This window comes from Peromyscus eremicus, chromosome 4 (genome assembly GCF_949786415.1).
Source record: "Peromyscus eremicus chromosome 4, PerEre_H2_v1, whole genome shotgun sequence".
NCBI lineage: Eukaryota > Metazoa > Chordata > Mammalia > Rodentia > Cricetidae > Peromyscus > Peromyscus eremicus.
Window position 1 is genome coordinate 88062734 of NC_081419.1, and position 144179 is coordinate 88206912.

General features: G+C 38.5%; 2 protein-coding genes across 2 annotated transcripts; both read right to left on the reverse strand.

Annotated features, from left to right (window-relative positions):
• Positions 1-3844: 3844 nt before the first annotated feature.
• Positions 3845-81825, reverse strand: Aqr (aquarius intron-binding spliceosomal factor). Its single transcript, XM_059261107.1, has 35 exons — positions 81568-81825; positions 77338-77394; positions 75308-75348; positions 72071-72106; positions 67698-67818; positions 64851-64991; positions 62487-62555; positions 61151-61251; positions 59806-59882; positions 54770-54834; positions 53757-53873; positions 52244-52357; positions 49299-49402; positions 47959-48061; positions 45284-45404; positions 42678-42819; positions 38650-38828; positions 35160-35327; positions 34364-34533; positions 31219-31460; positions 27984-28130; positions 27428-27497; positions 26631-26741; positions 24460-24569; positions 22244-22379; positions 21008-21217; positions 18667-18804; positions 17770-17841; positions 16396-16583; positions 15636-15807; positions 12875-13045; positions 11022-11107; positions 8751-8925; positions 6654-6767; positions 3845-4428 (listed from the first exon to the last, which is right to left on the reverse strand). Exons 1-35 carry the CDS (start codon positions 81640-81642, stop codon positions 4117-4119), a joined length of 4455 nt encoding a protein of 1484 aa, XP_059117090.1. The 5' UTR covers positions 81643-81825; the 3' UTR covers positions 3845-4116.
• A 9948-nt stretch (positions 81826-91773) lies between these two features.
• Znf770 (zinc finger protein 770) lies at positions 91774-98543 on the reverse strand. The gene is made up of 2 exons (XM_059259517.1): positions 98419-98543; positions 91774-94463 (listed from the first exon to the last, which is right to left on the reverse strand). The coding sequence occupies exon 2, from the start codon at positions 94420-94422 to the stop codon at positions 92302-92304; it is 2121 nt and encodes a 706-aa protein (XP_059115500.1). The 5' UTR covers positions 94423-94463; positions 98419-98543; the 3' UTR covers positions 91774-92301.
• Between the last annotated feature and the right edge of the window lie 45636 nt (positions 98544-144179).

The following is a 144179-nucleotide window of genomic DNA, read 5'->3' on the forward strand; positions in this document are numbered from 1 at the left end:
AGGAAAACTAGAGCATCCACAGCTCCTAGATCCCATCTAATTAAAACCCTTCTGGGATACTAACAAGCACCAGTGGATGAAGAGAAAAGTCTCACATGTTTTCATTTCCATCCTCAGCTCAGCACAGCTCCAGTTCCATTATCCTTAAACATCTATTAACATGATTGCTTCATAATTACCAAGGCTAACCGCCAAGCACTTTGCCAGGAAGCAAGACACTGCTTATCTTTAAATGCTCCTCTGGCTTGTGCAAAATGGTCAGTATTTTTTTTTAAAAAACCTTTTGTATGCTCTTAATTGAAGAAACATCTCTAAAAATACTATCTGAATGACTACAAGATAAGAAAAAAATGGCATGTGGAAGGCACAAATCAAAGCAAATGAACAAAAAAATCTGCTCTTAGGGTGGGACAATACCAGATTCAGAATCTACAGCAATTATCTGCAACAGAAGTGCCCCATGTATCAGAAGCATGGTAGGACCTATCGACTTCCTTCCGGTCACACTGTGCCGCTAGAATTTTAATTTCAAAACAGTCTATCCTGCATGTTACCATGGACTCACACACTAGTATCTAGTCAATAGACTTATCTCTGCTGAGCCCCAAAGGTCAATTGCCTCCATGTGTCTGTGCTATCATCCATCCTTTGTGCTTTGCTCCATGGACAGGGATTCAGCTAGCTTAACTGGCAATATCCCACACTGTCGCAATGCTTTGGGAGGACTTGGAGAGCAAGTGGCTTTACCAAGAATGTAGGTGACCAGATATTTTCATATTCAGTACACAAAAACTAACAGAAATGCCTGAATTTTTTTCATGGTTTTGTAGATAAAGAAAATCAGGGCTCAGAGAGGTTATATTTGCCTAAGGTCAAGCCAACGCCTAATAAATAACTAGATTAAAATCTGGGTCTGTTCTCATTGAGTTCCAAGTCTGTTTTTACACTACCTAAGCTTGCTCTAATCATAAACAACTGATTTTATAGACCACAAACAAGCCATTTATATAGTTTCAGTATCCAGCAAAACATCTTAACTTTTACCACCACACTGACTTCAAAGTCTTGGTAATGTTTAGACCTTTCTAGCCATTTGCCTACATCAATGGAGGTCTTTATTCTCTGCTGTTATAAAGAACTTTCATAACTTAGCATTTGGTGAGGAAAAAAGCCTTACTACGTTGACTGCTTCATTTCATGCTCACTCTCTGGGCACACATTTTTCTGGCCTCTTTTTAAAAATAGACTTCCAAGCTATGACATATTCAAATACAAGAAACAGTTTAGAGCTGGGGGAACACTGGTCACATGGCTTAGTACCTGTCTGTCACAACTCCAAACTAAATGGGAAACTCCAGAGTCCATGCAGCAATCACTCATGTGTTCTCTTTATAGAACATAAACAAGGCACATCCCTAGGACTTGGAATTTAGACTCTACCCCTCCCTCAAGTTAGCCATCCAAGGTACTTCATTCTGTTTCGCCATTACTAAAAAGACAGAGACGAGGGGTGGGGAGCACAAATCTCTCTTCCAATGGCTGTAAAAATTCACCAGTTCTGTTTCAACTGCATCTCATTGGCCTTCAGAGTGAATGAACAATTGAAAATTGAAAGCCCAGTGATACTACCATCTTTTAATTCCTTGGACTAAATACTTGGCCAGTGTCCACAATTTAGTTTTTATTGTGATAGAGCGAGCCAGCAGAAAAACAAACAAACTAGTTACCTATGCAGACACAGATTCACGCCCAGACTTGGGCTTGTTTTGGTTGCTGGCATCTTAATTCATATCTACTAACAGGTGGAGGGGAAAAAAAAAATCTTTTCCAGGAAACACCATAATACAGCAAAGCTGCTTTCCTTCCTGCATGGCCTGCTATTGTATATTCAAAATGAAAATAATTCCATGACTGCTGTTCCCCATACATAGGCCCACAACACCTGTTTTCAAAGTCTTGCATCAGAGAGATTATGTAACCGACTATCTGGCTTGATCCTTATTCGGATAAAATAGGCCAGGGGTTTTTGTTTTTGTTTTTGCTAGGTATTTCTATCCCTTCATCCTCTCCTCACATCCATCTCCGCTCCCCACCCAACATTTACACAAGTGTTCTGGTGCAGTAGCACACTGTAAGTGGACAGTGTGGATCCTATATAGCCTGGTTGCTGAACAAACACTTGTCACTTAAAATATAATTGACTTGACTTTCTGGGTTTTACTTCTTTATGAGTCAATCATTTCCTTGCACTGCCAGGATCAGAGGGACTTCAATGCGGTTCTTTTAAAGGTTCCTTGGAGACGGTCAAATCTATAGGCACTAGAGGGGAGATGCATGTAAAGTTCCCTCGGCAACTCCTAGCAGATCAAGATGGAAAAAAAGAGAACTAGCAGTCAACGCCGGCGTCCCATGTACACACATGCAGGCTGCCTTCCACTCCTGCCACCATGCCCAGGGTCCTTATCAGAAGAGGTCACTTGTCAGAAAACATTAGTCCCATTCACTGTTAATTCCACCACTACTGCCTCATTCACAAGGACAGCCCAGTAATTGCGCAGAGAGCCTCTCAAGCCACAAAGTGCATAGTCACCATGGGACCTGGTTAAAATACAGATTTAAATAGACAGCTGGAACTTCTGTATCTCTAATCAATTTCAGTATACCACCAATGCTGCTGGCTGGCTGACCACACTTCTGTAACTAGGTCCCAAGACATCTGCCTCCTCACATTTGACTAGGAAAGTTCACAGGGCACAGAACACAGGGCTGCTGTACTAGGAGGCTTCCTCACTGCACACAGGAGTTAGGTTCTCTCATTCTTACTGCCCAGACTTGGGTCCTGCCAATACTCCTGTTCAGCTGAATGAGGAACCCTGCTTCTGTCACACTAGCCTTATCTGATGCCACTGTGTTGTGGAGAACCTGCCCTGTGTCTAAGGATCTCACTCCTTAGGGCTAAAGTGGGTCCTACCAATAAATAAGACTCCACTGGACAATCAGGCATGTCAAACTTTTTGACATTATGCCCAAGTTTATGTTAAGAACAACACAATTGGGCTGGAGAGATGGTCCAGGGATTAAGAGTACTGGTGACCAAGGTTCAATTCCCAGCACCCACATGGAGGCTAACAACCATCTTTAACTCCAGTTCCAGGGAATCTGATATCCTCTTCTGACTTCCATGCATGTGGTACACAGATACACATGCAAGCAAAACACCCAAATACACACAAAATGAAAATAAGTACATCTTCAAAAGAACTATGTAATTTTTTAAAAATTGCAAAACACTTGAAAAGTTTTAAGTCAGTTTATGATTTTGGATTGGGCTGTATAATAGCTACAAGTTGCCCATGGGCCACACATACCTTGGTGACTTTAAATCATTTTCAGGCTCAGAGAAGAAAATATGTGCATGTTCTTGACAGACTACAGAGACCGTTACCCCATGGCTATTTATGTCCTTACAGGAAGAAAAATGGGAGGAAAGGCTACAGGCTTGAGTGCTTGACAGTGTGCGTGGAGAAACAGCCTGCTACCCACCTGGGATCCTGTTCCCAGCTGCTGAAGGTAACTCTAGGATCTTGTGTCCTTTTTTTCTAGAGGCCTTTACTAAACTGGTGAGGCATGGGCTGGGCTGAGGTTTACCTGGCAGGATGCTTGTCTAGCACCTACAAGGCCCTGGGTTTAATCCCAAGCAGGGCATAAAAGAAAGTTGAGGAGAATGCAAGCAATCCCAGAACTAGGGAGGCGGGAGCAGGGGGATCAGGAGTTCATGGTCTTTAGCTGTGAAGTCCAAGGCTGAGCTACACAAGAACCTGAAAAGAAAAAGGGCAAGTATGCCTTATATATTCCATAGAAAACTCTTTTAATGCAAGTATTATTACAGATACATTCAGCAATCAAAATTATTTTCTCTTCTGAATGAACAAATGAAAACTGGAGTTGTTTATATTATTTACAAATAAAAAAATATACAAAACAAGGAAATCAGCTAATAAAAATAAGGACGGAACATTAGTTGTGTCATTAAAGTCACATAGCAAGTGTGAAATACAAAAGGTAACTTTGTGCAGACTTTATAAATGGAATGTCCCGGGAGAGGCTTCGGTGAGGCTATTTGGTTTCTGCAGGGACGGAAGCAGTATCTGCTAGTGTGGCAGCTTCTGCTGCTGCAGAGGCAGGCTCGGCTGCAGAAGCAGTATCGCCCTGGGCAGAGACATCTTCCATCTCACTGGAGGCTGCCTCAGTCTGACTGGAGCACGCAGGCTGAGAGGGTGGGGACTCTTGACTCAAGCTGGCTTCTGATGGACTGGGGATGAGGTTAGTTTGAGCAGCCATGGCTTCTTCTTCCGCTTCCATTTCTGTCTCTTGACTCTGAACTTCCTCACCTTCTTCCACCATCGCAGGTGGTAGTTGTAAGAAAGTCTAATAAAAATACCACATGAACGTGACTGTCAGGAACCTAGCTTATAAAGCTGGGCAAGCTCTCATAGTACACCATTTTCTTAACACACTGCTTCTGCTACAGTTTTTTAAACACTGCTAGCCTTTTGATATAATTTGACACTTTTGAACAATGACCTTGATTCTGCTAATGGTAAAGAATACACCTATGTGTCACATAGAAGTAAAAACCAACATGAAAAGTTATGAGAGTTTTAATCAAAGGAATTTTTGATAATCTTCTAAGAAAGCACAGTGGTTGGTTAGAATGGACTGCCACATCAACCTGAGGTCCACCTTCACTGGAGGAGTCTATGAGGAAAACCACTTTTTAAGACCAGGACGTGGTGGGGAGGGAAGGAAGGGCCGAGCTCCAGCTCCCACCTTGCTCATCTGGAGAGCAGAAGAGCCGTCTATGCCCAATGCCTTGCTCATCTGGAGAGCAGAAGAGCCGTCTAAGCCTTTTCTCAATGCCTTGGCAGCCTGGAGCGAGCAAACACCACAGACTCTTTCCTCCTAGATTTTGTTTAGCTAGTCAGAAATTTGAAAACATTTTAAAAGTACCACTCAATAGCAATGGACACTCAGGGCAGAGCTAAGAGATGGAGGTATATAATGTTCATAAAAGAGACAGACTTGAAACTGGTAAGGTACTAACTTCCCCAAATTCACCCTGAATAATTTCTCTCCTGGAGACATTATTTCAATTACAGTGGGCTTTTATAGGGCTAGAAATTGGCTGGCTGAGTCTAGGTAAAATAGGTCATTTTTGAAAAAGAATGGAACTAAAATATTCATTTTGTCTAATTTTAAGATCTGCTTACTCTAAGGTACTGTAATCCGGGTAGCACGGTGACGGTGATGGGATGGACAGACATAATGAACAGAGGAATCAAGTGGAATCCAGAAAGAACACTCATGTAGACACTCCATTATTTTGGGTTTATTATTATTATTTTGACTAAGGTCACAAGCAGTAGTTCAAAAGAGAATAAAATAGTCTACTGAGGAAATGGCAGTAAAACTACAGAATATCCACATATGGATGAACAAACACAATACTGCATGGAACCTTGCTGGAAATAAACTCAAAATCTAGCCTACTTGTAAACACCACAACCTGAACTGTAACTGGTAGAGGGCAGTCTTTGTCAACTGGGCTAAAGTATGTATTTTTAGGACATACAAGAATAAATTATAGTAAAGTAATTTTATGTATTAGATATCAAAATTCAAAACTCTACTAAAAGCTGTTTTAAAAAGAAAAAAATTTATAAAACCATGTGTTTGATAAGGGACCTGTAGCTGGAAGAAAGGGAACCTCTGAAAGCTCATTACAATAATACATGTGAACAGATTCATCCTAAAAGAGGATATGTAGGGGGCTAAAAACAATACAAAATGATGCTCAAATGAAGAAAATGAATTCTAAAAGACAACAACACCCCCCTCCCCCCCAAAAAATCTTAAGCCATACTGAGCTCACTATATTCCTACTGTTCCTGCTAAAAAAGGCTTACTGAATCAAGTGTGGGTGAGGATGTAGAGTGACCACACTCACATGCTCCTGGACAGAACAGAATGTTCTATTTGAAAAACTACTTTCAAAAACAGGCTGCCACTTTAAAGAGTTAAGCATGTATGCAACCGATCAGCCAGCAACTCTCCTTGGAGGCAGAAGTGCAAAGTCTTTCACAACAGTTTCTTTGTATTATCCCACAATGGAAACAGCCAAAATGTCCACCAACAGGTCAAAGGGAGGGACCATTCCTAGCACACAACAACATGAATGGTTAAAAAAAAAAAAGCTGAGAAGCAGCAGACTGAGAAAGTAAGAGTGCGTATTGGATGCTTGCACTGGTGTGAATATCTAGAAAGCAGAGTGTAGTCCATGATGGCAGAAATCAACCCCTTAGAGAAGGACAGGAAGTACAAAGTGACATGAGAAAAGTGGGGACAACGGCTATGTTCATTATCTATATTAAGCTGATAGTTTTAGGAGTACATACAGACATGATAAATATAGAATGCATCAAATAGTACATTTTGAGCAAGTTACTTGATGCCAGTTTGTATCTACAGAAAGGTTATTAAAATATGAATGCTACACGAATAACAATGTCTGACTGTAGACTCCCCATAACAAATTAGTTTTAAGACTCATTCCACAGTTAGAGAAATGAAGTGTCAACCCTGAGCAAACTCACCTGATGATAATGATGGGTAGTCTGTATCAAATGCATGTACATATTGTACACAAAGTTCGCCATCTGGGGCATATTCTTTATTACCTGTATTTCATGAGGTGGTCTTTCTCCATTCTATAAGGAAGCAAAAAGAGAGTGAAGAATCTACTGAAAAAAAACCCAGAACCTATCATTTGTATAAAAGCCCGTTTCTGAATCTATAAATACCACGAAAGTATGGAGGACATGAAATTCCAAAGTCAGAGTCCAGAAAGCACGTCATGAAAATTCAGAAAAATGAAAGACAACAGAGCTGAGAGTCATAAGTTTTAATACAACTTTGGGCTGATAAGTAAAATAAGAATTTCAGGATGTGAATTAATATCAAAGAATCATTAAGATAAAAACCTCATGAATAGAGAAAATAAATCAACATGGTTTAAAACAGTGGTTCTCAACCTTCCTAATGCTGCAACCTTTTAATATAGTTCCTCATGTTGTGGTAACCCCCAACCATAAAATTATTTTCATTGCCACTTCATAATTGTAATTTTGCTACTGTTATGAATCATAATGTAAATATTTGATATGCAGGATATCTGATATGTGATCCCAAAGGGTCATGACCCACAGGTTGAGCACCACTGGTCTAAAAGCAACAATTTCCATTACTGTCTAGAATCCAGAGAGAATCTACAATTGTTTCAGAATGAAAATATTAGAACTACTTTTCCTCTTTTTTTCTGAAGTACAAGATGTGAACGTTTATTATTACTATATGTAGCCTGTCAGCCATGGAAGTGATAAATCCCTGTTTTGAAGCTCTGCAGCATCTGTCAGGTTCTTCTGAGACACTGTCACAGTGCAAACCCCTTCCCTGCAGCAGCCCGAAAGCTAGCTTCTGCAAGTCTGAAGTGAGATGAGGGGACTTTCATGAAGCAGTTTCTGAGAAAGATCACTCTAGCAGTGAAGCAACTGCACTAACAGATCTGCCTGTCTCCTTCAGCACCTTAGAAGACTGCTAACTTTCCTATTTGTAATCACTGATCACATGCCAAGTCTTATTGCTGCTTTCTGTGGGGATCAATGTGGAAATCTGTGAATATAAAAACAAGTTTTCCAGGAAAAAAGGATCCTACCTTACAGTAGCAAGCACACAATAGCGAGTCTATAAAGGAGCCAAGTGTAGAAATGCGGGCGGCTATCCAGGCGGTACTCAGGGCTTTTGTGACGCTACCACCCCCAACCACCCCTCAACCCTTTCCTCCAATTTTCTCAGAGCAGCGTTTCTTAAAAACAAAACAAATAAGCAAGCAAACAGAAAAGTCTTTAAAGAGAAGTGGTAAACATTACCAAAAAACAAACACACTAAACTTATTTTGTTTGTTTTAGGGAAGTGAAAAATAAGTTTACTGAGTATATTTAAGACAATTTTATTTAAAATTTAATGGACCTCTGGCACATTTCATTACATGAAAAACAAAAACCCCAAGTCTGGAGCATGCTCTAAGAAAATAAAGTAGCAGTAAGAGTATAAGCAGGGATCTGTGCCTTTGTGTGCAAGAATGTAAGTAGGGATGAACTAACTGCATTATACTTCATCCTACAGAGGAAGAGCAGTGGGAAAGGGGGATGGGAGAGAGGAGACGGTTAAGCTGTCTGTGTTTTCCTGCCCCACCACCCCAGAATGCAAACTTTGTAAGAACTTAACTAGATTACTCTGGTAAGTGACAACTGATGACGAGAGGTGTCGTGAGGTGATCAGAACATGAATTCTTGAGTCAGACTGTCTGTTTTCAAATTCTGGCTCCTCCACCCACCTGATGTTTGGCAAACTATTTAACTTCTCTTACCCTCAGCTTCTGTACATGTAGCATAATAGGAAAGCCTCCTGAGCAGATGTGCTACTGAGATCAAATGAGACAACGAACGTATGGAGTTAACTCCCGATACGTAGTAAGTTTCAGTGTTAGCAGATACTATTTTTATATAATTCAGTTCTTTGGTGTAAGGAGCATTTCATATCAGTGATTGGGTATTTTCACTAAAGTGGTCACTATAAGAGAATCCGCTGTCCCATTTGGGACATATTGCTCTACACAGTGACAGAAGGCCTACCTTTCTGGAGGTTGGGAAAGGCTCTGTTGGAATGATATGCAAATGCAGCGGGCGAGCAGTGAGCTGACTGAAAGCAGGAGTCAGCTCAAAACAGTTCTGGAACAGGGATACTCTAGCGAAGATATAGAGGCCAAGCCTGGCTCTTGACATGGCTACCACCAAGCGACGGACATCCCTTTAGGAAACAAAATAATTAGCATAGTTTGAAATTAATAATGTATGTATGCATCCCCCTTTTCCTTGTTTTACATAATCCACTAAATAGTCTCAGTATAAGCTATTGCAATAAAAACCTTAAGGATTTAATAGACGTAAAGCAAATCAATGTATGTGATCAGTAAACCCAGAAAGCAAACGCTTCATTGATAACATCTTGCTAGTCAATGTGTGTGTGCACGTATGAGAGACAATATAACCAATGTACTGGTTTAAAAGATCCACGTAGCCCTACCAGAATCCTAGAGGAGTCAGGTGACAGTCACCAATTACTGCATCACTATCACTATGACAACCACCTTCTTTCACTTTTCTGCCTAGCAAATTCCCAGGCTCTATCAAGATAAAATTTTACTTCCTAGAAAATTTACCAGTTTTACCTTAGAGTAGTAATTCTTTTTGCTTCTCTTCACATTCCTAACGTAGAGTTACTCAGAGATCTCAACACTGGTAAGTGCTAGAACTCCTTAGTAGGCGTTCTTTCACAGAAATAGAAAGGAAAATGTAAGCAATGTTGTCTAGGAAAAAAATGGAGTGTTGGAGGAAGGAAGCAGCTTAAACTGCTTTTGAGGAATCACTCTATTACTGTGCTCGGTTTCCTTGTCACATCCAGGAGGCTCTACTCTGGATACATGCAAATACACTGTCCAGGTCCTTCTGTGAGAACGTTTACTGTAGTCATTGGTACTGTAGTGGCTACATGAGCCACTACACAGCACATGAGAATGGAATTGAAATTTGGGGCATATTCAAGCAAAGGAATCTTCCCAATTATTTGAATGTGTCCCACACTGGTCCCCAAACTCCTCAAGGGTGGAGATCATGAAAGCTAAATTTATTCCTATATATCCAGAAGCTAGTACACTGCCAAATAACGGATGGATAAAGGTGTTTTTAATCAGAAAATCTGGAGATGTGTGGCAAGACTGAGACCACCTTCTTTTTAAATCCTCCATTCATAATCATTTTTAGTTTTCAGAAAATTAGGCAGAGATTCCTATGGAATTCAAGTTACTGAATTTTTAAAAACAGGTTTATTTTTATTGTACATGTATAGGTGTTTTGTCTGCATGTATCTAAGTGCAGGACAGGCACCCACAGAAGAAGAGAAGGACACAGCATTTACATAGTCACACTTGAAGCTAAGAGGACTTAGGTCAACAAAGATGGCCATTCAGACAGTAGTTATGTCAGTTAGAAAAAAAAAAAAAACTGTTTTCAGAAAAGACCTAACTAACTCTATGCTTGATACTTCAATAAGCAAAAATAAGCTAACTTTAACGCTATCACTTTGTAATGGTTTCTTAAAACACTGTCTTTGCTTACTCTTCCATAAAGATTAGCAGCCTAATAGACTCTGACCTAAGACTGAAAGAGATCTGGACTTAATGACAATTTATGAGAGCTTGGAGAACCTTCTCTTTATACTCATCGAATAAATTAAGACAATGAACTCCAGCTCTCCTGAGTTTTGCTAGTAAGTCACATGAGATGAAGATTTATATAAAACCAAATGGCTGCTTTGTAATAAGAAGATATTACTCCCATAAATCTCTAATACATAAATACATCACAAAATGATAAAAATAGGTTATTGTTTGTTTGGATCATTCTTAATCCTGGGAGAACAAATGGCTCCTTTATCCTCTCAGGAAGCTGAAAGATGGTATGGAGAGAAAAACCAGAAAAAGCCTTATGCACTGAAAAAAAAAATGCTCCTGAAGAGGCTCCCTTCCACGTTAGCTTCTTTGGTTCCTGATGCTGTTCCTAACAGATCCAAGACTATTAAGACCCCACGGTCTTAATTCTCTGCATGCAAATGAATGAGGAAGAAACGGCAATTGCTACGGCGTTATGAGGTCAACAGTCAGCAGTAACAGCACTGATAAACTACATAAGGGGCCTGATGTTATTCTGACAGGAAGTCCTACAAGCTGCCATAATGATTAATTATAGCAATTAATTGAGCACATTTAGAACTACTTTCTCACTGAAGCTCAGAACTGCAACAGACAGTAACCTTGGGTAAGAGTTTGGAGTTTGAACCTCACGCACCTCAAATGGCCCACAGCCCTGGTCCGCACTAGAGAAAGGAGGATGTAATCATTCTGTTGACCTTGGAATCTATCAACAGTTGTCACCTAGGAAGAAAAGGTGGGGAATGTGTTATCTTTTCAAAAGTACAGCAAGGCACAGTCTACACAAAATGCTAGAAACAAGCAGCTTACCTTTAAGTTATCCCAGAAGACACCTAATCATATCAGTTCTCACTTGGAATTTCAAAGACAAGTCAGTGAGTGCCACTAGAGCATGGTAAGCACCCTGGACCACGTCTTCCCATTACTCACACTCTTGTCTGCAGCACTTGTCTACTATGGCTAACAATTAAAGAACTGTTCTTGGAATCTACAGCCTTCCACCATTAGACTGCCAAGCTTCAGAAGGCAGGCTATGTTCAGCTTATTAAGTGGCATCCCAAATACTCAAAAAATATAGCTAAGTATACTCACTTATTATTCAGTGTGTGTCCCTAGTATTTGTTCATGGCATTCTTGTCAAAGGGAAAAAAGAAAATCTCCATAGTCTTTTTATTCATTTGGAAAACACACATATGAATAGGGAGGGGGGTTCATCAAGATTCTAGCCACCAACTGTAACTCTTAGGCCTTCATCCCTGCTCTACGAATTCAACAAAGCTTACTGAATCCCCTACACGAATTACCATTCATGGTCCTTCTGATTTTAGGAAGTCTATAAAACACTTCCTTCGGAGTGGATTTCACAGAGGTACAAATTATGTACTGTGAGTTTTGACAACATATACTCCCACACAGCCACCACCACCACAATGCCCATCACCTTGGGCCCCACTGTAAACAAGCAGGCAACTTCACAGCTCCAGGCAGTCTCTGATCTACTTCCCTTATTTTCTGCCAGCTCTGAATAAGCACAGGAATGGAATCATGAAATCTTACACCCAGTTTGTCAATAGCACAAGGCTTGTTTAGCTTCTCTGTGTGGTACCTAAGATGCTCACTCTGTCCTGCTGCTGAGCAGCCAGGCTCCCATTAATGAATGTGCTTGTTAAAGGACATCAGAGTTGCTTTAACTCTGGGGATATTTAGAATAAAGCTACATTGGATATTCATTTTTTTCTTTGTGGACATGTTTTCATTGCAGAAAGGGAACTGCAGGGCTATGTTAAATGTATCCTTAACTCGTTAAACTGTCAAAGTCCTTTCCAAAGTTTCTGAATCAATTTATACACTCTTCAGCAATGTCCCAGTGCCCAAGTTCCAGCTGCTCTATCGCCTGACACTATCAGCTTTTACAATTTTAACCATTCTGTTGATATGTACAAGTACCATATTGTATTCTTAAAAATTTAATTTAATTTTATTCAGACTCATGCAGCCCAAGCTACAAATCTGATATATAACTGGGGATGGCCTTGAAGTTCTGATCCTCTTGCCTCTACCTCACCAGTTGGGATTACAGTATGGAACCCAGGGCTTCAGGAATCCTTGGCAAGCACTCTACAGACTGAACTGCATTCTCTGCTCCCTTACCGTGTTTTCATTTATATCTTCCTGACAGTTAATGATGGTAAAGACAACTAATTACGGGCAGGGATGCTTTAGTGGCTATTTGGAGGTCTTGTATGAAATAAGTCCTGTTCACTTGTCCATTTTATATTAGTCTCTCTTATTTAAAATGACTTTTATTAGAATTGACATTTTGAAGCAAGTCTTCTCATGTGTAGACACTATACATGGAAATTCTGTTGCCATCTTGACCTTCTAGAAAGCTTGTCTGTGAGACAAAGTGGAGTAATATAAACAACTTATAATAAATTCAAAGCTTGTCAAAAAGATGAATGTGAAAACATATTACATTCATAAAACTACCTTGTTTGGCCTTCCGATCAATGGATTATTCCCACATCGTCTATTGATGATGTCCCGAATCAGGTGCTTTTGTCCATTGTATGTTGTTAGAATACTGATCTTGTCTGCAGGGTAACCAAGCAAGCACATGTACATGAAGAGTGCTACTACATACTCTGCTTCTCCAAGGTTCTGTAATGCAAGCACAGCCACATTGTACATGAATTCCCCTATGTTTCTACTTTTTAAGAGCTTCAAAAGAGGCTTACCTATCGATCGCCTACTTATTTTGAGCACATTGTAAGTGAAAAGTTAATAACCTAGATAGATAAGTAAGTATTTTTGAGAAGTTGAAGGTAGCCGAATTCTAGGTTAATATTGGTAAAACCCTGATGTCTGTAATATACTTGTAACACAGGACATATAGGTTAATATTCCTGGGGCCACAAAAATCATGATATATATATATATATATATATATAGTCTGTACAACGTACTATATATAACTGCAGCTGTGACAACAAATATTAGCATAAAGGGGCAAATGAGCCAAGGAGCCCATACAGTGTCCAGTCTAACTGGAGTACGTGTGGCAGTATTACAACTGATTGCACGTGCACAGCACTTCCCAAGCCCCTCCCACTTCCTATGTTTCCTGTGAGTTTGTTTCCACTGTCTTCCTTTTGCCACCTGAACTGGACTCATCTAGGTGAGAACATGTGCTCTCAACCAGCAGTCTGGCTGCAGCTGGAAATTCTGGTTAAAGATGGGTGATATGGAGCTCAAAAGCAAGGGCTTTACTGAACCTCCAAGTGAGAAATCTGACCCAGAGCTACTTCATCCAGTTCAGCAGAGACCACGTTCAAGTGTCAGATGAGAAAGTGAAACAAGAACATAAGCACATCATGGAAAGCAAACACCAAGATAAGAGAGAAGCTGGATTCCAGGCAAAGGCAAGAGGAAAATTACTGGATGAACTTCAGAGACACCATTTATATCCAGGTTCCTGGTGACAGACAGTCTCAATTATCTCTTTCATTTAAATTCTCTAGTTCTTTGGAAGACAGGAGACAAAAGAAGCCACATGACTCTGTAAATCTCCATTTTTCTATATTGGTAGCAAAACACATTTATCTAAGGATCAGCTCCAATGTAGATAAAAGAACAAACCAGAGCCCAAGGAAATGACCTTATGCAATAAATGCTAAGGCTGAATAAAAATCCAGTTTTGATTCAGGTATTTTTGGCAAGATTAGTACACTGAGTTCTCAGTAAATAGAAGCCAATTCTTTATTTATGTGAGCAATGAAGACTGCTTAATTCAGCGCTCTGCTTGAGTCAGATGTGAAGCTTAACAGAAAAACAAGTATATTTTGATGAACATTTTAGAAGCTGGGCCACATAAGTCAAGGTTGCTTCAACTTAGGGACTTTTATTCATTTTTTCCATTATTGTCTCAGATGCTAATTTTTAAAAATGTATTGTTTAAATGCACATTGATCATATTTGGGGGGATAAAGTTTTTAATACTTCAGAAATACATTTAACTAATAGCAATCATCATTTGAGAATACCCTTATTTCTTGATACACTGAAAACTCACACAGAGATAGAATTAATAAGTAAGGAAACAGATGAGTACCTTGGATAACGTTTTAGATCAACACCATTAGGTAGCTCAGGCAAGGACTCGGAACCACTTTGCAATAAAGCTATCAGGAGACACCAATCAGCTCCTGAACTCCTTCAAAGGTGGAGACCAGGAAACATGTTTCTACTTTGAATATGGCTCTAAATGTGTTATCATTTAAAGGTCACATTTGTTCCTAAGCTTTAAGTATATGAGAGAATGACTTTAGTATTCCTTATGTGTAGAAAACGAAAAATTTAATCTGATAACTGTTTAAATTATTTCCAAACTAATTTGTAGTGAAAATATTTCAGTATGTTAAGTCTTTATAAACTCATTCAACTTCTTGTTAAGAATTACCTAGAGCAAGAACAGTATTTTTAATACATATGACAATTTATGCACCAAATTATTTTCCTACTAGAATTGCAAAATCAAGTACTATCTGACTTAGTGATTTATTACTGTTAGGTATTTACTCGTTTATTTCTAGGTAAAGTGTTTCTCTTCATTGCATTTTCTGCTGGTGTAATATTTTTAAAGGTTTATTTTTATTTTATGTATGTATTTTGCTTGCATGTATGTTCTCTCTGTGTGTGTGTGTGTGTGTACGCGTGCGCGCATGTGCGCACTACCCATAGATGCCAGAAGAAGGCACCTACCCCCTGGAACTGGAGTTATGGACCACTGTTAACCTGCCCTATGGATGCTGGGAAGCAAAACTTGGTCTTCTCCAAGATCAGCAGGTTCTCCTAACTGCTGAGCCATCTCTCCAGCTCCCATTTTTTTTTTAAAGCAACTGAGTTCTCTATACAAATTTTAGTCAGACTTTTCAATATATTGTTTTAATTTACATATTTATTTTTTCTCAAATCAATTAAGATTTTTCTGTATTATTTTTGATTTGTTAACTAGGAGGCCCTTTCTTACAACATCACTATATACTTGTCAATATTTGCTTTTAGTACTTTCTACTGAGTTTTTATTCTTTGTATATCTTCTATCCATCTGAAACTGACTGCTTTTGTGTGGAAAGGTGAGGCTGTAACCTTTCTTTTTCTCAATAGCTGGCCACATGGTACAGTATTGCTGAACCCCATAGCACTTCAGCCAGGCAAATGCAAGATAAGCCCCAGTGCCCTGCTGTGTTACCTGATAGAAGTAAGGGTTAGGTTCCGATTCTCCCACTCCCTGAAAGTCTTCCACATTGATGAGCTGGAAGTCATAGAGCAGGCCAGCATTGGCTGTGCTGAACTCTGGCAGAAGCTGCACATGGGGCAAGTTGCCTAAGTTCTTGTAGCGCCAGTTGTAGAGGTTACACAAGCTGTCCCAAGACAAAGCCCCAAACACAAAAGATTAGCAAGGTGGGACCCTTCAGTATACAAAAGGACATTTTAAGGAACCACATTTTTTAGTTGCCAAGTTTGCTCATCTTTTAGCAACAATATTTTGGCAACTTTAGGCTACTTGTTCCAAGTAAGCAGGAGTCAAGGGAATGAAGGTGTTACAAAAATAACAGCTCTTCTGTGCTCCTGTATGAACACCATTGCTATGTGTCATAAACTACAAAGCCTGGAAGGTCTGGATGTGGGGACACAGGGAGGACCTGTGAGGTGGTTGGCACTACTCATGAAGTTAAGAAGCAGTGTTTTACTCTTGTTTACTTTTGCTTTAGATTTGATAATCACATTAAGGCCATGTATTTGGAGACAGGATGGAATGAAGCCTTTCTGTCCTTAGTATCAATTTAATGAACAAAACAACTCATTTGGTCAATATATACCTTATATAGGGGGTAATAAACATGGTTTCAGATTGGTAGAGGGCAGGTTCCTAGATCTTAGAGGAGGCTAAACTTTATGTAAAAGATGTTTCAGGGAACCTATATCCTTAACTAGAAGTGAATCTTCACCTTGCCCTGGCTCTTCCTTGAGCATCGAGGTCCACAGTAGGAACCCCAACCCGGACAAAGCGAGTGAAAAGAGATTGCTCCATATTTGAATACTTCTGAAAGGCCATGTTCTTAATGACTGGAGGTAACTGGTGGTGATCACCAATCATAATCCATCGTTTCAATCGGCTAAATCCATCTTGAGGATTCTAGAAATGAAAATTGAAGAAATACCAAAATACTGTAATTAATACATCACTGACATGTTTCTAGCTTACCAAACACAAGACTTGTTCATCAGATGACTTCATTAATTTACAAATTCTCAAGCCTCACCAGCTCCATAAAGGGGCCCAGCAAATTCACAAGATGAGTTAGTTGGCAAGAAACAAGGGTGACTGCTGCTCTTGACGGACAGTAAGCAAGAGTGGGTGAAGGTCTGAGAAGGTCTTCAACAGGGTAATGAGAAGACATCTTGAAGGTTAAGGTCAGCGTTAAGCAAAACAGAAATAAGGAGAAACATGCCCAGAAACAGAAGTGGAAAGATGTCAAAGTGAACACCAAGTATCAAAAGTATGCCAAGAAGTTTTGAAAACATTAAGAGTAAAAACCATATTATTAATAGCTTCGTATACTGCTAACTTCAATTTCTTTCTCTACATGTCCCCCTGTTCCTGGAAATACGTCCTCCATTGGATATAATAAACATTAAGTTTTATATGGTAGCTTATAAAAGCAATTTTGATAACTAAATTTATCTGTAAATTAAGCGGTCTCTATAGTCTTATGTTGGTAATTACACATTTTGTTTTAACACTTCAATAATAAAGAATATTGTATAACAAGAAACATTTTTAAAATAACACTACTTGGTTTTAAATTTAGGCATACAATTAAGAAAAGCAATGTATCCAGAAAACACCAGAAACAACCATAGAAACAATTCTAACAAAAGAAAAGACAAGTAACTAATCTTCCCTCCAAATTACATAATAATATAATTTTCTTGATTAAAATTCGTCTTTTAAAAACTATGTTGTTACACATACATACACCATGGATATTTTTTATTTTTATTGGTTTTTGGACTGTCTTGGAATTCACTATGTAGACCAGGTTGGCCTCAAACTCAGAGATCTGTCTGCCTCTACCTCCCAAGTGCTGGGGTTAAAGGTGTGAGCCACCATGCCTGGCTTATACCATGGATTTTCAAAAAGTCTCTCAAAGGGAATAAAAAGCCAGGAGTAGATTAAAGGGAGAGTTTACAGGATGAAAATGGAACAACAAATAAAGTGAAATCAGGGTGAGCATGGAACCATGACAATCAGCGTCCTAAGTACAGCTTTCCAATGCCCATGAATTCCTAAAAATCTGTCTTGGACCTTTATTTCTTACCTGTAGAAGAAGAGGTATAAAGGTTTCTATCTCCAGAATCTGAGCAGCCTCTTCCATTAAAATGTTGTCATACTGAAAAAGAAAATCTTGTCAAATGGTAGCTGAAAATCCAAGCAGTTACCACCATAAGCCTAACAATGGTCAAAAAGCCTTAGTAATTTCATATTAAAACAGCAATGTATAAATTATGCAATCAAGTTCACAGCCTGATTATTCTTCAATCGTCCTTAACCTCAGAGGGTGAAGGTCTGCAGATGCATATTCAAGTGAGAGTTTTGGTTAGTACTGCTAACAGTAACAAAAACTCTGAAAATTCAAATTTATTACTCAGTTGTTACGTTCTACTTGAACTGTGTCATAAACACCACATCCTCTTCATATTTATCATACAGTAAGTTATTTTAATATCTCACCTGACAGTATAAATGAAATCATTCTACTCTGAACAGACAATGAGGACTGGATGCATATTTACTATGTGAATACTGTTTGTAGATAAATGTCTCTGGTGAAAAGAATTTTTGAAATACTACTTTCATAGCTTTCAAATCTGTTTAAATATATATATATATATATATATATATATATATATATATATTTTAAAAATAAGTGATACTCAGTAAAACTGAAAGCTTAACTATGATAACCTGGTTAGACAGTCAAATGATTGATGCTAATTGGTAGACAAATTACTCAAAAATTAAGTTAGATTTAGCTTCATTAATCATATAAATGTTATATTACCACATACTTTTAAAAAAGAGCTTTAAAACAATACAAATGAGACCTTTTATAAGTGAACAAATCCCCAAAGAAAGAAGTCTAGATCATCACAAAAAGAAAAGAGTGAGGGAGCAAAGACCCAATGAGAAGATGAGCTAGGATGGAAGTCTTTACCTTGAAACCCAACTTCACCAAGTCATGTCGTTTTAAGGCAGCATGAGTACAGGTCATAGCAATGATTTTGGCTTCCTTCACCAAAAGGTATTTAGATCTGTCCAGTCCACTGCGAAGCAGTTCTGAGGCTCTGAATTCCTATGGAATGAGCACCAGAGAGACAATTTTAGGACAATAGTTCATGTGTATACAACCACAACCCACCTAATCAGACAGTTCTTGAGATGTTACTAACATAATACATAAATATATTATAAACCAAGCATAATAAACCAGAATAAAATAATAAGCCTAATGAGTTATAATTCCTTTTGTTATTTGGACGCTGTTTGAGTTCAAATAAGAGTTGATATTCAAGCTATAACTTGGACCTTTTTGCAATATAAACTATTTACATGCAGGGTCCCTTGGCTCGGTCTGGGAGGAGGGGACTGGACCTACCTGGACTGAGTCTACCAGGTTGATCTCAGTCTGTGGGGAAGGCTTTGCCCTGGAGGAGATGGGAATGGGGGGCGGGCTGGGGGGAAGGTGAGGGGGGCGGGAGGGGGGAGAACAAGGGAATCTGTGGCTGATATGTAGAACTGAATTGTATTGCAAAATAAAAATTAAAAAAAAAAAAAAGAGCACTGGTAAAATAACAATTACCAGTGTACCTGTATTATTCAAAGACCCTCTACGAAAAGAAAAACTATCTCATATATTCCCACCAAAGAGCAAACAGCTGTGTACCCAGGTGACAAAAGACTAAGAAGCCAGCCAGGGGGTGAATTAACCTAGAGATTGTCGGCGGCAGGGAAGTCACTGTCACTCCTGGATTAGGAAGGAGAAAAGGAGAAGCGGTGTTGTCAGAGCCCAGCGGCTTGGGCTAGCCCAGCGGCTTGGGCTAGCCCACCAGTTGGAACTGTAGTGGGCCAGTCTAACAGAAACTGGAGTAACAGGAGGTCAAACCCAAGCAGAGGGAACTGAGGTCAGAAACTCTGGACTGTCTCTTCTCAACTCCTACCACCTCTCTCAGGATATGGCTGAATCTAGCTAAAAGGCAGCTGACATAGAATTCAGGGTCATTCAATCTGCAAGGATCAGTCTGAAGCTCAGCTGTGGCAGAGGATGGACAGGTACAACAGGACCAGGTTTCACCAGACTTCAACACTACACACATGTACTTCAATTTTTTAAAATAGTTTCCCAAATAATTTCAGCATTACTGATTCAGGTGAGGTGCTCTGTACATCCTTCTCTGCACTCCCTCAAGAAGGCAGCTGCTACTATGTATTGAATATATTTTATCCTGTGATGTTGTGTTTATGTAATAGCACTATAATTTTTGGGTGTAAATTGTTATTATCCTATATCTCCATCTACCTACTCACAAGTATCAATATTTACTAAATACCAACTACGTGCCAGATAATAGGAAACGGGGTGGAAGCATATTTAGAAGACAGAAGACACAAAGTCCCTCTTCTTTGTACTTGGAGTGACACCTTCTAGATGTTCTTACTCAGGAAATAAGCTTGAAGATGACTGCTTAAAAGACCACTGCAAGGAGTGTTTGTTATAGGGCTCCCCAAAAGAGGGGATACAGCTGGCTCCCAGGTCCCAGTCTTCTCTGTCTCTGTGTGTAATGATGGTTCTTACTTCACTTTCACATCAGGATAAGGCATCCTGGCTAATACAGGAACTTTATTTTGTGTCTGCTGATCAAGAGGCACGAAGAACTAATAAATGGCATGTCTCAAATTCGCATTCGAAGGATTACTACTGTTAAGTTTCCTGATGAAGGGCTGTGGTATCAGTAGCTCGGCTGGCAGAGCGCTGGCCAACTGTGTACAAAGCCTGTTCGCTGTGTGAATTAGGTGTGGTGGTGCACATCTGCAATTCCACTACTCAAGAGATAGAGGAGAATCAGAAACTTAGGTAATCTTCAGCTACATAGTGAATTTGAGATGAAAAAGAAAACTAAATTCTAAAGGAAACACTACTTTCTTAAATACTAGTAGAATAAAAGGGATATAACTCATTTAACTCTTGCTTATTTCTTATCTAAAACTCTGCCTGGCTCAGTGTGATGGTGCACGTCAGGACTTGGAAGGCAGAGGCAGGAAAATTTCTGTGAGTTTAGGCTAACCTGGGTATGTTTATGTAGAAAGTTCCATGCCAGCCAGGGCCTACATAGCAATCTCTCTCTCTCACACACACACATACAATCACAGTAAATATTTAAAAAACTTTTGCTTAAATTAACAATTTGGTTTGCAATATCTGACTATTTAATTTACCTCATTAAAGAGATAAACCACAAACTTTTAAAAGAGCATTAAAACAAGTTGAGAAACCTTACTTCAAGCTGAGTGAAAATTTTCTTAATATGCCTGAAGCACCCTTCAGCAACTTCCATGTCTTCTTCATAAGATCTGCCTTTAAAGATGGGCTGAGGAGCGTTGGCAAAGTACTCATGAAATGGGAAGAATGTGGCGACTTCTGCAGCATCTGGCGAGCTGCTCCCTGTGTTTTTAACTCTACTGATGTATTCTTCCCAACGTGACATCACCTGTAGGAAAAACCCGAGTTGTACTTTGCCGGCTAGATTATGCATTAAGTAAAGAAAATGAATCTAGTGAAAACTAACTCAACAGTCTGAATGTAAAGTAGACTACTTTGCAAGACAGTGTATGTCTTGTTTGTTTCACAAAACCCATAAAATCTCATTTTAAATGCACTCAAGTGTTTTGTGCAGCCACTAATGAGATTAAGACCATTCTCTCATATTTATAAAAAATTTCAATGTTATAACATTTCTAAAATACACAAACAGCATACTACAATGATAACAAGTAACATAAAACTGGCACTATTTGAATATGTCTTAATTCACTTGGAATTATTAGTAATGGAAATGACTTACCGTTTATTCATTTATGTGGTTTCCTATTTCTCAATGGTTTTCCTGCTCAGAAAATTAATCTTAACAAAATCACAGCCTTAAATTGAAATCAATTAGTCTAAGAGATACTTTATTTCTGGGTATTAGAAAGAACAATATGCTTTCCCTTGCTAGCTAATAAAAGACATAATGAGATTATGTCTTTTATACTTTTATACTTCGCCATGAACTGGGTAGGTAGAATATTTAGTTACAATATTTAGTGAGGTAGAGAGAAAATGAGAATAGCAAACAAGAGGGAAAATGAGTTCAAATGTAGCAATATCAGCTTTAATTCAGAGTTGCTTATAAAGAAAACTGAACCATAAAATTTGAAAACACAGATAAGATGGCTCAGGGTAAAAGTGCTTGTTACCAAGCCTACAATCTGAGCTTGATCTCTGGAGTCCACAATGTGAGAGGAGAGAACCCACTCCTCCACAAAATTGTGCTCTGCACACACAAAATAAACAAGCAAATGCTTAAAAAAAAAAAAAGTAATAATAAAAACACAGAGTGTTCCTAATAGTTTTGGAAATGCCATATATTTTAAAGTACTAAAACAACAAGAATAACATTTCAAAAGAAGTCTCTAGAACTCAGAGCACTTCCTACTTGAGACAATAACTATGAAGTCCAGCCCTCCGGTCCTACCTGGTATAAGAAGAAATAGCCTGCAGTTTCACAGGTATATGAAGCATCTCCTGGAACCCCCAGACTCTTCTGTAATCGTTTGACTTCTTCTAAAAGCTCTATCCTTCGAGCCAGGACATAATTAACTCTTCCATACCTAGAATTATCAGACAGGTAAGAAGGCAAAACTGTAATGAAGACTGATGAAATCTGTCAAAAGAATTCAAGAAACCATTACAGAAACTACAAATGATCAGAGAGAGAGAAAAAAACGAAAGGCCAATTTAACTTATAGTTAATTATGAATGGTGGATAAATTAAACTATGAGTGGTTTATCTTGGTCCACACCAGAAGGGAGTTATTTAAAGTATAACCGAAGGTCCAGTACTTATATGCAAACATGTTAACAGTCTGAGTGGAGAAACAAATCAATCAAGCAAGCTATCATTTTTTGTACCTCTACAAAACTTCCACATATGTGATAGTGCATTCTGGACCAATAGGCTAGGACAGAGTGGACAGACTGGGGACTTTGAACAGCTCAACTATTCTAAAAGCAGAATGCTTCAGAGACTTTGAAAAGTAATTTAAAAATGCATTCTAGATTATCTATATTTTCTAGCGTATAGTCTGGCACTCAAATCTAGTTGAGTGAGTGAGAACAGAAGTTTGGGAGTACCCTGTCCAAAGATACATGGGAATAAACCTAGTGGAAACAGAATTAGGCCAAGTCTATACACACTTTTTTCACAACACTTCAGTGTCTGAATACAAGTAAGCAGTCTGATCAGTGCTATGGATCATGTGGCAGGCTCGACAAAGGAAGAGTCCATTTCTGAATTCCTAGGTCTTCCAGTGCGCAGAGGCTTACTTGAAACAGCAAGAAACAGGAACTGGTCTATATTTGTATTTCCCTTTCCTTTCTTCTCCTCTCTTCCCCCTTCCTCCCTCAACTGTGTTTTAGCCCGGATGGGCAGAAATCTAGTCTCCTCTTTCTCATGTTTTTTGTTTGTTTGTTTTGAGACAGGGTTTCTCTGTATTGTTTTGGTTCCTGTCCTGGAGCTCGCTCTGTAGACCAGGCTGGCCTCAAACTCACAGAGATCTGCCTGGCTCTGCCTCCCGAGTGCTGGGATTAAAGGTGTGTGCCACCACTGCCCAGCTAGTCTCCTCTTTCTATGCCTCCCCAGTCATGGGGTCACAGGCTCCCATCATTACACCAAGCAAATCAGGATGTGTGCTCTAAAGAATGAAAAGTTGAAAAAAACTTACACGGATATGTGGATATGATATGTAACTTTTTTTGTTTGCTTATCTATAGTTTAAAATTTTTGGTCACAGCAAAAAAAAAAAAAAAAGAAAAGAAAAAAAAGGAATGTTTTTAAAATTATAAATTCCATTGGACTACAATTTTAAGCATTCTTTTAATGTTCACTGACCTCTGAACAACTAGCTTTAGCATTAACTCATTTTGATGTTTAAACTATTACTATTTTTGTGTGCATGCACACATATGCAAGGCAAAGGGCAACTTTGTGGAGTTGGTTCTCCTTCTACCTTCATGTGGAAGCCAGGGATCTAACTCAGGCCATCAGGCTTCATCTGCAGGTGGGAATCACCTTACACACCGTCTGAACTCCTCCTACTCTAGTGTTAGAAATGGCCTTGACATGAGGAAACACCTATGGAAAGATTTCACAAGTATCACCAGCTGATCCAACCCAAGAATCTAGGGCCTCATCAGCTTACACTGTGCTATTCTTTCTGTGTAACACACTAACTTTTAAGCTAAGTATTTGGTGAACTCTGTAATAAGTGAACTCTGAATAGATATAACACAGTAATATAACATTCTTCTGATGTCTGTTACCACTTTAGGTCAATGGTCATATTCATCAAACAAAAGATACATTACATATGTACACCTATTAATTGTGCTTTTTATCTGAATTTCTATATAAGTGAAATGAGTTATTATAATTTGAAGAAACAAACTATTATTGTAAAAAAGGTTAGATTTACACAACTTTATTCCTCTTATAGTAAGTAATACCAAACAGTGGAGCTAAAGTGCACGGTGCCTGTACTTTCAGATCAACATACAGATTAGTTAGGTGACACCAGAACCTTCTGAATTAAGTTTGGTTACACACCTCTTTTCTTGGTATTTTTTTCTAATAAGGAGGAAAAGGTTAAAAATTCTTTTGTGCATGTTTCAACATTCACCCCATTCTCTTACCTGCTAAAATCTTTCTCTGTCTCTAGCTCTTCTTCTCCATGACCCAGACGCAGGAGGTGGCGTTCATCTATGTCTAAAGCCATGATTTTTTCAAACAACTGGTTTAGAGCCTGGTCAGCAAGGCAAATGCATAACAGTGAGTTTAAATGACTTATTAAGTTCTTTGAAATAGAACAAAAACTAGTTTCTAAAACCATACAGTAATGCCCAGTTATATAAGAATCAAAATTAAAATTGAAGAAAGGCCATTTATAGGCCATTTATAAACTGTAACAAGATTATAATAATACTGATTCTTATATTGCATTATATAGACTTGGCCAAATGAGTGCCTGGAAATTATAAAAACCACCTACATCTAAAATCACTATGTCTAATTTATAAAAAGAGAACACAGCATTGCTGAAAAAGGGCAGTGACATGGCAGAGAATCTCTCTCTCTCTCTCTCTCTCTCTCTCTCTCTCTCTCTCTCTCTATATATATATATATATATATATATATATATATACACACACACACACACACACACACACACACACACACACACACACACGTGTGAGGGTAGCTTCACCAAGAGGGCCAGAGAAAGAGAAAGTGCATCATTCACCTCTCAGGCCCAAAGCCCAATTCTCTCTATACAATGATCAGAGAGTACTTGCTGCCATAAACTGCTCCGATGGAAACCATTTAGAACTCACTTCTCTCTACCTCTGAAATGTTTATATTAAGGGTTCTCTCAAATACTAATACTTATTCTCCAACCTCTGTGGGTTAGGGAAAAGTTTTGTATAAAGGCAAAAAATTTTGCAGAAAAGTAGAAGTCTGATAATTTGGGAAGACACACTAAATAAAGACATCATTTACAGTATTAGCCACTGGTCAGCACCCATCCTCACTTATAGTAGTCCAAACCTGCCCCTCAAGCTAACACACATATTCAGGCTCCATAATGCTACACGTATCCTTTGCTGCCAAAATTCTAGCAGATTTAAGGATGGAAGTCATTACTTTCTTTTAAATTTCAAATTCCCACTATCTAGCTTTTCATACTATTCAAAACTCAGAACCCAAACAATTGGACTGCATAGTATTATTTGTTATCTGTACTAAGAATTGAGACAGAAAAACTGTATGTCATAAATTCAGAAAAACTTCAAGATTTCCTTCTGAGATAGAAAGGTATTGGAGAAGTGCTCAGAGGAGACAGTCAAGTGAAGAGCTGGCAAACGAAGAGTTAACAAGTCAAATGAAAATCAGCTCTTTGACAGACACCAGGGAATCTGCATTTCAAAGGACAACATGGCCTTAGTAACAAGGGCTTCTTTGGTATCTCTGCAACAGACCTTCTCTAGGACAGCTACACAAGCCCATCCTAAATAGCATGCACTGTAACAAGTCCCAACAAGGCATGAGACAGAACTTAGTCAGAAATGCTGTGAGATAAGGTATGACTTACTGTTTGTGCACCTTAAGAGCTTACTAACACATGATTATACACTAAACTTTATTAAATAGAAAGAAAAAAAAAGTCCTGGAACTTTGTTTTATTGCATTTACTCAGGTGGAGAACAAATTAACTCCTTCTGCCCAAATGAATAAGTCAACAAAAATTTGGCATATTGTACAAACTACCCACTATTTATAAATTCCAAAACTATTGTTAAAGCATGCCAGATGAATAAACTGTAGCATTACTAAAAATAAATAAAAATGCAAATTAAGCAAACAACAGAATGACTGACAATTCAAAATTTCCAAAGACGCATCAACTGCAGGCACTGGCAGACTCTGAGAGTAAGTTTCTCCAGGTTTAGGGGAAAGTCATTTCACCAAGGGGATGCTCTGGGAGCTGCTGGTCACATTTATGCTGGAGCTAATGAAGAATACTTATTCTTCACTGCTCTGACACCCTCGGAAGCATTAACACAGCACACAAGGATCCTTTATGAAACAGATTCACATGTACCTTCACAGGCATTTATACTCAGGCTGGTACTCACACACTTTAGATCTCTGCACTGAGAAACACACTCTATTAGATAAAGAGAAATACATACTACCAATATGGTTAGTCAATGGTTTCAATCTCAAAATGAAAAGTCCTGAGTATGTGCATGTGCATATATACATACACAGACAAACAGATACAGACACACAGATAGTCAATTACCTGATTCGAATGAGTAACAATTAAAGTTCTCTGTTCTGGAAAATTGTGGTATATGTTGGATATGATCTGGACTGCAACATCTGTTTTACCTGTACCAGGTGGGCCCACAACCTAAAAAAATGATGAATACATATCAAACACTAAGTTACTTCATTATTAGAAAACAGTAATTAAAAATGTAGAAAAAAAGAAAAAGAAACTTCACTGAGTGGACTCAATAACATAATAGGCAGGACAGAGGAACCCAACCTCAGAAACTCATACATCTATGGAAGAACACCAAAAAGTATAAATTTCATGTCACTGACCTCCAAGGAGAGAAAAATATACACAGAAAAAAGTGTTTGATTAATGGCTAACACTTTTAAATCCCAAAAATTCTGTTCAGAAAAAACTCACTTCAAACAAACAAAACAAAACCAAAAAACCAAACAAGCAAAAGTGAAACGATGAAAAAGAAATATCACATAAATGCATACTCTTGGACTATATCAGATTTAGACTAAAAGGTAACAACTGAGAGCTAAGAGAAAAAGTCACACGTACTGGGAAATTAAACACAACCAATGCAGACCTTTCTCTGTAAAGGGCCAGAAAGTAAACATTATTATAGGCTTTGCTGACCAAAAATCTGTTGCAATACTTCTATGGTTAACAGCAAAAGGAGGGTAGGTGATATAACAGAGATGCCATATTCTAACACATGTACCTATGAACACTGAGATGAGCAGCAACATCTCATGCATACAATTCTGCAATTACTTAAAAACACTCAAAAGTCAATCAGTTTTGCTTACCATAGTCAGTCCAGGCTGCATCCCAGCCCGGATGGCCTCTATCTGTGTATGAGTGAACTGAATTGTATTACTGCAAATAGATGAGCAAATACAAGTTGGTTAGAAATGCAATGATATTTAGTGAAGACTTAGAGAGCCATGAACAGAGAGGTTCAAACATCTACTTGTTCTTATTCCCTGACCCTCAGAGAATAATTCTTATGGACAGAGCAGTTATTTCCAATACACTTAGCTTATTCTAGGCCTCATCTAGCCAGCAGAAGTTCTAGTTCCCAAATGCACTGCCCCTGCAGTCCCACCACACACCCACGAAGACCACTACTACACAGCTCTATGTTCACATGCCAGCAGTTGTGCAATGCTGACTTTTCACATTTGCAGAAAACATTTGCTTTGGAAACGCAACTACAGAATTAGCTAAAATTTCTCAGCTACTCAGACAATTGACAGAACCAAAGGGAAAAAATCCTAAGGTTTGAAACAAAAGTATCCCAAATGCTTTAAAAGACTAAGGGAATTTAGAAACAAGCTTGTAACTAGGGTAGGCAGTCTTTACCGTTTGGGCTGGTTGTAAGGATAAGGGCCTCTGTTGGGAATAACATGAGGTTCTACAATTAAGGTCTTTGCTTCTTCGGTGTCGTCTTCTTCCCCGTCGGCATCTTTCCTTTTCTTCCCTTTCCCACTCCTTACTGGGAAAGTTATTCTACAAGAGCAAAAGCCCCATTCATTTTTAGAATAAGAAATGATCCAAGCTGAGATGGGGAGTGGACACGACCCCCCATCCTTAATCCAGAAGCTATCAACCACCTGAATAGGAAATATTAGTTTTCTCCAATGGAGTCCCACTGGCTACACAAACTCACTTTAGAGTAGTCCCCAAGCCCAGCAGTACATGGCTCCCACAAAATGAATTCAATGGTATTTCTGGAGATTTTTTTTTTCTCATAATGCTTTATTTGGGCTTTAAAAAAAAATCTTACTGGTCTTTTGTTCATATATTATGGTTCCAATTTTGTGTTTTTATGGTGTGTGTGTCTACACATATGTTTTTTCATGATTTTTCTTCATTTTTGTTTAATCCACCCCTACCTCCACCCCTACCCCCTCCACCTTGGCCTGTTTGTTTTCTAAAGAGAAAGAAAGAAGACATGAAGTTGGAAGGGTAGGGAGGTGGGGAAGTTCTGCTGAACTTTGCCAAGACAAGGTAGGACAGTCCTTCAAAATTCCTGGCTTCACAGGAAAGTCTGTCAGATAAGCTAGGCCTGTAGGCCAGAGTTGGATGCCCCAATGTTATAGAGGAACTTTGGGTGACTGTCCAGGCAGCCTGATGTCCTTGTCATTAGGTAACATTTCACCCTTCTGGGGTCTTTGATGGAGTTGAAGACTAAATAGTTATAATTATAGTTTTCCTTAGTTATAATAGAAAGTAGATTAGATACAAAACTTTAGAGTCATTAAGATAAGACAGATAATTATTTTCTCTAACTTTGCCAAATGCAAATAGATTGGATATTGTTACCATAATTCTTACTTAACTGTTTTTGTTGTATATAGTTTTACTATATTAAGGTTAAAACCTTCCTTCTTAATTAGACAAAAAGGGGGAAATGCTGTGGATTGTGCTCACTGTTAATAAAAAACTGACTGGCCGATAGCAAGGCAAGAAGAGAATGTGCAAGACAGCCTGATGCAGAGAGAATGATGGGAGGAAGAAGGACAGAGTCAGGAGAGTTGGGGAGATGCAAGCTAGATGCTGGGCAAGCAGGACATGTAGAAAATGAGATAACAAGTCATGAGCCATATGGCAAAACATAAATAAAAATATGGGTTAATTTAAGTGTAAGAGTTAGCTAGTAACAAGCCTGAGCTATTGGCTGAACATTTACAATTCATATAAGCCTCTGTGTATTTATTTGGGACCAGGTAGTCAGACAGGAAACATCTGATTATAGGGAGGAGATGAGAGAACTGTGATCAGAATACATTATATGAAAAAAATGTATTGTCAATTAAAAAAAAGAAATAACTACTATCTTGTACATGAGATTGTATGGAGAATAAAAAGATGTATAAGAAAGATTTGTGATTTATTTCTACATAAATTTTAAAATAAAGGCAGATTTATAATTATTAAAAATGGGTGTTAAGTCTTCTGTTTGGGGAAAAAGTCATCTACTTAATGGATGAATCAAAGAAACATTAAATACTTGTCATATGCACTGTAAAGTGCTTCACTGGTGTTCATATATTCAGAAGACTTAAGGAGACTGGTTTTAAAAAACAGAGACTCTCAGAGACTCACAGCCAGAAAGGAAAGACTTCCCAGAAAAAAGAAGTAACAGTGGAGGCCAAATAAAAACAGCCAAACATTGCCAGAGTACAGAATACAACAGAAAAAGGGAAGGACAGACAGACTGGAGTCTTGCAGCATCTCTGGAACACCAGGCTTTAGGCCAGAGGTTCTTAGTTTAGAGTTAGAAGCCAGTGCTTTCAATGAATTTCCTAAAATTAAACCAAAAAAGTAATCCTCTATGTGTACTTTTCCCAATCTTCTTTCCCATTCTTAAAGTACAGACAGAGCCAAAGGCTGCCAAGAACTAAAGTGGAAAGAAGTCACCTTACCAGTAGGAAGAAACACTCACTTCTCCAGTGAAGGACTGAATGGCTCTATCTAGCAAAAGGCATCTGAGAGTTCAAGAGAGAAGCAGGAAATATAGCACCATCAAGACTGAAGGATCTAGAGATGCAGAAGTCAGGAGGGACACAGATTGTTCCTAACAGAATCTATGATATATAGCAAGAATCATGAGAATAAATAGCTAAAAAATATTGGGGGACGAATGTAATGTCTTTGTAGTTAACAGAAGTTAAGGACGAAAGGAAGAAGACAAGGTATGGGTATTATGAAAGATATGCTGTAAGTATGCTGAACTATTGTATTTATATTTAATAGGTATGTGGAAGTTGTGTGCTCTAGTTTCCAGCTAAAGAAGCAAGATCTGAACTCTATGCACAGCCTCTGATGTTTATGAACAAACTCCAGCAGCAGCCAATGGCTCCAAGCACATCATTCTATTCCCACTCAAGAGCTAAAGCTATTTGACATTAACATACTAACTCTGTTTTGAATACATATTGAATATCCCTGATTTGAAAACATGAAATTGAAAATGCTCCAAAGTCTTAAACACTTGGGGTACTCTGACAATCCTCAAAAAGTTTTGAATTTTTGAACATTTTGGCTTTTGGACTTTCAGATTAGAAATGTCCAACTGGTGATGTCTATGGAAATATTTCAAAATCTAAAAAAGCCCCAAACCTAAACTATTTCCTGTCCCAAACACTTTAAATAAAGGATATTCAACCTGTATTTAGTATCTGTAAATGGCAGTCAGAGTTAAAAGAAAACTTCAGCTTCCTAGAATCAAAATGAAGTTCAACATCACATGCCTGTATGGTAGTGGATAAGAAACACACTAGACTATGTGTGAGATGTACAGGCATAGTACTTTAGTCAGCTACTATATTTATATAGTTCTTTCCAAATCACAGATACTGATCTCTTTTGAGACATGAAGCTACTTTTAATGTGGTCTTAAAATAGCTCTGTACTAAGAGTCAGGAATAGATTCAAATATAATAGTCTTATCCCAGTGATTATTACAGCAAATGTAAGGATGGCCAAAATGAAATCCAGACACAATGCTCAAAACTCACTTAGCCAACAGTGCTGATGCTAGTACAGATGGACTACAGAATGGCTGCCAAGAGCACATCCATTCTGACATTACCTGAAAGGGGGTATTTGTAGGGCTGGGTCATTCACAGTTACTTTGACATTATGACCAGGAAAGCTGGCTTTTAAATGTTCAATGGAGAGAAAGGTATCATTGAAATCCAGGGTAGCAATCTGATTGGGCATTTTTGAATAATGGGCACTACTTGGGTCTCCATAACCTAAAATGATGTCATGCAGCCAGTCCGGTACCACGCAGTCGGTATTCATCAAATTCCGAATAGTCTCCAACACAGCCTGCCAGTAAAAGGACAGAAAAGCATCGTGTCAGTTGACATCTCAAACATTTGCACTTCACTGGAATGCAGAGCTGACGGCACCAATCCGGAATGCCCATGTGTTTCAAGGCAAGAAGCTATTTTCTGCTGACAGGTGCTTGGCAAGACTGAATCAACAGCTATATTTTCAGCTGATACCATCCACTGAGTTAAACAAAAGAACTAAGTTAGCAAGAACAGTTTATCCACTAAGAATTCGGTTAGACAGAATGACATAAATGAGTTTGCCACTTGACTCCTACTGAGCATGCTGAAAATAAGATTTATGTCAACCCAATTAAAAAAAAAAAAGAAAATTACAGAACAGGGCCTTATAAACTTGAGTTTTTCTTTCTTGATAGTACATAGCTCTTCAGCGAAATGCAGTACAACTTATAAAATCAGCATGGGGAGAAATAAATAAAAGAGCAAACACAATGATAAAAATGTCACATAAACTGAAGATTTAAAGAACTGGGACAAAGCTTGGCAGTGGTGGTGCAAGTCTTTAATTCCAGCACTTGGGAGGCAGAGGCTCATCTTGAAAAAACCAACCAAATAAACAATCAAAAAAACAAAACAAAAAGAACTGGAACTACAGTAAAAGGTTATAGTAGTTAGCATATATATTGTCAAAAGGAATCAACAGAGTCAAGAACATTTTTTAGACCATCCAAAAAATCATTCTGATAAAATAACTTATCCCAATACGGAAATTAGGAGGCAAGGCCTAATAAAAAAAAACACAGTAACCAAATCAACTTTTTTTATACTCAGGGACCTAGCACAGTTTAAATATGGGATGGGTGAGTGATAGACAGACAGATCAATGAGTAGATTCATGAACACTGATGAATAAGGTGAGAGCTCTGTCATCTAAGGAAATTCTAAATCTAGTAGAGAGGAAAGAAGACTTGGACCATGACAAGAAGTAGCAGAATGTGACAATCTACAGTAATTAGTAAAGAATCCTACAAAATACAAAGGGAATGTACTACAGAAGATGAGACATGGATGGTGGGGAGATGGACATGATATTAGGAAAAGCTTCAAGGAGAAAAGTGCCATTTTAATTTAGTGCAACAAATAATTTCTGATTTATTTCATCATTAATGGAAAGTTACAGAAACATTTTAAGCAGCAGAATATAATGTATCAGTGTTCAAGAGACTTAGGAAATACACATAAGCAGAATTACAAAGAGACTTGAGGAACGTGGCCATTCCAATGGTCCAGGCAAGAAGCAGAAGACCCAGATTAGAACAGGCTGCACTAATTGGAAAGCAAATGAAGCAAAGAAATGAGGGATCCTACCCAAGGAAACAGCAACATAGCACACAGGGCAGGGTCACTGGCCTCCTCTTTACATCAGGACCTGAATGCCTCCTTTAATTCCCTTTTTAAAAAAATTACACTGGGCACCTGCTAACCTTTCATGGTAATTACTTAGATTTCTTACTTCTTGACTGGTAGTTAAAGTATCAACCATGTTTATTCTTCTCTACAACTCCCATATAACTAACCACGACATCAGACACACAAGAGACACTGAAGAGAATGGCAAATAAAGAAATATTTCGTAGATTTCAGTCATGTGACTGCGGTTCACTTGTTGAAAAGGAAATGTGAGACTGTCCTGGGTCCTGCACAACTTGGAAGCAGACCTCTCTCAAGTAACTAAACTCAAACTGAGTTGCTGTGTGAAGTCAAGCGCAGACTGTAAATATACCCGAGGAAAACCATCTAAAGTGACGCGTGCAAAGTCTTGGGTTATGTGAAGAACAGAGTGTGTGATCAATATGGCTACAGTGAAGTAAGTAAGAGGACAGAGGACATGACAGGGGAAGCCATGGGCAAATGACGATGTAACGACAGTGTCTTGGGTTATTAAAACTTTTCAATGTGATGAAAAACCATTAAAGAATGTAGGACAGGGGCACCCAAGAATAACTCACATTTTGAAAGAAGCGCACAGAGGCTATGGAGGGAGTAATGTATGGAGGAGCACGGGGGAACAGAAGCAGGGATGTGAAATGAGAGTGTCTGCATATGGCATCAGCAGAGGAGGCCAGGCACTCGGTACTGACAAACTGCTTGTGGAGTGAGAGGAAAGGAAGTCAGGGATTACCCCAGTGCATCTGTCTTCAGTAAAAGAAGAAATGGAGAATAAATGTCTGTATTTGAGAGCTTTTATTTTCTTATATACAGCAACAGTATGGAAATGCAAGGGAGTGATAGGACTGTGTAAGCAATGCTGCTTGAGGCAGAGAGGAAGGAAAGGCACCCTGCAAAAACTGGAAGTTACCAATGTTAAAACAAGTGTTGCTCATAGTCCCTACTAGTGACTTACATGTGAGCACAGAACAAGTATTTTCAGATCTTCCTTTACTAAAATTCTCCTTCTAAACTACGAAAGCAAACACTAGAAGCCCCCGTGTCTCCCTGTCCTCAATGAGTGAAACGTAGTAAAACATTATATCAGAGCATCATTCAGCAGTGACGTCCCACATCTGTTTTCTAAAGACATCTGGAAGTATATCTACTTTTGACTTAAAAAAGAAGACCCAGTAAATGAACGAACAATCTTCCCCCTCATTCTGGGCATAAACTCAGCACCTAACGCGAAAAAGCAAAAGAGGAGCTGACCTTCAGAGCAAAACCTGGATTCATTTTTAATTTCCAATTTTTTCAAAAGCCAAAACAGACTTAGCAAATGGATTTCCTTAAATGTCATATTTAATCAATATGCTATAAATTTAAGACTGCTGACAAAATTAAAGAGTCCATATTGTCTTTAAACCCCTTTACCCAGCATGCATACATTTCTATTTTAGGATTACATTATTAGGATAGAAGGATGTTTAGCTACAGACTCGACCTTACCTTAAAGTTATTCTCCTTTGGTTTCCTCCTCATTATGACATTGAAAGTATCATATACATCTTCGGCTCCATTTTGTATAGTATTGGTCATATCCTGCTGATACTGGTTTGGATCCAAAAACACTCGAAATGTCCTTGACTCTCCTCTAAGATTGGGTCTGGGTTCAGGTCCTAGATATTTTTTAAAGAATTTGTTAAATGAAATATGTATTTTTAAACTAACTATCAAAGTAAGTTAAACGTATTTCTTTTATAGAAATGATAAGCCACTAAACTTACCTCCAGTACCCCCTACGAATAAACTGCCCTCTACTTAGACAATTTAGATTCCAAGTTAGAAGTATATTCCTCTTTTTTAAAATTCCTATCATTTCTTACAGCTCATGTTGTGCAGAGGCCAGAGGGATCACAGTTGTGTGCTATCGTGCCTGGCCTGCTTAGCAAGTATTAAAAATCGTATACTTTCCATTATAAAATAAAGAAACTTTAAAAAGGCAACTCATTTGCACATAATAGTTGTGCACAGTTATAAAGTACAATGGAAAATTCAATACATTTAACACAGTTTTTTGTTAGTCTGTTGTTTTTCATGCTGGAGACTGAATCTAGGGCATACCATAGCACATGCTAGTGCCCCATCACCACAGACATGACCTACTCTACAGCTGTGAAGTAAGTACCTCACACACAACCTTTCGTGTTTACTACATAAAACAACGAAAAGTTTACCAAGAAAGCCAGCCCAGAAATGGATCATCCTAGACACACATTCTCTCAAATGCAATAGATCACCATACCATCTTCAATGACTCGCCCTTTGTCATCCAGCATGCCCTGGATTTCACAGCCTCTGACATACACCAAGCCAACTTGCTCAATAAAAGGTCGCCTCCTGTCAAACTTAGTACCATAAGGTTTTGTGGGACGCACAGTAATTAAGAAGCATACATCGTGTTTGCGAAGACCTAGTAAAACATAAAGGCATTTTTATGTATTAGAATTACATTGTTTTTGGTCTTTCATTGGCAAATTCTTATCCTTTTTTTAAGGAGAAGAGATTAAAAAAACATTAAAAATAAAAGAAGTGACCAATATTGTATTTTGGATTATAACATAATTATGTGTTTCCTACAGTTTTTAATATTAAATATTTCATAGCAGTAATTAAAAGGAAGATCATTTTATATTAAAATTAGAAACTTCTGTGTCATGAATTAATTACTGAGTAAGATTTCCAAGTCATGTTACAGATCCAAAATTGGATGTTCGTCACCATTCTTATTTTTAATTCTTATTAAGTAACCAAAAATATGGCTGGCATATAATTCATCTGTATCATAGTCATCAAATTTCTACCATCAGTTTCAGCTATCAATCAGTGTCATTCCAAACAGCCTAAGTGCACTGCCCAAAAACAGGTTAACTCAAGAATAACTCATCAAAGCACAGGAGTGCTTTGATCCACAGATACCACTCACAGAAGACAGCTCAACATATAGTTTCAGTCAGCCAACAGGGAATCTTTCTAAGTGAATGTCAAGAGACAAGAGACTGGTGTCAAAGTGCAAAGCTTCCCCACTGGCTTCCCAGCTCCACCAATAACACTGACACGGGAAGAAATGGAGCATTAAAGTATTACACCTCACAACATGGAATGCTGTATCACTTCGTCTTTGTTTCTTTTCAGATCTATTCTTTTCAGCCATTGTATGACAGAAATGAAAATTGACAGTCTGTCTACTTAGAATCTTGGAAAAAAGATGTACAGCTAGATTAAGCCACCAATGTGAAGCTATGGCTAATAGGATTGGAACCATCGTGGCCTTTTTTCTTTTCTGTAGTGTTTGAATGTAAGTAAGGTTGGAAATAACTCCAATCTGTAAGGGCAAAATTAGATGCAAAGGGGCACAAGAGGCAATGAGAACTACAAGGATCGGTGTTCTGCTGTAACTGTTAGGCTGCTGTATATATAACCTTGAGTCTGTACGACTCAAACATCTAAGCTCTAGAGACAAAGAAGAGGCCCCAGAAGCCGCCACCAAAGCATGAGTCACTTTGTGATGTCAATAGCGATGGCTGACTAGCCCTCAAAATCTGCCCATGACAGCAGGAGACACCTCAAGTCTACACTTAAAGTCCGTACTACAATGAGCTTGCTGTCCTTCTCAAGCATTTGTAACCACCACCCTACCTGTGTTTTTAGAGGCAAACCCCAATATCCAGTTTCCATATGGGGTAATAATGAAGGACCCAAGCTCCAAATCTTGAGGGAGGAGAGTTTTCTAATTTTTTATTGAAACATTTCAAAGCTATTCTGTTTGTAAGACAACATTTACCATAGTCCTCCTCATTTTCTGCTCCCATTTTGATCAATAAAAGGGCTGAATGTGGGCCCTGCCTTACGACAGAGCACTTCTCTTTCCACTATGTGTCAGAGTATGAATCACTCATCCCCAAATACTCCACAGCAACCTGGCTTGTCCATCAAAATCCAACCATTGTATTTCACATTCTACCAGAGGCCTATGGTAAAGGAGGGTGTGGGGGAAAAAAGGAAAAAGGAAAGGGGATGGGGCTGGGGAAAAAGTGAGAGAAAGCAATTAAGAAATATATTAAAAAAAAACAAACTCCTTTAGGTACTTGAAGTAGCAGTCCCCAGAGCAATGGAGGGAGGGCTTTGTTAGGAGAGCATCTTCTCTCCCCTAACTTTACAAGGCAGACCTGTCATCGCTCATCTGTAAACTCCTGTAACAGGTCTTTAAAAATCTTCAATTATTACTATTTATTTCTAGGAGTGCCAATAAGTCACTTCATTTTATTGTCCAATGTGTAAAATAGTGTTAGATACCTCCTTAAGTTTCAATGGGTAATAAATGCAAGACCCTCTCCAGCAACTAATGAATTCTCAAGGCACAGTAATCATAAAGGTGCACAATGTTCTAGACATATAATGGAACAGACTGGAACTCACAGAAAGATACAGGACTCAAAACAATCTGTCACAAATGACACTAAAGCAGCCATTTGTCAAACATTTGGCCAACTTCATTGCTGGGTTCCTTCAGAATTCCTTTATAAGTCTAACATATGCTCCCCATGGTTACTGCTATGCTGGGAGCTATAATTTCTGAAAACTGATCCATTATGGCACTATCCCTTTCCTTCTGGCATTTGAAGAAGGTAGCAGGAGATTAAACCTCCTGGCTGCTATTTCTTACCACAGGGCAGCAAGTGGGAGCCCTTAAACAGCTGAGGGCGGGCGGGCACAGGAGGGGAGCGGTGGCGGGGTGGGGAGGTGGTGGATATATATACATATATATATATATGTATATATCACACACACACACACACACACACACACGATACAAAAGTGGTTACTGCCTATTGCTTCTTACACAGGTGTTTTATCAAAGTTTTAACTGTTTTTCACTTAATATTTTTGAACATAGCTTCCCCAAAAGCTAATTACGATACACAACTATCATTGCTAAATCCTTATGTAGTTAAAAAAAAAATAAGGAAAATAACTGGTTTACTTTTCTGTCAATTATCACACAACCTCAAGTAAATCTAGTTTCTCTGCTTCTCTATCCACCTCCCTTCTTCTGGTAGAATAAACAGTTTCCTTCTGAGCTGCTTCACTACACGTCTCCTCATCGGAGTCCTCCGGCAATCTGCGTTTTTCATGAGTTCACCATCTCTCTTCGACTCTGGCTGCTCTCACCTTTTCAAAGTATTACTTTCTCTACATACACTACAAATGTGTGCCAGTTAAATCGGAGTCTCCTTTAGGATACATTAATGCTTTTATATTGATTCCACAAATCCAGAAAACATTGTACTGAATTTACAATTTCCTCTTGCTTTACAAACTGTAATCTTTAGAACACTTTGATAGTTAGTATTTTGTTACTAAGACATTGAGATACTTAAAATACTCTTGTATGATCCTTAGTATTTTTACTATTTCAAAGGCAACTACAATGTTTATATCAAATTTTAAGAACTGAATAGATAGAATTTTAAAAGGACAACATGTAGAGAGTAGGCTGCAATGCTCTAAATCAGTGGTTCTCAACACGTGGGTCATGACCCTTCTGGGGGAGTCACATATCATATATCCTGCATATCAGATATTTACATTACAATTCATAACAGTAGCCGATTACAGTTATGAAGTAATTTTATGGTTGGAGGGTCACCACATCACGAGGAACTATTAAAGGATGAGAAACTATAAACCAAAGAGGAAAAAGGTAGCCCTCACTTCGTGAAATGCCAAATTACCTTCCCATTCATCCTTGATGTGGTCTCTGACATTCAGATTGATGGTGACATCTGCACGAACTCGGGTCGGCCAGTTTTCACCAATGTTGGGTTTGGCAACCTCGACTACAGTAAAAGCCACAATGGGCTGAGCCATTCGTGCCCAACCACCGAATACCACACCACCATACTCAGACTGCCTGAAAAATCCAAAGCAGTGGATTATTACACAAACAAGAACATCACAACTCTACACAGGAAAAACTTGGAAGAATACATGTTTAGCTCATGGTTAAGTGCTAGCCAGTGCTGGTCTCAGGGTAAGGGCCCTTTCTTCTTAGAGATTGAATGGTATTCTATATTGCATATGTGGCCATACACATTCTTTACTCTTTCATCTCTACAGAGACACAAGTTGTTTCCCTACCTTGGCTGTTGACAAGAGTGCTGCAATGAGCATGAAAAACACGTGTCTTCAAGATAGTGACTTTATTTTCTATTAACACATATCCACATGTAGTGTTACTGGGGAATGTCCATACTGTATTCTATAATGGCTCTACCATTATAGTCCTAACAATAATGCATAAGCTTTCATCTTCTTAATAACCTTCCCAACACCTATCTTCCTTCTTAACAAGGATGAGTGTTTATCTAGTGGCTGGAACTCCATTTCCTGATGATTAGAGACCTGAGCAACACTTGTTTGTAGCTGCTGGCTACCTTTACATCTTTATTGCAAACATGTCAATTTACGATATCTACCATTTCTTTTAATTTAAGTGTTTTATGTGTGTGTTGTCTATGTTCCTTATACTTCTGATATTAACTCATAATTAGATGTAAGTTGCAAGTATTTCCTCACATGTCATAGATCCCCTTCTCGTTTCCTTTTTCTGTACAGAGACTGGTTAGTTTGGCGCACTTCTTCTCACTACTGCTATATTTTTGTTTTTGCTTCCTCTGTTTTTGGTGTCATAACCCAAGACAAAAAACAAAAGCAAAAGCAAAAAAGGTTAAGAGCAATGTTATGGAAATCTTTTCTGTTTTCTTCCAGAAATTTCATGGTCTCAAGACTTAAGTTTAATCTGTTTGATTTCATGTTGAATTCATTTCTTTTTGGCTTTTGCATGCAGATCTAGTTTTCTTCTCTTTAAGACACACTTCCTACTTCGCTGTATGTTCTCAGTATAAGTGTCATATATGCATGGCTTTATTCCTGGGCTTTCTACTGTTACCTATTTGTATATGCCCCCCCCTTTTGTTTGTTTGCTTGCTTGTTTTCTTTTGGTTTTTTGAGACAGGTTTCTCTGTATAACAGCTCTGGCTGCCCTGAATCTCGCTCTATAGATCAGGCTGGTGTTGAACTCTGAGATCTGCCTGCCTCTATCTCTCAAGGGCTGGGATTAAAGACGTGGGCCACCACCACCATATATCCCCCCACTTTTTTTTTTTATGTCTACTGTGCACTATTTTGATCCCAGAGGTTTATAATATAATTTGAAACCAGGAAATGCAATGCCTCTAGTTTCACAGTCCTGGATGGAATCTGCTTCAGCTACTCTGTCTTTTCATTTACCTACTGGAACCTCCTTCCCTGGGAGAACTCTTCTTAGCTTCTCTTCTAGGGCTTTTTTGTTCTCCTTCATTTCTAAAGGACAGTTCTACTTAGGTTTATTTGATCCTTTCCTCTCTTCAAATAATTTCAATTATTAACATTTTATCTTTTGTTCTTTACACTCTTATATAATGTTTAAAATACTTTTAGAACAAACTATTATTTAAAAGACTTAAAAACATGCAAGAATCTTCATTGGGATATACTTAAACTATCAATCTAATCACTTAAAAAAAGATCAGAGGGGAAGTTGATTGCTAACAACCAACAGCAATTCCCAAATACTCATTCCTATCTATGTTATTTTAATGTTCATTAAAAATTAACTTTAATTTCTACATTAAATGGTGCATTTGGAACATAAACTAAGGCAGCACTTTAAAACTTAAATTTTAAGTTAATTTCAAAAATGACGTTCCAACAAATTTAAATTAAATTACACCTACTATGAAGATTATGTGCTGTAACTAAAAACTATACAACTTTATAATATCAAAGAAAAACTAAGAATAAAAGTTCTACAATGGTTAGCACTGGGACAGCTACTCAAAGGCATGACAGTGTGCTTAAACCCTTGTAAAAGAGTCCCTACCACTTTCACCCCACTGTAGTTAACATTGTCTTATGGAACTCATTCACTGGAAATGTACAATTCAGGACTTTAAGTAAATGTACACGATATGCGTCTACCATCACAATCCAACTTTAGAACATTTATATCATCCCTGAATTCTTTTGTCCATCAGCAGTCAATCTCCGTGCATCCCAGGCAACCACTTCGTCTTACTTCTTACAGAACTGAAACAAGAAGCATTAAAAAGGACAGACTTCTGCCATTTGGAAGTACATCAGCTTTTACTGATGCTCAGTGGCTTTAGCCATGTGCAAACATGTAATGTACAATAGCTCCTAGACCTCTTTTCTTCTAGCCTCATGGTATGACCAGCCCCTGCAGCAATTTCTTCATGGGCACCAGTGCTAAAATTTTACAACTATTTATTATTTCAAATGTGAACAAACTAACTCCAAAATTATCATTTTTTCTTATATCAAAAGAAGAATAATTTTAAAAAACCCTCTATTAATAGAGAATAAAAACCATGAGTAATTGTTTATTTTCTTTGTGTGTGCATTTGACATTTAAATTAAATGTACAAGTGAATTCTATTTACTTAAGTGCTAGTTAATAAATCCTTATTTTGCAAAATGGCCAAAATTAGGCTCTGAATCTAGGCACATAAATGCAAGGTAACCATAAATTGTAAAGGAATTTCTAGATCAAGTGTTCCCACAGGGTCCGAACAATGGGCAGTATTTTCAGCAAAGCTGTGGGCAGGGATGAGCAGCCAGTGGATATACAATTTCATAACCCTAGCCTACTTACTGACTCAACTGATTATTAAGTCAAAAATACTTTGTGTTAGGTTTTATAGTCTCATCCAGAATAACTTCTCACATAATAATTAAAAAACTAGAACTGTGTATAAAATAAAATAAGGAAGTGAAAAAAATAGATCATAATCACAGTGCCTGTGGTCGCTCTCTATGGAGAGGAAAAGGGAGAAGGCTGGGATATACCTAAGGAGGGTCACACTCCAGAAACCCTTAGGCTTTTCATACTAAGTCAGCATCACTATGTGTATACCTACTATGCCTGAAAGGTAATGAAGATTTACTTCACAGATCAATTTTATTGATAAGCAATTATGTACTTTTAATGTATGTGATTTATAACTATCTATTTATAACTATTTATAAACAGTGAATGAATTTATCCTAACTCGCTCGAGGGTGAAATTCCACAACCAGCCTTCACAGATCTCATAATGCAAAACAGTCTACTATAGCTAGAACAAAAGGCTTTTCTTAAAGAAGCTCTCTAGATAAAGCCAACAGTGGAGAGAAACAAAAGAAATCCCCAAATAACTAGACCGGTAAGTGAATCCTGCCAACATGCTACTCATAGAATGTTCTGCAACATCCTCAGCCCTAGACAGTTCCTTTGGGCACTGACTCACACTTTTAGATAGTCGTAGAAGCCAGTATGGTAGAGAAGCATTCCTTTATTGTAAACTCTAAGACTAACAAACAGCGTGTACTCTGCCCCATACAGGACTGCTGGCCAGCACACACCCTCCCCTCTTTACCCGGTTACTAAACATCTAAGCTAATCTCTTCTACATTTCTCCCTTTCCCTGACTAAAATGACCTCTTCTCCCTTCTCCCCAGTTCCCCAGTCACACCTCCAGGTATTCAGAAACATAGTTTACATTTTAACACTTCAGAAGTAAATTTACACTATAAAAATTCTGAAATAGTGGGTATCTTTGACAGGTATCTTCATATTGCTAAACACACTGATTTTCCTAACACAGCATATCAGTTTACTGTACCCGCATTTCTACATTACAAATGGCATCAATTTACTGACCACGGCTTCATTCTGCTGACACTGTCCTCGATGTCTTGTCTAATTTCATAAGTTGATTCTAAGCGGAAGAGATTAAAGTTCCTCAGGAGGTAGTCATGTAGAGTTAAAAACTGCAAATTCAACTTGGGGAGAGCAAGACAGCCTGAAAAAGAAAACAGCATCGATGACGACATTATTCTTTGAATCGACCATTTGGTCTATGCTCAAAAACCACACCAGCTACTGGAGAAGCAGCTACTGATGCCTGTGAAACACGGGCACGTCTTCACGTTTCCACCTGCAGAGACACAAAGCCAGACTAGCACGGGCTATTTTTTGAGAACTGAGGGTACAGATACAACTATTCATAAAAGTAAGCTACATCAGCATTTCATATGCCAACAGTGCTTCTTAAATGTTTCTAAAGATACTTAACACTAGTACAGACTCTAGCAGCTTAAAAACGCCTTCCTCTCATATTCATGCCATCCAAATTCTGAAGTGTGTAACGTTAGCATAAACTCACCCTGTGACAAAGCTTACTAAGCAAACTTAATTATGATGATGTCACTTTGCCTAAAGAGAACTCCAAACATTCCTTTGGCTAGACTTTAAGAGCGAAGGCACTATCTACATGTTATTTCAGCCTTTCTCTATTAGTGAATGAAGTCTTACCATTATTTAGAGAGCAAGTACTCTACAGCATTATCAAAGGAATCCTTAAAGTCACAATACATTTAACTGACAAATCATGTTTTTGTAATCAATATCTGCAGTCATGATGATAGCAGCAGTAATAAAAGAACTGAAAGATAAGAAATGATATGCAAAATACTCATATCATTTTTATTAGGAGACACTGACTTGCAATCTGACTTAGTATCTCTCAGGCACAGGCTGAAGGAAAGGTGTCTCATTTTCATTAAAAACAAAAACAAAAACCTGTTAGCACCTTGCAAGCCTCACTGAATTAAAAAAGGTTACATAGAAAGGAATGGGTTCCTCATGGTATCCTCGTGTATACGTGTGACATCTGGTCTCCTCCCTCTGTCCTCCTAGTTCCCTAGGTAGTCCAGCCTCTGCTTTATTACATGGATTCCTGTTTTGGGATATTTGTACAGTGTGAAGGTGTATTAAGAAGGTGGGATTTCTGGAAAGAAAGGAAAGGGAGGAGAATCTAAGTGCGCAAGAGATGCCAGGAGAGGAAACAGGAGGTGCAAGATGGTAGAGTGATACCACCACATGATTGATTAATGTAAATGGGTTAATTTAAGTTGTAAGAGCTAGTTAGGAACAAGCATAAGCTATATGCTAAGATTTCATAATTAATAAGAAGTCTCCATGTCATTATTTCAGAGCTGGCTGGTAAGACAAAAAAAGACTCGTGACAGATTCCATTACTCTACTTCCCATTTTCCTAAAGATCTCTTCCTCCTGTCTCATGATCCCTGCTCTAGTGTCTTGTTCTACACACACACACACACACACACACACACACACACACACACACACAAAACCTCCTACATATAATTTAATTTCCATGTTCTGTATATGGGAAAGAACAAGCCATGCTTGTCTTTCTGATTCTGGCTTTGTTTTTGTTTTTTCCAGATAGGGTTTCTCTGTATGGCTCCAGCTGTCTTAGAACTCACTCTGTAGACCAGGTTGGCCTCAAACTCAGAGAGATCCACCTGCCTCTGCCTCCTTGAGTGCTGAGATTAAAGGTGTACGCTACCACCACCCAGCTCTGGCTTACGTTGTTTAGCATAACGATTTCCAATTGCACACACTTTCTGAGGGTGGATTTCAGGAGGAAATCTTTGGAATAGTAGCTATCAAAAAAACAGTGACGACTTTAGAGTTGTCGCTAGTATATAATGGCACTGGTACATTTGGGCCAAGTTCTCATCTTCAGGGTACTAACAGGTAGTTCTGAATCAAAACTACAGGCTTAACTAATAGCTAGTACATGCACTTGGGAGGTAGAGGCAGGAGTTCAAGGCCAGCCTAGGCCACACAAGGCACATTTCATGTTAGTCTGTACAGCATGACACCTTGGCACAAAATAATAACAACAAAAATAAAAGTTAAAAACACCAAGCATTTGTAACCAACTGCTGCTATGTATTTTATGGTAGTCATTACCTGGCTTCACAAAGAACTTTAAAAAGGCTCTAACAGAACTTTTGAACGGCATGTTTATTAAACAGCCTATCATAGTGATACAATGAAAGCTGTACTTTCTGCATTCTTAAGCTTCCTTAAAAACAGCCTTGTGGCTGGGTGGTGGTGGCACACGCCTTTAATCCCAGCACTCGGGAGGCAGAGCCAGGAGGATCTCTGTGAGTTCAAGGCCAGCCTGGGATACAGAGTGAGTTCCCTGTATAGAAAAAAAAAACAAAAAAAAAACCAGCCTTGTGGTTTAATAATCATATTTTATACAGGACAACATATCCTAGGGTATAGTTAAATTTAATATAAATCTTTATGCTAAGCATTTAAAATTCTCACTCTTTTCTAGCTTCTAATATTAACTTCAGAACACAGAAAAGTATTGGTGTGCATTTCAGCTTTATATGATGAACGTAAGTTCACATCACATCTGAGCTCTGTATTCCTTTACCTACCTTCCCCAGAATAGTACTCAGTTGGGACGATGTTTTCATCCCATATAATTTTCTCAGTTGGATAGAGAGGCATCTGATTCAATTGCTGAATTTGAGAGATCCGGCGTTCATGGCGAGATACCTAAAGGAAGGAAGCAGGTTTGTGCAGAACGTGAGTGACACCACAGTTTCCTCAGAGCAACCAAGAGAGAGGCTCACCATTCTGCATGGAGTGAGACATCCCTGGCCTTTCAGTCACTGAGACACTTTAATGAGACTTCCTGTTTTCCCTCATAAACCACAGAATAAAGAGGTGTCAATCAAATGTTCTAGAGCCAAATCCCAGCTCCTCCATTTATAAGGAAGTTACTATCAGCCTCTCAATCTTTGTTTCCTTCTTAATAAAACAGGTGAAGTGTCACTGTCTATCAGGGTTCTATGAAAATGAGATGGAATACTGTAAATCGTATCAAACTCCCTGGTACATGCCAAGAGTTTAAGAACTGTAGCATCATGCAAAAACCAAACAAACACCCCAAAGAAAAATTCTGAGTCCTGGGTTTAATTTTCACATTTCTCCTAAGAATCTCATATAATCTGAGGAAGCTTATTAATGCCCTGGTCTGAATCTTCTCCACTGTACAATGAGAGGGAGTGAGCTGTACTTCCCTTCAGGAGTGATCTCTACATATGCTTAACACCACAGTTGTGCATCTCACACATAAACAAGTCTGTTTTCTAACTAACAACACCAAAATGACACTGCTGTTTCTGGGAAAGGTCTGTATTTCTTTTGTTCATAAAAACTTTTAGTATTGGTACCAACAGTCTGATTCAAAAGAGATTTTACATTGTCAGAAGAGAGCTCAGAGAATTTTTTAGGAAGCATTTGCAGTTACAGACAGTGACAAGTGACTTGTAGGAGGACAGGCAGAGACAGCAATCTATGACACACACTTCACAGAGTAAACATGCAAGTAAAAAAGGACTTTGCATACTGGAACTAATTTAAAATGCTCCCCAAGGCTTTGTCCCCAAATGACACTCAAACACCTGTCACTGAGCTTTAAACACCTGTTGTCTCTGCTCCCCAAATTTAGTGTATTATCATCTTTCCAACAGTGAAGGATTATGTTCTACATCATGTATTAAAAATATAAGCTTAGAAAATAAATCACAGAACGGCACACCTATATGGTTCAACATGCATAAGAAAAATCAACAGATACATGTTTTTTTGCTTATTCATTCATCCATTCATTCATTCGTTTGTTTACTGCTTAGGTACAAATGTCTGAAACAGATGAAAAGCTACCCAATCTTATAATAGTAAAGAAAGAAAAAAAACCCAAACAAAATCCTAAACAGCCATTTTAAATCCTGGAAAACTGGCCAGACCAAGGATGGTGAGAAGGTAGGGACATGCTCATCTGACAACGGCAATCTACACATTTTGGAGGATAACCAGGCAGCCTCTTTTTCAATGTAAATCAACACACACATCAAATAACCAGTTCCTGGTTCTGATGAAATGTTCACATACGGGTGTACACACACACACACACACACACACACACACCACACACACACACACACACACACACACACACACACACACACACACACTCTGCAGCAATATCTGTAAAGGTGAAAACTGCCAACAACTTAAAGAGCCAGTAGCTGGCGACGTGGTGAAATAGTCATCTGAAGGGAGAAGGTGTTCTTACATTCCACAGCGGACTAAACCCCCAAACACGGCGAAATGAAAACAATATTAAAACTTTTTTTAAAGTTCTGGAATTACTTGAATATTTGCTCCTTTGGTGTTGGGGATCAAGGTATGGTACTGAATATATAGTATGTGCAAGCACTCTATCACTGAGCTACATGCCTAACTTGAATTTTGACCTAGAGAGTTCTAAATTATAGCAATTAATTGTACTCCACTGATATTCAGATAATTATATCATATATATGTAAATTTTTTTCTGAAAACTTTAGAAGGGTGTAGGTGCAGAGTTTAGTGTTTACTTCTGGGCAACAGGAGAAGCCCAAGTGGACAAGTTCTTCACTCCTTGACTTTAACCCCTGAGGAATTGTACATTATTTATAATGTCAAACAAACCCAACTCAAAAAACCCAAACAACGACAAGGGCAGTAACAGCAAAAAGCCCTGCTCCAACAAGAACTATGTTTCTATAAAGCAACACAAAACTAAAAAAAATACCAGTTGAAAAATTAAAGCCTCACTACCAAAACTGACTGAAAATGCTTAGACTTCTTAAGCCACTTAGGGATAATTTATTGTATTTCTAGATTATGACTTAATATTGGACACATTCTGTTTGAATAATCACCTTTACAATAACCACATGACCACAGTTATTCACATGCACTGTGTCTAACCGTGGTCTCCGTTAACTCTGGACCTCCAGAGCATGAGTCCACTGCAATACAGAAGCTGATCTGTGATATAATGAATTCCTGCCATAAAGGAGCTTTAAGGGATGAAAGATGTGCTAAAAGAAATTAAAGAATGAAAAACAAGCCTGACTTAAACAAACAAATAAATAGAACGAGGTCAAGGTAAATTATTGAGTCTGTACAGTTGAAGTCAATACTGTTTACATCTCTATGAGTGATTCAAAAAGGTAGTAAAAGACACAGGAGAAATACTGAGAACACTAATATTTACCAGCAATTCTAGAAGAAATTCTTTTTCAAAAGTTGTGTCTTCATTTTTAGGGAGCGTTGGCAAGAGGCAGAGGTATGATGCCACCTGGTGGAGGGTGTTTGAACTGCAGAATGGATAATATTTTATTCAGATCAACTTACTTTTGAAACATGTTTTCCTATTCTTATCTTAAAAAGTAAACATAACCGTAGGGCATAGGCAGCAAAACAAACAAATAAACAAAAACAAACAACAACAATAAAAACTAAAAACAGGGATTGAAACTTCTGAAGTATTTTCCTGGGACCTGAAATCCACGGAAGCAATCTGCAAGGACCGATTTTTTTGTTTGCTCACTGACCAGAACATCGAGGGTATGAAAGCAGTGGAGAGGCCCGCAGACTCGGCTGCGGCCAACAGCTGGAGACGTCCTGCCTCCTCACTCCTACATGCAGGACTATCTAAAGCCAGTTTCACCAAGAACGACCTCGATGAAATGGAAAACGTTCCTACTGAAGAAGTTACCAACACTGGACTCTGAAAGAGCCACTTAAAAAAGCATGTGACAAAATTCAAAGTATGTATTTGCATGTATTTTTTTATTTGAAAGAATGATAAATTATGCTTCTTTAGTCTTTTATTAATAGTATTTTTCTTTTATGAACCAAAAAATTTTTCTCACTTCATTATACATCAAGCCCCTCTTTTCCATTCTAAACCCTGGAACTGTTAATCTATTTCCAATTCTTTTGTTTTTCCAGGTCAAATAAATGGTCTAGAACACTCAATAGCCTTTTACATTGGCTCTGTACTGCACTGAAAATTCAACAGCGAAGTAATCAAGAAGCAGTGCAATGGGTACCACTAGTAGCACGCCTGTAGATAATTAGAAGATCTATGACTATTTTAAGTACACAGTAAATATGGAAGTAACTAAGCTAGTAACTATTATTTTCCAAAAAATACAGTAGTAGATATGTACTAGATAGTATTGTTGATGTTATATATCTTAAACCGACAAAATTTTCCAAGGTCACACCTCTAACATCAAACATGAAGCTTTACTGGTTTCTGTTATATTCTGTTTATGGCTAGTGAGATTTGGCCAGTTTAATGTCCTGTTCAAAGAACAATAGCCTAAGTTATTAAAAATATTTTCATCCCTTCCCAAGGAAAAGATCGTCAGTTATGTTTAAGTGACTCAAGAAATCCTAATGGCTAGAGATAAGCACCAGTTGTGAGGTTAACAGAGGGCCGCCACGCAGTCTAATGTGCCACAAAAGGATGAAAAGCAACAGAGGAAAGAAAATCCCAAGAGCAAGATACTGAGGGAGAATGCTCTTCTTTTCATGCAGTCTTACCTGAGAGGGCCAAAAAACTTGACCAAGGAATCCCGGGCATCTACTTCTGCCACATTGGAAAGAGAGAAGTCATAGAGTTCAGGGAAATGTGCAAAAGCAGCTCTCTGGAAAAGCAAACCCGTCAATGGTTAATGCCTGTACATCAGTACAACTACCTGTGAATCCTAGGCCACACAGACAAATGTATGTCATTCAGTCTCCATGCATTTGTGAGCTTTCATTTCTCTCGCTGTTGATACCTAGCTTCATCCCATTATGGTTAGATAAAATACATGGTATTATTTCATTTTCTTATATTTGTTGAGGCTTGTTTTTTGTCTTAATATGTGAAATATTTTGGAAACTGTTCCATGCGCTGTCAAGACAAATGTGTAAACTTTAGTGTTTATGTTTGTAGATATTTATTAAATCCATTTGATTTGTGATTTCAATAAGTAAATAAATGAATAAATTTTCACTACTCCTTCCTCTGTTTATCTTCTATGTGATCCCTGCCTCATTAAACTGGAAGTGTGTTATGCAATGGGGAAAGCATCAATTGTTCTAGCAAAGCAACAGCATCTGTGGTTAGTGCTCCCTCCCCACCACTGCTGGGGAGTGAACCCAAGGCCTTGTGCCTGCTAAGAAAGCACTCTACCAGAGCTACACCCCAGCTTTCTGTGACCCCAACACAGCTGACATGAAAATGACATGTATATTAGCTTCCTTGGCAGAAAATCCCAGCATTTTATTACCAAGAACTAGCCAAACACTACTAAAAGAAAGCTGCAAGGGATACTGGACTGGAGATTAACCCAAGGGAGAAGCTGAAAATACAGCATGCTTTTAATTGACTGATCTCTGGGAAGATAAGACCCGGCAAGGGGCATCCCGACCAATCAGGAGTAAACGACGAGACAGCTGCACTGTGGTGATCTAACAGACTGAGCTAACAGGCCTTGTCTTCTATCATGCTTCTGCGTTACAGAAAAGAACCAGAATTCTTGTACCATGGTGGATGGCACAAAAGGTCACCAAAAGTAGAGGAAAGCATGCCATGAAATTGCTATAGACAACTGCAAAGTGACCCTAAAACCAAGCCTGAGAGTAAGGGACCTAAACCAAGAAAAGCATAGTCAGCTCTAAGAAGAACACATCAAGAATAAGGCTGGAGCCAATGTGAACAGTGAAACAGCCAAGTTCTTTGGGGCTGATCACCACATGCTAAAAGAACGGGCCACATGCACAGTGGCCATGGTCATGTCAAGGGCAGAGGCAAGAGGACAAAAGCACCACTGCTCTGAAGAAGGCAGAAAGAGATGTCTGAGCTCACGCTTCCTCCAAAAGATGTGGCACCTTAGTGCTCCATGTCACCCACGTAGCATTTGAGAAAGGACAATAACCAGTGAGAGATCAGGACTGATTATGAAAGAGTTTGAATTAAGCATGATGTTGTTATTCTTTAGAGATACTCTGTAAAATAATTTAGTTTCTTTAAACTGACAAGCCAGGTGTGATGATTAATCTAGACTGTCAACCTGATGGGGTTTGGAAACAAGTGCCTATGAGAGATTATCCAGATTACTTTAACTGTCATAACTGTGTGCAGTACCATCCATGGCTTGGGATCTTGGACTGCACAAAAAGGAGAAAATGGTGGGGCACCAGCCTTCACCTCTGCTTTCTCACTGTTGATACAACGAGATACCTGCCTCACACTCCTGAAACCATGCCTTCCCTGCCCCGATGAAGTCACCTTTGAAACTAAAAGCTAAAATAAACCCTTCCCTCTCTAAGTTATATACACTGGTGTTTCACCATAGCAACAAGACAAGTAACTTCCACACTGGTGTGGTTGTAATCCCAGCACAAGAAGCAAAGGCAAAAAGATTATAAGTTCAGGCCAGACTGGACTACATAACAAGACTGTTTCTCAGAAATAATAAGTAATTGATAAATAAATGAATAAATAGAGTGATAGAAAACAAAGGGACTTTTGGGCCTCTTTGTGCTGTATTAGTAAACCTCGCTCCTATGACATGTATTTATTGTAAAAATATGTATAATGCATGAGTATATAAATAAAATATATAAAAATACCTAAAAATAAAAATATGTATAATTGACCTTATCATAGGTACAGGTGTATGTGTGTGCCCTTGCAAGCATCATGGCAGGCAGGGAAACAAACCTCGAAGAGATGAGAATGAAAACTTGGCTCAGCCTGACTTAGTGAGTTTGGATCAAACTTCTAGAGTCTAATCCCTGGAGGGTTATTGTAAGCATATTTAAACATAGTAGAATTCGGAAAAACATTTCCAGACAAAAATCATTCCAATTCTAGGTGAACGATAAGCTTAATACATAACAACATAGAAACTCCTTTGTAAAGTACATGTGATCTTGCAGATGGGTTCCATAGCTTAAGGGCTTAGGATCTGATGTGGACTCTGATGGAGATAGCGTAGAGATTAGCAGGCCATAAAGTACATGATACGCCTCCCCTCAGGAGAGGTTCTATTAACTGGGAGCTAAAGGTAAGGTCTTGGGAGGGAGAGTCTGAAATAATCAATCTTCTGGAGTATTTTGGTGAGGTCCAGCTTTACAGATAGCAAAGGTCACCAGGCCACTAACAATATCATCAGCCTTCTGGGTGAAATGCAGGTACTTTATCTTCTCCATATTCCTAGTTCCCCTAGGGCTTATCTGTGAATACAAGGACCTCCTACCCTCTACACACAGGGTGACTCAGATTTTAGAGTATCAAATGCCAGCATGTATATTGATTTACAGGTTCAGATAGACTATGAAAGTCACTTATTTAACAAATTCATCAAAAATGAGAAAGTTAAAAATTTGAGGATGAAAACAATATTAACACATTTTTATCTACATATTACAAACCTAAGTTATAGAATGACTCAACAGGAAGGAGCATGAGAAAAGGTATACTGCATGTTCTTTACCTGTAGAGATGTAATTCTGTCATAGTGAATTGTGGTCATCTCATTCTCTGTCAGAGCATTTCCAGTCTGGTCGTTAATTTCAAAGCCAGTGTAGAACTTAAGCATGTCTAAAAGCTGGAAGGAGTCATTTAAATTAATAAATTATTTATGAAAAATAATTTTTAAAAACCTGTATGTTTTTCAGGGGTTGAAAATTTCAGAACGTAGCATTATACAACAAATACCTGAGAACATACCAAACATATTTAACTTATGTGAAAATATGTGTTTTATGAATAAATTGTTAAGCCTACTTCATACATATAGTCCACTCCTACAGAGAAGGAATTCAACTGCAACTCCAATAAAACAGAGGAATTTTGCATATTAGATTATGCTGTGGGCAGGTCTGTAAGGGACTGCCTTGACTGACAATAGATGTGGGAGGGCCCAGCCAACTGTGGGTGACACCAGTCCTCGGCAGATGGTTCTGGGCTGTTTAACAAAGCTACCTAAGCATGAGCCAAAAAGCAATCCACCAGACAGCAAACCCCCATAGTTCTGCTTACACTCTTGCCCAGACTTTAAGGATGGACTGTGACTTGGAAGTTTAAGACAAACAGACACTTTCCACTCCAAGTTGCTTTTCATCAGAGTGTTTCATCACAACCACAGTAGAGTGAACTACATCAGTCTATTACTCATCCCTCTTATGAATCTCCATAGTCATCAAATGTCTTTAGCTTAGCTCATGATGAACAGGCCTTGCTTTCTGCACATGGAAGCAGATCCAAGGAACATTCTGGCTGCATTAACTAAAATATTTATTATTTTTAGTTCTAACCTATGACACATTATAATCAATTACTAAGAATTTAATATATATGGGAAATCACTGGGAAAAGTTTTTTTTTTTAATGAAAAAAATAGAAATGCTTAGTAAGACATGAGATACAGAGTATGTAACACATAAAAATCTGAATCTCCAACTTACTCTCACCAAAAAAACATTATTACAGACTTGTTAGATATTTTCTTTGGTTTGACATTACAGGAAAGCCAAAGTACCAGCACCTTGTCTTCCTACCCAAAGCAATAAGCCGAAATACATTTGTCTTCCCACTCAATGAACCAGAACAGGTGTGGTACTCTTCCATGCTGTCAACTGCCTGTCACTGTTGTCACAGGCAAGAGTGAGCCATGGTACTACATCACTACAATTAATTTGCAGTGAATGCTTATTACCTATTATATCCCACAGTGATTATTCACATAAAATTAAAGTATGTGAACACATGAAACTACATTTCCAAAGTTATAACTTAGCTCAATAATAAAAGAACTTGTATGTATAGTTAACATACAAGTTAAATTACTACAGTTGTATAGGTGCATTCAACTATGTATACAACATTCAAGTCAATATTTTAGAATTTTGCTTTGGCTCACTCCCTGGTTCTTCCAGCTGCATGGTAAAGCAAAGATCAACTTAAGAGATTACAACATTAAAAGTGTCAGATCCACCAGGGCTCACTTGGGAAAACAGATGGCCATCCTCTTCTCTGTGAACAAGACTGGAAAGGTAACAGTGAACCAAAAGGTGGGAGTCATCCAGGATGGTATTAAACCAGCGCCTCGTGGGGAGCAGAGCCTGGGAAAAACAAACACCAGAGCATTCATTTTGCATGTATTCTCTGCAGATATTCTCTAGAGATAAAATCTACTACTATTTCATACAAAGTGGACATCACAAAAAACCCTCCTGCATGCTCGAAGACAGCAAGTGTATAAAACAAGGTTCTCATCCATGCTGATAACCAACCTAAAACAACACTCAGTGGCAATGCTTGTCCTTTTCAAAATGATGGTGGCACAACTTGGAAGATAAAAACAAGAGCTGACACAGGAAGAATCTCACAGATCATCTTGTCTGAAGTTTTTAAACCAAATCTACATAAAATTCCAGTATGCATTGCATATAGTTAAAGCTCTTTTCCATTTCCTGCTCCCACTTCCCTTATGACAGTAAGACAGTGATAAGAAACTGAGACGGGCAGTTTTACAACTACTTATCAATAACATCACTGCATAGTCAAAGTTACTAAGATCTGACATAGTGAGAGGATATAAATTAGTCATTGCTAGAGTTAGCATACAAATAAATTCTCAAGAATGATAGTTAGTCTAATAGTTTTAACACTCATTTCAAACGAAGGGACAGATTTTCTTTCAATTTCCTACATTACGGAGGAAAAGGAAAAGGATTACTCTGAACTACATCAATTATATATCTGAACTTTCCATAAGAATCCTGTGCCTAATAGTAGGAAATCTTTAAAATTCTTAATTTTAAAAGGCAAAGCAACCCATGCCAATAGGACACTTAGCACAAAACCTCAAAGAATCAAATCCTGTGACTTCCTTGTCTACATGAAACCTTGAAATAGGAACAGACCAAGGGCCATTTCAAGTATTTCAGATATAGTTGTAGCTTGATCTTAGACTCATAAAGAATGTACAGCAAGTCACTATATATGTATTTCTTACCTCTAAATCAATCATAAGTTCGATGAATCTTTCACAGTAATGAACTTTGTCCATAGTGACAGGCTCTGAACATGAGAGAAACATGTTAGAATTTTATCAAGACATTTTGTGTGCTATTTCTTAAAACTGGCAGCTATTAAACAATTTAAACAAAATAATTTGTCTTATTCTATGTAACTGAACTATGAATCAGAATAAGATTTTCACATTTTTTTTAAAGGCAGGCCATCATTATTTAGGTCTAATATGAGAAAATGAAGGAATCTAGATTGGGTCAGAAGTGTATATTAATAATCTGATGTACAAATAATGACGTGTAAATTATTTACAGCTTTAAATTAATGTTATGTGTTTGCCTACATGTATGTCTGTGTACCATGGTCTGCAGAGGACAGAAGAACTAGAGTTATATAAGGTGAGCTGTCATGTACACGCTGGGAGCTGAGCCTGGGTCCTTTGCAAGAGCAGCACGTGTTCTAAGTCATGAGCCCATCTCTCCAGTCTTAATAACTATAATGCTTTTAAAAATCAAAAGTAGTTTTCTTTTTAACAGAAGGCAGTTTTACATTGTTTGTTTCACTTTCCTCAGTATATTCCAAACTCATAAGAATTCTCATGAATAAACACACACATACACACATCATATATGTGCATACGTAATATACATATACATATGCGTGTAATATACATATATTGTATAGTGTATATACAATATATAATATATATATACACATATATGATGCATATAGCTAACTTTGAAGTAGTAAATACATACACCAAAGAAAGAGTATTTTTCCACTGTCCATGTATGACTTTTTGTAATTTTAAAAGGAGATTATATTGGTTTAGAAAATGTATTAACTTTGACATGTAAATGTCAATGACACAAAGAAAAATACGAATTTTTTTAAAAAATCATAACACTGATTGATGGTATTCGTGAACATAATGTACTATTTTTTTAAATATTTCATTTTTAAATAATAATGGCCTTGTGAAATAAAACACTTTCTGGATGTAAGTTTTTGGTTTTTTCTTAATACCAGGAAATAGTCTACTACTTACCCTCTAAAACCACGGTGTCAACATTGTTTCTACTGACACACAGATAGTTTTTTAACCATGCTTAGCTAAGACTCTAAGCGTGACTAACCAAGCACGACCCTTATAAATACCAACCCATAAATGCTTACAAATGCATTTATCCATTTGTAATATGCAGGAAAGTGGAAGGTTAAATGTTATAGAAATTTATAGAAGTTTCTACCTACTGTATTAAAATGTTAATTGTAGTTTTTTCCCCAGAACTTTTCCAGTTAGTATCTACCTGTTACCCAGATGCCAAATCAATAGATTTGAATATCTGGAAGAGACATTAAACATCTACTTTAGATAGTCATTTTCCAAGTAATAAACTGATGAAGATGAAGAACTGGAACCTGGTTTTCTGACCTTATCCTAGGCCATAGGGCTCTTAGGGATAAAGCCTGGTAGGTCAATTCATACAGTCTTAGCACTCTGGATGACACAGCAGGAGGAGCAGAGCTTGTGAGTTTCAGGCCACTATGCTCTGTACAGCAAGATCTAACCACCCACCCACCCAACCAACCAACCAACAAACAACAAAACCCCCCAAAACAAAAACAACAACAAAAAACCTCAAGGCAACCAATAAACCTACCAGGCAAAACTCACAATTGCCTAGAATGTACAAGGCCCTATGATCGATAAACTAAAAAATTTAAGAGAACTATGCTTAAATTAAATCCTTTCAAGCTAGCACTTGGTTGCTGTTCAAGTTTGCCTAAAACTAAAAATCAAAACAAAAACAAGCTCTGTATTTTCTACCTTTATAGGTTGAAAAAAATTGGCAATGGTCAGGTTAAAATTAGAATACAAAGCTTGGTGCATAATCTCTGCTCTGGCAGACAGAGGTGCATTCAGTAAAAGCCTCTCCTAATAATGCACTTGGCAGTCTAGTCTGGACACTTGCATGCATTATGCACATTAACCCTACTCTGAAGGACATATCTACCAATTTGGTATCTCTAGGACTCTCCCTTCATTGAGTTACATACAGGTACACCCTGTTCCAAACAAAAGAGTAAGTTTATATTCCCCAAAACAACCATCAAACTTGAATAGTTTCTATTCAGACATATTCCCAGTTAGAGTTGGGATATGGAACATGGAAATCAATGCAGTCTGAACTAGTTTTGAGTGTGTGTATAGTAAATCCAAGCTGTGTCCTCAAGTTAACTTTTAAGGAGAATCCCTTACTTACCTACCCCTTATGCCTAGGCATAATTCGGTGTACATATGATTAAAATTAGTTTTGCTACCGAAGAGACATGTGTGGTAGAGAAACAATTATAAGACCTAATATAACAAACAAAACAGAGAACCACTTTCCCTATGCCCTTTAGTAATTAAACTCCTCCATCTCTTGACCCCATAAAAGAAACGCACAAACAATAAACTTGGGCTCTTGGTAATCTTCACCCCTGTGGTCCACTGGCTCCTGCAGTATACACTGATCTTTGCTTTATTGACATTTCCTTGCTCCTTTTGCAAATCGGTATGAGCGCTTATTTCAATTTCTTGAATAAGAGGTTAAGAACCTGGAAACATCTGGCCCTGACCACAACAATCAGTAACATATATGTGAAGAAAGAAAATTAATGAGTAAGACCAAAAGTTCTAAGAACTCTGATACAGTTGAGAGATCAAATCTATGAATCCACAGGTAGGAGCTAAGATAAAATCCAAAGGCACAAACAATTTATTCAGTAAAATTGTAGAAAATTCAAACGTTGGGAAGAACTGAACATTCAAACACAAGAGACACTTAGAACTCAAACAGACCTGGCCAGAGATGGAAGCCAACCCCCGAGCCGATGGAGGCTGAGAACAAGTTCGAAGCTATTCTGAAATCTGAGAGAGTAGGCTGAACAAACAACAAACAAAACTAGCTAGAAGAGAAAAAGTTGGCCACTACAAGGCTGGGGAGGGGCAGGGCAGGGAGCTCAGTGACACTGCTTGCCTAGCAAATGCCAAGTCACAGATCCAATTCTAATACAGAAACAAACAAACAAAAACCCCAAAATGACACAATAAAAGAACTACATACACACTATGCGTCTTAGGTTTTATTTTCAGCTTTACTCAACCTAGAGCTACCTGGAAAGAAGTAACTTCAAACTGAGGGACTGCCCTGTGGGTATGTCTGTGAGGGAATGCAAACTGAAACTGCTATGGGGTTCCACCTCCATCAAGTCAGAATGCTAGCATCTAGAAATCAAGACCAGCGAGATGGCTCACTGGGGAAAGGCATATGCCATTGAGTCTAGCGGTCTGAGTTCAATCCCAAAACCTACATTGTAAGTGAGAACTGACTCCACAAAGCTGTCTTCTGATTTCCACAAGCATGCAGTGTGCACACCGAAGTAAACGAACAAAATGAAGCCCCTAGTGAATATGTATTGTTGACATGGGCATGGCTGTGTCAAGGACTCCCATGCCTCAGCTTCATGGGAGCGGCAAAGTCTTCTGGTGAGGCTCAGAGGGAATGGCCAAGCTTTCCTCAGGTCTTTATCCCCTGGGTGTCTACAGCCTAAAGACTGAATCCCTACTGAGATTGCTCCTATTGAGATTAGCTAAACGTGCCTCCTTGATGCAATTATATACCACAAACGCTGCCTCCCTGTTCAACTGTATATAATAACACACTGAGCTTCCGGTGCTACGACTTCTTCACCAGTTTTTCTGTGTGTCCATGTGCTTGTCTTTTTTTTTGTTCCCTTGCCACCTGAGTGAGGTTAGTCTCTAGAGCCATGCTGGACATGGCACCGAATGAATGAATGAACGAATGAATGAACGTTTCAAAAGAAAAAAGGAAAACAAATGACAAAACATGCTGGCAAGGATGTAGGGAAAGATGAACTTTTATATACTCCTTAGAGGTTATGTAAACTGCTACAGCCACTATGGAAGTCAGTGTAGAGGTTTCTCAAGACTACAAACAGAACTACTATAACCTGGCCATACCATTCCTGGGTACATATCCAAAGGACTTATAAGGTCTACCACCAAGACACTTACAAATGGATATTACTGCTGCACTGTTCACAACAGCTAAGAAATGCATCCAATGATACCCATCAATAGATGAATGGATTTAAAAGTGTAGTAAATATGCACAAAAGAACTGTATTCAGCCTTAAAGAAAAATGAAACCACAACATCTGCAAGAAAATGGATGAAACTAGGGGTTGTTACATGGAGTAAACCAGATGCAGAAAGACAAGAAAAGCAAACACCATGTTTTCTCTCATATGCAGAACCTAGGTATAAACTTGTATGCATACATATATGCGTGCACATGAGCATGTGTCTTATGCTTGTTTAGGTCAACCTTGAGAAAAGATCTTTGGAGGGGTAGGGCCAACTGAATATATGTGACATGAAATTTGAAGGGAAGCTAGTTTTGGGGAGAAAGACAGATCCACAATCTAGAGACAAGAGGAAAATGAATGAGAATAAAGTATACATGAAAATTCCATGATGAGACCCATGACATTGTATGCTAACTTAAAAAGATCAAAGAAATATAGATGAAGACAGACTTGACCCATCTTATTTTGTAGCTTATTATCTCCAAAACACTTCTTATCCCCCCAACTGAAATCTTATCACTTGAAAACACTATTCAGCACTGTATTACAAAAAAGCAAATGAGGTCTATAAACACCTTATTCACTATTGTCCCCAGCATCCTGCAGAGAACTTGGACCTGGTAAGCGAATACAAAACGTTTCCTAACTAAATGAACATTTCAATAACCATGTTGGTGCTTCAATAACCCTCCAAGGTAATCGCAACACTCAGGCTGGCAATATACAGAAATGGAAAAGACACACATTTGCTATTACAATTCTAAATCACTCTGAGAGCAGTGTTGAGAGCAGAAGTGAGTAAATTCCAGGAGGGCAACTACATAATAATGTACAGTGAGCTGAGTAAAGGCGGCCAATTACCAGAAAGTGGGATGGACTTCAGCACGGAAATAAATTTCTGGATGAGCTGGGAAAGAAACCTTCTTTCTTTGTAGGCCCTAAAAATCAAACAGTAACCCAATTATTTCTGAGTTATTAAAAAGCAAATTTAAACCCGGAGCTGTTCAAGTGCTGTCTCTCTGATATTGTGCACATAGTATCCTTTTGTAACTACATAGCAAGAAAGGAACAGCCTCATGACTGGCCTGATTGGCCCACTAAGCACCTCCTCCAGTTACTTTAAGTTTCCACTTAAATTCAGGGGTCAGGACTGCATAGGATGTTTCAAAATTCTATTCACACTGTCTAAAAAGTCTAATGTTTAGGGGTTGGAGAGATGGCTTAGCCGTTAAGAACACTTGCTGCTCTTCCACAGGACTGGGTCTCAGTTCCTGGCACCTACACGGTAGTTCACAGCCATCTGTAACTCTAATTCCAGGAGATCTGATGCACTCTTCTGGCCTCCAATGGCAATGAATGCATGTGGTGCACTTATAGATGCAGTAAGACTCACACACATACATTTTAAAAAAATCTCATGTTTAACCGGGCATGAGGGCATATGCCTTTAATCTCTGTACTCAGGAAGCAGAAGCAGGAGGATCTCTGTGAATTCAAGACCAACTTGGTCTACATAGTGAGTTTCAGGCCAGCCAGAGTAAGATACATAGTGAGACTTAAAAAAAAAAAAATCTATTGTAGACAATTTGACAGGAGCAGCTTTATACCTTAAAATACTTAGAGTAGCAAATACAGTGAGAGTATTACAATGGCTAAAGACTTAAACATTAGAATAATCAATTAAACATTGATTTTTAAATCAAGTTCCTACTGCTTCCTGAATTAACCATCAATTAACAAACACATCAAGTAATAGATAGCTGCAAATGCTTATGTAAGCCCGGCCAGAAATGCAGAGTAAGGGGAGTGATCACAGTCTACTTGGGAATGGGGAGATGGATCAATGGGTAAAGTAGTGTTTTTATAACAACCTTGAAGACCTGAGCTTGGGTCCCTGGCACCCATGGAGAAAGCCTGGCATGGGGTTGTGCATCTGTAATACCAGTGTTGAGAGGCAGAGACATGAGGATCCAGGGAGGTGGCTGCACATTCAATGAGACTTTACTCAAAAGAATATGGCAGACAGCAACAGAGAAAAACACCTACACTAGTCTCTGGCCTCCAAGCACACATATGTACACACACTGCAAATCTCTGTAAAAATACTCTAATTTATTTGAATTCAGCACTATAAAAAAGGAAGCAAGCAATAAATTACAGTGATGTGACCCTAAAGTCTAATGTGGAGGAAAGTTTGCCCACATACTGCTCTCTTGCTTCTGGGTCCATCTTTTCGTCGTTCTTTTTAATCAAGTTCCAGAATTTTCTTAACTTTGGTGTCTTTTTTAATTCTAATTCCAATCGTGCCTAAAAGAGAAATATGATATACAATAATCAGTAACTAATATTTATGATGATATTTAGATTGGCCATTAGCTAGTCTCTCGATATATGATGATATCTAAATAATAAGACAAAGTGTGAAAACTAAGGAATCAATTGTATTTCAGTTATTATTCAATTCTACATTTTTAATAAAAACCAGATGGAAGAAACTACCTTTAATAATCATTATTATAAGTTCAATAATTTATTTCTAAAATTAAGAATGCAAGGCTGAAAATAATATAAGCACAAATGCTTATAAGCATTATCACTGAAGTAAAAAAAATCTAAGTCTCCAACAACGAACATAAAAATAACTGTCAAGGCTGGGCACGTAGCATGACAAATGTCTGGGATCAACCCCCAGTGCTAGGGGCAGAGCAGGCCCTGCCAAGGGAAATAAGGAGTAGCTGGTTGAGCAAGGTGTATCCCCATATGGTCAGCACCAATAAAAGGAATGCAAGGTCCAGGCCAGCCTAGGCTACACAAGATCCCATCTCATCAAACAAACAGAAGTGCTCACATCAGCACACTTTCTCTTGTGGTACTTATCACCTTTTTACTTAGTTTTGTTTATGTGTCTCACTCTACCAACTGGTACTATTTATCACTTTTTAATTTAGTATTGTTTTTATGTGTCTCACTCAGTCATCTGGTATAGATGACTGGTTTGCATATCTGGGTGTGTACAGAAACACGAGCAGGAAACAGAATTCTGCATAAAACATCACACTTAAATTTGGTAGTTTTTAGTTGGTACAGGAGATATGTTAATCTACTACATAGACATCATTCAATAAAAAGTTAATGGACAAGCAGAGGTGGCTAATATTAAACATGATCCAGACCTTCTATAGCTATACACACATCCTAAGCCTGGAAAACAAATAAAATTCAAGTTTACATTTAGCCTCATCCAAACACATACATAAGGAAAATAATCACATTTTGCTAAATTATCATCTTTCTCTTCCAGTTCAATAAATACCTCATTTTACCTTACAATATTAAAATTAAGTGGATCATATATTAGGATGCATGCAACAATCCTTAAAACCGTAAACGCTATACTCATACTAAGTTAATACAGAGTTAACTTCTAAGGAAATAGATTTTAGCTGACACACTTTTTGTGCCCATGTTAAAACCACTCAGTTTGAAACGACATCTATCACATGTAACAGATACATGGAGAACATGCTGAAATAGGTACTTACAGGCTGCAAGCCCATCCACATAGGGAGGGAGATAAGCTGCTGTACTTGACTCCTTATCAAGTCTACTTCCTGTTGAAAGCATGAAAAAAACAAGTTTATCTATACTCCAGCATTTTTATCTAAGTTCTTATATCCATGGTTTATTTCCTTTTAAAGTCCTGAGAGAAAAACATGTCATCAATACTTTAGAATTGGTGATATTTTAGTATTCAGAAGTTCAACAAGGGACTAGAGATGGCTCAATGGTTACAATGGTTAAGAGCACTTGATGCTTTCAGAGAGGACCAGGGTTTGGTGCCCAGCATGCATCTTGAGAGGATCACAACAATGTGTAACTCCAGCTCCACAGTATCTGACATCCTTTTCTGGCCTCTGTTGATACCCGAATATACACAGTGCGCGCGCGCGCGCGCGCGCACACACACACACACACACACACACACACACACACACACACAAAATCAATCCTTAAAAAAACTTCCCATTTAAAATGGCAGTTTTCGCTATTTGCAGATTTCATACTCAAAAATTCACTTATCACAAAAATGTATTTGTAACCAATACTTGCTGCAGTAATCACAAAGAGCACAAACAGCAGAAGCTTTAAGTTGCCCCAGGCACCTGTCTCCCCTGAGGCTGTTATCTCTCTGCTCTAGTTCCAGCTATAATACACCAGCAAGCGTCCTTTTTGAGATATGCTGTTATGTCTTTATTATCGTGTCTTGTTGGTGATTTCATCCTTTTAATACGAACCCCCAAAACAAGGCTGAAGTACTATCTGAAGTTCATAAGTATAATACACTCAATACACTGCCCTGTCTTCTTTTAGATTTAGTGTGTGTGTGTGTGTGTGTGTGTGTGTGTGTGTGTGCGCGCACTTGAGAATGCAAGAAGAGGACATAAGATCCCCTGGAGCTGAAGTTACAAATAATTAAAGTAGCCCTGCATGTAGTACTGGGAACAGAACTCAGATCCTCTGGAAGAGCACCATTCAGCCATCTCTCCAGCCCATGCATGAGTCTTACATAGAAAATATGTGTGTTAGATAAATTGCACTTAATAACAGTACTGATGATGGAGAGCTTACAGATAATCAAAATTATATATTAAGTAGTATGTCTTTAAACAGAAACAAGCATAATAAAGGTTATGACCTGGGTAAGGTGTCATATACCTGTAATATTCGAGCACTAAGGAAGTTGAGGCAGAAGTATGAGTTTAAGGCTAGTGTGGGCTACACTGAAAAATAATGTCTTAAAAAAAAGTTATATATTTTACAATTTGACAAAAATATTATGACCAGACCTAGAGATCTGGCTCAGGGACATATGAAACCTAGCATGAGACCTCATGTTCAATTCCCAGCATAAAATAATAATAATAATAACAACAACAACTAGGGGTCTGCAGGAATAAATTTCTTCCAGGAACCAGGGTATTCAAAGCTATGTGGCAGCTATGGCCTAACTGGTTCAAGGAAGATTGGAAAAAATAAAAGATAAAACTATTTCAATAAATAAACTAGGTTTTAAGTTGGTTAAACCTAGCACCAAACTATTAATATTAATTAAACCCTGTCCTGGTTCAATGGCTGATAAGGAATTATGTAATTTTTTGTTTAGTTGTATAAATGTTAATGAGATAATAGCAGTATCTACTGGAAGCATAAACTTTTTGTGTCTTTTCACAAGACCTAGGCCATCAGGTAGAGCATAGGCACCAAATAGCCACCCATCCAACAGTATTTGGTCTGCAGGGTAAGAACGGACAGGATTTTCCTGCATAGGCCTAAGTGCTTGATTAATTCGGAAGCATCTGTCTTTAAACAAGTATGCACACACTTTCAGATACTCATAGCGAGCAAGGAAGCTGAAGTGAAATATTAGTTACTGGAAATATTTCATTTTTTATAAGATAATTTCATGAAGGATGAAAATACATCACAACAAAACAAGACATTTCCAAAGACATAATGACCTTCGTCAGCTAACTTAAAACAAGGCGCTTCTGTTGACTAGCTAGCCTGAGCATGAGGCATGACCAAAAAATAATGATGCTACATTTTAGCATGGAGATTGTGGCAGACTTCACTGTTCAAATTACTTATTAACCAGACTCTTGGCTCCTCCTGATATTCATGCTCTCCCTTTCACCTTTCATTATTGATAGGAGAGGAAGAATCAAGTCCTGAACTACTAAAATGGAACAAGTTTTATAAAATGGTCTGAGGGATGCTGAAATGAAATGCCCAGCATCATCACTCCTCCCTACTACAATGTACAAAGTGACAGCCTTCAGGTACTCATCTAAACTCACTCTGAAAGAATAAGGAAATCTGGAGATCTGGATGGAAAGTAAACTGACCAAGCTATTGAAGCAATGATCCAGGAAAAGCAGGAGGACGGTCTGCTCATGGAGGGAGAACTCGCCATCAGTCTCAGCTAATGCCGCTTTCAAGATGCACTTAAAAAAGAACGGGAAGTGGTCTGGCTTCTTCTTAAAAATCTGAAAGAATAAAAGTTCACTTTAAGCTGGGGTAGGGTGGCACACAGCTTTAATCCCAGAACTTTGAAGGCAGAGACAGGCGGATCAGCCTGGTCTACAGAGTGAGTTCCAGGACAGCCAGAGCTACACAGAGAAACCCTGTCTCAAAAAACCAACCAACCAACAAAAAACAAAAAATTCACTGTGAGCTCTTGCTTGCATTTTTCTTTCTTAAAGAAGTACTGGTGGGGGTTTTAGGAATGGATTAACAAATCAAACAATTACACGATTATTTGTATATGTGATGAGAAGCAACGCATACTTCTCATTAATGACAGCAAGTCAATATAATTTTTGACAGGACTATGAGAGACCTAAAGCTAACAGAATAATGGCTTTAATTCTCTTACTTGTTCTTATGTTCATTTTGATTGTACTTAGATAAAGGTTTATTTTCTTATTAAGACTTTGGAATATTTTATTTCTTTTGGTTTAAATAAAACAACTATATCTTTGGCAAAACCCATAGTTTTAATGCTATAATTAATCTCAAGACAGCTTCTCTTGCTTCTTGTCTTCTCAGCTCTTGACTCTTAAAATGTAAAGAACACAAATATATTCAAGGCCCTGCTATGTATGTATTACTACAGACAAGTGAAGGAGATGTGTGGCTATTCTAGTTGTTTCCATTTATTTCTCTACACCAAACTCTACCAACAACACTCCCATGATACAAATGGCAGTTAAGCCCATAGGACCCTTATCCTGTTTCATTCTCTTTCCAGAGCTTTGCATGCTAAGAAAGTGCTCTACCACTGAACTACATCCAGGCTCCTGAGCTGCCTGTTATTGTAGTTAACTTCTTTGTTACTTAGACAGAAGTTTGTCGCTAAGGTTCTGGTCCACTGTTCTTCCGAAACTCACCCTACCCTATGTTCATGATTCCAAAGATCCATCTCCAGTCCTGGTCGCCCCACCTCCTGACCCTTAGATTGTCTGTTTTACTATTGGATCACAAAGGTAATTTAAACAGCAACACTTCAACTAAAAAACCTTTCAGTTTCCTCAATTCCTCTATTCTTACCTTTTAAAGTAAATGGTACTATCATCTATGATAGTTTATGCACTTTATCCATAATTTTGCTTTCTGCAATTTCAGTTACCTATACCATCTACAGTCTAAAACTATTAAAGGGAAAATGCTAGAAGAAACAATTCATTTGTTTTCATCAATACACTGTTCTGAGGAATGTGATGAAATAGTGCTCCATTTGTCCCTGATACTGATCACACCCTAGTACTCAATCTACATGAGCTGTTTGCCCACTAGACACTTCACCTTCTCAGTGAGCAGACTGATTTCATTTAAGCCTTATTTTCTGTAATAATCACTCCACAGTATAAAAATGTGATCCTGACAACTTAAGTCCAGTACAGACAGAATCATTCATTTTATTAGTCTCTGCTGATCTCTTATACTGCCCAATTTATGGAACTTTATCCTAATTACTCCATAGGAAAGTTTGTGTGTGTGTGTGTGTGTGTGTGTGTGTGTGTGTGTGTGTTTATAAGCACTATCATCTGAGGTTAGTGATATTTACTGGGGTCTTAAAATGCATTCCCTGTGCAAAATCAGGGAAATCCTGCCACTGTTATTCCTCTATTTCAAACTCTAATCTAAAGTGATCTCTATATCAATTAATGAAATTACTATCTACCTTAAAAAAAATTCTCTCTTCCTTTTTATAATCACTTGAAGCAATTTCCTGAGATCCCAAGGATGTCTTGTAACACCCTAAGTTAACCAGTAAACCCCATCTGTCCAAGCACCAGGTAACTTCCTGGGATTCTGGGAGTTGTAGTTTTTAAAAAATAACAGCATAGCCTCATGGCAAAGTATGGTGGCTGTTTGGGTTTGTCTTCAAATAGCTCTGCATCATGGATCTAGGGGCCACTCAGCTGGAAGTTCCAGCAAATGGTCTTGATCAAAGTTCATCTTGGTCAGTATTTAATATTTAAATGAAGCTTGTTTCAAATTTGGCTCAAAATGATGGAACTGGCTTTTCTCTGGCAAATCTCAGGATCCACAGTTTAGCCTGAACTCAATCTGCCCTGAGATGGCAGTCACTTAATATTTGAGAGAAATGTCCATGTTTTAATCTTAACAATTCTAAACTTGATCTTAAACAATTTCTCACTTTGGAAACCACTTCATCAAAATAGATGACAAGTACCATGCTTTTTCTTCATTAAAAAAGAAAATCTACATTCTGAGTAAGATCATGTTGAGCCATAAAAAAAACCCTTCAGTTCCTTAGTAATTTCCAAATGACAAAAGAAGTCCCAAATTAGAAGGGGGTGGGTAGATTAAACTGAACGTGGAGTATAAACACCTGTCAACTTTCACATATTATCTCCTATAGTTACCAACACTGGCACTTTGCCAACTCCAAGTCTAAGTCATTATAATTCAAGCCATTCCCTGTTTCAATCCCAACATAGAAAAGTAACTCTACCTTCATATTATTTAAGTCCTAGAAAATCAGCTAGAAGAAAACTAACACGACCTCCCCACATCCATTCTTTGTCTTACAGTACTTTACTACTGGGTAAGCTCCCATCCCAAAGGGATACCTGCTATCAGTAAAAGATTCTGCTGCTCTGTAATGGCTTAAGTGGGGCCAGAGCGAGAGCTGTGACGAAATTTAGTTGTTTTTTTTTTTTTACCTCCCAGGCTGGGACATTTTCTCTGAACTTCTCGTTCACCATACAGCAGATGGACATTAAATAGGCCTTGCTGGAAGCTTCTGGAGAATAATTCATCCAGAGATAATTTTCAAGATATTGGCTGCAAAGAGTTAAAAGATGCACAGAATATTTCATTAGTTATCAGCAGGCATTGTACTGCATAAAGTACCTGAAAAATTGGAGCATTTCTAGTTTTGTGAAAAACATTAAAAACCATTATTTACAACTTGCCTATCTTTCACAAACGTCCCTGTACTCTGCGTCCGTGCTTCCTCCTGTAACCTTACATGTAGAAACTGTGGCTCCAGAGAATGAGAGCTGCACTTCCAACAAGACGATATCAAAGGATGGTTACAGTTAAATCTTCATTGGTAACCTGACTGGATTTAGAATCATCTAGGAGACATACCTCTGGGTGTGTCTGTGAAAAGTTCACAGAGATATTTAAATGAGGAAGGAAAAGCAACCCTGAACGTAGACATCTTGCACTGAACGGAAAAGGAAAAAGTACAAAGGGAGCTAACACCAGCCTCATTTCTCTTTCCTGACAGCAGAGGCAATGGTGTGACCAGTCACCTTGGGTTCCTCCTCTACCAGGATGTGGACAACTGTACCTTCAACTGTGAGTAAAAGCAAGCCCTTCCTTCCTTAAATGGCATGGCAAGTACTTTGTCATGGCCACAAGAGAAGGCACTAATCCACTGACACACAAAATCAATCAATTCTGAATATTCCCTAACCCGAAGGCTCACACAAGTAAAAATAAAATCACTTCATAAGTATTAACTCTAAACCAGGAAGCTAGATGAGATTCTACATAAGTGCTGGGCAACAGAATCAAAGTGTGCTATCCAGTACATGGGGAAGACTCATTTCATCCCTTATGTGAAAATTCTTTTTCTTAAATCTTGTCTTAGAATTTCTGTCAGCTATATTGGTGCCAATTACTCTTTAGCTGACATTCATTTAATCGAAGTTTAGCTGGATGTAGAATTCTAGGTTATGTTGGCATTTTTTTCTATGTGTGATAATGGAGTGTCTCATTTCATACCTTCTCTATTACTACAACTGAAAACTCTACAGTTGATTTGTCTTCTTTCTTGCTAAGAAGAATTTTTGGTCTGACAGATTTAAAAATCTTCATTCATTCTAGACCCCATATTTCTTACTTTCTTATTTTTCATGTTTACTATTTTCCAATTAATTTCTACAGATAAAATATCTGAAATCCACTGTCACCAATCAGGAAGCAGAGTAATGGATGCTAGTGTTTGGCTTGCTTTCTCCATCATACCCACCTTACCCTGCCCAGGCAGTGGTCCTGTCCACAGTTAACATGGGTCTTCCCACACCAGCCAACACCTGCTCAAGACATTCCAGAGGCTAATCCGAGTCAGGACAGCCCCTTACAGGAATCCCAGCAGCTTATCTCCCGCAGGATACTAGATTCTATCACACTGACAACACCATCACACCATTTTTCAGTAATTAAACACGGTTCACTATTCTTAATGCATTCATGAAAACCTTTTCATTTCTGAACACGAGAAGACTATTCATCTTAATTGCACATCAATATCTTCTTCATTTTTATCTGTCTTTGCCATAATTTGGTTTTGAGTGTCACCCAAAGGATGATGCTAGGCTTGATCACTAGCTTGCTGTGCTACTGGAAAGTAGGAGAACCTTCAGGAAATGGAGACTAGTAGAACGTAAGTCACTAGGTATATACACCTGAAAGGAATTCTGGGGCCCGGGACCTTCCTGCCTTTTTCTTTGCTTTTGGCTGCCATGAGGTGAACGCGTTCCTACTGTGATACACAGTGCTGTCACAGGCCTAAAGCAACAAGCTCAAATTACCATTGACTGATCACTCCAAAACCACCTGCCAAAACAAAGCTTTTCTATCTACTTCAGCTATTTTGTCATGGTAATGAAAAGCTAACAGTTTTTGTAAAAAGTGACATGGTGTGGTAGAAAGTATGTACTTATTTGAAGGCTGGAAAAGACTCATTTCCTGATTCAGTTTTCTCCTTGATAATCCAGAAACATCTTTCTAAAATTATTGTGAGAATAAAACTGAATTGTGTTAGAGTTCTTAGGATATACTAGCACACTAACCATAAACTCCAGTTTCCCTGTAACAAAAGACCACTTACATAACTACATTAGCGTACGTACATAGGTGTCCTATGTAGTTCTCTGACAACCTGACATAAATAACAATCATTTGGGAAGAGGGAATCTCAACTGAGAAAATGCCCCACTAAACTGGCCTACAGACAAGACTGTGGTACATTTTCTTGACTGATGACTGGTGTGGGAGGGCTCAGCTCACTGTGGGTGGTATCATCCCTGAGTTGGTGGCCCTGGGTGCTATAAGAAAGCAGGCTGAGCAATCATTGAGGAGCAAGCCAGTAAGCAGCACTTCTCCATGACTTCTGCTTCAGTGCTTGCCTCTAGGTTCTTGCCCCTTCTCAGTGCCTGCCCTGACTTCAGTGATGAATAGTGATATGGAAGTATAAGCAAAATAAGCCATTTCCAACCCACGTTGCTTTTGGCCATGGTTTTTCATCACAGCAATATTAATCCTAACTAATACATAAACTGATACCAGGAGTGGGGTATTTTTATGACAGACCTGACCATGTTTTGGAGAGGATTGTAGGACGTTGGAATTTTGGCTAGGAAAGCTATTGAGTATTCAAAGCTTGCTGAGCTGTTGTAAGAATTTGGAAGAATAAAGGATGATGCTGAAGGCTATTAAGTTCATGGACTGGCTTGTGAAGTTTCAGAGGGCAGCAAAGACTCTATTGGGGGCATTTGATATTTTGAATTAAAAAAACTGTGGTTCTGGTCAGGTGGGCTGAACGATCAGCTGTAATTAACAAGAGACCAATACCACTGAAATAAAAGGTTTGCTTTATTGGGATAATCGATGCTGGTTAGCTGGAGCAAAGAAATCAGCTATGACTAAGAAGAGACCAGTATCACCGAGATGAAATCCGGGAAGTGTTTGCTCAGGCTCAGCACACAGAAGCTGTAGTCCAGAGGTAGCCTGGGCTGGTAGGCTAACTTGGTAGTGTAAGAGTCACCCAGGTGGTACTAGTTTTGAAGGCATAAAGTGGTCATGAAGAGCAGCTGAGGCTTGGCACTGTGAGAGGCCAGAATAGAGAATACGGTATAATGCAGAGGCTCTTACCTCTGATAAAGACCAGAATTCAAGGAAGTATAAGGAAGTAAAAAGCTTTGAGCTTTGGCATCAGACACAGCTATCTCAACTCTACCAATAACTTAATTGCACCATCTTGAAAACACCTGTGACTTCTGTTTGTTAAAGTAATTAGAGAGGATAATGCCTCTATTTCAGGGTGACTATGAGTGATGTGTATACAAAACATTTGACACTGTTTAGCTTAAGACATGCTTAGTCTACGCTGAAAAGTACTTCTGTTTTTATTTTTACATGCTAGCCAAACCTAGATGTAACATGCTCTCTTATACCTTCATAATTATAAGTTGTATATAAGTAGGGCATGGTGGTGCAAGCTTTTAATCCCAGCACTCAGGAACAGAGGCAGGTGAATCTGAGTTCCAGGTAAGCTTGGTCTATATAGTGAGTTCCAAGCTAGCCAAAACTGCATAAAGATCTCGATCTCTCCCCTCCCCTTCCCCAAGACATGGGTTCTCTCTGTAGCTTTGACTATTTTGGAACTCACTCTGTAGATCAGGCTGTCCTTGACTCACAGAGATCCAGCGGCTTCTGCCTCCACAGGGCAGGGATTTAAAGGAATTTGACACCAACACCCAGAGAGAGATTTTCTCAACAAAACAAACAAACCAAATAAAAAAACCAAACCTGTTCTTGGGCTAGAATATAGGTCAGAGGTGTGGCACATGCTGAACATGTGTCATGTTTAGCAATCTGGAAAAATACATTTTCTAGTGTTTGAAACATTTACGTATCAGTAGCTAGGTTGGAACAATGGCGTCTTAGTCACAAAATCTCAGCTGGGAAGGAAGAAAAATGGTTATAGTGTATATTCTGATTTATTCCCACAGACCACTTGTAACTAGTGAAAAACATCTCAAAATAAAAGTTATCCTGTATAATAATAGGGTTATCTTTCAAAACAAAGGAAATATCAAACAAGACCATCCCAAAAATATAGTCATGAATCTAGATTTTATTTGCTATTGGGAATTAAACCATGGCCTAGTACATGCTAAATGCAATCTGTGTCCATGAGCTATTCCCAAGGCCTATACAAATATTTTCTTTACTGCAAATGTGACACTTGACTCGCTTGGCCATCTTCATCACCCATCCATGTAATTGCCTTTTCACTCACCTAAATTCCAGCAGCATTATTTTTCGGATGGCAAACCTAAAAACATAAAAAAACACTAACTTTGAAATAGAAAATACACATTTCAGAGATCCTAATTCTCAATTCATTTGGAATCTTTTGTAATCAAGTTAAATGACATATCAGATTTTATATCATCAGATCACAATGTCTGAAAGACTGCCTGGGTTAACTTCAAAAGTTCTAATGCTCTCATCTCAGAGATACACCTACCAAAGTACCAAATGCAGAAATCAGGTATCTCACACTCTTGAGTCTTGACTGTGGGGAATATTAGACATCTCTCTTTATTATACTCTTCTTTTATAACAGAAGTATGTGGCCTTATATAAATAAATGAAGCTTTATTAACAAGGTATTGCTCCAAAAGCAGTTCAAATGGTTAATTTTGTTTTAATTATTTTCTGATATTGGAAATAAAGTAGCTAGACCAGAACACTGCCACTAGGTGGTAGTTTCCAGATTTGAAAATTAAATTTATAACTCCCTAGAAGACACTTACCCTGTCAAAATTCTATTCCACGGCCTTCTGATCTCTTAAACAGTTTCACCAAGTACACACTGTCACAGAACTTTAGCAAGGTTGAATTAATGGCTTTATTGTGCAAAAGCTAAAAGCTGGAGGAACAGCGACAAAACATTAGCTCCTACAGTTCAACAAGGCTACAGAGCGGATGTGACACCTTGAGTGACATACTCTGGAGTGGCAGCTTAACTAAAGGTGTATGTATAAGGTAGAAAAACCACCCTAGGCAACAGACCCCAGATCGGAAGAGTTTTGGAGAGATGAAAAGCTACAAATCATAATCACAAAGTAGTTTGTATATTTTTCTAAGTTACCAGTATTGACTGACAACATGCATTAAGCATGACACTGTGCTCAAAACAAAACATATATTTCATAAATCCATCAAAGTTGGACAATTTGTGTATAACAAACTAGGCTCATTGATGCTATCAGCAATCACATGCAGCTGATAAAGAAACATTAGGCGGACATGGAAATTGCTTTATTACCATACATCCTTCCAGGATTTAGTTGTATAAAAATATGGGGTCTGGAGTTGTACAGCACCCTCACAACCACATTGAAAACTATATAAAGAGAAAAATATATTTTCAAATGCTAAAAAGAGCTCTGTCATTATGAAAATGTGATATGTATGTGTGGACACATATACAGTATATGTGGAGGTCAGAGACAACTTCATGGAGTTGGTTCCAGAAATTGAGCTTAGGCCTCCAGGTCTGTGTGGCAAGTGTTTTTACCTAGTGAGGTATCAGGCTGGCCCAAGTCTGTTTATTTAAAGTTCAAAAAATAGTATTTATTTTTTCATTTCATTTATTTTTCACTTATGAATTAAGATGTTGGAGGAAGAAATAAACAATGGCTTCTGGAGTGCTGACAAAATTCAAGTTTTCTTTGTGGAAATATTATAATCTATAAGGGTATACTATATCCTTTCAGTGTCACGTTTCATAATAAAATAGTTTGTACATTTCAAATAAAGATAAATAAAAAGTGGCAAAATAAAGTATTTGATATGTCACTTTTATTTATCCACCATAAAATCTACTTGGTGGATTCATAACAGGATTAAGAACAATGCCAAAGGATAATAGATCCTAGAAGAAAATGGATGCTATTCCTATTAAAGAACAAAGTATTAGATAAGAGCCAAGGAAATAAGCCAGTGCCTCAACTACTAGGAAATGCCTAAGCAAGCTCCTCAACCATATGCAGTAACAGTATCACAAGGTCCTTGGGGTGGGGGTAAATGTATATAAAGTGCTTAGAACAAAGCCAGCACACAGCAAATGCTTAAACAGGAATGACTCCTGCTTTAAAAGAAAGTTGAATAAAAATACAGTAAGAGAAGATTTCCAAAACTGACACTGCAAGAAATAGCAAAAAATGAATGAATTATGTAATAAGCCATACTAACCATGTGACTAGGCAAAAAGGCTTTTAAGATTTAATTATGAGATCCTAATAGTATCTATTTTTATAACATAAGAATATTAAGATATTAATAACTTATGAGTACCATAATATTAAAAGTATCGTTTGACTATAAACAGTCTATTTTGGTAGTGTTTTATAACCAATTAATAACTATTACATCAAGCCATTCCCTAGATACTGAAGATGACACACTGCTCAGCAAAATAACTTCCTCAGGCACTAGTCTAAAACCCTGTTCATTTAAAGATGCTAATGTATTTTGCAACTTATGTTATAAAAAATTCTTAGCAGGCTCACAAACAAACCATTAAACAAAACCATTAAACTGCCCTATTTTGACACTGTCTTATTTTTGCCTTCAAATTAGTTAGTGAAATTTACTTCTTTAAGACTTACACACAGAAAAAATACAAACAAAAGATTCTATAACATTTGAGCTTGCATGGTGGCACAGAAGTGTAATCCCAGCACTCAGGAGGCTAAGACAGCTGGATCACAAGTTCAAGGTCAGCCTTGAGCTCTACAAGACTTTATCTATAAAATAATTATAAAATTACACATTCAGACAAGTATCTTTTAAAAATATTGACTGGGCATATATATGTACAAGTAAATAAGTGGAAAGATGACCAATCTACATGGCTAATTTCTTTTAAAGCATCCCATGAGAGAATGAAGGGTCTAAACCCTTCGGTGTGAGGTGAGGAAGGGAAGATTAAAAACTATACAAAGTTGAAGACACTGGTGAATAGGAAGAGGAAAGAAGGTTTTCATAAAGAAACCCCTTTATGTATATAATCCAAAAATGACTAATTATGCCTTGGTTTTATGCACTGTATATATAATAATTATTTTGAATTTATATCTTAGTTTATAATTTTTAAGAGTTTTTAGAAGATTTATCAGAAATAGTAAAAAAAATTATTAGTGAACTTGAAATAAATCTATCATCTATCTATCAATTTATCATCTATCTATCTATCTATCTATCTATCTATCAATCTCTATCTTGGTCCTTCAAGAACCAAATAAACTGTATGGGGTTTAATCCCTCTGATGTGACTCTGAAACTAGAAGATATAGCAATAATACACGATTCATCAATATCAGCACAGGAACAGTCTTGCCATCAACACCCCAGTGAGCAGTAGAGAAAATAAAAGATCCTTTGCAACCTAAGAGCAGAACCGGACACTCAGACATGTCCCACATGGTCTACATAATCCCAAGGTACCACAATTTCTTGCTCCTACCTTGATTTGACGATCTCTTTTTCATATATCTCTTCAATTACCTGTTGTCAAAAGTATAAAAATGTTTAATGTGTCAATCACCTTGCTTTTCAATCTAAACTGACAGTTTTCAATTACTGAGTCAATTATTTATTATAAAATAATTTGATTTAAGAAAGATCAAATATTTAAATAACAAGACCTTTTAGCAATGGCATTATATGTCTCAAATATAAAATAACAGAAAGTAAAGTAGTAGAAATAATAAAATCCATCCACATAAATACACAGCTCCACAATATTCTTTAAACAGGATGTGTTTATAACATTTCTAGACAAACAAACCTCATAAAGCCATATTTTCAAAACTTTAATTAAAATGATTTTAAATGCTACTGGACTCTAAGAGTCATAACATCTTCCCAAAAGCCAGCTGGAAATTAAGTTAAAAGTGTAAGGGTATTACAGAAATAAATGGTTAACTGCTACATCCTACTATCCAAATGAATATGGTAACATCACGATTTCTAATCATCTGAGCCAGGGTACACAGAAGTCAGGCTCTGGAGTTGGGGGACTGCCTCAAACCATCACTGCTGGAGGCTGTGACTTTACAACAAGTGTCTGACCTGTCTAACATCAGTTTCTTCATCTAAGAAATGGACCCCAAATACAGACTGCTATACAAGGTTGCCATGAATAAGACAGGGCATCTAAATGTCTACTACAACCCTGAAATGTGGTGAACTTTTAGTAACAGTTACCATAGAAACATAGTACAGATGTTAAGAGTAGTAAAAGTGTTTTAATGCGATTGGTACTACTGTCTACCGTGTATACTGTTAGTGCTTCTTAAATGCTCAAAGCATATATACCCTATGTTTATGGGCAGAGGAGAAGAGGTAATGAGTTTGATCTAGATAGAAATTCAAATTAAATTATTAGTTTTAAATATAAACAAATAGTAAAATTATTCTGAATGGGTATATATAATTTCATCTAGAACTATCTGACATAAGGTAAAATGATTGAAATATGAATTTGGCTCTCAAGAAAAGCTTTATAACTAGGTCCAAGTCAATCAATCTGGTAGTAACAGCATGGTATTTGTTATTAATGGAAAACTACTCTAAGGACTCCTGACCCTAACACACAAAAGTAAAAATATACATACACCATGTAGTGAGATCAGGCTACTCTGCTGATGATTAAAATTAAATCACGTGTGCTGTTTCCATGAATATCCTCCTGATGAATAAAACATGACTACTAGCAAAACAAAAATACATTTACATATAAAATATTGAAGCTCAAATAATTCAATAAGTATTTTAAGTGTGGCTTTAACAAAGGTAAAAAAAAAAAGCACTACAACTAATTCACACTGTCAGAGATTAAGGTCTGAGTCTTCATATTTAGTGCTCTAAAAGTCAACATATATGCACATCAAGGCTTAGCATTTTAAGACACTTCCAAGAAGGGCCTCCATTTAGAAAGTCTGTTATTCATTTTTTTTTTGACAATTGCTTTGATGAAACCATAAGTCCACTGAATAGTCCTGTCTTTAGTCATCTATTCTAGACAAAACAGTTTCCATTCTTTCCACCCTTATGAATCCTTCGCCTCAGTCTAGCAACCTAAAATCAATCAGAAGACAAAAGATTCTATTTTTAATGAAGAGCCAAAACTTTTGTATAAATTTTCCATATATTTACAAAAATACTTGTTGCATGGTCATCTGTAATAATAAAATATTTAAAGTAATCGAAGAATCCATGGTGGGGAAATCATTATACACACACATTTTTGGAAAGAATTAAAGGAAATAAAACGATAACACTTGTCATCTCTAGGTAATGATTTTTTATGTTCTTAAGTGTAACTTTTAAAGATTCCAAAATTTCTAACATAAGCAATTATTAGTTTGATAATGAAAAACAGTATTTTCAAGTTTAAAAAAATGTATTGAAAGCTTTTGTTGAACTAATCCCTAAACAGAGATACCAAGAGTACAACTGTTTGTAAGTATGTTGTAAAACAAAACTACTTACTTTTATATCAAAAGGTGATTTCTTCTTGATGTGAGGAGCCCAGTATTTACATGCTAACTGTAGAAGAAAACAGAATAAACATTAAATTCCAGGTTTACACTACTGTACCACTTAGACAGGTCACTCAATGGGAAGCTGTTTCTTAATAAAACAGATCTAGGATTAGAGAACTGGGCAATTTTAAAGGTACCATATAGGTGTGCAATTTAGCTATCATCCTTGGCCCAATCCAATAAATACTAGTGATGCTTTACATGGTAACTAGTTACCATAATATTCAGAATACCAAAACATCCCATTTCTGAAACCCCTGGCAAATGGTTTGTTTATAATCAAAGTAAAAATGTTTTTGGTTCATTCATAAGGAAATCCAGAGCTCAAGAGATTTAGTGAGCTACCTAAAGTCAACAGCTGGGTAAGTATTATAAACCAGTTTCAGAATCTTTAGGAATGTTGATATGTAAAGAAATAAACCTTTAAATGATTAATATACACCCAGACATAAGTAGACAAGATCTTTAAGAAACTGTAGTATAAAGGCTAGTTATTACAGAGGATACAGGACTTGGTGTTTTATATTTTAGCAGGTTACTGCTTCATAGAAATTTGAATACACATACATAATCTCTCCAGAAATGGAAGTGAATTATATACCTGTCAAGAATTGTGGACTAGGGGTGGAGAAATGGTTCAGCAAGTAAAAGCACTTGGTCTTCCACAGGACCTGGGTTCCATCCCCAGCACCATGCTAAGTGGTTTACAACTCCCTTTAACTCCCATTCTGGGGCCTCTTCTGTTCTCCATAGGGAACTACACATACACACAAAACATACACACACACATACACACACACCACTCCCCTCAGCACATAATTAAAAATAAAAATTAAAAAACTGAACAGTTCTTACTGATTTTTTTAAATCAAAGTAAAATCTCTTAAAAAAGAAAAAAAACCTGGAAACTCTAGCAAGCACAAAGATTCAATAGATTTATGAGTAGGTAATTTGCATTGTCTGGCATACTGGTGGTACTTAAATGTTTGCTATATAGACAGACAAATATACAGGTGAAAAGATAAATGGACAAATGAAATCAAGGCTGAAATGCTACTCTTCCATGAAGATTTTCAACACTACTTAACAACTACCTTGTCCTTCTTTTCAGTTTGTAAGTAACTTCAGTATACTCTTACCTTTCTGTAGTATCCTCATTGAATTAAAACATAAGATGATACCTATGTGTTCTTTGCATTTACAACTCAATCCTAACAATCAACACACTTTAAGAGACCTCTAATATGTGAAAACACTACATTTCCTGCCTACTTTAACTAAGCACTTTTTCTAAATTATCAAACACACTTTAACCCAATAGCAAACCTCTCACTTCTCCCCATGTTATCCTATGATGTCCTTATTTCCTCTTCCCCCTTAAGGGAGTCAACTACACAAGCTTAGGCATCTTCTCCTCAAATCCTACATAAGAGAATTGAATATAATCTTTTGGATAGATTCAGATCTTACATATAAAATAAAGTCCTGCAGTTCTGTATTCTGACTTGAACTGCTTCCTGTGAATAAGAACTTGAGTGCAGATCTAGCAACATTTACTAAGCACTCATCATATCTCTTTTCTTTGAGTCTCACCGTCTCCTTAGAAGTTGAGTGACAACCTCAGCTCCACCACCTTCAAGCATAGCCTGCCCACCCAGGCTATTAACTGTCCTGCCTGATGTAAAACGCAAACTCTCCATTCTCCACTTAGTATAACTATGACTGCACAAACTGCTCAGAATGAACTTCATTGGAAGACAAAGGGAAAAGTCACTAGAGTAGCATAAAAAAGTGTGGTCCCAGAGTCCGAACGCTGCTATACTTTACCTTCCTCATCATTTGTTCAATACATAAGACACGACCCTTCTCTGGGTAGGTTGCAGATGCTCAGAAATTAACTTGCAGAAGGGGTGATGCATCTAACCCCAACATGCCACTTACCCACGACTGATTTCCACACTTTGAGCTCATTCCTTTGGCAAATTCCTTAGAAAAATTCAAGCAATTTAAATTACGTCTTCAAATCACTACCTTCACATTCTACTCTGGCATTTCACATATTAAACTTGAAGTTTCTTAAAGTCTCCTTCCAAAGACCATGGACTCAGTGAATGCAAGGATAACCTCTCTTTGCACCTTAGACAAATAGCATATGGCAAGCCCCACACATTAGTTCTTGCTCTCATTACCACCCAATACTGATGAGAATCTCTGTTCTCCTTGCTACATCTTAATGACTAGTCCATTTGTTCATGGATTCACTTGTCTATTCATTTGACAAATGCACACTAAACATTCTATATGTGTTTAATACAATGCTCGTGTTCAAGAGTGCACAGAGAATAAAACCAACTGGTTTCTAGCTCAACTTTCACAATCTAACACGATAGACTAAATATGCTTATAAATGATTTTCTCCAGACACCCCATTCCAACCTATAGTTTCAAGTATCATTTTGGGTTAATACCAATATGCTTTATCCTCACATTCAAGGGCCCTTTCAATATATTCACCTAACTGTCTATTAGGCATATCATAATTAACATATTCAAAACTGCACTTTTGATATGCCAGAGCAACCAGCCTTTTCCATCTTAGTATATGACAAAACATCCACCCAACTGTTCATATTATTCTTAATTAGCATCTTTCCTCCACAATTTATCACCAAGTCATATTGCCTCAACTTGAGAACATAACCAGTCTACTTTTATCTTTAATAGCTGAGGCTCTCCGATCTCTCACTGTATATTAACACTATCACTATCCCTACTTCCACTTTTGCTTCCTTATTCCCACCTAACTTCCGTATTTTAGTTAGGTGATATTCTAACAATATCATTCACCAGGTTGCAAATGCAAAGCCATTGTATTTAGAATAAAATCCAAACTTATTTGTCCTCTCAAATTGCATATGGTCTCGTCCCTACATATTGCTTTATAATCATCTCATACCGGTAATTCTCCTTTTTATTTCTTTATTTTGTTCCGGCTGTTGACGTTTAGGACAGAGTCTCATGTACCCTATGCTGGCCTCAAACTTGCCGTGTAGTCAAGGCTGGTTTTGAACTCCCTTTCCTTGTCTTCACCGCCCACGTGCAGGGAATTAAAGGAATGTACTATTGCTCCTGGTCCCTTTCCCTCTCAGTTCATATATTCCAGCCACTCTACCTCTCTTTACATTCAAACTTTAAGGCATCGGCACTTGATACGGCCTGGACTGTTTTCATGTTCTTTCTCAAGCTGTCTCCTTATCTGCATTTAACTTTAATGCAGTTGAGGAAGTCGGGAAGAGCCCGACTTCTAATGCGATGTAAAGGGATGAGAATGAATAAAGGAAAACGGGTGAAGTTGGGATTCCCAACAGTGGGAACAATGTCCAAAAAGTCAGATGAAAGTTACCATGGCGCATTAAGTAACTCAAGCTGGGGTGGTGAAAGCACCCAAGCTCCAACGGGAGAGGAGAGAGCGAGGACACTTTAGGTAAAAGCACAGGCCAGATCACACAGCACTTTCAAAGATGTCAGTCATTATCCCAGGGGCAATCAGAACTGTTTATGAGGATTTTTAGGAAGTGATGTGGGCAGCTTTACACCCACACTGTGCACTCTGAAGCAACCTGGAGGACGAACTGCAGGAGAACAGGAGGAAATATGACAGATCGGGAAGCCTTAAAGTGGAGGACCCGGCAGCTTAGGGTGAGAGAGGCTCATTAATACAGACAAATTAGCATGTCCACATGCAAGGGCTAAGTGAATGCAAATAGCTTCTGGGCTTCTGTCTTGACAAATGTGCTGAGACGAGAGAGAAGCGGGTGGGCTTAAAATTTTCCGCACTTACACTCCTAGTAATTTCTAAAGAACTAACATGAATGTGAAAAACTAGTTGAAGGCCCAGGATTGGCTTTGCTGTCTCCCAAATGAAAACTCCAGAATGACAGAGAACTAAGGCTCATAGACCGATCTACTTGCAGACGGAGAGTCGTGTCAGATTAACAAAATTCTATTCAAAAGACAGGTTTTGTAGTCTCTTTTCTGTCAACGCGGAGCGGCCTCTCTCTCTCGGCGGCATTTCCAATGTTTAACTGGTAACTTGCGCGTACACAAGAAACCAAAGACGATCCTAACTGGGCATCTTTCCTCCCCGCCTAGCACAGGCGGACACGCCAGGGCTCACCTGGGTGACGAACTCGGCGTTGATCTGGGACACAGTGGGGGCCACGATTTTCTTGGGCTGCGCAGGGGCCGCCATCGCAGCAGTTGCCTCCGGCTCCGGTGCAGATCAGAGGCCCGCGCTCGCAGCGGCGGCGACTGCTGGAAGCTTTCAAGTAGCTGCTGCGCTGTGTAGCCCCGAGGTGCAAGAAGCACCCGGCCCGAAGAGACTTGTCTCTCACAGTTCCTCTGGGAACCGGTAAAGGGATCCCGGCGTTCCCCCGGAAGCAGAACTAGTGGGCCCGGAAGTTAGGGCCAGCGTTAAGCCGGAGCTAGAAAGCCTACAAGCTTTTACCTGTCGCTTTATCGCCCCCTAGTGGAAGGAGGAGAGATAACATCCAGCGTGCAGGATTGAGTTCATAGGGATGGGGTTGGCAAATGGTGTTGGATGTAATTAGTAAAGGTGGGAGTTGTAAGAATGGGATTTAGCATTTCTTCGAACGCTAAAGAAAGATGTAGTATAAAAAACATACTCTTGAAATTCTAGGCATTCTGTGATTTTTTAACAGCTGTCTAGAAGTATTGATTGGCATACAATTAATACATAAAGTGTAAAACTTGATACATTTTGAAATGGTTGTATATCTATTAAAGTATCACCAAAGTCATGACAATGAAATTATCCAATGACCTTAAAAGTTACTATGTATTCTGTGCATTCAACCTTACATCACTTCCTCTCACTCAGCCTTCTATCACCATTGATCCTCTGAGTCACTGTTCATTAGAAAATGTTATTAAATTTTATGCAATTTTTAGAGAAAAAAAGAGACTATTTTACATAAATCTTAGAAGATGCCCTTTTCTTTGTTCACTCAAAATTATTTTGAGATGCATCTGTGTTGTTGCTCATATCAGTCACTGATTCAATTTTATTGCTAAATAATAGTCAATCTTTTCCAGCCATATCACAGTCCATTAATTTAGTAATCTGTTGATAGGCATTGACATTGTTGCTAGTTCTTGATTACGATAAACAAATCCTCTAAAAATGATTCTAAGCCATTAGGGGGAAATATATCCCCTCTGAAGTAACACACTAAATGGCTAGGTCATATGATAAGTGTGTGTTTATTCACCTTTCCAAAGTAGCTGTACCTCACTAACATTTGAGACTTGTGTTGCCTTCTTTTTCCCACCAACATTTAACATGGATAGTTTTAAAGTTTTTTTTAGCAATTTTAGTAAGTATGTGGTATATTACACACATTGTGGTTATAATTCATGTTTCTCCAACAACTAATGATGTTGAACATCTTTCTATGTGCTTCATGTATATATACTCACTAGGGAAATAACTGTTCTAAACTTTCACCTACTTTTTATTTAATCACTTATTTTATAATTCTCAGGTTTGCACACACCTACTATTTACAAATTCATACACAGTTTAAACGGTTAGTTATCTCTAGCAAGTTCTCTCTAGAGAAATATAGTCAGGAGGCTAGTAATTCATTCTCTCTCTCTTTTAATTTAGATATATAGTGCCTTGCCCAAAATGAATAGTTTAAAATGTTGCTGTAGGTCTAGAGATTAAGTACATATATGTAGATTTATCCCTCCAACTTTTACTGTTTATTTATAGAGGTGTAGCTGAAAATTGGCATGATTATAATTTTAAATGTAAAGGATTCTGAATATATAATAACCACTGATATCTTATTTCCAAATGTAGCATCTATAAAACAGTAGGTCGGGTTTTCTAGTGGCTTTCATGATGAATCTTGATAACCTGAAACTGTAATTTCTGTACTTCACCATAGCTACCACATAAAGCCCTGGAAGTAGATCATGATGGAAGGATATTAGGAATAAGGAATGAGACTTGAGTTATTGAATGTATTAAAATCTAGGGAGAAGACTGATGTAAAGACAGTGTGGAACCACAGGTTGGGCATTATTTTGGCAAGATGCCTTTTGAGTGGTGTTTTAGAGAGATCGGAGTAGGTAACATGGAGGTGAGACTGTCTGGTAGAAGTACCGAAAACCTAAGGTTGAAAAGGGTCAAGAATGAGCTCTGGCAGGAACAATGTGATGAAAATAACAAGTGAGTAAGACAGTGCAGAGACAGTATAAGCATAAATCTATTAAAAGTAGTTGAAAATGTGTAGAACCACAAATCACACAGGGAATACAGAGGTAGAGTGAGTTTTAAAGGGAAAAATGACTCCAGTATATAGAAAAACAATCTGAGGTAGTGTGGTGATATATTGTGTACCCTCATAAACTTTGCCTGAAGATCAGAGGACAGAAAAAGCCACTAGGTTAAACATAGAGGCTAGACAGTGGTGACACACACCTTTAATCCTAGCACTTGGGAGGCAGAGATCTGTCTGGATCTCTGTGAGTTCAAAGCCACCCTGGACTACATGAGATTGACTCAGTCTACGAGAGAAACAGAGCCAGACAGTGGTGGCACACATGTTTAATCCCAGCACTTGAGATCTCATGCCTTTGCTTGGGAAGCATACAGGCCTTTAATCCCAGGAAGTGATGGCTGGGCAGAGAAAGGCATATTAGGCGTGAGGAGACAGGAACTAGAGGCTTTTTCAGGCTGAGGAGTCCTAGAGGTAAGATGTGGCAGTGGCTTGTTCCTTTGTCTTTCTGATCTTTCAGCATTCTTCCCAACTCCAGGCTCCAGTGTTTTGTTTTGTTTTTTTTTATTAAAAGACCTTTAGAAATTTGAACAACAAGGTAGCAGGGAAAAAAGCAGGTGACATTATCCAATTTAGCTACTTGTTAAATTCATAGTTTATCTCATGATCAGGTGGCCAGAAGGATACGAAACCAATGAGCCCTGGTCCTATGTTGCTTTCTAGAGATCTGTGTGAATGGCTGTAATTTTAATGCCCAACCAATCTGTAACAAAATGCAGTAACATAATCTCCCCTCCTGCCTCCCTCTTTAAAAAATACATTTATATGTGTATGAATATAGGAATGTGTGTGCAGGTGCCTATGGAAGCTGGAAAGGGCCAGATCCCCTGGAGTTGGAGTTACAGGTGGTTGAGAAATATCTGACATGGTACTAGGAATCAAACTCAAGTCTTCTAGAAGAGCAGAAAATGCTTTTAACTAGAGAGACATCTTTATAGCTTTCCTGGACTAATCTCTGCTGTGGGATATTTGATTGCATTGTGACCCCACACACACACACACACTGTGTTAATAAAGTTAACTTGAATCAGGGGGTGGAGCCAGTGACTAGTTAACAAGAATTAGTCATAAAGACTACAGAGTAGCCAGGATATGGATAGAAAGGCACAGGAAGGAGTAGGGAGAGACTTGGAGACTTGCAGGCTTTTTGTCAGCCCCTCTTCAATCTGGGAAGTGTGGAGAGAAGGTCAGCTGGTGATTCCAATGCAGCTTCTTTGATCTATCAGGTTTTTAACCAGATATTTGACTCCTGAGTCTTTATTGGTAATAGAACAAATTAGATAAATACAACAAACTTCACTTGTCTAAACTGTGACCGAAAGATTAGGATAGTATAAAATATGTGTAGTAAATGTTTTTCCTTTGCTTTACACATTTCCTATAATATGTTCTTAAATAAAAAAGCGAAGAAATCCTGGAGTCAAAAAAGAAGGGCTGCAAAGGCAAGGGTGTCGTTGGTGTTAAGTGCTTAAGACAAGCAACAGGACAAGAATTCCACAAAGACCGGGAACTGGGCAATTAAAAGACTTAGTGATGAACATTAGTTAGGATATTTTATTGTTGTAGGAAAAATGAAAGTTGGCTTTAAAGTCAAGAATGTCTCTATGAATGAATAAAAGGACTAGTGACAACGTAGGCATCAGACAGGCATTTGTGAGGGCTCTGGTTCCATTCTCCGTGACTTTTCGGCTTTGACTCTTCCAATCCTGTTTTGACTTGATAACCAGTTCATGGCACTAAAGCAGAGAAGCTCTGTGTGTACTGTTTCCTCCTGAAATCTGAATTAAGTACAAGAATCCACCCTGACCACCTCCTTAGTTCAGTGCTTACACCAGAGCCAATTTGGGCGACTCAAATGAGAGATGGAATATGCTAACAAGTTTGGAAAGATCAAACCCGACTGATGAGCTGCAACTAGACTCAGCCTGCCCCAGATCTGGTGCAGGAGAGATGTTACTGTAACCAACAACACCCATTCAATAACTATCGTGAAGGCAGACCCCAAGGATTTAGTGGGAAGCAGGGATACCAGGCAATATAAGACTAAGAAGTGAATGAGTGAAGAGGCAAAGGAGGCAGTAGGGATGCAGTATATTCCACCATTTCTGACCATAAAGTAAGAACAGTGAAGTATGACAGTAGCCGGAGGAACAAAGTCTTTATAACCTGTCTTTTGCTCTTACATGTTTGCATGTGTGGTATGTGTCCTATGCATGTGAGGGTGTGTGCTGTGCCCATACAGGTGCATCTGAAGTAGTCAATATCAGGTGCTTTTTTCTATTGTGTTCTACCTTACTTTTAGAAACAGTGTCTCTCACTAAATCTGGAGTTTGCCATTAGAGCTACATTGGCTGGACAGTGAGTTAGCCCCCAGGATCTACCTCTCTCCACACTCACCCTCAGCACAGGGGTTACACAGGTATATGTCTGGCTTTTGTGGGATCCAAACTCAGATCCTTGTGCTTGCTCAGTAAATCCTTTTAGCCAATGAACTATCTCCCTACCCCCAACCCTGTTTTTAAGCTAGGTACAAGATGTTGTCTTGTAGGCAGAGTTTCCTGTCCCAACTGCCTGCTCCCAAATAACTGGCAGCTGCATCCCAAATAACTGACTAGGAGACTTAATATAAATTATAAATGCTCAGTTGATAGCTCGGGCTTGTTATTACCTAACTCTTACATTTAAATTTGACCATATTTCTTATCTATGCTTTGCCATATGGCTAGTTTGGTTGCCCCGACTATACTTCCTGCCTGACTGCCAGCCAATTAGTGTTTTATTAAACCAATTTGAGTGACAAATCTTTACAGTGTACAAGAGGATTATTCTACAGCGTTGTCTTTTCAATTTTTCTTCAAATACACCCTCAGATTCCACCAGTTTCCATACCATCTTCATATATGTAATATTAGTACAGATGGAGTCAATCCTACCTCCCCTGTCTGTCTGTGTCTACGGTTGGTTCATGAACATTCCTGGGAGGGAGATGGCAGAGGTGAGGTTTACTGAGATTCTGAGAACGTTGTACTCTGCTCTTGTGAGTAGGATCTCTCACTCATATCCTACTCTACTCTCCCTACCATGAAGGAAGCTGGGGTACATTACAAAGCATTCAAAAACCACAAGGAAAGTAGCAGGTTACCATGAAAGGTAGAGCAGGTAGAAGGAAGCAGAATAGATCCAAGAATGTGATTGGACAGCTCAACAGTTGTCTAGCCAGTTTCAAGTCATGGGAGCCAGTAAGTTTTATTGTTAAAGTCGTTTGAGGCAGGTGACATGTTAATTTCAGCAAAAACCATCTTACCATGGGAAAATATGTTTTTTTAAAAAATCTGGTATTTAGAGATAAAAAAATCAATGGAGAAGTAAAAAACTAGACAATAGGGAAAAAAGGGACAACTGAAGTTTCTAGATGGGGGTAAAGAAGAAGGTGGAGGAGCATTCTGAGGAAGATGATGAGAAAGAGGAATAAGGATAGAGACATTTGTGAGTGGAGTTTAGAATGTACTTGATTTGTCTTTGATCTCAACATAATCTAAGGCAAATACACCCTCTGAAAGGATCTAAATGAGGTTATAGATTAAAAAAAATTATCTCTAGATTGTTTGGCCAGATCAAACACTGTTTCCTTTTGAGCTGGTTGAAGCAATACATACACAGCCTCACCACATACCAAGCCAGAGTATACCCCAAGGGCTGTGGTAGAAGTGTAGAGTCTGTCTCCATCCTGCCACTCTGCCTTCCCTGTTCCTGCCAGTTGATGAGCAATCCCCCCCTCATCTGTGTCCAAAGACTGCCAAACCATTTATTAACCCCAGGAAAGGGAGTTGAGACCACAAGGGAGCCAGTGTCATACCAGGCCCCTTTTCTTCAGTTTCCACCACTGGCTTCCCAAGATGAACTCCACAAGTCAACTCCTCCACCCATAAACATACTCCTTGACATTTTGCATGATAATATAAAAATACAATATATGCAGACATTTTTCTTTTTATTTTGAAATAATTTGACTTGCTTCCAAAATCTGTTTGCTTGCATTGTATATTATAGATGTCTTTTCAGTAAAAAGAAAAATCAAAATATCTAGAGAATATTAAATGCTTGTAGTAAACTCTTCACTAACTTCTTTCTTCTGCACTCAAGTTGCATTTGAGAATTTTTTTTGGATACTATATTAAGCATTAAAGAGATGCATTCAATTTTTCTTTCCAGAAGGAAGCAATTCGCCTCTGTATTTAAAAAAAAAATGTTGTCTCAAAACAAACCTGTGTAAATGTATTGTGGGTTAAAATATAATGAATTAGAAATCCTGTTGTACAGTTCAGCCAGCAATACTTCTAACAAAACCAATTCACATGAAACTTGATGACTGTGGTGACTACTAACAGTGACAATAGTCTAGACCTGGAATATGCCCATAAGGCTTAAGTGTTAACAGCATGTCCTCAGCTTGGTGCTATTAGGTGATGGGAACCTTCAAGAGGTGAGGTCTAATGTGACATATTGCAGAATATTTGTTTACACTGTGAAGATGTGTCTTTGCCAAAGCACCTTCTGATTGGTTTAATGAAGAGCTAAATGGCAAATAGCTAGGTCGGAAGAGGTTAGGCGGAACTTCTTGGAACAGAGAAGACTCTGGAAAGAAGAAGGGAGAGGTACTGCATGGAGGAAGCAGAATGGGCAGTATGGAGAGATGAGGTAACGAGCCACACAACAGAATGCAGATTAAAATAAGTGGGTTAATTTAAGATATAAGAGCTAGTGGGACAAGCCTAAGCTAAGGCCAATCTTTCGTAATTAATAAGTCTCTGTGTCATTATTTGCAGGCTGGTAATCCTTATGAGAAAGCATATTTCAATGACATTTATGGTTTTAGTTGGGCCTTTGAAAAGGATTATAGAACACTGTTTCTTGTGCTCACTCTCTTTACTTTGCAACTGCCATAAGGTGAGAAGCTTGCTCAACCACATACTTCCTGCCATGATGTATCACCTTGTCACAGGCCTAAAGATAGTCATCCAACCATGTGAACTACAGGATTAAACCTCCAAGACTCAGGGCTACAGTGAACCTTTCCAGTTTGGAAGATGATGATTTCAGGCATTTATTAAGTGGTAACAGAGTTAATATGAGTTATAAGCAAAAAGCAGTGGCAGCCCAGGGAATGGGATGGTTGGGTAAATCAAAAAGGCTACCAGAGGAACTTAGCTGAACTTTGAAAACCAACAGAAACTTGCCAGTTTAGCTGCAGGATATGACGTGCTGTGCTCTGTATCCCACTTAATACCATTGCTCCACTGTTCTTTCCAAATTGTTTCCTTGTTTTCTCTAGTGTTAACAGAATTCCACCTAGTACTGAAATTCTAAGCTCTTCTAATGGACAAGAAATCACAAGATAGGGATTAACTGTTCTCTCTTCCTGAAGCTTCTAAAGGGCAAACACCACTCAACATCATAAAACAGATCTTCCAAGTATTATTTCTAACAAAGGATTCTTGTAAAGTCCCTTGACTTCCAAGCCTAAAGCCTGCTGTTGATCGGCCCTAAAAGATCTTTCATTCTAATAGATTGTTTTATATAATACATAATTGGAATCTATATCTTCCTGCATCAATTTTAAGGGCTTTTCTCCCACAACTGTTAAGGAAATAGAAGGGAATAAAGCTTGACTTAACTATTTCTTTGAATAGTGTGAATGTGTCTAAATACTGGATAGACAATACAGATAGATGCAGAAAGAATTATGGTACAGTACTGGAGAAGGCAATTCTATTAGGACAAATCTGTAGAGGAAAGTCAAAGAGAAAGGTAGATAGATTAAGTAAGTAGGTCATATGACAAGCAATGGAATTAACATATTCTTTCAGAAGTGATAAGGAGGTATCACAAATAAATGATGTCCGTGAGGCCAGAGAGAAGGCTGAGCAGTTAAGACCATACACTGCTTTGTAGAGGACCCAAGTTCAGTTCACTGCACCCACCCAGAGCAGCTCACAACCACCAGGAAATCCAGTTCAAGGGATCTGATGCCCTCTTCTGGCCTCCATCTTTACAAGTACTCACAGGCACGTAACTGCATACAAATGTACACATGATTAAAAAGAAATCTTTTTTTTCAAGAAATGAAGTACATGATTAGACAAGCATGTAAGCTCATTGTAGGAAGTGGCACTGGTAGCTTGTTCCAATATTATGTGACTTTTTTTTTCCTTTTAAAAAAGTGCAAACTGTGTAACTTGAAACTTTATTTTCAAATTATTCTGAAATTTGAGTTTTTCAAGAATGTTAACCATTATCTACTTCCCATCAACATATAACATGTATTAATAAAATCAGACACTGTTGCAGTATGAAACATGAAGCAGTAATTGCTCTAGCTCAGCTAATTAAACTCCTTCAGTAAATAATCATGCTAAAACCTCCAACCACTCAAATAAAAAATTCTAGTTCTCTTAAAAGATATTTATAAAGTTTATTTTTTCCAGAAAACCAAAATAATTGACTCAACAATAAGTACAGTTCTAGCATGCAGCAAACCATCATTTAACATGTTTATCTTAACATGAATTCGTACTTTATTTTCACTTCTACAGTTCCCATAAGAAGCTTGCAATGATAATAAGGTAAGTATTTTGTTACAGGTACTTCAAATAGCACTACAGTACATCTCTTGACAAAATTTTTACAGTATTCCAACTTTCAATATGAAACAGCTTTAAAAGGCATGAGCCAAAAAAAAAAAAAAAACAACCCACCAAAAAACAAACCAAAACAAACAAAGCATCTTATTATTACTCAGGCAAAGATTCATAGTCATACGAGCACAATATTCAACTCTCCCTGTTTAGGTGGGAAAGAAATATGTCAGGCATTTCCCTTCAAATAAAATTATATAAATAATTTGGGAAATGCCCAAATCCATAATTTTACACATTAAATAATTCTTGAACTTTTACTCTTGGAAAACATGAACTATTTATGCTTTGCTTTTATGCAACAATTCCTGCAAGAGTTCTGTGCAAAGACAATTCTGTAAACCATATCTTGCTTGTGCTGGAAAAACACACCTCAAATCTCAAACAGAAGAGAAGTTATTCCTTCAGTCATGTGGCTCTCCTCTTTAGATGAACATCTCTACTTAAAAATAGGCACATCTGTATATCATTCGGGTATTTTACTCATACCATCACATTTCATCTCTGTAAATTAAACCCAAGTTCATAAGAGTCATGTGGGTTGAAAGTTTTTCCCTTTTCCTCCCCTCACAAAGTACAGCTCTTACACCATGATCAATGTTTACACTTACTTAACTGCCCACACTTCCAGCAGCAGCCTTTTCACTGTATTTAAGTGTGCTAAATTCCCACCCATTTCTTTTCACCTCAGAACAGTTACTCTTTTTACTGCTAGAAGATGTTAGTCAATGATTTTACAAACTGCCACAAATGTGAAGGACAATCTGTGACTGAGATACTTCTCTCGAAGATTAGGAGTAAATGAAATATTTTGTCAAATCATGACAATACTGTTTAGAAAAAAATGATGCCCTGAACTCTAGCAGCATCTTATTCCTATACAGGGACAATATCCTTACTAACTGAAGTAACAACAAAGATTAAAACAATACTATAGCATTAGTGTCTTTCACAGAGGTGCAAAAACCAAAACTACACCATAGCTATCACCATTTGATCAAATTTGGCAGAACAGACTTAGTTAAGCCAGGGCCACTCAAAGATCTGTTAAAGCCAAGTTTGGTCCTGGCTACTGCTCTCAACCACTAATGGGCAAACAGGTGCACTGCATTTAAATGTCTAAAAAGATACAACTGCAGACATACCAGAAAAGCTCTTGGGAAATACCCGTGTAAATGTAAACAGTACTGGATGGTAAATACTCACGGGTGTAACCCACCTTCTTCCTATGTTTCAATTCCTTAGGGAAAAATAACAGCAGCCTAGATGGGGAGGGGACACTTCTGACTAAGAAGGTAAAATTGCCACATCTCAAAAAAATCACTGTGAAAAAGTTGTAATTTCCCCCACCTGTTTCCATATCTGTTGTCCTCTTATCTTTTAACTTGTAAGAAAAATGTTTTGCAATAGAACTTAAGTAAGTGTCCATGTAAAATAAATTATGGCAGGGTGATTTACTATAGCCGAATGGCAATTCTGGCCTCATTTTGGGAGGTATACATATACATATATATGTATATATACATACATATATATGTATATATATATATTGACACAATGTCTTAAGGAGTAATTCAACAAATCAGGCCAAATTGATGATGGACTCATACCTTTTAATACAACCAAAGTTATACACTGACAACCTTAGATACCTAGTTATGGCATCAAACCATTCTATTCCTTCTCAAGTCATTCGGCTGTTTCTAAAACACTGATTTTATTTAACTTACTCCTTATTATGCAAGACAAGCAATTGCCTATGAAGCCATTCTCTAATGTAGGCCTTCAGCAAAATGTCTCAGAGGGTATTATATCACCAGAGACCACAAATGCATTAGTGGTTTTGTGTTACATAACTGAATCTAGAACAACCACTTTCTCCTGTGGCCGTTCTTTAAAGTGAGTAAGCTGATGTCTCTTCCAGTGAGGTGCTTGTCTGAATGTTTTGCCACAGACTGAGCACTCAAATGGTTTCTGCCCTGCATGGATTAAATAGTGTCTTTCTAGTTTGGACGGAGACCGGAAATTTTTACAGCACACACTGCACTGGTAAAGGAGCCCATCACTTCTTTCAGGACGGTCTAAATAACTGTAACAGTGACGGCTCTGCTCTGACTCCAAAAGTGTGTTAGTGAGGTAAGACTGCCTGTTCCTACAGTGGGGACCGAGAACGAAATCCTCTGATTCTGCCTTGACTTCAGTCCCCGATACCTGATTGGACTCTGAACCCTCTAACTTTTGAAAACTAAGCCCCTCACACTGTTGGGAAGCATTATAGCTAACATCATCACTTGGATGAACAAAAAGTTTGTTCACATTTCCGAAGTCCACTTGCCAAAAGGAACTATAGGGAATCTTTTCAATATGAGTTAGTTTATGTCTTTTTAAGTGAGCCGACTGTCTGAAAGATTTCCCACAAACATTACAGCCAAAAGGCCTCTGTCCAGTATGAATTAAATAGTGTCTTTGTAGTTTAGAGATAGAAGGAAACACTTTCTCACATTTATCACAGGGGCACATTTTATGTCCAGTATGTATATTTTCACTTGAATCTGAAAACCCACACTGAAGCATGTCACAGTTATTAAAGTATTCCTCACCTGACGAACCATAGATTGACAAGTCTTTATTATTCACAGAACTATCCATAGTTAATAGGCTTCCTGTTGTAAAGATACCTTGCAAACTTTTACCCATATTTTGGCTCTGGAATTGCTTTTGCCAAGAAAATGGCAAAGTTAGAGTTTTCTTCTTCTTTTTGCTAACTGCCTTACATGATCCATGTCTGCCAAGGGAACCCACAAAAGTTCTCTGAGTTTGTTCCATGTTCTGCTCAGCAGGGGTACGTTCGCAATTTTTCAAGCAGTTGCTTTTAAATGTTCTTTTCTCTGATTGAAGGTTATCTGATTTTTTACCCCCAGCACGTTTAAGTTTGGCCAAGAGCTTTTTAACAACGGTCTTATAGTTACAGCTTCTTTTGAGCCTGCTTGGAATTCTGCCACCTCTGGCAGGAAGACACTTGTGTCCTTTGAGAATCTGCTCTGACTCAAAGCATTCTTCACACTCTGAACACTGAAAAGGGACGATATAAATAGAGTGGACATCAAGAGGATTATTCTCCTCAGATTCACCCATATCACCATTTTCAAAAGCATCCTGCTTTGCATTTAATTTATTAGGTAGGGGACATGATTCAGGACTCTTTACTTTTAAAGAAAGATTCTGAAAAGTCTTATTCCTAGTGTGGATTTGTTTATGCTTCAGAAGTTTGCTTTGAATCTTAAATCCTTTTTGACAAAAACAACATTGAAAAGGTCTTTCTTCTGAATGTGTGAGTTGGTGGATTTTTAAGTGAGTTGACTGTCGGAAAGATTTACTGCACAGGACACATTTAAAAGGCCTCTGCCCAGTATGAATAAGTGCATGCCTATCAAGTTTTGATTGTGATGGAAACATTTTGCCACAGATTGTACATGCATGAATATGCTTTCTTCTCTTTGTAGTGCTGTACGTGGGATCAGACTTAGAGCATGGGTGTAGTGCCCGTCTTTCCTCTGCAGTGAAAGTATTATATACTCCATACACAGGCTTCTCTGGCTTGGTCTCAAGCAATCTTCTGACTTTAACATCATTGTGATAGGATTCATTGTGAAGCTGCTGGTGCTTCACCAGTGTCTTCAGATTTTTAAAGTGGCGTTGGCAAATGTTACAACTAAAAGGCAAACTGTGAGTTAACTGGTGCCTCTCCAGATGAACTAGTTGTCTAAAGTTTTTATGACATACATCACATTCAAATGGCTTTTGACCGGTATGAATGAGATAATGCCTAGCTAATTTTGATGGTGTTTCAAAGTGCTTGAAGCAAATGTTACAAATGTATGGTCTGTTCCTAGGTAGTTTGTTGGCTACACGTTGCTGAATCTTCAGCATTTTTAAGTTGTTTTCAGCCATCATATTCTTCAGTGTCATACTTTGATGAGCTCCATGGTGTTCTTAAGCTCCACAGACATCTACGAATTAAAAAAAAACAAAGTATTAATTTTAAGATTTGTATAAAGGCAAATAATTTAGTTGTCAATAGGCAGAAGATTAAAAGTAAGGGAGAATTTGGACTTTCTTGTGTTTCCAAGTAACTTAACAACCACCTTAGATGAATTCTTTAGAATCATAGAACTAATTTTAAACAGATATAATTCTTGAGTTTATCTAAAGTTCTACTTTTCTACTTGATAAGCTATATTTAAAAAGGACCAAACTTGATTTTTAAGAATAAATAGCCCTTTTAGTTCCAACTTTCTTCCTTCATTATTAGATGTATCAATGAGTTGGTTTGTCATAAAAAAGAAGAAAAAAAAGGAGGAGGAGGAGGAGGGGGAGGAGGAGGGGGAGGAGGAGGAGGGGGAGAAGTAGTACCAGCAGTAGTAGTAGTACCTGGTATTGTGGTACACTTCTGTAAGGCCAGCAATCCCAAGTTAGACACAGGAAGGATCATGAGTTTGAGGCCAATATGGACTATCCAGCAATTTCAGGCAAGCCTCAGCTAGTGAGGCCCTGTCCTAATAATAAATAAATATTTTTAAATTAATTAAAAGGTAGATTTAAAATATTAAAAATAAGACATATTGGCATTGCAGTATAACACATACTATAACCATCCTCTGAGCATAGAATGTTTCATTTATTTATATTTAGATGGTTGAACCACAATGTTAAAACTGTCTCTTCTCAATGGGCTTGATGGCACATGCCTTTAATCTCAGCACTGTGAGTTAAAGCCACCTTGATTTACATAGTGAATTCCAGGATAGTTAAGGCCACTCTGATTTATATAATATATCCAGGCTATATAATAATCCAGGCTAGCCAGCACTACAAAATGAGACCCTGTCTCAGAAGAAAAAAAAAAAATCAAAAATAAATAAATATTTATTCTCAATTATTTCTCAAGATCAACAAGGACAAGAATAATATTCACAGAAGACTTGAGTTTTAATTCTAAATTTGTCACTGTATAAGTTGTGTGGCAGGAAAAAGGGAATTCGAGATTCTTTAAACTGGGAGCAATGTCTTCTGCCATACCAAGTTGCTGTACAAGAATGGCAATAATGTATGTGCATGTGTCAGAAAACTGTGATGCACCATAGAAATGTGAGCTATTACTGAGCTCAAGATTAACCAGATTTTATGTTGTGACTCTTATCTCCTTAATACTGTAGGTTTCTAAGATAAACATACTAAATTTAGTTCACTTCTCCCTTCTGCTTTGTTGAAGGCTTCCTAACAAAAACAAGTACAAAAGATGAGGTTGACAAATTGCATATTTACATAGGTACTTATGAATAAAGAACAGAATGTTGAATGTCACTCTTTCATCGGAAAATATTCAAAATAGGTCATTCTGGTCTAAGATGTACTCTTTACAGATGTCTTAGAGACACACTAAAACTTAACAAACATTTCACAAACATTTCTCACATATCACTGTCCAGAAAAGACAAATTTCTTCTCCTTTTATTACTATTCCATTAGCCTTAATTAAGCCAGCAATTAAGACAAAAACTAAACAAAACAAAGCTCCATCAGTTCTTTAATTCTAATATATAAGACTTTACAACTCAACAAGAAACGCAGAATTCTTTTGGCTGCTGACTTGGCAAACAGTCAACCTATAGGTTGCTCATCATCTCAGAAGACAACTTAAACACAAAATCAAACATACTCACTGTACAATCTGAATAAGAAACACAAGGTGAGAGACTATTTTGTACTAGTTGTTTACCATAGTGCTTTTCAAACTACAGGTCCATACTCATCATTGGACTGAAGTCAACTCGGTGGATGATGATCAGCCCAATTTGTTTAATAGAGCATAAAGTACCAGAGCATGTACCGTGTAGTAAGTATAAAAATTGTTCTCTGAAACTTCAGGTGGAAGAAGTTAAAAGGTATGTGAAAGCTGTTCCTTACACATTTATTCATACAATACCAGACAGGGGAACCTGCAATCAATCAATCAACCACTACGTTCAATGAGAGGTAATCTATTAGGGTGACAAAGATCAGGGGCCACAGGCAGGAGTCCTAAAGAAACAACAGAGTTCTGTTTTCTTCCCATGGGCCGTATTATTTTAAAATATGCATGCAAAATTATTACATTAGTGGTCAAGTGGAAAATGTCACTTAAATAAGAAAGTAAAACAATCGGACCATAAGCTACTTGACTAATTTATAAAATACATCATATAACCTAGCAACAGACAGCTGTTGGAGTTATGGATGTTTTTACTTCACTCAGCTAAAAAAAAAAAAGGCTAAAAGTGAACAACCTGAAAAAAAATTCCTAAACATGTTAACATAAAGTTAACAGCTGTGAGAACTAAAATTGCCATAAACCCAGCAAACCACAAAGAACTCAGCAATTTATTTAATTCCTGACAGGCAATTAATTTAATTCCTGTTGAGCAAACAATGTCAAGATGGTCAATCAGGACAATGAGCCAAACTTAAATCATCAAACCTTTATTCACTTGCTACAACAGTGTAAGTGGGACAAAAGGAGTCAGTCCCCCAGTGGACTCTTAACAGAAAGACAGCAAGTGAGTGTTCAATGGACATAGTGCACAAGAGGAAAGCTTCTAACTAAGGGCTCCTGACGCCCATGGGCCAATGTGCCGAGGGAGGGCTGGTGAATGGCTGGGAAAGAAATGAACTGTACTGAACTGTACTAAGTCCTAAGTCTGGTATGGGAAGACAGCTTCTCTCCATGAAGCAGGTAGGCAAAACCTCGTAATTGCCACAGTCAAGCTACAGGGTTTGGGCCTGGAGTAGGGACTTCTCCATTCTTTTTATATACTTCTTCCACTGGGTGACTGTTTCTGTAGAATACCAGCCCTCTCAAAACAAAAAGTCCCACACTAATCTACACAAGGCGATGATCTGATTATAAAGAACAGGAACTATAGCTCCTGTGCCCCAAAAGGGTTTGTGGCTGAGCAGCCATCACTAGTATTAAGACTGGATACTCCTGTCACTTGCTTTGGGAAAGCACTTCATGAGAACCCTACCTTGTCAGAATCATTTGTGGCAAGTGGTGATCTCACGTCCTATTTATAAGTAAAAGGTCAGGGATTTCCACACTCCAAGCACAATCCCCCTGTGCACTTAGAGGTTTAATCCCATTTCAACTGATTTTTCTTTTCTCTCCACTGAATTTGTCATGATTAAAAAAAAAATACACTAAGGCTAATGTTTATGTTACAATACAAACTAATGGATGTGCTCAATGACTCGATCCAGATACCATCAAGACAGGAGCTCAAACAACATTAAGCCAGGTAACTATAAAAACGGACATCAATAAAATCCAATGTTGTCTCAGGGTTGCAAGCACCATGGTCTTAGCAAATACCACTTAAAAGACATCTCCAATGTATCACAAAAGTAAATGAACAAGAAACAAAACACTTGAGAAAAACGCAACTTCCAGCTCGAGAATTCTTTCTGGTGACATTTACAACAAGCTTAGCCTCCTTCTACCTTGTTCTGCCCATGGCCCACTCCCTTGGCCTTGAACCATCACCTTTCCCTAAACTTGAACTGTTTTCAGCCTAATCTCCCGCAAGCAAAGAGCATTTGGGAGGTCCAACTGAGTTCGGGGGCTGTAAAAAATCCCAAGTCTGGCATGGGCAAGGGTGAAAGCTCCACTGACTGTAGCCAGAAGATGGGGAGCAGGGGAAGAGCCGAGTGAAAGATGGGAAATAAGTGATTCGACCCCAGGACGACCCCAGGAGGATGGGCACAGGGCTCACTCTTTTGAGTTTACCGCTCCCACGAAGCACACGCAAGGAGCTGAGGTCGTGGCACCCTGTTCGGTTCCCCGGGAACCTCGGCCGGGTTGAGCAGGCCTGACCTTCCCCGGGGTTCATTCCACCTGGCAGGCAGACTCCTGAGGTCCTCCACACGCACCTGGAGCAGGTAAGGGCCCGGCAGCGGCGCATCTCTAAGCCAGGGGTTCGCGAAGACGAAGCCGAGCGCCCACGTCCGCGGGGTCGGCGCGGCGACTGGCAGAGTGCGCAGGCGCGGCGCTCCGGAGTGCTCCGAAAGCGGTCCTGCCGGAAACCGTCTCTCGCGATGTCTGGGCCGGCGGCGCTGGCTTCTTAGAGGACCGCGGGTCCTAGCGCGTTGTCCACCCAGTCTTGCTATTTCCAAGAAAACAAGACGCACAAAGGCTGCACTTCCCATCGTACTGTTATCAACCCTTCGTTGTGGAAATCCCAGACAGGACTGACTGAAAGGCTCGGCTCTTGCTGGAATCGAGGGTCAGAGTTCAAAGCCCACTAATGTTTTGTAAGGTCGAGGCTGTGGATAAAATTCCCTGTATTAGGTACATACTGGGTTAGGACTGTTTTCAGCAATTCGTATTTATGTCAATACAACGATGAGGTGAAAGGTCCTGGCCATAGCGTCACACAGAACCAGATTCTTTGGGGAGGGGTGGAGGTTGGGGGTGCTGATCCCCATTGGTCAGCCAGAGGCTAGTTTTGCAGATCTCACTGGTTTTATGTATTTTGGACATTTACAGTGTACAAAATTCTTTGCCCAGCATTTTGACTCTTCTTTGACAATTTAGATAAGATGTACTTGGACAAAATGCATGCAAGGTACTCAACATCCATTATTATTTTTATACTAAATACAAAAGCTTCATGAAATGATAGGATCCTGTTTTAAGATGAGGAAAGAGGGACTTGGAGACGTTAGGAGCTTAGTGGCAGACAACTAATAAATGACAGAGGTGGGATTTGAACTCAAGTAGCCTAATACCAGACCTGCACTTTCAGTTCACTCCTTCTCCCCAAATCATAGATATTTCAGCATATTTTGTGTACACAAGTAAGGGCCAACTGTTAGGGTACAATTACACACTGCAGTGGCATATTGTCACTGAATAAGATGATAAAGTGTCAAAGACTTTAAGAACAAAGACATTAGAGAAGGATTATTGTAGTTTTTGCAGGTTTGAATTATAATTGTCTCACCTTAAGAGAGGAGAAAATGAAAAATTACAAACTTTTCTGACCATAAACAACTTTTGGGTTACTTCCCAAGGACCAGTGTGTGTGTGTGTGTGTGTGTGTGTGTGTGTGTGTGTGTGTGTGTGTGTGTCGGGGTGTGTGTGTCAATTTCTAATATGAATAAATTTTCCAGAGGGAGAGGGGAGAAAAAGCAGTTGGACTGATTTTTGAAAAACCAAGGCTGCTCTGGATGTGGAATTATGGGAAAATGCCTACAGGAAATAAGCTGTTGCTTCTCATCTGGGAACCTTCAAGGGTCACAGTTGCCCCTTTCAACAGAAGAATACATGGAGAAGGAAAGGGAAAAGCTTTAGATGTCTTGAATGCTAATCCAAAGGTGGGGATGCTGTGAGTTCAGATAATTCATGGAGATTTGCTTCATTTTTCAGGTTCTCAGAAAGTGTAGCCCATTCATATCATGCAAACTAGCGTATCCATCACTAATCACACTAATCTTTAGGAGAAATAGCAAAGTCCTGAGAGAATGCTACCTGAAATTAGAGATTAATGGACGCAAGGATCCGCTCTTTATTTGTTACCTGAAAGCCTGACTATATGGTATGAAGTACAGTTAGGAACTAGATAAACCATTCTCCAAGGCCATATACCCTTTGTGATACCTTCTCTATTTTCTCTGAGAACTATCTTGGGAAATTTCTGTAGAATGGGGGGAAATTAATGTAAATAATAGCCACCAAGGAAAAGTTCGTGGAATAAGATTCAATTTGTACTTAGTAGTGGGTCGAAGATGGGTAAATAGAAACTGAGACAGGAATGAACATGGAAGGTAAGTAAGGATGAGTACAGGTCATGAGATAAAAATGGGAATGCACCTTGTTTTAGTATTAGTAACTTTTCTCTGCAGCTTCCTAGTGTTATTAGAAGTTATTTAATCTTCCTTATCTTCAGCTTCCTGGAGCTGGAGGGATGACTTAGTTTGTAGAGTGTGTATATGAGGATCCAAATTTGAATCTCCAGGACCCTAATAAAAAGCCAGGCACAGCAATGCATACCTGTAATCCCAGCATTCGGGAGGCAGAGACGGGTTTGCTAGATAGCAACTCTTATCAAATCGGTAAGCTTCAGGTTCAGAGAGACACCCTGTCTCAAGAAAAAAAATAGTAAGTTGGATGCAATTGAAGAAAACTATTTTTGAAGCTAACCTCCACATATGTGTGCACACAGTAACTGGCATGTACATACACACAGAACCCAACTTTATTTCTCATTTATAAAATTAGGCCATAATCATTTATCCAATGACATATCACATGAAAAACATCAAGGATTCACTTCTGAATATGTACATATCAATCAGGCCTTCAACAGTAGACAGGCTGGTATCATGTGATAATAGATCATATGTGGAGTGTGTATGGAAGATACAACATCTCAAGGCTTCAGGTGGAGATGGACTCTGAGCTGAGACTCTAGTCAGCCATTCATTTATGTAATGTATATTTTATCAAGTTTTCTCTGCATACCAAGCCTATTCCAGGAATTGGAGAAATATGCAGATAAGGAAAAATGAAATCTGTCAGAGATAATTTTATGTACTACTGATGGAGGTAGAAAGTAAACAGTAAAATAAACAGTAAATATAAGGTTGAACATTGATAAGGGTAGAGCAGAAGTCAAGCACAGAAGTAAGCTATGAAGTTTTGTGGGCAATGCACTGACTGGTTTCAACTGTCAAATGATACAACTAATAATCCCACTAGAGTCTTAGTGAATTATCTGGATCAGGTTGCCTTGCAGACATGCCTTTGGGGAGGGAGTTGTCTCGATGGTTAGTTGATGTAAGAAGACCCAGCCCATTGTGGGTGGGACCATTCCCCCAGCAGTATAAGAGAGAACACTAGCTTAAAGTAAACAAGATTGCATTTATTCTCTCTATGCTTTTGACTGTGGATGGGTGTCACTAGCTGCTTGAGTTCCTGCCTTGAGTTTCTGGAAATGATGGGCTGGAAATTAAAATTGTAATTCAAATAACCCCTTCCCCCTTATGTTGCTTTTTGTCAGAGTGTTTGTCCTAACAATACAAATGAAACTAGAACAAGAAGGACTTGACAACATCTGAATGGGTTCTCAAAGATGACATTACTAAGAAGTTTCCTGACTTTTTTGTTTTTTAGTAAAACCCAATAGAAATGAGAGGTATACATGGCAAATGGAGGTAGTACTATAATATAACAGACTAAGAACTTCCTTCACAGGCAGTTAGGTAGAGAATATGCCAAGCATAGAAGTCAGTGCAACAAAGAGTGACAAATGGGAAACTGAGTAGATCAGAACTGATTGAGTGTCAAGTCCAGGAAGGAGAGGGGAATAGCAGCAGTATGGCTGATTCAGCTAGTAATTTAGAACAAGTATTGCTCCTCAGGTTGTTTGCAAAAAGCTCGAAAAGATCTTAAATACTAATACTTTCTTGTTTGTCATTATTTACATATGGTTTGAAGATTTCCAGAGGCACAATCAGAAGCTTGAGTTTCAATGCTGCTAAAGGGACAGGCCTCCCAGGAAGTCACTTCTCTTTTTCTCATTTTGCTTCTTTCATTTTTTTCCTGTTCCCTCTGGGGCAACCAACAAAACCATCTGCTTGCCTCCTTCATGGACAAGCCGGATAAAACCTGAATTCCTCAAATAGAAGCTTCTATCCTTAAACAATTATCAAGGAAATTTTCCAACAAACGCAGCTCCCTTTCTTTTCTCTTTCTTTCTTTCTTTCTTTCTTTCTTTCTTTCTTTCTTTCTTTCTTTCTTTCTTTCTTTCTTTCTTTCTTTTTCAGTTTTTGAGACAGGGTTTCTCTGTGTAGCTTTGGAGCCTGTCCTAGAACTTGCTCTGTAGACCAGGCTGGCCTCACACTCACAGACATCCATCTGCCTCTGCCTCCTGATTGCTGGAATTAAAGACAAGAGCCCCCACTGCCCGGCCCAGTTCCCTTTCTAAGAGGGGTTTGTGAGTAAAATCTCTCCATCATACAAGTCCTTGGAAAAAAATTGCAAACTCGTGTATGTTTTGTCATAAATTTTTTGAGGCCCTTTGGGCTTGGGGGATGACATGAAGAATGAGGGAGAGGAGAAGAGAATTAATTGAAATCAGAAAATACAGAATATTACAGTTGTGATTTACCGAGGGCCACTGGACCACTTGTAACTCACTCACATCTAGCCCCAGTCTCCTAATAGGTTACAGGATATCTCTAAAGATCCATTGTGGAGAACAGCTTTTGGATTTGTGAATCTAGTTAATCAGTTGCATCATTTCATCCACACTGTTCAGTCTTCCATATGTTGATTCATATCCAGGAGTGCTGAGGATTCAGAGTTATATAGAAATAAGGTAGGCTTGCTGTGGGATGGTCTGTATGTCAAATTGCTCTGATTAGTCAATAAATAAAACACTGATTGCCCAGTGGCCAGGCAGGAAGTATAGGCGGGACTAACAGAGAGGAGAATAGAGAAAACAGGAGGGGGGCGGGGAGACATTGCCAGCCGCCGCCATGACAAGCAACATGTGAAGATCCCGGTAAGCCACGAGCTATGTGGCAAGGTATAGATTTATAGAAATGGATTAATTTAAGATATAAGAACAATTAGCAAGAAGCCTGCCACGGCCATACAGTCTGTAAGCAATATAAGTCTCTGTGTGTTTACTTGGTTGGGTCTGAGCTGCTGTGGGACTGGCGGGTTAGAGAGATTTGTCCTGACTGTGGGCCAGGCAGGACCAGAAAAACTCTAGCTACATAGGCTCATTAATTTGAGCTTTCTTTTGTGAATGTGCATGTATGTATGCATGTTTATTTGTATGTGGGTGCGTGAATGTGCAGTGGTGCATGTGGAGGTCTGAAGTTGCATTTCTCTACACCTTATATATTGAGGTTGGGTCTCTTGCTGAAGCCAGAACTCTCTGTTTCAGCTGGGCCAGTTAGACATCTTGTTCCTGGGATCCCCTGTGTCTGTCCCTGCCCCAGGGATTTCCTGTCTCAGCCTCCCATGTGCTGAGATTACTACACCCACTGATCTTATGTGTGGGTCCTGGGGATTTGAACTCCAATCAGTCCCCACACTGGTATAACAAGTTCTTTACCTGTGGATCCATCCCTCTAGCCCCAAACTGTAGGTGTTGGCCATACTTGTTAAACTTTATGATCAACACTAACATTTTAACCCTCATTGGATGGCTCTCTGACAATTACAAGTTCAAGGTATAGGGCCACCAAAGAGGGAAGGAAGAACTGTGGTGTTTGTTGAGTTTTTTTTCTCATGGGACCAGGAGAGCTTAGTGTGGGAGCCCACAGAGTTTTCCTAGGGAGATCTAAGCTTGCTTTACCCAGCAGGGCTGCCTAAGGGGAGGGCTTGACCATGGGTGTGGTTATCAGGTGTTTGGAAGGGTCTACATTTGGCTTGCTTTGATCTAGCAAGAGGGAGGTCTTTTACTCTACCCCTTGGCATTGTTATAAAAAGCCCGTTTGAAGAGACAGAAGGGGCCGAAGGATTTTGATTCAGGTCCTCCTGATGCTATCCTGTGTTTCTGTCTGTCTCATCTCCACTATCTTTCTATCTACAAATTACTTCTTCTTCTCTCCTCCTCATAGAAAGGATCCTAATTTCTGAATTATGGTGACAGAATTCTTCTAACCAGTATATTATACCAAAAAAAAAAAATCTGTCTCTGTAAGATTCAGAATAAATGTAGACGTTTTCCCTCAGTGCCTGGCAACTAGTATTTGGGATTTAGTATTTATTAATTTGTTATTTTTACTTGTACGTATTTATGAGGTACCCTATGGTGTTCCATTTTATAATGTCCAAATCAAGGTTAGCATGCTAATTGCTTCAAACAGTTATCATTTCTTTGTGAAGAAAGTATTCAAAGTTCTTCCAGTTGTTTTGAATTTGCATTCAAAGTTCTTCCAGTTGTTTTGAATTATACAGTACATTATCTAAAGTCACCCTACTGTGACCTTATTTCTCCTATCTAGCTGTGAGTTAATACCAACAGTGCAGGAGTGTTACCCTTGCTCCACATACTCTCCAGCATAAGCTCTTATCAGTGTTTTGATCTTAGCCATTCTGACAGGTGTAAGGTGGTATCTCAGAGTCATTTTGATTTGCATTTCTCTGATGACTAAGGATATTGAGCAATTCCTTAATGTCTTTTGGCCATTTGAGAGTCTTCTGTTGAGAATTCTCTGTTTAGCTCTGTAGCCCATTTGTAATTGGATTATTTGGTATTTTGATGTCTAGTTTCTTGAATTCTTTATATACTTTAGAGATCAGCCCTCTGTCAGATGTAGGGTTAGTGAAGATCTTTTTCCATTTGGTAGGCTGTCGTTTTGTCTTATTGACTGTATCCTTTGCCCTACAAAAACTTCTCAGTTTCAGGAGGTCCCATTTATTAATTGTTGCTCTCAGTGTCTACTGAGTATTATATTTAGGAAGTGGTCTCCTGTGCCAATGTGTTCCAAGCTACTTCCTACTTTCTCTTCTATCAGGCTCAGTGTAATTGGATCTATGTTGAGGTCTTTGATCCACTTGGATTTGAATTTTTTGCATGCTGATGGATATGGATGTATTTGCAATCTTCTACATGTTTACATCCAGTTATGCCAGCACCATTTGTTGAAGATGCTTTCTTTTTTTCCATTGTACAGTTTTAGCTTCTTTGTCAAAAAATCAGGTGTGTGGATTAATGTCAGAGTCTTCAGTTCAATTCCATTTGTCCACATGTCGGTTTTTATGCCAATACCAAGTTATTTTTTATTACTATAGCTCTATAGTAGAGCTTGAGGTCAGGCATGGTGATGCCTCCAGAAGTTGCTTTATTGTACAGGATTGTTTTAGCTATCCTGGTTTTTGTTTTGTTTTGTTTTTTCATATGAAGTTGAGTATTGTTCTTTCCAGGTTTGTGAAGAATTGTGTTGAGATTTTGATGGGGGTTGCATTGAATCTGTAGATTGCTTTTCATAAGATTGCCATTTTTACTATGTTGATCCTACCATCCAAGAGCATGTGGGAGCTTTCCATTTTCTGATATCTTCTTCAGTTTCTTTCTTCAGAGACTTAAAGTTCTTGTCATACAGGTATTTCATTTACTTACTTAGAGTTACCCTGATGGTTCTGATAAATGGCACTGGTTGTAGAATTGGCTACCGAGTGGAAAGATCATGGTCATTACAGAACCCAGTGGTACTTTTTTAGATCTTTATTAGGAGGGAATGGTGGGGAAAGGGAGGAGGAGAGCCAGGGCTGGTGGGGGAGGGAAGCAGGGAGCAGAGCAGAGAGAGCAGAGAGCAGAAAGAGAGGGTGGGGGTCCGCATCAGGCTTTTTAAGGTGTGTACATAGCCGCCAGCGCCCTCTGATGGTGTAAGACGCAAGACCCCGAGCTGCTCATGTGCTGGAGTGAGGGCAGGATCCTAACATTCTAGACTTTTTGCTTATTATATAAAAAAGAATGAATATGAATAAAGCATCGTTTTTTCCCGGAAAAACTGCTTCCAGCTCATTTGGTGGGCATCAGTTGGCTCTTGGGGGGTAGGCAAGGGGACCTTCCAAGGTCGACTGGGATAGTGGGCTGTTCTGCTGCCCTGGAGTTATCCATCCCTCTTGGCTTGGCACTCTAGCTGCTTTTGTATCTGACAGGATGCTGGTGAGACAGAAAGTAGATCTGACCTGTCCAGATGGATTTAAGCTGGTTTCTGGAGCTTGGGGAAATTTTGAACATGTTAAGAAGCAGCCATGAGAAAATCAGTGACCATTTGTATGTAGTGTTTAATACTCTTCTTATATTGGTTAGTGTTAATGGGAGAGACAGAGATTGGAACATGTTTTTAATTTTCATAACCTGAGATAAGCTTTATCAGAGACAGATCATTTAAGGCACCTGTTTCCTTTACTAGTTTAGCATCCAGGTGACTGATGATCAATTGTTGAGAGCATTTAACAGTAATAGATGGTTATATTAAAGTCTGTTTTTGCAGAGCCCAGACACTTTCAGGTCTGGGGGTGTAAATGTCTTTTAGCTGTTACAGTTTCTTACTTGATGATCTCTGGACTCCAGTTCTGTGGTAGTTCTGTACCATTAGCTGAGCAGTTAGTTAGAAGAGGAAACTGGGAAGAGAAAAGCTTGTGGGGTGAGAACTCACTCTTTTGGAATTAGGGACAAGGCAGAGATCAGGGCCCTGTCTGTGTGAATGAGGAAGAGAAGCACTTCTGTCAGGTCTGGAGTGAGGCACATGGAGGGAGCAATGAAATGAAAGCTCCTATCTTAGCTGGAAAATCTTTTCCCATTAAGTAACCCTGAAAGTCCAATTAAATCGGGGAGGGGAGGGTAAGGCTGTCCTCCCTACCCCGACAATAGGGAAACGAGGAGAGGTGAGATCCCCAAACTTCCAGGACTGGGTTAGTGACTCTGCTGCATTCTGGGTTCCCTGCGAATGAGCCTGTGGCCAAGCTTAGGTCTACTGGAGCTCTTTCTCTGTCCCCCTGCCCCTTGGTGCCTGTGTCCAGTCATCTGACCAGTTGTCTTTCTAGGTGGCACTTTGAACAAGGCTCAGTTGATGGCCTGGAAGGGCACACATTAGCCGTTGTGGCCTTCCCTGCCTCCCTGAACTTAAAACAGGGACCCAACAGCTTTTGGGAGCCAGTTGGACAGCGCATGCCAACACTTGGCAATTTTGTTTTCAGGCCTATTTTTTATCTCTCTCCGGTACACCTTAAGTGCCACAGCTGAAATTTCTGCCTTTGGGGTCAGGAGCCTTGCTCTCCAGATGCTTAAGTTTTAGTCCTATGTCGAGGAGGTCTGGGGGACAAGAGATGGATTTTACGCTGTGTCTTGAATATTTTGGTGTCTGTTGCCTTGAGGACAGCTTTAAGAAGACCTGCCAAGAGGCAGAGTGTGAACTGATCATAAACCTGTTTGCATGTATCCTAGCCTACTTTCAAACCCATCTGTGCCTCTCAGGGCAGCTTGAGAATGAGTGGGAGGAGTTGAGGTGAGTTAAAGCCCACCCAATGCTGGAGAGCAGAAAGCAGAAGTCAGGTAGACAGAAGTGGTTGCACATGCCAGAGAAACAATCAGAAGTGGAGAGGGGGTGGGGGTGAGGTTCAGAGCTTCGATAGAAAGGTTGGGGATAGTAACTCTTTTCATTTGCCCGTTTGCTGGCAGAAGTTAGATAGTTCCCATGAAATATCGGGGTTGAAACAGCCAAATTTACCGGTGTCTGCCCCTATGTCACACGGTTACAGCACTGAGAGAGAAAAATAAAAAAAATAAAATAACGAACCAGGATCAGACTACAGTCACAGGCGTCCCTGAGGTAGGAGAAGGATCTATGAATCAGCATAAGTTACTCCCACCTTTGTCAAGAGAGGAGTAAAATCTGGGAGCATATGTAGCACGTGGACCCCCTGGGGGTCCAGCAGCATTGACCTCCTCATCAAGAGAGAGAATGAGTGGATGCCAGTGCAGCCCGAGGAATGCCCTCCACCCAGCATCCAGTGGGAGGAATATAGCTCAGGCTGCAACCATGGGAAACGTCAGGGGAACTTAACAATCTTGGCAGCATGTGTGGTGGGGGGAGACACAGTGGCGCCGGTCACGAGCATGGTCCCAACACAGTGGTGGTGGTGGTGGTGGTAGTGGTGGCGGTGGCGGGCAGTCACAGGTCCTCGGTATAGGCTTCTAAATGCTCAACCCTGGACAGACAGTGTGTGGAATTTCTTATCTGAGTTGTGGCACCAAATGATGGTTCTGCTGAACAGCACTGTTTGCTGCACTGGTTACCTCATGGAAAGGTCACAGTCATGACAGAACCCAGTGGTACTTTTTAGAGCTTTATTAGTAGGGAGGGGGGAGGGAAAGAGGAGAGCCAGGCCTGGTGGGGGAGGGAAGTGGGGAGCAGAGCAGAGAGAGAAGGTGGGGGTCCGTGTCCTGCTTTTTAAGGTGTGTACATAGCCGTCAACACCCCCTGATGATGTAAAATGCAAGACCCCTAGCTGCATATGTGTCAGAGTGAGGGCAGGATCCTAACATACCCCAAGGTATTTTATATTATTAGTGGCTATTGTAAAAAAGAGTGATGTTTCTATTATCTTTTTCTTAGCCAATTTATCATTTGTATATAGGAGAGCTACTGATATTTTTAAGTTAATCTTGTATCCTGCTACATTACTGAAGGTGTTTATCAGCTGTAGGAGTTCCCTGGTAGAATTTTTGGGGTCACTTATATATACTATTATATCATCTGCAAATAGTGAAAGGTTGACTTCTTCCTTTCCAATTTGTATACCCTTGATCTCCTTTTGTTGTCTTATTGCTCTAGCTAGAAATTAAAGTACTATATTGAATAGATATGAGGACAATGGACACCTTTGTCTTGTTCCTGATTTTAGTAGAATCGCTTTGAGTTTCTCTCTATTTAATTTCATGTTGGCTGTTGGCATGAAGCAGTGTTGGATTTTGTCAAAGGCTCTTTCAGCATCTAATGAGATGATCATATGGTTTTTTCTTTGAGTTTGTTTATATGGTGTATTATATTGGCAGATTTTCATACATTGAACCGTCCTTGCATCTCTGGGATGAAGCCTACTTGGTCATGGTGGATAATTTTTTTGATGTGTTCTTGGATTCAGTTTGCCAGTATTTTATTGAGAGTTTTTGCATCAATGTTCATGAGGGAGATTGGTCTGTAATTCTCTTTCTTTGTTGCATCTTTGTGTGGTTTGGGTATCAGGGTAACTGTAGCCTCATAAAAAGAGTTGGTAATGTTCCTTCTGTTTCTATTGTGTGGAACAATTTGAAGAGTATTGGTATTAACTCTTCTTTTAAATTCTGGTAGAATTCTGCATTGAAACCATCTGCTTCTGGGCTTTTTTTGGTTGGGAGACTTTTAATGACTGTTCCTATTTCCTTAGGGGTTATAGGTCTATTTAAATTGTTTAATCTGGTCTTGACTTAATTTTGGTATGTGGTAACTATTCAGAAAAATTTCCATTTCTTTTAGATTTTCCAATTTTGTGGAGTACAGGTTTTTGAAGTATGACCTGATAATTCTCTGTATTTGCTCGTTGTCTGTTGTTATGTCTCCCTTTTCATTTCTTATTTTGTTATTTTGGATATTCTCTCTTTGCCTTTTGGTTATTTTGGATAAGGGCTTGTCTATCTTGTTGATTTTCTCAAAGAAGCAACTCTTTGTTTCACTGATTCTTTGTATTGTTCTCTTTGTTTCTATTTTATTGATTTCAGCCCTCAACTTGATTATTTCCTGGTGTCTATTCCTCCTGGGTGAGTTTGCTTCTTTTTGTTCTAGAGCTTTAAAGTGTGCAGTTAAATTGCTAGTGTGAGATTTCTCCAACATTTTTATGTGGGCATTTGTTGCTATGAATTTTCCTCTCAGCACTACTTTCATGGTGTCCCATAAATTTGGGTATATTGTACATTCATTTTCATTGAATTCTAGGAATGCTTTAATTTCTTTCTTTATTTCTTCCTTGACCCACTGATGATTCAGTTGAGCATTATTCAATTTCCATGAGATTGTAGGCTTTCTGTAATTTTTGTTGTTGTTGAAATCTAACTTTAAGCCATAGTGGTCTAATAAAATACAGGAGATAACCTGTTTCTGATGAGATTTGTTTTGTGACAGAGTATGTGGTTGATTTTAGAGAAGGTTCCATGGGGTGCTGAAAAGAAGGTATTTTCTTTTGTGTTAGGGTGGAATGTTCTGTAGGTATTGATTAAGTCCATTTCAGTCATAACATCTGTTAGATCCCTTATTTTTCTGTTAAGTTTCTGTCTGGCAGACCTGTCCATTGATGAGAGTAGGGTGTTGAAGTCTCCCACTACTAGTGTGTGGGGTTTGATGTGCGATTTAAGCTTTAGTAATATTTCTTTTACATATGTGGGTGCCCTTGTATTTGGGGCATAAATGTTCAGAATTGAGACTTCATCTTGGTGGATTTTTCCTGTGATGAATATGTAATGTCCTCCCTTATCTCTTTTGATTGATTATATTTTGTTAGATATCATGATAGCTACACTAGCTTGCTTCTTAAGTCCATTTGGTTGGAAAGTCTTTTCTCAGCCTTTTACTTTTAGGTAGTGTCTGTCTTTGAAGTTGAGGTGTGTTTCTTGTAAGCAGTGGAAGGATGGATGCTGTTTTTGTATCCATTCTGTTAGCCTGTGTCTTTTTATAGGCAAATTGAGTCCATTGATATTAAGGGATATTAATGACCAGTGATTGTTAATTCCTGCTATCTTTTGCTGACAGTGTGTGTGTGTGTGTGTGTGTGTGTGTATTTCCCTGCTTTGGGATTTGCTGCTGTGGGCTTATCTATTGCTTGTGTTTTAGTGGCAATTCCTTAGGTTGGAATTTTCCTTCTGGTGCTTTCTGTAGGGCTGGATTTTTGGAGAGATATTGTTTAAATCTGGTTTCGTCTTGGAATGTCTTGTGTACTCCGTCTATGGTAATTGAAAGTTTTGCTAGGTATAGAAGTCTGGGCTTGCATCCATGGTCTCAGGATCTTCTGGCTTTCAGACTCTCCATTGAGAAGTCAGGTGTTATTCTGATGGCTCTGCTTTTGTAAGTCACTTGGCCTTTTTCCTTTGCTGCTCTTAATATTCTTTCTTTATTCTGTATGTTTAATGGTTGGATTATTATGTGGTGAGGGGATTTTTTTGGGGGGTCTAGTCTATTTGGTATTCTATAAGCTTCTTTTATCACTATAGGTATTTTCTTCTTTAAGTTGGGAAAGTTTTCTTCTATGATTTTGTTGAATATATTTTCTATGCCTTTGAGTTGGTATTCTTCTCCTTCTTCTATTCCTATTATTCTTAGGTTTGGCCTTTTCATGGTATCCCAGATTTCCTGCACGTTTTGTGTTAGGACTTTTTTGGCTTTAGTGTTTTCTTTGACTGACAAATCTATTTACTTTATATTTTATCCTCCACGCCAGAGATTCTCTCTTCCATCTCTTGTATTCTGTTGGTTATGTTTGCATTTGTAGTTCCTGTTCACTTACTCAGATTTTCTATTTCCAGCATTCCCTCAGTTTGTATCTTCTTCATTGTTTCTATTTCAATTTTTAGGTCTTGAACTGTTTCCTTCACCTGTCTGATTGCTTTTTCTTGGCTTTCTTTAAGGGATTTATTGATTTATTCCACTTTTTTGTTTGTCTTTTCCTCAATTTCTTTAAGGGAATTTTTCATTTCCTCTTTAAAGGCCTTTTTCATCTTTATAAAGTTATTTTTAAGGTCACTTTCTTCTGCTGCTTCTACATTGTGAAGTTCAGGTCTTGCTGTTGTAGAACTGCTAGGTTCTAATGGTGCTATATTGCTCTTTATGTTGTTGTATGTACTTTTGCACTGGTGTCTACCCATCTCTTCCTCCAATAGGTGCAAGAGATGTCTGTGTCTGAGGGAGCTGCTCTTGGTCCAATATGTGCTTGCTGTGTCTGTGTCTCAGGGGGTCACTCTTGGTCCAATCATAGCTCTTGGTCTAATTGGAGCTGGTGGATTCTGTGTCTCAGGAAGCCGATGAAGTCTCAGGGGGATGGATGAGTTTGGGGTAGAGAGTGGGTCTTGTTGATTGCAGGGTTAGATGGGGGTGTTTATGGGGAAAGCCTGCCCATAGGAGTCTTTCCTTCTGTTTTGCAATTTGGGGCAGCAATGGGAGGGGGTGGGGGGAATGGGTTGTACCTCAGGGGCTAGGTCCTAGAGGTAGGACTCTCTGGGTGGTAGAAGATTCACTCACCTCTTGGTCCCATCAGAGCTGGCAGATTCTGTTCTCAGGAAGCTGCTGAGGTCGCAGAGGGATGGGTTAGTTTGGGGTAGGGAGTGGGTCTTGTCGATTGCAGGGTCCAATGGGGGTTGTTGGTAGAGAAGCCTGCCAACAGGAATCTTCCCTGCTGGCCTGCAACTGGGGCATGGATCGAATTGTTAAACTTGTGTCAAATACTTTTCTGCATCTGTTAAGATGAGCATGTGTTTAAAACTTCATTATATTGATGTAATATATAACATTTATTAATTTGCAAACTAACCATCCTTAGGTCCTTGGGATGTATCCCACTGATCACAGTGAGTATTTTTGTTGATGTGCTTTTGGAGTCCTTTGCTACTATTTTGTTCAGGATTTTGTTTTGATGTTAATGAAGAATGGTTAGCTTGTAGGTTGTTGTGTGTGTATATGTATGTATTCTTCCATGTAAACTGAATTTGAAAGAATTTCTAATTCCTCAAATTTTGGGATAATTTGATCATTTCTGTTAGCTTTTATTTAAATATTTGAATTCAGCAGTGAACTCACCTGTTGTTGATGGGCTCTTTTAACAGTTGTTATATATTATAAAATCAATTTTACTACTCATTGATTTGTTTAGGTTTTCTATTTCTTTGTGACCAAGTCTCAGTAAGGTGTTGTCTTAGTTTGTTTTCTATTTTTGTGGTCAAAACCATGACCAGAAGTCATGTGAAGGGAAAAGGTTTTAATGTCACCAGCAGTCTGCTAGATTCTGTAAGTATGACTCCCAGTAGGAAGCCATGCTTTAGCAGCCATGTTTTTCTGTTAAAAGCCCTACAGCTTTTTTTTTTTTTTTTTTTTTTTTTTTTTTGTTTTGTTTTTCGAGACAGGGTTTCTCTGTGTAGCTTTGCGCCTTTCCTGGGACTCACTTGGTAGCCCAGGCTGGCCTCGAACTCACAGAGATCCGCCAGGCTCTGCCTCCCGAGTGCTGGGATTAAAGGCGTGTGCCACCACCGCCCGGCTTAGCCCTACAGCTTTTATGTGTATTGGTTGGTTATGTGTATTTGTCTAAAGAAAGGAACCCATTTGTACCATGGACTAGGAAATTTGTTAATATGATAAAAATATCTATCATAAAAAATTAAGAAGATGAATAATTTTTTTGGCTCATGGTTTCACAGGCATCAATTTATCATGGTGTGTAGGGCATGGCAGAATAAAGTATCATCATGACATCCGGGAAACAAAGAAAAAGGAATATGAGAATGAGCTAGGGCAAGATACCCCAAGGACAGCCCCGCCCCAGAGACCTTCAAGTAGGCCCCACCTCTTATCTTTTACCACATCCCAGTAATGCTATCAAGGAACCAATCCATTTGCCAGGACAAAACCCTCATGATCGAGTTGTCTCTGGAAGCACCATCACAAAGACACTGAGACATGTGCTTTACTAACCTATCAGGTGTTTTTTAATTAAGTCAAGTTGACAGACTTTTGCCTTCACTTCTAACTCTATACAGTTCTTGGAATAGTTGTCTTATCTCCAAATAATTTCTCTAAAAATAAAGAGTGGACATAATATCTCAGCTCTTCCCAAGAGCTCCCAAGTTTTCCCTTTACACTTGTCTTTAAATTTCTACCATAGTAACTGATCCAACAAGCTTGATTTTTCCAAATGTCTCCCAACAATGATGTGGAATGATTTGCTGCTAAATCTTTTTAATATCAAATGCATATGTAAAAGTCATTTCTCCAACCAGTTATTGATAACCAACATTATAAAAAATCTGCCACACACACCCAGAAAATTTACCATACTGCTTAGGCATATAAGGAATTCACTACTCCCAAGGGAGACACTGGCAGCTTAGAAAAATAAATTCCTAATTCTTTACTCTGGAAATGATTATTGTCCATATTTCAGCTGTCACCCTTCTACTATTGGGGTGGAATGTAGAAATTCTCTTTTCTGTGTTACCTAATGTTTATACAGTGTTTCTTGAGGCATGTAGCATTAACTAGTGGTTCTAATAGTTCCAAGAACAGAATCTCATCAGTAAGGCGTATAATTGCATTAAAAAACAGGCTTTCATTAGCTCAGTGATGAGTTGAATTGCTCAGTTCATAATCATGGGCAGATGTGAATGTATCATCATGTTGAAAATAGTCTTTTCACATACATCAAGGAATTTCAGTATGAAATCATTCTGGGTTTATAGTGAATCTTAAATGGAATGGTGTGTTCTTGAAAGAGCAAGAAAGAAAAAGAACATGCAGAGATGGTCATCTGAACACAAAGGCAAGGATGGTAATTTTGCTGCCATCAAACATAATATTCCTAGACTGCCGTATACTGAAGAGGCAAAGAAGAACTTATGGGGCCCATCAAATCATGTCCTTTATGTTACCTTGTGTATTAGTTACTTTTCTGTTGTTGTGATCAAACACTACATACAACCAAGGCAACTTATAGAAGGAAGAGTTTATTTGGGCTTATGATTCCAGAGGGATAAGAGTCCATCATGGTGGGGAGGCATGACAGCAGGCAGGCATGGCCCCAGGAGCAGGCAGCTAGGATCTCACATCTTTAAACATAAGCACAAAGTGAAGCAAGTCCACTGTGACATACTTCCTCCAGCAAAGCCATACTTCCTAAACTTCCCAAACAGTTCCACCATTAGAGACCAAGTGTTCAAATACCTGCGGCTATGTGGGATATTTCTCATTCAAACCACCACACCTTGTAATAGTGGAACAGAACTCGAATGAAAATCCAAATATGTGTTCATTATCTTGACAAATTCTTATTGAACAACCTAATGTACTAGGCAGAGAAATAAAAAAATCCTTTTTGTTAACCCGTATCTTGATAGTGATTGTGGAAAGAGAAAATAATCAAAACAAGCAAACGAAAGAATTCCTTCCTTCCTTCTTTCCTTCCTTCCTTCCTTCCTTCCTTCCTTCCTTCCTTCCTTCCTTCCTTCCTTCCTGCTTTCATTCCTTTTCCTTCCTTCCTTCTCCTTCCTTTCCCTCCCTCCCTCCCTTCCTTCCTCCCTCCCTCCCTCCCTTCCTTCCTTCCTTCCTTCCTTCCTTCCTTCCTTCCTTTCTTCCTTTGTTCTTTCATCTGTTCTTTCTTCCCCAGGTTTAGGGTTTGAACACAAGGGCTCTCTCATGCTAGGCAAGCACTCTACTACCTAGCTACCTACTAACCTTGGTAATCTGTGATGGTGGTAAGAATTGCTAAAACAGAGTTATTAAAAAGAGTGTTAGAGTATGAGGACTTACAATTTTTGTTTTTTAGATCACGTGGTCAGAAAAGGTCCTAGAGGAGGTGACATTTGAACTACCATCTGAATACAAGAGCTAGGGATTTGTGGATCGGGTAAATAATGTTGAAAGTAGATGTTACAGCTTGTGAAGAGGCCTTTGGTAGGAATTCCTTGACTTCTGAGAGCAGATGGGAAGGCAGATGTTTTTGCATGGTCACCAAGTTCCTTTGAGAGTGACGGGGGTCAGATCCTGTGCAGTCTTCTAAACCACAGTAAAGAGTTGGTATTTTAGGAAGCACTTGGAAGTAGTAAAGAAGGAAAAAATGATGTGATTTACCATTTTAAATGAATGTACTGTTGCCATGATGATTCTCCTATGGGACATATACCTTCTTCAGTAGGATTGGAAGTGGTGAGACTGCTTTTCTCTTCAGAGGTCCAAGGCTTATCCTTACAGAGTTCAGTTAGTACTTGTTCCCTCTCTTCACACCCGTTATTTCTTCTAGGTGTCAGGCCTAGGCTCTGACTCCAAGTATGCTTTGTTAATCAACTTATACAGTTGCATAAAGTCAGAACTCTATACTAAATTTATATAAATAAAAATTTATATATTTATATGTAACACATATATTTATACACTTATGTTTATGTTATATATTTTATATAAACTTTTAATAAACAAAATATGTAGTATCTGTAAATTTGTATATAAAATATATTATTTTCATATATTTGTCATACATATTTACATAAGGAAGCAATCAAGAAGCCTCAAGATCTGCTACTAACTGAAACCAAGGTGGCAGTTGTCCTCTAGCCCTACCTCTGTAGCTCTAGGTCTACCAGCTAAGCCCAGTGACCTAATTCCAAGGTTCCACATCCTCCCAAAACAGCATCACTAACTAGGGATGAACCGTTCAAACACATAAGCCTATGAGGGCCATCTCAAACCATAAAAATTGGCTAAAAAATAAGTGCTATATGTGATTTCCTGGACATAGCCTTAAAGGACGGGGGAACGTGGTTACTCCTCTCTTTCTTTCTCCAGTTCCTTAGATACTGTATGAATTTACCAGAATCCCAGAAGCTTGCAGAAAAGGGCCCTAGTCTTTTTACATCATGAAAACAGGCCAGTTCAGTGACCCCTCCCTCTAGGCTTTCATAAGACAGGTAAACATTATCATAGTTAAGCCACCATTACTTTGGATTTCTATCACACACAAAGTTAATAATGAATAATATGATACCCCACAACTAGCACCTTTTCTAAAGATAAATATGTTTGCTACAAGCAAGGATCTAATTGGCATAACTGTTATTCATGTTGTGTACAATTTAGTTTTCACACACCAAAAAAGTTCCCCACCTATTCAACCCAAAGTTTCTTTTTTTTAACTTATGAAAGAATTATAGACCATTTATTAGCATCAATTATTAAAAGCACCATACTTCCTCTAGGGAAGCAAAAATTGATCCTCATTTTCCTCACAGCATCTCACATTTCATAAACCCTTGTTTAAAATTAACTCATATCATTAAACAACATAAAAATTCTTTTACAACTACAAAATACAAGCTGTCTTCTGAGAGACTGAAAATGTGAGTTTAATATAGTACATAATATAATGTCAAATAGGTGACCGAAATCTATTCAATATTGGTGAAGACAGTCTCAACTCCCAGATTTCCAGCTGTTCTGGTTTCTGTCTTACCACACATCCTATTGCTCTGGCCAGATGTCATCCAACCACACGACGGGAATTTCTACCCTGTTCAAGAGTACAAGTTACTAAAACTGGGAGGAACAATATGAAATTTATAACTAATGAAAAACTAAACTAAAGCATGTTTTCAATTTAGTTAATATTTTGGTTCTTTATTTGATGTGTGTGGGAGCTTTTGTCTGTGTGTTTTAAAATCTGGCATGTTCTATAAATGGCACAATCCATTCTGAAGCCATGACCAATGGTTTTTTTTTTTTAAAAGATAGCTACTAGAATAAATCAGGAAATGTCCAAGTACCTTGTACAATGTAAGGGTGATTTTTTTTAAAGATTCATGTTTTGTTTGTATACTTGGAGTGAGGAGTTGACCAAAAAGAATTTAGAGGTGTTGGAGAGATGGCTCAGCACACACAAGGCAAGTCACAACCTTCTATAAACCCAGGGATCCAATACCAATTTCTGGCCTAATCAGGCACAGCATGTATATGTTATATGTACATTCAGACAAAATACTCAAACATGTGGGAAAAAATATATATATAGTCAGGCATGGTGGTTTGTACCTCTAATTCCAGTAACTGGGAGGCAGAAGTAGGATCTCTGTGAGTCCAAGGCCAGTGTGGTCTACTTAGTAAGTAAGTTCTGGGCTAGCCTGAGATGCATAGTGAGACATGTCCAATAAACAAAACAAATCAAAATAAAAAAAATCACCCCCCCCCAAAAAATGTATATTGGTAGTTATTCATACTTCTCATTTTAACCAGTTTTTAGTTTGTATTAATTGCTTCTCACAGCAAAAGGAAGCTTCTTTGATAAAAGTTGAGAACAGCACATATCATTGGTTATATACAAAAATATTACAATGTAGTTTGATAGCATGGGCATTAAGCAAAACAACAGCATGTTCTCCGCTAGGGCCTGTGATCTCCCACATCATGAGCTTTTAACTAAGTTTTGCTGTGGTATGCATGAATGTCCTTCTGTGGCGCAGGCCCCATCTTAAAGCAAATGCAGTTGGTTGTCCCCATAGCCATCATGTCACTTTTGCCCCAGTGGGCACATCTCAGCAGCAATTCAGCATTGCAGTTTGCAGGGTCCAGTGCTGGGTAAAACCCCTGATATCTTTTCTTCTCCAGCAGCCTACATAGAACCTTCCGGCATTATGAAGCACTATGTATCAGGGAGAATGTTTCCTGGTCAGTTCAAGGTGGAGTTCACTATGTCCCACATATAAAGTGAGTCATGTCTTCAGCAATAGGCTTTTATTGTCTAGTTATGGTAGGAATTCAAGAGCAATGGCAATGGCCTGTGTTATTTTGGGTGTCTCTGGGGCCTCTCTAAACAATAACTTTTAGGGATGTATCTATATCATGCCTGGCACTGAGAGTTTAATAACCCATATTTTCTGGGAGCAACGTTGTACACCCATGCAGAATACTTCTGCTCAAAACACCCTTTAAAAAGTATTTTTATATTTTCCAGTTAGCTTGCAAACTAGTGGATTTCCATGAGGCTTCCTCATATGTCCTTAATTTGGGTTTTTCTATCCCTTACCTTCTCCTCTCTCAATACACCCTATCCTTTCTTAAACCTTTAGCTACCAATACATCCCCTTTCTCTTTTTATGCTGCCTGTGTTCTATTGTCCCATCTAACTGATTTTTTGGGCGTTGGAAGATTGCAGGTTTCTATATAGCTTTTCCATGAACCATTCATTTTGGTTAAGAATTCCATTAACACTTCATTTCCCATTCTCTGCCCTGCTGTATCTACCCCAAATGTCCCCTTCTCTATTTCCATTTTACCTGTGTTTTACTTCTACCTTCCCTCAAGACATCCACTTTCCAATGACCTATTTTTAGTTTCCTGGCTTTCATATGTACTCCAGGTTAAACATACAAAATTTTTATTTTAACAGCATGAGATATGGTGATGGTCCATGTAAATGTGTATATATGTTTCTAAAAGGGATAGAGAAGAATAAAATAACTACACTAACTCTTGACTTGCCAGTCTTTGGAGGACAGTTTCCTCCCTCTTTAAGACTTAATGAACATTAAACCTCCAAATCCACAACATTAGCACAAAAGAAGCCTGATAAAACTAGCACAGTAATTTATACATAGTTATGAATGAATTGGTGAGTAAAGTAATATGTAATATGCATCATGACTCAGATTGTCAAACTAATATACAGCTTATTTATAGTGGATTATTTCCCAGTCTCTGTCCAATCATTTAATAGTTTCCATATGCTTGTCTGTGCTTTGGTGAGTCTTACCCACCAAAAGCAAGTGGAAGGCTGTAAAGTAAAAATTGATTTCCTTTTCACCACCCTTGCCTTCAGAACATTCTCTAGCTCACAATCAAAGTGGTTTGTGGACTTTCCCTATATGAGTCTGAACATGACTGAATGTTATAGATCTACAAAACAAATATTGCTGTGTGATCTTGTGTGATACATATGAATATAATACTATGAGTGGATTTTGCTTACACACACACACACACACACACTATGTGTGTGTGTGTATATATATATATATATATATATATATATATGTATAATGTAAATACAGATGGATGGGTATACCTTATTCTTTTTAATGATTACCTTGTGTCCCATTGCATGAGTGTTTGTCTGCTCATGGGTGAGTAGCCCTCTTTAAAGATTTTGCTATGGCAAACAACCCTTCAAGCACAATTTCCTTTTTTAAAAATTCCTTTTTGTTACATTTATTTCTTTTATGTGTGTGTGTGCGCGAGCGTGTGTGTAGATGAGAGGACAACTTGCTGGAGTCTGTTCTCTCCTTCCACCATGGTGATCTTAGTAATAGAACCCAGGTTGTCAGGGTTTGCCTGCTCAGCCATCTTAGTGGCCCTAAGCAAGTCTTCTTATATTGCTTCTTTGGATTGCTTAGATGGCACTTGCTAATGTCCTTTGGCAACATATTTATAGGAATGGGCATCTTTTATTCTTTAAAGCCCATGAGAACTCATTCACATCAGTCTACAAACACAAAACCAAAGATGGTTTTTATACAAATGATAAAAGTGGTTAGGAGCTCAGATCCAATTAGAAAAAATCTCTAACATCTTGTCATTTTCTTCTAAATTTAGATCACCAGCCTCAACTTGTCAAAAAAAGTTATTCTAGAGATTATCCTTAAAATCCTTTCATGTTAATTTTATCGTATCTTCTATCCAAAGGATATCCGAGAGGGGAGGTGCAGCCTGGGAAACTATCACTAGACTACAGAGATGGAAGCTCCAGAAGGTAAGAATGGTGCTTTCACAGTGGAGAAGTGACATGCTGAGGGGCCTTGGTCATCCAGAGCACTTGGTAACTCAACCCCCTCTTTAAATAATGAGCTCCTTTCAGAGAAGCAGACACCCTGAGATCTGCTGCTTGTTAGGTGTGGGCCTCAAACAAGTAGCTGAACTCCTCTACCTCAGTTCCTTGAAATGATCATGAGAATATTGTCTATTTTGTGATGTTCTTATGAAAAAAATCAAGAACTAACATTTATAAAGCATTGCAGGGCCTGGCACATAGTAAGCACTCTGCAGGTGTTAGTTAAATAAAATGCCAAACTGTGTAAGCACGGTGCTTATCTTGCTTTATCTACTGAAGAAGCCCCTCCTGAAACTTCCTAAGCTGAAAGGAATGTATGTATATAAAATGCTTGCTCCTTCTCTTCACCAGCCCCCTCACTGTAGACACTTTTCTATTTGGTGCTCACAGAAGCCCAGCATTTCAGTAGTCTATTACAATCAGAAGTGATTAGGTTGCAAATAAAATGGATTGATATTGTGTAACCATTTCTCAGATAGTTGCTTGTGAATTATTTGTGTTCAACAAACTGTTTTAGAAGAAGAGGAGAATTGCAAAGATATATCATATAACAAATTGAGTTAAAATCCAGCAACCAAGTATGACATGTACTGTACTTAACATTTTAGTGTTATAATTATTGAACTTCCTTTATTCAAAGAGGGCTTACCAGAGCTTCACACACCATCTTGCAATTTCCTGCATTTTGATTAGTTTCAAAAGATTTGGGCTCAAGTCTGAAGCTTTTTTTTTTTTTCCTGAAAGTTTCCAAGGTATGCTGTACACTTTGAGACTTTTTCTTTAGCAGAAAGGTGAAGGCCTGATATGGCCTTAGACGCTGCAACAGATTATTTTGGATGACTACATCATGATTTAGTCTAATCATGAAGACGAATGTCTCATTTTCTCATATTATCACTAATAGAATTTGTGGGACTTCACATCAGCTTTCAAGCTCTTCTTCACACAGAATCACACTCATCTGACTTCATGAGGATGTACTGGAATGAATGTGATCCTTCAAATTCTTATGCTGGGGTCCTGATCTCCATGGTGATGGCATTAAGAGGTTTAAATAACAGAGACTCAAGAGATCTTTCCCCTTCTCCTGGTGGACACAGGGAAATTGTGCCTCTTCAGACAGTAAATCTGCTTGTACCTTAACATTGGAACTATGATAAGTAAATTGCTGCAGTTTATAAAATCACTAGTAAATTGCATTGTCTTATAGCAGTCTGAAAGAACTAAGATACATATTTCTGGTGGTGAAAGTGAGGGACAAAATTAGCATGCTACAGATAGTCACTAAAATATAGATTGTTAACTTTCAGAATTGTCTTTGATGAAAATGCTAAGGGGAGACTTTATATTAAATACAGGAATAAACAACAGATTATCAGGTGTTTTATGTGTATCTTTGTGTGTGTGTGTGTGTGTGTGTGTGTGTGTGTGTGTGTGTGTGTGTGTGTCTATCACCTTGTTTTAGAAAGCAACCTATCTAGGGATCCTCTTTCAGTACAGCAATTTGGAAAATATGGCCTTCTAGTATTACTTTTTTATCCCACAAGACTGCAACAAACCCACATTTAACTTTCTTTTCAGACTTAAGTTGCTCAGGGAGCTCCACTCTGCTTTCTAACACTCCCCCGTTTCCTGATGAATGGTCATTTCCCTTCTTTGCTAAGTCCTAACAGTTTTTCATGTTCTGCAATTTTCTCTGTTATATAGCCCTAGGCATAACTGGCCATAAAGTCACAGACAATAATAAAGCCTTAGATTTGGAAGGAAACATAGAGAATATCCAATCCACCCCCTCATTTTATAGTTAAAGAAATTCAGTACCCAAGAGGGTAAATAACTTTTTCAATGTCATCCCGTTAATGTGTAGACTGGGCCAAAGTTGCCAAGGTAAAAATTTTTTTGTGGGTAAAACTACAGCTAAAACCATTTTAAAATGCATACATAGTTCCTTCTGTCTGCTTAAAATAGCACAGTAATGCAACCTACACAACCAAGTTTGGAAGCCACTACTTCGAATCCTGAAAAAACTATTATATGAAAAACAGTGAAATGAGGTATATGATTTATAGATGCTGGTCTCAGGATTTCTAGTTAATTCCGGGTTGGCTAGGTCAGTCTAAAGAGATTTCTTTTCTTAATGAGTTTTCTAGAGAGTCAATGGAAAATAGACAAATACAAATACAGAAAACACATCAACACAAGAATCCAGCTTAATAATATATTGTCATAATTAATTTCTGCTACATTTTATACCCACTCTTGTGGCAAATTGAAGCTTGGATAAAAAATTGTGAATTACTCTTGGATTCAGAATCTAGGGCCAGTAAGCATCCAGAGTAGCAGCTTCGAATGCTACAGTATCAAGGAAGGATGTCCTGGTTGACAGGTTAAAGACCAGAAAGCTTTAAGACAGGGCTTCTTTACGGACATACTCTCTCTTGGGTTAGAATTGTGCAAGAAATGTAAGCAAAGACATTTGATATTCATAAAGAAAGGCCTCCAAACAAGTTTTTTTTTTTAAAGAATAACTATTCAGCGATATTGTGCTCTGAACATGTATGTTCAGAAGTATGATCTGTCAGAACTGGAAAGAATATCCAAGATTATTTAATAAAGGTGGAATGTGGTTAATATTTGGGATGTCTCTATGACACCCCTCCTGGCAAGACTCAGGAATCGATATGGAAGAGGGGCAGAAAGAATGTAAGAGCCAGAGATGGTGCTTGACTTCAAGAAAATAGCAGTTTTCAGACACAGCAGGGCAGATGGACACATGAACTCACAGAGATTGACGCCATGCCCAAGACCTGCACAATCGCAAGCCTGGCAAACTCCCAGCATGGAGGAGGGGAAGTGGCCGTGAAGTTCCACCCACAGCCAGGAAGCTATTCACAACCGTTAGCTGTTGGCAGAGAAAAAGATGGTTTTCTTCAATGTAATGCTGGATGTAACAATACACCCCAGGGCAGGCCTCATGCTCAGGTGTAGTCAGTCAATACAAAGTGGACTCCATTCTGTTTTTTTCTTTTCCTTTTTTAAGAGAGAAAGAACATGAGATTAGGTGGTAGCAAGGAAGGTGGGGGATGATCTTGAAGGAGTTGGAGAGAGGGAAAGAATATGATCAAAATATTTTGTATAAAATTCCCAAAGAAGAAAAATATTATTAAAATAAGTCACATACACACAGAGAAAAAGAGAGACAGATGGAGAGAAACAAGGAGCGAAACACAAGGAGAGAGAATGCAACTTGTCTGAGGTCAGACTTGAAGTTAGTAATGGAGTTTGGACCCCAAGTTGGTACTTGGCCTTCTGGGTTTTAAGCCTGGCTTCTTTGGGTAAACTAGTATTAATTTTCTTTATCATATACATAATGTGTAAGGATGACCACAGGGTGCCTCTTATTTTTTTTCACCTATATGGCACAGCAGAACTAAAAATACAACATTTTATATTGAAAATCAAAGGCTAATCAGAGAAAGAGGCAGAGATAGAGAGATAGATACAGAGTGAGAGGGAACATTAGCACAGACATATATGGGGAGGGGAGGAGATAGGAATCAGGTAAAAAAAAAAAAAAGAGAAGGAGGCACTGAAATGTAAAATGAAGAGAACACTGTCTTTGTACTCCAAGTATAAGAGCTTTATCTTCATATGGATCAAACCAGGAAGTGATGTCATCAATAACAAGCACTCTGTTGGTATAATGAGAAGCAGCAAAAATGAAGACGGGGGCCTACAGGGGTGGTGATTCACTTTCTCATTCCCATCTACCCCCACTTTGGGACAACATATCAGTCCCATTGACATCTGCCAATACTGTCAGTAGTGTTTGCTTTTGAATGAAGAGCATAAAATCCAATGTGCTGAAGCAGCAAATATGGTGTTGGCACTGATCAACAGTGCTACAGCAAAGTAGTATTTGTGGTTTGTGAAGAACAGATAAGCAGAGCATGGAGTCCTTTCCGTTTTAGGTCTGCAGCAAACATTTAACCCAAGTCAGGTTTCCCTGTGGTCAAGTATAAGTAAGAAAGTTAGCTCTTAATACTTACTATAGCAAAAATGATATAAAATTTCCCTGAACTCCAAGAACAGGGAAATAAATTACATAATATTGGTATGGTAGAATACTGTCAACATTTAAAATTATGGCTTTTGAGAACTGTTAGCAGTAGTTTAGAAATTTGCAAGGTAAGTGAAAAAGCATGATTCAGAAATTGTATCTGTTGAGTTGTGTGAATTTTATTAAAGGTATTTTCATTCACATCAAACACTTGAAAACAGCAATCAACTGTCAATAATGCCTCTATTGTTGCTGGTGGCTTGTGAGCTCCTTCCTCCAGGCTGCAGTGTTGACTGCCTTTACTCAAGCTTGTCTTGTACAAGCCGTCACAGAATGTAGGTCCTGTCATGTCCAAAGACATTGTGTCACTCTGGTCATCCCTGACTCCTGGCTCTTACCATCTTTCTGCCCCTCTCTTCTGCATTGGTTCCCAAGCCTTGTGGGGGTAGGGGTAGTGATCTTGATACCCTAATAGTGGCATAGCACCCCACAGATATTTATTCTCTGCCCTTTGACTGGTTGTGCATGTCCATGTCAGCCACTGGCCACTATACAAAGAAACTTGTCTGAGGTCTGAGGGGTAAACTGATTGATGGGTACAGAGATATAAATCTAGAGGGCAATTTGATACTTTGTCCATTTAGTAAAATAATAGTAATAAGTTCACCTTTGGGGCCTGTGAGCTCCCCATAGGATAGCTTCTTGGGGAGGAAAATTCAGTTTTTTTTTTTATTTTATTTTAGTGTATGACCCAGTGTAGGTCAAGATACACCTACATCCATGTGTATATGAGCAGTACAACTTGGAATTGGTTTGTTATAAAAAAATTCAAAGAGTACATGGAAATTGGGAGGAGTTGGAGAAATCTGGGGTGGATCGGGAAAGAGTTAGAGGGAGAAATAGGAGAGTGAATATGATCAAAATTCATTGTATGCATGTATGAAATTTTCAAAGGATTAATAAACATATTATAATTGAAAAATACCTGAAAGAAATACATCAAAATGTTGTTTTTTATTACCTCCAGATGGTAATTAGAAGTGATATTAACTTTTTCTTTATGTAGTATTTTCTGAATTGTGCTTAATAAGCATTAATTTTACTATTAGAAAAATATATTTGAGACAGAAGACTAGTGATTTCTCATCCAGCCCGGGCAACATAGTGAGATTCTATCTCAAAAAGAAAAAACCCCCAAGCAACCAAACAAAACACATCCCAGCTTTGAGAACCATGTTCTAAATGACCCAAGTACTTATGTTAAAGAAAAATGTTGACATATGTTTACATGGACTGCTTTTGTCTCAGTAATGAAAGGGTGTGCAAAGAGCAATTGTCCATCATCAAAAGGGCTCAGCATGTATGCTACTGCCACTTCAAAACTGTTCCCATATGTTGACCCCAGTGTCCATCAAAGTCAACTCTATCTTGAGCATCACACATGGTCTCACCCACTGTCAGAGTTTTTGTGCCTTCTCTAGGGCCAAGAAATATGCAGCTAGAATCTTTTACTCCATGGCATCAATTCTACCCCCTCTTTTCAGCAGGCAATCTCTTTCAGCATGGAAGATGCTGGTAAAATTGAAGAGTGTTAAATAGGTTATTTGGAAATAAAAGCAGACTGTCAGTACCGCTGCTTCCGTAGTAATATCAGAGCCAAGCTTTGGATCTGGACAGAAATACACACAAGTAACTACTGCTGCTCTGACTGTGGGTGTCAAATGACGGTTATTCATGATTTCACTGAGTCCTGTGATATCATAATGTATGCTGTTCTTTTTCTCTGTTCTCCTTCCTCCTTTCTTCTTTATTTGTTTATTGGATACATGGGAGCACAGGAGGACAATGAACAAGAACATCCCACTCTCTAAGAGCACATGGCTAATGAATGTTAGATCTGAAGGTAGAATTCAGAGACTGATTCTGAAATGTGCTTATATCAGTCGAGTCCAATGGCTGTCCGAATTGTTTAATACCAGTTTTACTAAAGAAGAATTTTAAAAACATAAATTCCTAGGTCTCATCTCTAGAAATTATAAATTTTGTACTTCAGGAATGGGACCAAAGAATCAGGGTCATGACACTCAGTGTTGCTAAACTTCAACTTCTCAGATAATTTCTGAGTAACAAAGTGTAGGAAATTACCTTAGCTGGAGACATAGGTGATATGTGGTTGGGACTAAGGGTCCACGTTCTGGTTCCCATTTCTCCCACCTCATGCACAGTCAGTACAGTGGAGCCCCTCATCAGCTCCACTCACCACTGCCATCATCCAGCTGATTAATACAGTTTGTGCACATGTCAAGGGGGGTGGAAAAGGAGAGGACCTAGTGGCACTGGTTGGTGGTGTAGGAATGCGGCAGACCTGTCAGAAACACTTTCCAGATTTCGCATTCTCTAAGGGATAATTTTTCTACTGGTATTTTGAGATCACAGAATTAACTACCAACACTAGAACCGCCATCTCCAAGGTGTTAATGCTAGAAGTCAACCTCAGCTTCCTAGCGTGACAAGTGTTTAATAATAGCTACTTTCATGAAGTACCCCATGAGTCGGTTTCTAGAACAAGCCGTCAAATAGTGATAAGAAAGGAAAAGCAATCAAGCACAAAAACAAATGAGATTTAGCAAGTAAAAATATTGGGGGGCATACACTAAAACATTCACTTTTTATCTGAAATTTGTATTTAATGTCTTTGTCTTCTTTTTATATCTAACCATCACAGTGGGAAGCTTGCTTTCTCCCCTTAGTTTTGTTTAATTATTTCACAGTGGTGAAAAAACTTGCTGTCTAGAAATATTGATTCCATACCATCATTCCTTAAATAGATAGAAATTATCACTTAGTTCTCTAAAATTACATTGATGAGATCAACAAGCACTATTCAGACAAAGCTGTTTTCTTGGCGTTGGGAGATTCAGGTGTGAGATAAGGAGAGAAGCTGAGGAAATGCTGCCTGGGTCAGAAAGCTCTTCAGAGAACAAAGGCATATGTCCTGACACTGAAGCCAGAGAGCAAAAAATAAAAGAAATTCTTGGGAGAGTGTAGTGTTTAATGTAGACTATAGTTCAACAGTTCTCTAGAATTTAGAAAGGTTTGCATCTACAAGGGCCATAGATTCTTATCCAGGGTATGGGTTCATATAGCAAATAGTTTCTCAGTGTATTTTCCAGCCCAAGGAGTCAGTAATTTGGTGTACTTAAGTACGGATAGCTCTGACACTTTTGCATTGAATATCAGAACAAATGGGTGGTGGCATAGTCATATAGCTTGATAGCATGCCATTTAGACTGCCTGGGGGCTGTAGCAAAGCCTAGCACCAGTGATAAGAAGGTCCTGGTTTATTTTATTGTTATTTCTCCCCATTGCTGAGGCACCAATGGTCACTAAGAACGACAGGTGTCTTGGCTCAATCACTTGTAACCATGTAAGTCACATGGCAAATGTGAACTTGACATTTCCTTATTTCAGTTACTTATTTTTTCCAAAGAAGAATATAAAACTTCACAATATGTGTGTGTGTGGGGGGGTGGGGTGGGGGAGGGAAGTCACAGTAGCCCTTGAATGTAAAATATGGAAAACAATGCAATGCACTTGAGATAGGTGACTTTGAGCATTCCTTGTAAAGACAGTGTCAACCAACAATGAAGAATAACACTGATGCAAGGGCCACTGTAGAACATTCTAAATACTGTTAGGAATAACAGGGCTTACACCTCCGTGGTGATGGATGCAGCCATTATGTCTGTTTTAGGGAGGAGGGAACCGGAAGAGAGGTCCCACAGTTTGCCTATGGTCACCCAGGAAGCACAAGATACCCTTTTAAACTGCTTCTAATGAAACCTTGATTTCCTGACTTCATTTGAGTTTGTTCAATACTATGTTTCTAGGGAAGACTTAATCAGTTTTTTGAGAAAACATGGCATTCAGTCCCATTTCAAATTAGGAAGCATCTTTGGCTCAATTCCTTTAGTCTCTAAAAGTCCCTTAGCGCCCTTTCTTGGATAATTAGTTGCGAACAATATCAATTATATCTAAGTGGGCAAATTGAATTACTACAGACGAGCGATTGATTTTTTTAATTATCATTGATTGCTCAGTGGTTATCTCAGTGTAAAGATTTGTACATTCTGAATCTTTAATTTAATTGCTTTATTAAGGAGTGCAAAGGCTGGCACCACAGTGACAGTAAAGTTCCCTCTGGCCCCTTTCCTCCTCAGTGATGTGGCAGAGCCTACGACATTCACTAAAAGCCAACCGTCATGAAACAACATGGAATCATATATACCTTTAATTCTTTCTCATCTTAGGGGATTTGTGGGATTCACAATATTCTTGGGAAGGATTTGGGCTTGCCACAGTGACTCTCTTACTCTCTTATCAAATATTAATATTTTAATCCTTAAGTCAAATTTATAGTAAGTCCAGTTAAAATATAGCCAGCAGGGACTGATGTGAATTTAAAAGGCCAGAAGCAGTACTCTTCTCTTTAAATCTGTCTGACCCTCTGCCTTCCAATAGTGATAACTAAGTGTGTGGTTCTCCCTCTCCTCCCCCCTTTCTTCCCGTGTATCCCTCTGCTTCCCTCCTTTCCTCCTCCCCTTCCTCCTTCCCTCCTCCTCCCCTTCCTCCCTCACTCTCTCCCATCTTTCTACCTCTCCCCCCTCTCATATTTTAGACAGACTCTCATTAAGTTCCCCACTATGTTTTTAAACTTGTCCTCTTACCTCAGTCTCCATAGTCAATCGCATCTCTTCTGCTTTTTCACCAAATCTGTAGCTGCACTTTAAAGTCCCATGTATAAATCTGAGGAACATTAATATCTCTAAATATTAAGATAGCCAATACTTACAGGCAACCAAGATATTGGCATTGTTTTGATGTGGAAAAATTGTCTAGGACTAACCCTATTAGTAATCAAGTCTGCCGAAAGAGGTACCTAGGGACTCACCAGTTTCAAACAACCATTTTCTATTTCTCATAAGCCCATGAGTCAGGTAAGCAAGTTCTCTAATGAGTTTTCTCTAGTCTGTGCTACTCTTAGCTGTTCTGAGTTGGGCTTCCTGGAATCAGCTGGTGAGTGGGCAGGGAAGTGGCCGGTCTAGGATGGCTCCAGCTGGGACAATTTGGCTCTTGCCTATGGTCCTCATTCCTAACAGCTAGCCCAAAGTTTTCATTTAGCAAAGGAAGAGTGTTCCCAACACTTTGTGAGACCTAGCCTATGAACACACACCACCGTAACTACACAACTCCAGCCTCCAAGGCAAGCTCCCAGACAGCTCAAGGAAGCATGCAGGACAAGACATTTGACACCTTGAGTGGAGGAACCACATAAGTACATTGTAAGGGTAGTGAATCTTAGCCATCTTTTCTCCATCTGTTTACCATACTAACTGAGTAACTTACATACATTTAAATTAACTTACACAACTCCTTCCTCGTAAGTAGATTTGAAAATTCAATTTACAGGTCATTGTGTTGTTCATATTTTTATGTATGCCCATAAAACATTTACCTATATTTACATTTTTGTGATTAGCGATTATTTGGAAAATATTTAAGATATGTTTCTATTTATTAAATATATTTGCTATGCGAACATTTTCACAGGGAACTAAAGTAATCCTAAGATATTTTCACAGGAATTGTTGGACTTCTGAGGACCATTTCATGCTATTGGTGCCTCTGTTGCGCTGGAATTGTTAGATGCTTTCTGACTTAGCCTCCAAATGAGTAGTTCTCAACCCATGGGTCGTGACCCCCTGGCGGTTGAACAACCCTTTCACAGGGCTTTGCCTTAAACCGTTCTGCAGATCAAATACTTACATTACAACTCACAACAGTAGCGAAATTATAGTTATGAAGTAGCAGCAAAATAATTTTATGTTTGAGGTCACCACAACATGAGGAACTGTATTAAAAGGGTCAAAGCCATTAGGAAGGTTGAGAACCACTGTTCTAAAGAGTCAAAGTAAGTGAAAGATGGAGACAGTACAAATAGAAAACCCAGGTCTTCTGTCCCATCCTGCAAAATAAGAGGTATGTTGTGGCTTTGTATGGTGTTTTAGCTGGAATGAACTCATCTAAATGACAACATTAATTTCTGTAACACTATTGCTCATGATTTTGTTTGGATTTAGGCATTTGACTGTATAATGAGAAACTTCTGGATGATTTTTTCCTCAACAGTACCAAATATACATCTGTGTGGAAGAACAGTCTGATTTTGGCATGTAGTTGGCATGTTTATATATGCTGTGTAACCAGATGGGCTACACCATCTGGGTAATTCCAGAGGTTTGGTTGTAAAGTGTGTATTTATGGTTAGGATGAAGAGATAAGCTATCTGAATTACACATACTCACTTGGCAATACCCCTAGATTCCAACATCCCTTCTCTATGTTGGATCAAGTTCAGGAACAATTTAAATATATTTTCACAACATTTTCTAAATGACTGTATTGTAATTCAATGTTATATTTGGCAAACTCAACCTAGAACACAGTAGCTAATGGTGCAAACTGATTTTATTTGCATACCATTGTTAACCACTTTCATGTAGTACTTACCCAATGTGTCAGATTATTATGATCTATTTAATGACTTAATGGATGAGATACATTGTTCTTAAATTCAATTATACCCTTTGCACCTCTGAAATCAAGGTCACGTCAGCATTTCTATTATGTAAGTGTCTGGGTTTAGTAGTTTTAAACTAAGCTATAAAAGATAGCTTCCAAATCAAATTGTAGTAATAATGGTCAGTGCCTAAGGGGCCCAAATTTAATATAGATATAATTTTTATGCATCCCCTGCTTCCTAAAATATCTTTAAGGAAAAATTCCCTTATAGTACATGCATAGCAGATGGAAAGGCTTTCATTTCCCATTTACTTTATAATGCTAGGCTTCCCTGCCTTGTTGAATGGCAGCCATATCTCAGACCATCTGGCTTTTAATCTACACTCCAGTGTTTACTGATTGCATCACCTCAGGCTGTTACTTAACAACTTTATATCTCACCTATTAAATGGACTATTAACAGTACCTACTTCTTAGAGTTGTAGTGAGGATTAGTTAAGATGCTGTGAGTATGTGTCTGGGATCCTATGTATGATTTGCACAACAAGAGTTAGTTGTTTTTATGATCAGATAAGAAATTTCATATGAGTCCATTGAACATCAGAAAAACATCTGGAAATCCTAGGCTACTGAAGTGGGACTCAGCATTCACAGATGGTTATGAAAGAGGCTATAAGTAGGTGACAATCATCACTGACATCAGTAATTCTTCAGAAATGAAAATTTTTATTACTTATGAAATACCGTGATATTAATAGATTTTCTTGGGAAGAAATGAAATTTCCAGTCGTTTTAGTTAATTTTTTAGCCCTAGTTAAAATGATATTATTGGTGAAACACTAGACAGCTCTCATTACCTGAGCATTAATCATGAGAATATAGATACATTGCCTCACCCCAGGTGTGGGGACAGAGCCACTTTTTCACTGTTTTTTAAGTTAATCAACAGATTTTGTACCGATCCTGTGCTTACTTTGTTCCTAAAATGCACACAGATGAATTCTACCCTCAGAAGTTAGAAAATGGCTGATTCATTGATAGGTGAACACGTTTTCCCATGTACTCACAGAAGAATCACTACTCTTAGCCATTGCAACTACATGCTTCCGCAGGGGACAGATGGCTGTGGGAGGGATCCCACACTGAAGCATGACAAGTGTGGCATACATGACTGCACAGATGCTTCAGATTCCCCCCAAAGTGAGTACATGTGTTGGATGTCACAAGCCCTTGGAATTTTCAGTAATAAATATATATATTAGAAACTTTCATGTCAACACATACTGTCAAACCTTGTAAATTATAATTCTTAACTCAATTACTTGAATTTCACCTCAATTAAAATTCTTCGGTTCAATTCAGGTTGATTTTAATCATGTTTTCCATTCTCTGACATAATATGACGACACTCTACCACTGTGATCTGTTGTTTTTACCCTGTCATTTTACAAATAGAATCCTAGACTTAGAAAGTCCTGCAGAACTCAGCTTTGTGACTGAGTTTTGACTGTATATGAAATGACTGTTCACATGAATTCTTTTTGCTAGAGAAAATAATCTCCAAGCTTCCCTGGACAAAAGTAGGAGGCAGAGAATATACAAGCACAGCAAAGGGATAAGAAACTAGTGATGTGGAGAAGGTGAAGGATAAAGCCTTATAAACTGAAGTAAGATTATATAGGGGAACCATCTAAGTATAGCTATAATTCACCTGATATATATATATATATCATATATATGTATACATATATTATATATATAGTTTGTGTGTGTATTAAGATTTTGTTTTATTTTTGCTTATACCTAAAAGTGTATGTATGTGTGTGTGTGTGTGTGTGTGTGTGTGTGTGTGAGTGTGTGTGTGTGTGTGTGTGTGTGTATGTGTACACATGGGTGTAGATGCTTGCAGAGTTCAGAATAGAGCATTGGATCCCCGGAGTTGGAGTTACAGCAATTGTGAGACACCTGATGTATGTGCTGAGAACCAAACTCAGGTCCTTTGCAAGAGTAGCATGTGCTCTCTCAGCTCCCCAGCCATTTCTCCAGCATGGGATTCAAATATATTTTTAAAAGTTGAAATTGATCTATAGCAAAGAATAAGCAAAGTGGATGTCATTAAGAATTCTGCATAATAGATCATTTCTGACATTTTTCTAAAAGTCCTTATTGCTATTTCATAAATTTCATTTAGCTATATTGACTGAAAATATGGCCAACATGAGCAACCATTTTTTTTTCTTAAAATTGGACTGCAGTTATCATTCAGCTAGAAAGAAAAATGCAATAGAATTGTACAATGGAATTAGAGTGTCATGTGTCTAACCAAACAGATGTACAAAAAACTACCCAGGACACCGGTGGATAGAGTCCATAAGACAGGCTTTCCTGAGAATTGGGCTTTTGATACTACTAGTTCATTGGCATATTAATGAAGGAGTTAATAACTGATCTTAATATTTATTAGTCAAAAGTGAATTGCTATCAACCCACTCAGTAATAGGTATAGAATAAGACTAATAATTTTGTCAAAAATATAGAATGCAAACTTTCTAGAGGGGTGATGACTAACTGGACTTTGAAGATGTCTTTAGTGCTATAATAAGAACATCTGATGTTGCGTGGGTCCAGATTATTATTTGAAGGACAAGATAATTGCAATGTAAGAGTCAGAGTAAAATATAGCCCTAAACTTCCCAAACTCTTCCAACTCAGGTGGTTCTCTGTGGTGGCCCTGGGTTACAGATACATACTTCTAATACTGTACATTTTCCATTGTATTTTATCAATTTGCATACTGTTAGTTTCTGTGTTTGTTAACACAGTAGGAGATTCTGTGTCTTTTATAACACTGAGTATGGAGCTGTGTATAACAGTGCACAGTGCATACATGTGCACAGCAATATATAAGAAGACAGCATAATCATGATGCTATGATGCTTCTAATTCCAGGGATCAATGAGCTGACAGGCAAAACGAATGTCACAGGCCTGATTTCTGTTTCTCAAAAACACCTTTTGACAGATCAAGTTATTTGAGTATCACCCAAAGACAAAACCCTAAGAAATCTTGAAGTTGGAAAAATCATCTACTGCAACTCCAAATGGTATTTAATAGAGAAGTAAGAGCCAGTAACTATTTTAAAATAAAAAAAATTAGGGCTGGAGGGATGGCTTAGTGGTTAAGAACATTGGCTGCTCTTCCAGAGGACTTGAGTTCAATTCTCAGAGCTTACATGGCAGATCACAATTGTCTGTAACTCAAATTCCAATAGATCTCACAGACATACATGCAGGTCAAATACCAATTCACATAAAATAAAAGTAAATTATTAAAAAATTAAATTACATTTATGTGCATGCTTGTGTATATGCATGTTTATGTGTTTGTGTGTATGTGTAAAGCTTAGAACATCTACAGCAAAAAGTTAATATCAATCTGTAAGAAGGATTATCAATGCTTTTTAGTATCTTTGCAATTTTTTATGTTTAATAATTTTTACAATGACCATATTTTATTTATATAACCAGGAACAAATGTAATTAAATAAAAACCAAAACACAGGCCATCTCCACAGCAAACCTAGCAGTGAACTCTGAGGTATTCCAGTTATAAACACTTAAGTAATTGGAAATAGAGGATACCATATAAAGTAGTCACCAGGGGATTCACTTTGAATAAAAAGCCCAAGGAGCTTGTTTCAGATTGTGTCAACTTTCATGTTACTAATATAATTAAAGCAAGTAAATCAGGTGGGCAACATGCCAGTCACCCTTCACACACACGTCACAACTGTCTGCATGTTCACTCTCTTCACCTTGCTCAATTTTTACAGTTTTAATATGAATATCAATTCTCTTTTTCATAAACCCAACCTATAAATGCCACAACCCCTTGGAGGGATTTCCTCAGGCTTCATTTTAAGCTCCAAAGAAAGGATGTAAAAGAGACTTTTCTTTTGTAAAGTGGTTCTATAATTCTGTCCAGTATCCATCATTTTCAAGGCCAAGTAATCATATTTAATAGATCCTAAATTACGTTCTGTCAGGCAAGGATTCCCTTGATGATATTAACCAGTATGGAGGGCTGACAGTTGGAGGCCTGCAACTATGACATTGTTCTATGGCGGGCTCACACATGTTCCTTTGCAGGAGCTGACCCTACGAAGTCTGTGGTGGTGCAGGACCTCAGCCTCCATCCATCTTTAGCCTTCCCGGAATTACCTATAAACTCCCCCCACCCCCTGATTTCCTGTCCTAAAAATCACTTTTAAAATTTAATTACTTGGCACAGTTTTGACCCTCTCCTTTGAGGAAATTACCATCATGAATTTATTTTTACAATCTTACTCCCACAAGACAGCTAGAGGTGTAAGACTCTACCTACGCTGTGTCCACGGTGAAGAACTGGAAAGATAAAAGGCTGAATAATGGAGGAAGCTAGAGAGATGCCCTCATCGCTTGTGCAGTGTTATACCAATGTCACGAATTCCAAGTCTGTGGACATTTTCTTGACAGGAAGGTAAGGCCATGATGCCAGAAACTATGCACTTCACAGTAAACGCAGGAAAGGGAAGAATTGTGAACCAGATTTCCACGAAGGGAAAGTTCTTATCACTCTGTGTTGGAGCATCTTTATGGGGTTAATGATGATTTATAATGAGATTTTTATATCTCAAAGGCATTAGGGAATAAAGATAAGAAGAAATTAAAACCTCACTCTTTTCACAAATTAAGCAAGTTCAAGCTTTTCGAGATTCAGTGATCAGAAAACTCAAGCACAGATCTTTCTGTTAGAGCACATCTTCTTTCAGAATCCACATACTGAGATCATGCTGTGTGGCCAGCCTCTGGTGCTCATAAGCCTCAACTCTTCTCATACTTACTCTCTAGACTGTCGAGGGATTCTTCCCAGTGTTATATACACCATGATGCCTGCCTGCAGACAAGCCCCTTCGCAGTCCTGAAATCTGAGGGTGGCTTGGACTCCAAGGATTTGGAACACACTCGTTTTTTGAACTAGCTGTCTCACCACACAGAATTGGTGGTTATTTGCTCTGGAAAACAGGACTACTCCAGTTGCTCCAGACGTCAAGATATATGGATTTTGAAGCTCTTGTCTAAAGACACTCTTAAAATACTGAGTGGTACAGCAGGACCTACATAGAATAATAAGTGAGATGAGCCCAAATTAGTAGAAGGAAAAATTGTGAGTATGTATTTGTTTTTATAATTTTATAATCTGAAGGATAAAAATTACTTCACACAGAGTGATGGATTCTCTCTGGGCATTTTTCTTCTTTCTCTTCCTCCTTTTTAAGTTCTTGTATTTGTGGCTTTCCTTTGCTCCTCATCACATGTAGTTTTTCTTCTGCTCAGAGCTATGCCTTCTCATTTATATTTCACCTTCATTCTTTCTTGGTTTTTTAATGTGCCCAAGGAAAAACTATAAAATAAATCCAGCCTCCATGCTTTCCCTTTAAATGTAATAAAGCACGGGGGCAGAAACAGAAGGCAGGAATCGCTTGGTTTCGTGATTGTTTCTTCTGTCTCTGGGCACCATTGCCTCCTCCTGAGGCTCTTTCTTACTTCCCCTTTCCAAGGAGTCACTTCCTGCTTTCCGATAAATCACCCAGGCTAAGATTTAAAAGCATGCTACCATGTTCTGATACACTACACTAGTTTCATTTTCATATCCTTCTAACCCAAATTGGTTTCTCATTGACAGGGCTCAGCTGCTCCCTCTCTCTCTCTGCATGCTGAATCACCAGATGGAAAGTCTCAAACTAGTATTATCATTTATTTCCACTGTGGAAATATTAAGCAGGTTGGAATTTGGTGATTTCTTTTGATTTTTAAAACAATAATACTATTATTAGAATAAAAATATTTGACAGTTTTTCTGAGAATGAATTTGGATTTCAAGGGGAGAGATAATTTAAAATCCAATCATCAGATCTCCAGTGAACCTCAGTGATTCACTGCACTTGTGAGACCACCCCAATTTCACTTCTGTTTCTGTGATGGAATACCCTGATAAAAGACAACTTGGAGAAGAAAGAGTATATTCAGTTTACAATTCTAGGTTACAGTCTATTATGGAGGAAGCCGAGACAGCAGGGATCTGAAGCAGCTGGCCACGTCATATGCACAGTTAAGAGGAGAGAGAAATGAATGCATGTATGCTGCCTGCTTGTTTGTGCTCAGCTCCGTTTCTCCACTCAGCTTAAAACCCCTTGACTAGGAAATGGTACCACCTACAGTGGGCTGGGTCTTCTACCATCAATTAACTTAATTAAGACAATCTCCCAACAGACATGCACACACGTTAACCCAACATAGACAATCCCTCATTGAGACTTTCATATAAGGTGATTCTAAGTTGTGTCAAGTTAACAAAGATAATCATCACAAGGGTTCCCCTTCTCCATGCTCTTATTTTTTTTTTTTAAGAGACTTACCACTCATGTTTTAATAGAGTAATTTTAAACAAACATTTCTACTTTCAACCCATTGAACAAACAATTACAGCTGGTGGTCACAGTTTAATTTTTAATTTTTCAGGGAGTTTTTGCTTCTATTTAATCTTCAGTAAAACACCAGCCAGTATGTTAAGTACTATGTTAGGCATTGGAGTTCAGATAAAAATGCTTCTTGACTCTTCCTTCAGAGTCTGGGGAGGAAACTATGGGAACACAGGTAATGGTATTGTGAGTGTCAATAAATTTATATACATGGTACTCAGTGTTTTTTGTTTTTGTTTTTTTTACATACATAAGATTCTCCCTCCCTTTGTAGCTGTCAACTGCCAATAGCTCCTCAGTAAAGGGTAGGGCCAAGAGAGCATCTTTTTTCATCTGTGCTGGGATTTTGGCAAGTTTGATCTTAATGCTAACTCGTATGGGTAACTACAGCTGTTCACAGCACTCCTCATTGTCGAGCTCTTTCTGCTTCCTCATCCATGATGTTCCTTTTAGCCTTAGTGGGATGGGATTTGGGTTAATTAATATTGATACCCCATTGCAGGGCTGACCATCCAGTCTCATATTCTCAGCCCTATGACCAGTTATGTATTTCTCTTCTGACTGCTGCCCACTGCAAAAAGAGGCTTCTCTGACCAAAGTTGAGAGTCATCCAGGTCAATGGATAAATAAATGAATATATAATTAATATATACATAAATATATAGAAGGTATTCGACAGCATGACCATTTAGCAAAATAACAATATAAAGTTTACTCCAGGGCCTAGAACCCATAAACCATGGACTGTTGTTTCATAAAATTTGCCCCTGTAACATGCCTTATCTCCAACCAGAAAGTGGCTACTACCACATAACAGGTGTGCCGCTATGGCACCAGTGGATATATCTTGCCTGAGAGGTCAGTGTTGCAGCATGCAGGGTCCGGGAGTGTTGGGTGAGAACATTGATGTGTTTTCTCCCAAAGCAGCATATAAAACATCTTACAGCATTAGGAAATCTAGCCATCAGGGAAGCAGTTTCCTAGTAGGTTTGAGATTGGTTTCTCGATGTCCTGAAACTAAAATGTGTGGTAGCTGAAGACAGATTATATTGATCTCTTTCTTTCCAGACTCAAGCACAGGGCTCTGACCATTACAATCAATTATTCTTCAATGATAACTTAAATAAAATGGAGATGTCATACTTGAAGAACAGTTGGAATTTACACATGTTCATGTATACTAACTCTAAAAGCAAAATGACATGTTACCTTTTGTAAGGACTTCATCTAAAGAGGTTTTTTTTTTTTTTTTTTTTTTTTTTGTCTTCAGAGCTGTGTTCCGGGTGTATTATAAACAAACCATTCAAAGCCAATATTAATGACCTTATATATGATATACCAATTCAGATGTAGTGCTTGCATGGTTTCTGGTAGATGTTCCTTACTCTTCCCTATTTTTTTTTCTGCTTAGAAATAAACACAAAAGTGGGCCCAAATCAAGGGGCATTGAGGAGTCCTACTCCTTTGCTTACCTGGTCTTCCCACGATGAGCTAGAATGAGATTTACTCTTTTTCTCTTCTTTGTAGGGACTGCTCCTTCTGTGGGGACACAAGCATATCTGGATGACCTGCTGCTGACAATATCCTTCACGGACCCCAACAATTATCCAGTAAAGACCCCTGGGTAGCAGCTGTTCTGTGCCGATCTAGAGAGACTCCTGCACTTTTGTCTGCAGGAGTCTATAGTGTTCTCCTGCCTTTGGGTCATGGTTTCTTTTCGCCTTTCTTTCTAGACTGACACCTCCAGTCTTAAAGAAACATCCTTCTGGCTAGAGTCACTTGTGTGGATTCCTGATGCACAACACACTCTGAAAAAACTCACCTTTTCTCATGATGCCATTCTTCATTCTCTGTTGTTTCCCCTTCACTTCTGGCCAAGACAGCAGGAGAAGTCTAGGTGGCCTTTTTTATGGAAAAGGAAAAGGGTCTCTTCAGAAGACAACCAGTCCTTTCAGGGCAACAAAATGATGATTATGTAAGAGGTTTTTTGTTTGTTTTATTTTTACCTTTTTTTTTTTTTGTCTTTTTTTTAACTCAACTCTAAAATGCACAAAGGAGTCTTTTTTGGATCCAAATGTAATGTGAGAAGCCAGGGTAAAGTCTTAGGATTCCTTTTAGCCTTTATTATCAAACTCTCTTGCAATCTGTTTCCTGTAATGAAAAGAAAGCTGCCGTGCTTCCTCCTTGCTCATCACTGGCTGTGATTTTGCTGATCTATGGTCGATGCATATGTGCACAGCTTTAAATAAGCTAAGGATGCCAGTTAAGGTACTAAGAGGAAAGAGAAGAGGCACTCACAAGAATGTAAGGAGGAGGCCACTTGAAAGGATGTAGGTTAAGTTTAAGGGACTCAGGGAAGAAGAGTAAAGGACCGCAGGACTGGCAATGGTTGGGGGTGGGCTTCACCATCCCTAGGCTTGAAGAGGTTGGAAAAGAGAAGTTACCAGAACCCTAAAATACAGCTGTTGAAGAACTGTACATAGTAGAGGCTTCCCCTGTCCCAGAGGGAGGTTACCACTGGCAATCCTTCCTAATGTTGAGAGCAGTCTCTGACATCACTATGACTCCTCTATCTTCATCTCTCTTGCCCGTCTCATCCAAGATTCTCCTACTACTTGGATGAAGCCCAAATTTGGAGGGGAAGGAAGCTGAGATGGTACAGTGAGCAAAGGTTGGCGTTTCACAGCTTAGAACAAGATGACAAGGTCAAGGAGTGCACCTGGAGGGGTGATGCCAAAGATATTTGTCTCACTGGGTAAGTGTCCTCAGCTTGGGTCAATTTTCAAAGTAAGAGAGTTTTCCTGGGGGCAAATGTACTATGTTGGTGAAATCTCCTAAAAGCCTATGGAACCAAAATTTCCCACAATACTATTTTTCTAAAATAGCCAAATCCTATACTAAGTAGAGGGTTTCCTACAGTCTTGGGGTCTCCCAGCATCTTTGGCTTACAGTTTTCTCCCAAAGCTCTTCAGCCTCCAGCATCATGATCTGGCAGAAGTTGCTCTTGTGGTAGCTGCTTATGCAAAACTGTGGTTTTCCTTGGGGCTGCATTTGTTTGCATTCCTTTCAGCAGCTGCGGTGAAACCACAAATCAACCCCCCCCCCCCTTTGCTGGCTTTCACTAGAGGTGAGCTTTCTTTACGAAACATCTACTTACTGGTGGCCATAGGATGCTTCTCTTCTCCCATCTGGCACTCCTACCCCTACACACCACCACTCCATCACTCACCTCTTTTCCTTCAAAATCCACAGAACAATGACTACAGAGAAGACAGCTTTGAAGGAGGCAAATCATCAATGTTGCTACATAATCAGTTCTTTAAAGTCCATGACAAGTGGCCGTTTTAGACTTCTCTAAAGAAGAGGCTTGGGAGGCTGTGCCTCCTTCTCGGCATGGTGGTGCAGTTTCTTGCCACAGCTGCTGTAGAATAATTACAGCACGGCTGTGTAGCCCTCTACAGACATCTGCTCTGTGAGGGGAAACCAAAGCCCTTGCCAGAGGGCTGTCGGCTCCATGCTGAACACACATGCCAGGCCTCAGAAAGAGCACGATTAAACCCAGGAAGGAGATTAACACCAGTGCTGACCCCTTGTTAGGGACCAAGGTGAGAAGTGCTTTGGAACCTGCCCTCACACTCCCTTGCAGAGGTAAGTTTTGAAAGCCTGAGCCACACTGTGAAACCAAGAGTTTCTGCATCATGTGCTGAGCAGCATGTTTGCTGTGGGGGCCTGGGGAAGGTGTTGACTGTGATGTGACAATCCCTTAGGAATGTAGTGACAGCATCATGTCCTTCTTTACCAGGTTCCTGGGGCATATCTTTCTGTCCCACAGAGCCCTGTGCATGGTGGGACAGCTGAGGGCTAAGTGCAGTAATGGATACTAGAGTTTCTGTAGACTATAAAACACCCCCCACACATAGCACTCTGATTTCATCAGCCTTGGACAAGCTTTGCCAAGAGCCCCCAGGGAGCTTCAGAAAAGAGAAGAAAATTATAAAGATTAATTTCATACTTTAGATAAAATTTAAATTCATTTATTTATAATTTAATATGTTAAACATATTTAAAGTATCTTGGATATCCACTGAACTTTGAACTGAATACTTTATATAATTTTTAATCCTTCTAAAAATTCTATGAAAGAGTCATTATCCCCACCACCCCCAGAGTCCATTTCCTTAATGTGAGAGTCTTGTTCTCTCTTGGTAGTGACTCACAGCTAATGAAAGTAGATGGGGCAGTGTAAATTGCCAGGGCTGGCTCTAGAATGGGCCTGCTGTTTTGTACATCTACATAAATCCTACAGGACGAGGTGCGCAAACTTCTTTATTCAGGGCTGGAAAGAGCCACACAGAGCTGGAAGACGTACTCCAGTATCCGAAATAGTCAGAGAAGTGGGGGCTCAACTCTACTGAAGAACACACAGTGTAAGTTCATATACTTTCCCTGGGAAATAAGAAAGTTTATAGATAGTGTCAAAATACCTCTATTTTTATATCAAATGTGTTATATTTGTTATAAAATCATATATGATATATAAAAATATAACGTATTTACATAGGTTAAAATAATTTTTAAAGCACATTTTTGTATTTACAGTCTCTCCCTTTATTACTACATTTTCATTTAATGGTCTTACATATAGTGTATGTGTATGCATGCACATGTATGTGGGTGAACTTGCCCATGTGTGTATCTGTAGAGGTCAGAGGTTGACACTGATGTCTTCCTCTACTACTTTCTATTTTAATTTTTGAGATGAGGTCTATTTCTCAACTTAGAGCTCCCTGTTTATGTTAGGCTGTCCAGCCAGGCAGAGCCCTGTGGATCCACCTATCTCTACAGAACCCCCTCGCACAGACACAGTGTCACACCCAACTTCTCCATGGGTGCAGGGAATCAGAACTCAGGTTTTCCTTCTTTTGCCACAAGCACTTGGTCTACTGTGACATCTCTCCAGTCTCCTCATTTACTTTTGTTTGTCCTCAAGAATGAAAATTTCCAAAGCATCTGTCTTTTACTTTCCATTGAGTTAAATATATTTATTTTAAAGTGAAAGGACAGTTCACCTTTTACCAACTCAACCTATATTTATCAGATTCATTAACATCCATAGATTACCCATGATGCTTTGGTATCCAAGATAAACTATTCATCAAGGGGTATTGTTCCTTCAAGATGTGCTTATAGAATCGTAAACAAGATTTGTTTTCACTCCCTGATAGTGGATAAACTCGAATTATACTAGCTAAAGAAGAAATCTCTCTTTATTCGTCAAATGAAAGTGCTCAGAGATCTCAAAGAAATCAATTTTCTAGTTTTTGAGGCCTCTTATCCGTAAGTAGAATACTGTTTGATGGCATTGTCAGCCTCATGAGGCAGTAACGAAAACTGCAGCATTTCTCCCTAAATGTTCTTGAAACAACTTGGTGGACAGACAGATTCTAAGTCTGGCTGAAAGCTTTATTGCAAACTAACCATGGGGGTGAGGCCTTTATGTGCACCACTTCGGGATTCTCTGTGGGGATCCAGTAGGAAAAGTGAATGTTAATCTTTGTTAAACTGGCTACAAGAAAAAATACTGTCTGCTTAAAGGCTATTAGGCTGGCCAGCCAGCTGGGTGGGTAACCCTGGCTTCCCAGAAGTCCTTAATCTCATTTAGATCCATCAGAAGTGTGTTCAAGCTTTCAAACAGCAATGCCAATTACTTCCCAGAGGAGCTGGTGAATTATACCACATAAAAAGTTCTGCCCTGAGACCAGGTAGAGAACAATTTTTGTTCTCTGTGTGATTATAACTTATGCCAAAAGGTATCATCCATTTTGGGGGTTTTTAAATAATAATTTTAATCTAACATTTGATTTAAGGTGGCTTGCCCTTCTGAAATAAAGCTATGAAATGCTTAAAAGTATCTTGCAAACTTTCTGCTTCTTGATAGAAATGTAGTAGTTCTGAGGGGTTGGTGCTAACATGAACTAATTTCCAAACAAACCCCCAGAGTCCCCTGGCAGTTACAGGAACCACATAGTAAAGTGTACCATGGGCAGTCAGCAAGCATCATTTAGGCTGGGAGGAACACCAAAGTGTCTTAATCCTAATTCCTTCAACAAGCAAACTACAAAGTGTGGGAGGAAAGGAGAAGGGAGAGGAAGAGAGACAGCACCTAGATTAACACTTGAAAATCTTGCCACTCGATTATGGTATGTGGATTTATTTGGATCCATATTCTAACAAATACATTATGAAAAGAAAACTAGGCTGTTCATAAAGCAGCTGAAAATTAGTGCTCTCATTGATTATTTCACATGAATAGTTTGTTGCTTATTTTTAAAATGTAGCGATGCTGGGTTTGTGTGTAAAGAGCCAGTTTTTGTATTTAAACTATAGGTATACAATGAAAA

Excerpts from the sequence above, each read along its gene's own strand:
- Aqr (XM_059261107.1), bottom strand. The coding sequence starts at position 81,642 with ATGGCGGCCCCTGCGCAGCCCAAGAAAATCGTGGCCCCCACTGTGTCC. Across the intron at positions 53,874-54,769 it reads AACTTATGATTGATTTAGAG|GCTCTGCTCCCCACGAGGCG; the intron begins GTAAGAAATACA and ends TGTTTTTCCCAG. Across the intron at positions 34,534-35,159 it reads AGGGCGAGTCATTGAAGATG|GACCTGAACCCAGACCCAAT; the intron begins GTATGGTGATCT and ends AAAAATATCTAG.
- Znf770 (XM_059259517.1), bottom strand. The coding sequence starts at position 94,422 with ATGACACTGAAGAATATGATGGCTGAAAACAACTTAAAAATGCTGAAG.